At 28.6% G+C, this 144,179-nt stretch overlaps 3 protein-coding genes, 5 long non-coding RNA genes and 1 pseudogene across 9 annotated transcripts in view; 3 read left to right on the top strand and 6 right to left on the bottom strand.

Moving 5' to 3' along the window:
- The window catches only part of LOC114129375 (uncharacterized), a 6,383-nt gene extending 3,851 nt beyond the window's left edge, over positions 1-2,532 (top strand). The window contains exons 5-8 of one of the 2 annotated variants that reach the window (XR_007603449.1): positions 1-95; positions 171-312; positions 940-1,136; positions 1,367-2,532. The exon at positions 1-95 is cut by the window's left edge and continues 1,241 nt beyond it. This is a non-coding gene — a long non-coding RNA (uncharacterized LOC114129375). The remainder of the gene's footprint in view (positions 96-170; positions 313-939; positions 1,137-1,366) is intronic. The other variant, XR_003592831.2, reaches the window with a different exon arrangement.
- Positions 2,533-12,081: 9,549 nt separating this feature from the next.
- On the bottom strand, positions 12,082-13,908 carry LOC126549333 (uncharacterized). The gene is made up of 3 exons (XR_007603484.1): positions 13,794-13,908; positions 12,635-13,726; positions 12,082-12,458 (listed from the first exon to the last, which is right to left on the bottom strand). It is a non-coding gene; the product is annotated as an uncharacterized LOC126549333 (long non-coding RNA).
- A 10,011-nt stretch (positions 13,909-23,919) lies between these two features.
- Positions 23,920-25,371, top strand: LOC126548840 (ATP-dependent DNA helicase PIF6-like). Its single transcript, XM_050210737.1, has 2 exons — positions 23,920-24,016; positions 24,629-25,371. Exons 1-2 carry the CDS (start codon positions 23,920-23,922, stop codon positions 25,369-25,371), a joined length of 840 nt encoding a protein of 279 aa, XP_050066694.1.
- A 40,106-nt stretch (positions 25,372-65,477) lies between these two features.
- On the bottom strand, positions 65,478-118,279 carry LOC126555835 (uncharacterized). The gene is made up of 10 exons (XM_050210733.1): positions 118,244-118,279; positions 117,904-118,190; positions 67,664-68,045; positions 67,394-67,600; positions 67,217-67,297; positions 66,865-66,958; positions 66,609-66,800; positions 66,260-66,502; positions 65,889-66,197; positions 65,478-65,767 (listed from the first exon to the last, which is right to left on the bottom strand). The coding sequence occupies exons 1-10, from the start codon at positions 118,277-118,279 to the stop codon at positions 65,586-65,588; spliced, it is 2,013 nt and encodes a 670-aa protein (XP_050066690.1). The 3' UTR covers positions 65,478-65,585.
- On the bottom strand, positions 72,149-79,109 carry LOC126549136 (E3 SUMO-protein ligase ZBED1-like). The gene is made up of 5 exons (XM_050197698.1): positions 76,128-79,109; positions 75,048-75,135; positions 73,954-74,916; positions 73,617-73,862; positions 72,149-72,755 (listed from the first exon to the last, which is right to left on the bottom strand). Exons 3-5 carry the CDS (start codon positions 74,153-74,155, stop codon positions 72,331-72,333), a joined length of 873 nt encoding a protein of 290 aa, XP_050053655.1. The 5' UTR covers positions 74,156-74,916; positions 75,048-75,135; positions 76,128-79,109; the 3' UTR covers positions 72,149-72,330.
- LOC114121107 (uncharacterized) lies at positions 85,952-89,406 on the bottom strand. Its single transcript, XR_007603497.1, has 4 exons — positions 87,255-89,406; positions 87,003-87,193; positions 86,790-86,885; positions 85,952-86,632 (listed from the first exon to the last, which is right to left on the bottom strand). It is a non-coding gene; the product is annotated as an uncharacterized LOC114121107 (long non-coding RNA).
- Positions 118,280-118,800: 521 nt separating the features above from the next.
- LOC114130731 (uncharacterized) lies at positions 118,801-120,017 on the top strand (annotated as a pseudogene).
- Positions 120,018-122,216: 2,199 nt separating this feature from the next.
- Positions 122,217-137,332, bottom strand: LOC126549350 (uncharacterized). The gene is made up of 2 exons (XR_007603492.1): positions 136,111-137,332; positions 122,217-126,039 (listed from the first exon to the last, which is right to left on the bottom strand). It is a non-coding gene; the product is annotated as an uncharacterized LOC126549350 (long non-coding RNA).
- A 1,226-nt stretch (positions 137,333-138,558) lies between these two features.
- On the bottom strand, positions 138,559-143,520 carry LOC126549383 (uncharacterized). Its single transcript, XR_007603508.1, has 4 exons — positions 143,475-143,520; positions 143,172-143,400; positions 138,853-138,969; positions 138,559-138,787 (listed from the first exon to the last, which is right to left on the bottom strand). It is a non-coding gene; the product is annotated as an uncharacterized LOC126549383 (long non-coding RNA).
- Positions 143,521-144,179: the final 659 nt, after the last annotated feature.

Below are 144,179 nucleotides of genomic sequence, written 5' to 3'. Positions count from 1 at the left end.
GGGTTGTATATCGTTCAACTCATCAGAATCATCGATGAGTATTTTCAAACTTGATATTTCGACAATCGATTTACAATAGTTCCATCTCTTTTGTTGTAAGTTACTGCTTTTACTATATTGGTACATGCTAGATATTTTTTGTACGGGAGGTATATTATCGTTTTCGACAGGCTGAATTATGCGTTTGTTCCATTGTCAATTTCTTTCATCGTGGTTGTATTTCCTATTAAATTGGCTCACCGAAGAGTTATCAAACTTTGATGAAGCTGGAAAAATTATCAGAGTATTAGATGATTCTAATTATCGAAAATGGTATGTATAAGTTATTTTTACACAAATTATATATATTTTTTTCTATGTCCTAAAGGTGTACACGATTCATTGGTACAAGCAGGTATGCGATATTACAAGACGAATAACGTACAGACTCCTGATTATGACCTCGAAGTCAGATTCGTTGGTAGAGTGCATATCGTTTATGGTGGTTGGACACGTTCGCTTCCAATCTTTTAAATCATAGAAAATATTTCACTCAATAAAATGTTAACCAAAATAATTCTAAATATATTACACGATTCACTCACGGATAGTAAATGTGGAGATAATATTTTAGTTATCCAAAGCTGACGTCTTACTAAAATTTTCTGTCTATTCGCTTTTATTTTTAACATTCTTGAAATGTTTAAATGAGAACAATTCGCTTTGTTGTTCACGGTAAAACGTAATATAGTTGTGCACTAAAACAATTACAATTTGGCTCGTTCCCTGTGTACTGTACGTCCTTCGATGTTTAGCTACAGGTCTAAACTTGACAGACATTTGAAAATGTTCACCGAACATACATATTAATATTTTTAATTTGTTTCACACAATATTTTTTATTATTTTTTTTTTCAAATATTTATTTGTAAGATTTATATTGATTTATTTGACAAGCAGTTATTCATGTTCCTGTTCATCACAGAGGCAAAGTCATTCTGCAAATTTTACCGGATATTCAACCCGACCAATCACAACACGATGACTTACAGATGATTCCAGGGATCGTAGTCTCATTGCCACGACTGTTAAGATTATTATCATAGAAGACCGTATATACCTATTCAAACACTGGCTCACGGAAACTATATTATAAAGTGAGTTCATACAATGGTAGGATAAAAATATTACGTTTATCCGATGAATACGCATATTTATTGATAAAACTATGATATTTAGTATTTACAGTGTATCTACTCTTTAGTGTCTCAGTTTTTAGTTTTATTTCATTAATAATTTAAAAGTTGACGAAATATTTAACTGCAGAATTCATACAGCATTATTTTGACAACGCTGATTATTGTATGTTTTAATTTTATAATTACAGTAGGCGCAAGATGACACCCCTGTTGAAGACAATAACAAGAAAACAATATCTAGCAAGTGGAGTTAACGTAAAATGCAGTAATTCACAACAAAAAAGAGATAGAATTATTATAAATTGATTGTCGGGATCTCGAATTCGAAAATACTCATCGATGATTTTGAAGAGCAGAACGTTATGCAGCCGGTGTTTGCAAGGTGCAGTTCGTAATTTATTTGTCCAATAGCATCGATTTGATGGTCAGTATATGCGAGAAGGCAGCGTTTCAAGGACATGCAAACTGTTTGAAGCAAGTACGCCCCGATCAGGGGCTCCTTGCACACTCTGTCAATGATAATTCCTTTGGAATGTGACCTGAACGTGGCCTTTGGTCATTTGAATTGTTTACTGTATGCATTCAATAACGGTAGTCGGCGATCGAGAACAGAGTGTTGGGGAGCCGACATGGGTGGCTATATGGATCATCTAAAGATTTTGCATGAAAACAGATGTGAACGGAAATGGCTTATTTAGAATATAGATAAGGTACATGGATAGAAATCCATGAGAAGGAATATCACCACTATGCCAACAAAAGTGGAAACCATTGGGTTGAAGTCTCGTGCATGTAAGCCGTGTTAACCGGACAACTGGAAATCGTGCACTATTTACATGGAAACGGATGCCCGTGGGACGAGATCACTTTCCGATAAGCTGCGATGAGTGGGCAATTGGATTTTACGAGATATGCTTTAGAAAACATCTGGGAACCAGACGAAAAAATATCCTGCGAAACATGGACGTTTATACTGTCTAGAATAAGTGCACGAAAATGGACGTCTGTGGGACGAACGAACGTGTTCTATTACTGTGTTAAGCAGTCATTTGAACTGCCGGCTTTGTGCAGATGGTAGAAGATATCCGTAGAACAAGTATGATTTTTATAGATTTTTTTCGTAAAAATATTACAACTTTGCATTTTATAGTTGATTAGAACATCTTGTATTCGAATGTTAAAAAAGTATATTGATTTCATCAAACCATTTAAAACATGTAGTGTTTAATTATACTATTATTACATATAACAATAATGACATTTATAAGACTTTAAAATCTCAAAATTATATAAATATAAAAAAAAATTAGAAATTAGAAATTCCAATTATAATTGTTCATTTGTAATTTATAAATAATTTTTTTTTAAATATAATCAGACGTTTATATAAATAATTTGACTAGTGTGTTGCACCAAATTATTGCACCTATTAATTTATTATACTCCTAAAAATTTAAAAACAAATATTAGATGTATTAAAATATCTTATATTGAAAAATATGATGGTATTACTGTATTAACATGATAAATATAAAATGTACTGTTTATAAAAATCACAAAACATGATGCTTGGTGTGGAAAAGATTGCTTTCACAAAGCATAATCTCATGAGTCCTGACGATTAAAATAATAATATATATAACATACATATATTAACCACGATGATAAAAAGCATAGTGTTATATTCGAAGACCATATTTATATATAATACTGGAATATTGATATAGGTATATATTATTATAAAAAAAATATTTATATATATTTACAAACTACATTATAAGCATTGGTTCACGTATTTTATAGGTTTTTAAATTGTATAAAAAGGTTGTGACATTCTTTTTACACCATGATCAATAGATGTGCTATTATTAGCTGATTAGAGTAAACTTGTTATGAGTAAGCCGTTGAATATTTTTTCAATAATTGCTATAAATATACTCTTAAAAGATTTATTCAAAGACTAAATTTTATTATTATATACTCAATTATATTTGTTTACTTCTTGTTTTGATTTTAATTCTTTGTTTTATGTACTAATTAAATAACTTAATTAAAAAATTTTAATATTGTAAAAGTAACCCCCATGGAACACTTTACTTAGCGTTACGGGGTTTACCGAAAACGGAGCCCCGAGATCTGTGGCGTAGGGAAAGTGGCGTCCCCATCGCCCAATACACATGGTGTATTGCAATAGCCCTACCTCTGACTTTAAACGGTCGGGGATAGTATGGTTCGCTCTGGGGTTTATTCGGAATGACTGCATATTAGGTTAGTGCGATATGAGCGGCAAAGAGTGTTTCTCAGACCGAGGTTTAGTAAAGAGAATTAACTCACAATGCAACATCAGTTTGTGCAGTAGACTAATAAATTCGTTGGCGAATAACCGAGCGTCGCCACCTTTATCAATGTCAGCAAGACGATGGACCACTGGAGAGTTCATTGGAAAGACTCGTGTGCATTCAATGCGGATAGCAATGGACGATGCAGACTTTCGACATGTCTTCCAGAACTTCGAGACTGACGGATACTTTTAGCGACATACTGACTAAGTCTTGTACAAGGACCAGAAGCTCATAAGAACGAAGATTTATCTATGATTACTCCATCGGACGTATATCACAAGCAATATTTTCACCATTTGTGTAAGTTTAAACAGTATTTATTAATCGAATTATGTAATTTAATTTAATGTCGTTAATGTTTTACAGAAATGAATCGTATGACAGCACTGGTTATTTTAAATGATACGCCAAACCTCGTGACAAACTGCGTAACGTGTAGTTCTATAATGGGGTAAGCGAACACCTATTTTATTGACTAATCATCTGTTAACCGTGTGAACCGGTCAACGCTATTCAAAACGTACCGGTATTCTCGTCAATTTGGTAGCTGACCAAGCGAGTGAATATGATTATGACTAAGACGACGATCAGATGGCTTGAAACAATGATTGGGTATACTGTGTTCCTGTGGTCTACGCCTCATCAAAATTATCTATTTTTGTTGTATGTATCATTTGTCTTACACTAAGCTTGCTTTAACCTTAAATTAATCTTTTGAAAATATTCAAGTTTTAACCCTTATCCCATAACCTAAACACTATCATATGTAATATGTTGACATTTGTATTATTATTATTATAAAGTATAGTTATATGTCAATTGACATAAATAATTCAAATTTTTAGTTTCTTAAAATACATAATAGTGACGGAACAATGAATTATCACATACATTATACAGCAGCGGTTCCCAACCTGGGGTACGTGAAAAAATTATTTTTCGTTTATTTATATTCTAAGTTGATATTTGGGGTACGTGATAGAGTGGTGAGAGAGTGCTAGGAGTACGTGAATGAAAAAAGTTTGAGAACCGCTGTATTAGTATAATGGTCATATGGGATATTCCATTAACTGATATCTTTCGTGGTTAGGCAGTGGGTCATAGAGTATATAGAGGCGCCCTAATTAATGGTAAATAATAAAAATATTAATAAATCATAACATTAGTTATCAATTATCATTTTTGGTGCGCACTGTTTATTATTATTATTATCATCATCTCGAGTTATAGTCGGTAGAACGAAAAGTGGGCGTTGATGCGAACGCTTCCGGTTAGGTTAGGTTAGGGAAACTGGCGATGTACCAAAAATCATGATTTTTAGACAATTATTTATTTTAAATGTAATGATGTATCAATTAATTTTGATATTTAAAGTATATTGGTATTTTATGGATTAATCAAATGAAATTTGTGAGTATTATAATTTTTTTTTATTAAATTACGTTATAGCGAATTAATTTCTTTTCATAACTAGAGGTATAGCTATGTCATAAATATTATAGGTAGGTACTTAACAAATATTTTAAGAACATAATTAATTTTTTATATTTAATATGAAGCTTATAGGTATAGTTATGTAACCGCTTTGTCTTAATAATAACACTAGTTTATTAACCGCTTTGTCTTAATAATAACACTAGTTTATTGTGTTCTCTTACATAGAATGCGTTTTATCTATAGCGTTTTTGACTTGCGACAAAAACGTTTTAGTGTGGTAAATACCTTTATGGTATAACACTACAATTATAAATGATCAACTTGTTATAGTTTCAACTGTTTGAAATGAAAATTTAATTTGATATAAGCTTATTCAAACTGAACTAGGTACATTACATCCATATTAATAATATGATTTTACTTTTTTTTTTATATTTAATATTATAATAATGTTCAAAAAGTTATATTAGAATTAAACCACATTTAAAAATGATTAACTTATTATAGTTTCAAATGTTAGAAATGAAAACATAACTTTTTATTAACAAAATTAAAGTGAAGTAGGTACATTTACATACATATTCACAACAAGATTTTACTTTATTTACAGTGAATATTATAATAATTTTCAAAAAGTTATATTTCAATTACACTACAACTATAAATGATCAACTTGTTATAGTTCCAACTGTTAGAAATGAAAATTTAATTTGATATAAGCTAATTCAAACTGAACTAGGTACGTTTACATCCATATTAATAATACGATTCTATTATTTTTTACACTTAATATAGATAATAATAATTTTCAAAAAGTTATATTAGAATTAAACTACATTAAAAAAAGGATTAACTTATTATAGTTTCTAACTAGTTTTCTAACTGGCGATGTCCCAAAAATCATGATCTTTAGACAATTATTTATTTTAAATGTAATGATGTAGGTATCAATTATTTTTGATATTTAAAGTATATTGGTTTTTTATGGATTAATCAAATGAAATTTGTGAGTACTATAATTTTTTTTTATTAAATTATGTTATAGCGAATTAATTTCTTTTCATATCTAGAGGTATAGCTATGTCAAAAATATTATAGGTACTTAACAAATATTTTAAGAACATAATTAATTTTTTATAAGTAATATGAAGTTTAGGTATAGGTAAAGTTATGTAACCACTTTGTCTTAATAATAACACTAGTTTATTGTGTTCTCTTACGTAGAATGCGTTTTCATCTATAGCGTTTTTGACTTGTGAAAAAACGTTTTAGTGTGGTACTGGTACAGTGGTACAGTTCTAACGCAGTTAAGTTCCTTTGTTTTTACTTTGTAGTGCATCGATTGTTTTTCCTTAGTTTTCAGGACTGATCTATTTTAAATAGTATAGAATATTCTAAATATTAATAATATTTATTGGAACTTTGAGTAGCGCGATGAATTAACTCGTACCATTAATTATTAAATGATGTATCAGTTATTGTTGTATAAAGTTAAAAATGTAATCTAAATAATATCTATCTCAATATATCACTTATTTCTATAATATTATTTATTTTATTATTATACATAAAATACATCCAAAATAAGAGCGACCCATTTCGTGTTATAAATAATAAAGCAGCGTAAAATATCTACTAATTTTTGATACAAAATTAATTAAATATGTCTTTTAATTCATTATTTTTATGTTTTTATTTAACAAAAAAATATGTGCTGGTTATTACAATAGAATTTGTGTCCTTCAAAATGTATAATATTAAATTTAAGAATGTGTACGTTAATCTATGTATCTACCTATAGAAAATAATATGTTGTATTAAAATTGTTTAAAGCCACTAAATGAAATATTTTAACATTATTATTATAATATAGTTTTGTTATCAAAATATATGATATTGCATTATATACATCACAAGCGAAACGTTTATATACTTAAATACTATATATTACGTACTTAATTTTTTAATAGATAATCCTTATAATAACTAATAAGCTATTATATTATCGTTTAATTATTTGTTTAAGGAATAATAATTTAATAGTAAAATCAGTGCGTATTGAACGTTAATCAAACTTTTTTTTTGCGCACTACTAAGTGTATTATTGTGAAAGATCCAAATTGTACAATTAAATACTTTATTTTTTAGTTAAATACATTTATTTTAAATAATAAAGCAGTAAAATACTACAATATCTATCAATCTAAAAAAAAGGCTCATAAAATATTCCAAGTACAATTTTTTTTTTAAATGGCGCTGAATTATTAATTTTACTATTCTTTAAATAAATAAATAAAAAAAAAAATTTATATAGTTATATAGCTAGGAGTTATAAAAATAATACCTAATCAAATATTTGATGACATAACATAGGTACATTTAATTCCCGATCAATTTTAATGTTATAATAATAAGAATAATATATCAATTATGTAATAATTAAAAATTGAATATGTGAAAAAAGTAAATAAATTGAGTGATTTAAGCACTTAGTGTATCATATTATATTATATTATTAAAGTTAATGTGTGTTTTTACCTTATAATATGTAACAAAAATATTTAAACATAATTAATAAATGAATAAATTATCATTTGAAATCCAATAAATATTTTTAATCATATAAGTATATAAATATACAAATATTTTTATATAAAGTGTTTCATAATAATTTATATAATTATAAATTTTTAATTTTTGGAAAGATAGTTTTACGAAATAATTATTAATGAAAAATGAATTCTTGATGAAAAACTTACCTAACCTAACCTTCTGAAATCTAAGAAATGTAAATCTAAAAAATTATAAAAACAGTTCTCACAAGAGCAGAGTGTTTGAAGTTGAAGTACTATAATTTCTGATACTTAATACATTTTTAATTAACTTAAATTTAACTTTTAATTCGTTAATGTCCAATTTTGACTTTTATACATATTTACAAATAATATACAGATACAAAAATATTAAAATATATACAATAAAAATAAATAATAATAAAATATATAATCTATATACATATAGCAGACCGCCCCATATATACACTCATCAACGCCCAGACCAAATCACTGGGTCTAGAGACTTGAAATTTTGTACAGAGGTTCCTTAAGCAACGCAGGGGTGCGCTAAAAAGGAATTTTTCAAAATTCAAGAGAGTTATAGGGGGTTATAAAAGTTTGTACAGATTTTACATAGCTATAATAATAAGAAATACTCTAGAAATACTCTGCATTATATTGTTACTATAGTTACTACATTATACTACCTATATAATATATAGGAATTATATAGTAAAAATTGTAATAATATAATGCAGAGTATTTCTAATGTATTTGGAATTGAGACCTAAATACCTTAAATCTTAAAACCATATTAATCACAGATGTTTATCCATTTTTATATTATAATTTGTATAAATTGAATGAGTAATACCTAAGTATTTTATGATTATAATACACACTTTCGTATTTCAATATATAGGTACTTTATGTCTTTAATATTACAGTAAATACAAACACCATGCTTACGAAAATGCCAAGCAAGAAACGAATACATGAGCGCGCGTGTTGGAATAACTAATTATGAGATTTTAATCATTTTTCTACTATTTATTCAAATCATCATTATTTTTAACTAAATCAGGAACTAAGTCATTCGGGCATATTATCGATATATTGTGTTTCATTGTCCATCGTGTCGCTCTCATTTTGAACTTCCTGCTTGATTAGCTTACTCAGAATAAGCTCATTTGGTTGAACTGACGTTTCCTCTTTTTGTTTGGTTCATTGTTATCCATTACTTTCTTTTGAACTACTTGTTCGATTAACTCACTTGGAATATGCTTATCTGGTAGAATAGACTTTTCTTATTTTTCTTGAGTTATATTGTTCTCCATGCGTAATTTCTTTTCAGGTTTATACTTTCTCTGTTCTTTCTCTGTTTCTTTTTTTTTGCTTTTTGTCAGTTTATTTGAAGATCTCCGCTTGTGTTAGCTTTTTAAATTTGACAACAATAAAAAGCCGAGACATTATGAAATCGACGAAACTTTTGATTTATACGCGAGAATGTTCAATACGTCGACGGAAAAACAAAATGCTTACAAGTTCATAGGTTAGGATGCACAAAATTCATTATATTAATACATGTGTTGTATGTAGAGGTCAGCATATTAGAGTATTCTTCATTGTATTCATTTCCATTAACAGTTGTGGAAGATTCTGAAGAAGTTGAGCAATAATCTGAGTTGTCTCTTAACGATAACATATTTATGTGTTTTTCTATGTTATTAATTAATTTTATCATTTAGATCACTAGAAAAAGAGTAACAATAATTAAGGTTAATTTAAAAATAATAAAAGCGAGGATAAGCTTGATGCCATAAACATTATCATATCTATGAATCTTATGGTTAAAGAATTACTTATGTATTTTGAAATCGAAGTAAATTTTTCTACAGTATTTGGAATAACATATATTGTCTTTGCATCATAACCGAGTTAAGTTACGATAAAGTGCGCATCGTAGCTGTACAGGTTGTGGAAATACATGGTACAAGTTCCAGTTGATGTCAACTAATGTTACATTTAGAACATAACGATTGACGAAATTTTCCAGTCAGGTGACAATGATCGCGAACTTTCTCCATTGTATTGAAACTTTGATTACAGAAACGACCACGTGTATTAGAATTATGCCTATGCATATCATTGTCACTCATAATGATTGGAATATTTGTTTTAAGTAATTTTTCGATTTTCCAAACCACTTCAAAAATACTTCCAACAAAATTTTTTGCAACATCCTGTTTACCAATTTCACTATGACGAATGACTTGGGAAATTGGAATATAAAATTTATTGATTAAATCTAACGGAACATCATCTGATAGAAACCTATAGCTCATAGGCTTATTATGTGTCTGCATTATTTTAGTATTTTACCTTATTTTATTCAAATTTAATATGCTTTTATTTTAATTAAGTATTTAAGTAGTACAATTATACATATAATACTTGAATTATTCAATGTTATTAAAAACTTACGTTTATCACTCTAGATGTTGTGATATTAAGAACAATATTTTTGCATAGATGTTAAGATGTCTAGTGTTTTTAGGTACGAGGACAGAGATTCATCAAAGTGACTTGAACACAATATACTATTCTTATTGATATTATCCTTATACCTTTAACCCATTTTCTATGACAAAATCATACTATTTATATATTATTGTCTGATTAGTAGGAAAACTAAATAACATTTCAACGATTACATAGTATACATTCAGCCATTTGCAAATCTGGCCACCCTTCAATTGACTAAAGAATAGTTACCTAAGTGTTTAGTTAAAATTAAAAAGGTAATTACTTGTGGAACATAATATTCTGCAATTTTGATTAAGAACTTCTAAATCGCTTACATATATAACAGCTAAGCATTGTTTCAGAGATTTAAATTATTATTTGAGTAATACGGTGTTTTTACAATTGTATTACATTATTTAAAATTATAATATTTAACTTTTCACATTCTTTTTAATTTAATTTAAAACATTATAATTGTTTAAGTAACCATCATCTTCAACTTCTTGTTTGATAACTAAATCAGGAACTAAGTCATTTGAGGGATTGGGCATATTATCGATATATTGTGTTTCATTGTCCATCGTGTCACTCTCATTTTGAACTTCCTGCTTGAATAGCTTACTCAGAATAAGCTCATTTGGTTGAACTGACGTTTCCTCTTTTTGTTTGGTTTCATTGTTATCCATTACTTTATTTTTAACTACTTGTTCGATTAAATCATTCAGAATACTATAATATGTTTGATGAGAACAATTAATAGTTCATAAAATATTATTGTTGAACTTGAACAATACGCGTTCTGATTTTAATTTTACTATTAATAGTAGGTATATGTATGTTTTCTCTGTTTCTTAAGAAATAATATAATAATAAAATTGTATTCTTAATATTCCTATTAAACTGTTTTTTATATAACCTTTTTTTTTTGTTTTTTTGCGGTTTAAATCGAAGACGCCACGGGGACTGCTTGCGCATTACTTCCGCGAGAGAAAATAACCTAATATGTCGATCTTTTATAAACTTTATAATAGTTTTATTAACATAAATTGTTAGATTAAATTAATTTGTCGATTTAACATTAACCTAACTTAAAAGACTTACCTAACTTACTTAAATCACTTAACCTCCATTAAGCAAAGTATCTTCTTGTGATGGAAATACGTAAAATACTTAAATTTATACAATAAAAATTAATGTTTACATACAATTTTTAGTGTTTTAATCTAACTCACAATATCTTACCTACTTGATGTATTTAATTTAAAAGGAAAGAGTGTACATTAATTTCTAATACTTAATACATTTTTAATGTACCTATTTTTAACTATTAATTCGTTAATGTCCAGCATTAACTTTTTTTACATATTTACAAATAATATACAAAAATAACAAAATATTAAAATATATACAATAAATATATATAAATTAAAAAATAATTATAAAATATATAACAAAATATATTACAGTTAAATCATTTGAAATAAAATTCAATCAAAACATTTATATAAATCATTATGTCACAAATATTAATAAATATTAAATAATAACCTTCACTATACAAAACATATATAATATAATATAATAACGTTCCAACTTACGAGGAACCGATATTGAAAAATTTAACGACCGTGCATCAACTTCCCGAATCACGTGTTCATATTCAATTCATAGAAATGTAGATAACCTAACAAAACGTCAACAGGAGGTAGACTGCGTTTATTTCGTTTCATTATAGTCATAGGTGTCATTTAACCAGTTTTTTGGGGTGAAGATATGTGCCGAACACTTTCACTTTTTACCTATAGTTAAGAAGTTGAGCAATTATTTGAGTGGTCTTCATTATATTCATTACCAGTAAAATATGTGGAAGGTGCTGTAGAAGTTTACGGACTTGCTGTTGAAATTAGAAAATAAGCATTTTATTTAAATAGCGCTTACAATTTTTTTCACCATCATTACATCATTTATGCTGTTTGTCAAAAACAATGGAAATGCGTGTACAGAAATACTGAGTCTGTTACATTTCAGTACTGATTTCTTACACACAACACAATTAACATACGTTTTCTATGATTTACCAGTTATAACTTTTATATTTTTGCTTTTGGGATAAAATGTTTGTCATATAAAAATAAGTTGTTATAAATTGTCGGTTCAGCATCAGGATAAAGTACACGTTTCTTTATATGGGATTTCAAATATGTTGGTGAAAATTGAAAAAAAACGTTAGGTTAAAATGGTGTCATAAGACAAAAGTCCAGTTTTTGACCAGGATTACACCAACTTATGAACAAATTCTTCATGATCCCTACTTTTGATTACATTTTTGTCAATAACCACCCTTCTACATAAAATGTCTCTTATCTTAAACATATCCATGTGCTTTTCTGTGTTCTTAATTAATTTTATCATTTTGACCACTACAAAAATAATAACACTAATTATGGTTAAAGAAAAATAATTAATGCTATTAACTTATACTCTTACTTAGGTTGTTATTTTAAACAAACTAACATCAAACAAAGTTAGAAATTCGGAAAATCTCAGAAAAACCTATATCGATCTTAATTATTTATTATAGGATATTTTTACATACATTTTTTTTTTTTTTTGGTTAATTCTGAATGTGCGTGATTTATTTATGATGGCTTATATTTGAATTTCGTTTAATGATTCGATACACAAAACACAGACAAACATACCAGAAAACTTGCAAAAATCTTTATACTTTGTTTGCGCATTTTGCTCTTGTAAGGAAACATTTTGTTACATCTCCCGCACACCATATCATTATCATTACGGTGACGACGGTAATGCATTTTGAATTGATTAAAAGTTTTAAAGAATAATCTACTTAATGGAATTACACATGAATAAAACCTACCTGAAGTAGAATAAACTCTATTACTCATAATATTAATCCATGTGTTATATGTAGAGGTCACCATCATAGAGAGAGCATTCTTCATTGTATTAATTTTCATTAACAATTGTGGATGATTCTGAAGAAGTTGAGCAATTATCTGAGTTGTGTTTATAGTATATATTTCCATTAATAATTGTGGAAGAAACTGTAAAAACTGAGCAATTATTTGAGTTGTCTTCATTATATGCATTGCCAGTAAAATATTTTGAATATGGCGTACTAGTTTACGGGCTAGCTGTTGAGTTTAGAAAATAAGCATTTTATTTAAATAGCGCTTGCAATTTTTTTTCACCATCATTACATCATTTATGCTATTTGTCAAAAACAATGGAAATGCGTGTACAGAAATACTGATGCCGTTACATTTCAGTACTGATTTCTTACACACAACACAATTAACGTACGTTTTCTATGATTTACCAGTTATAACTTTTATATTTTTGCTTTTGGGATAAAATGTTTGTCATATAAAAATAAGTTGTTATAAATTGTCGGTTCAGCATCAGGATAAAGTACACGTTTCTTTATATGGGATTTCAAATATGTTGGTGAAAATTGAAAAAAAACGTTAGGTTAAAATGATATCATTAGACAAAAGTCCAGTTCTTGACCAGGATTACACCAACGTATGAACAAATTCTTCATGATCCCTACTTTTGATTAAATTTTTGTCTATAACCACCCTTCTACATAAAATGTCTCTTATCTTAAACATATCCATGTGCTTTTCTGTGTTCTTAATTAATTTTATCATTTTGACCACTACAAAAATAATAACACTAATTAAGGTTAAAGAAAAATAATTTATGCTATTAACTTATACTCTTACTTAGGTTGTTATTTTAAACAAACCACTCTTAGATCAATGCTTCTTTACGATAACATTTCCATATTATTTTCTATTTTTTTAATTAATTCTATCATTTTGATCACTAGAAAAATATTAACACTGATTAAGGTAAATAAATAATAATGTATCTTGTATTATAATCTCTGTTAATAAACAAGCCAGTATATTATATATGAAAATAAATAAGATTATTTTAAGTTTATAAGTGTACTGTAGCAGGTTGTTGGTACGAGATTATAGTTATTTCTTTATATTAAATCTTAATAGAATATTATCGATCCTTAGTTTTTTACACAGCATATAAACACGAGGCATCTTAATGGATTATAGTGATATTTAATTCTTTTAGACTTTGATAACATAAATAATAGAATTTAGGTCTTATACCATAAATATATATACATACCATATTAGTTTCTCAATATGATACTAAAAGTGATGATTGATAAATGATTAGGCACCACCACGGATATGTGGTTGTCAGTTGATATATTATATTTTGTATTAAAACTTAAAAGTTAAACGAAATTTAAATACATATCTAATTATTATTTATTTCAATCAAGTTGATATATTTATCGTAGTTAGTAAGTCATCGTAGTTAGTGCATTTAAATGTTTGCTTACTGGCTGTTATTGTCTGAAAATGCTTGCATTAGTTATAAACTTACAATTGACATCAGCAAATGCAATATCGATAATTTGATATGAATATTTCTATATATAATTAAAGGGTGTTTGATATCATATTTATATTAGAACTGTTAAAGGATATGATATATTTTTTCAATCAGTTTAACAATCGTTTATTGAAGTATACCTAATATGTCTGATAGGTAACTTATAAGTTAGAATAAAGGAAAATGTTTAATTAGTCTCAGTCATTGTACATTTATACCTGTCTATAAGATTTAAAATTTCAAACAAATCAAACTAGCTTTTTCATCATAATTCAATATGTATCGTATTATTCAGTTATTTAATTTTTACTTAGACTATAGATTTAAGTTTAAACTGTTGTAGGATATGATCTATTTTCTTAAATGTATGGTAACTAATTGGAATAAAGGAAAATGTTTATTTAGACCAAAAGTAATTGAAAATTTGTACCTGTCTAGGACTTCAAAATAAATGTGACATAAGTTTTTTCATTATATTATATCCTTTTTATTGATATTTTAAAGTTTGTTGATAGATTTTTATTTTCAGCAAATTTTAGCACCTTAATATTTAGATTTGCTAATATACTTAATTTCTGATTCATGGGCAATCTCTCCATAGAATTCAACAATTTAATTAATAAATATTTACGTTTATCGTTTTTGGTTGGTTTGTATAATAAAATTATAAAATTTATAACTTTTTAAAGTCTATATTTTAAAAAATCGTTCATACAAAAGCAATCACTTTGAGCTTATGAATGTCTTATTATTTTCTACTAATTTGTTTAAACACTGTTCGCATATAATGTTGCTTTAATATTTGGCTTGGCGTGGTGCGGTACAGGCGATTAATCACGTAACGTGATTGAGAGTAAGCTCCGGCCTCTGCCACTGTTCCCGGATGGGTGACCACCTTGTGTTTGAAGTGGTAATAAACCTTGCCACATATACACGTGTCCAACCACAAACTATCCTTCTACAGTAAAAACAAACCTATACACACAGATCGTTACCTCTGGCACGAACCAAAATTCTGTAAGTTAAAACGATCAATCATGTTTAATATGGGGACGGAGTCGGGGTTTTAAGTGGTAAAAACCTTGCTACATTTACACGTGTCCAACCACAAACTAACCTTCTTCCACGATAAAAACAAACCTATACACACAGATCGTTACCTCTGGCACGAACCAAAATTCTGTAAGTTAAAACGATCAAATGGGGATGAAGTACCCGAGTGTTCTAAGGCGTCGGTTGCTATGCACACCGTCACCGGTTCGATCCTCGGTCACAGACGGCACCACTGTTCGGGCAAGTCATGGTGTCTGAAGAGAGATGCTGCCATCCCCCACCTCGAGCATGGCAGAAACCTACGAATGCCCATTAGAAATTCTGCCAAATAGGCGTCGAGTACAATAAAAAAAAAAAAAATGTTGAATATCAATTTATACCTAAGTTATTTCTAATATTATTACTTATGGCTAATAAATTTATGTATTGAGAGTGTTATAAACAAATTAGTACATACCTATAACTATCTAACTTTTAAAGACTTTTAGTTATATTTTATAAGGTTATTTATACAGAAGCAACTTTTTTTAAACTTATTTGAACATATGAATAATTCAAAATAATTTTAAGTAATTTGTATAATATACACTAGTCACATTTAGCACTATAATACGTATAGCAAAAAACCATTTAGTTTACCATACATATCTTGATAGGTCACTAATTTAAACAACAATGTACTATGTAGTAAATAAAAACAAAAAATTTGTCTTAGTTCAAAATTATAGGTACATATTTAAAATATCTTCACAATCGTGACACTTAAATTATAAGTTTTAAAAGAAATTGTCTTATCTAAATATATCTATTTTTATGTACTCATTTATTAGTTTTTTGTCTTATTATGACCTCCTGAAAAAAATGTACATTGAATTCATAGATTCGATAATCAACTGTTGTACTTTTTTGAATCACATCTATCGGATTAAACCAGTATTGTCTTATGATTCATTTTTGTAAAACAATAAAAATATGTATATATCAAATATACATATTATATTACATATAATATATATAGATTGTTCATTGATTGTATTTCATTTGTCTATCACGTCAAACTAATCCAAAATTCGTTCAGATTTTCTCTTAAACTGTACATCAGAAATAAGCGTGCGTGTAAACTGTCTCTAGTTGATTGTTAGGAGTTGGGTTAGATGGTGTAGACATCATGTCAATCATTTCACTAGAGATATAGATATATCTTCCAGTATTCATTATTGAAAATGCTGTTAATATTGATTCTGATGGTTACATAAAAATTCTCCAGTAAATGTTATTGAATTGCACTTATAATTATATTGTATCCATGGTGTTTTAATACGATTTTAATGCGATATTTTGATATAAACATTTAAATTTAATTTTGGTTGCGTACTAACGATATTGATCATGAACAATTGTCTATATCTGCTGAAAAGACAAGCAAATAAAAAATCAGCTTCATTAAAAACAATAATTTCATATTCAAGACAAGAAATCCTTTTTAGTTATAATGCTTCTGATATTCTATTGGAATCGTATGGTAAACACAAAAACATAATAACAAATTGGTATGAAAAAAACACTATCCATAAAGTTTCTAAGAAGTAGAGCCCTGCTGTTTAGCAATTTGCTTTGCCTTAAATTTATTTTCAGATAAAGCTTACAATTATGTCTGGAAGTAATTCAATAATATTTTGCATGTACACAAATACGCAAATTAGTATTCGCCTTTTGATGCTAAGCATAGATTTATCAGTGAAGCAATAAAAACACTTACATTGAAAGTATAATTTCCATAAGTAGCTATAATCCGTAGCTTAATACTGGATAGAGTATCAATTAAGCAGCACAAGATGACGGTATGAATTACTATGGTAGAGTGTACTTGGGAACTGGTATAAATAATCATAATTTAGAAGAGGAAAAAGAATGTGTGGTATACATGTAAGTGTCCATTAACGAAAATTGGAAAATACCTATTGGATATTTACTAAGAACTAGTTTAAAAGGATCTCAAAAAGCTGAATTAAATAATCCTGCATTAAATATACGATACTGGGTTTTTTGTAGTAAGCTTGACATATGACAGCTGTTTCTCAAATTTGACCATGGCCCGGCTTCTAATTTGTGACTTCAATATTAACACGTTAAATACTAAATTTGACAATATACTTGTATTTTTAGAACCAGTACATATGGTGAAGTTAGCACGTAATACTTTTGGCGATAAAGATACTTTCCCTGACAGTGATAATCATTTGATAAATTTTAATTTGTTTGAACGCCTATAGAAAATCAACTATATAATCAATCTGTAGCAGATTCTTTTGAGTTCTGCTAGTATAATTTAAGCCTTATGGAATTTACAGATGATGATGGTATTATAAAATTTATTGAAATGTTTTATGAGGATTTTGGGTTTCCGTTAGGTTATCATTAAGAGACATATGTAGAAATAGTTTTTCTGAGATTTGCAAGAATTGGGTTTGAAGTTAGTTTGTTTAAAATAACAACTTCAGTAAGAGTATAAGTTAATAGCATTAATTATTTTTCTTTAACCTTAATAATTAGTGTTACTATTTTTGTAATGATCAAAATGGTAAAATTAATTAAGAACATAGAAAAAAAAATGGATTTGTTAACATTAATAGTCATATTATGTAGAAGAGTGGTTAAAGACAAAAATTTAATCAAAAGATGGGATAGTGAAGAATTTGTTCATATGATGGTGTAATCCTGGTCAAGAACTGGACTTTTGTCTTATGACACCATTTTAACCTAACGTTTTTTTACAATGTTGACTAGCATGTTTGAAATCCGATATAGAGAAACGTGTACTTTATCCTGATGCTGAACCGACAATTTATAACAACTTATTTTTATAAGACAAACATTTTATCCCAAAAGCAAAAATATAAAAGTTATAACTGGTAAATCATAGAAAACGTATGTTAATTGTGTTGTGTATAAGAAATCAGTACTGAAATGTAACGGCATCAGTATTTCTGTACACGCATTTCCGTTGTTTTTGACAAATAGCATAAATGATGTAATGATGGTGAAAAAAAATTGCAAGCGCTATTTAAATAAAATGCTTATTTTCTAAACTCAACAGCTAGCCCGTAAACTAGTACGACATATTCAAAATATTTTACTGGCAATGAATATAATGAAGACAACTCAAGTAATTGCTCAGTTTTTACATTTTCTTCCACAATTGTCAATGGAAATGAATACAATAAACATAACTCAGATAATTGCTCAACTACTTCAGTATCTTCCACAATCATTAATGGAAATTAATAAAATGAAGAATACTCTCTCTAATATGCTGACCTTTGCATATAACACATGTATTAATATAATGAGTAATAGAGTTTATACTAATTCAGGTAAGTTTTAATCGTGTGTAATTCCATTAAGTAGATTATTCTTAAAAACTTTTAAGCAATACAAAATGCATAACCGTCGTCACCGTAATGATAATGATATGGTATGCGGGACGTGTAACAAAATATTTCCTTACAGGAGCAAAATGGACCAACACAAGTATAAAGATTCATGTATGTTTTCTGGTATTTTCGTCTGTGTTTTGTGTATCGAATCATTTAACGAAATTCAAATATAATCAATCATAAATACATAACGCACATTCAGAATTAACCAAAAAAAAAAAGTATGTAAAAATATCCTATAAGAAATAATTAAGATTGATATAAGATTTTCTAAGATTTGCCGAATTTCTAACTTAGTTTGAAGTTAGTTTGTTTAAAATAACAACTTCAGTAAGAGTATAAGTTAATAGCATTAATTATTTTTCTTTAACCTTAATAATTAGTGTTGCTATTTTTGTAATGATCAAAATGGTAAAATTAATTAAGAACATAGAAAAAAAAATGGATTTGTTAACATTAATAGTCATATTATGTAGAAGGGTGGTTATTGACAAAAATGTAATCAAAAGTAGGGATCATGAAGAATTTGTTCATAAGTTGGTGTAATCCTGGTCAAAAACTGGACTTTTGTCTTATGACACCATTTTAACCTGACGTTTTTTTTCAATTTTCACTAGCATGTTTGAAATCCGATATAGAGAAACGTGTACTTTATCCTGATGCTGAACCGACAATTTATAACAACTTATTTTTATAAGACAAACATTTTATCCCAAAAGTAAAAATATAAAAGTTATAATTGGTAAATCATAGAAAACGTATGTTAATTGTGTTGTGTGTAAGAAATCAGTACTGAAATGTAACGGCATCAGTATTTCTGTACACGCATTTCCGTTGTTTTTGACAAATAGCATAAATGATGTAATGATGGTGAAAAAAAATTGCAAGCGCTATTTAAATAAAATGCTTATTTTCTAAACTCAACAGCTAGCCCGTAAACTAGTACGACATATTCAAAATATTTTACTGGCAATGAATATAATGAAGACAACTCAAGTAATTGCTCAGTTTTTACATTTTCTTCCACAATTGTCAATGGAAATGAATACAATAAACATAACTCAGATAATTTCTCCTCCTGCGTTGTCTCATATTTAACTATTGTAAAGCTACGGCTAAATAAGAATATATGTAAGAGACAGCCAGTTCCCCGCGTTAAAACCAGCCAACACGAACTCCAAGCCATCCCTACGACTTGTAAACGTTTTATTATTACGTTTTATACTTGATATATTTATAAGTATTTGAATAAATCCACATTTATTTGTACCCCGAGACCATTTGCTCCCTAGCCACGGTTAACTTATATTCAAAGGAAACCAACTTCTTCCCTGAATATCATATATTTAACGGGTCATCCCCGACCACGTTACACGTTAATCCACACCAATTAGGTCAGTATCGCCGATTGTCCGAATAAAATAGAAGTGCGTATAATATTATCTTAAATTTAGTATAATGACTACTGGTTTCATACACAAAATGCAATTATAATATTGTACATTTTTCAACAAAAGGTTGCTGTTCAATCATCGATAAAATGTGTTGAGATGGTTACCGCTTGCATGTACCCGACGTACCAATAAGTCATCGCCAACCTTCATGTGGTGAAATCGAAATCTCACCGCAGATTTTTGAGCCAGAAATACCAGCTGGATCATCAAGTACCCATCAGTCCGATCAAAACATTGTTCCACTTGGGAAAGAGAACGATCAATGAGTTGACGATACGAGCGCCGCGTTATGTGCTTAAGTGTTGATACTTGATATTGTTGAAAATGCCGGGCTATGTAAAAATCAAAGCAAGATTTGTCTTATTATTATAAGCGGGATTTATGTTAATTTAAAACTTTTTGTTTTTCTTTAATCTTTAGATTTGTATATGAGAATGATAGGAGGTTAACTTCGACATGTAGGGAGTAACGCGTCGCGTGTTAATGTAAAAAAGACTCTTATGGATATGATTAAAGGTTTAGATTTTAGGGAGATATAATCACCATATAATAGAAAACTTTTTGGTACTATGCTAAAAATTCTGAAAATATTAAAAATTATAAAACATTTTTCGATACCTTAAAATCTGGTCATATCCATTAATTAAAAAAAAAAAATGTATTTGTTCAAATTTTTACCATGTTTTTTCCACAACCTGTCAAGTTACGATGCGCATTTTATCGTATCCTAACTGAATTATGATGCAAAGATAATAGATGTTCTTTCAAATACTGAAGAAGAATTGCTGAAGAAAAAAAGAGATTTTTCAGCATGCTTCAGAGCCTGAAGTCAACGAAGAAAAATATGAGCACGCAAAGAACGTATAAACTACTTTGGTTGTCAGACGTTTGCCGAGTATTTGGACTTCTATATTTTAAAAATCGACGTGTTATTGTTGTCAGATGTGTTTTGAATATTTTTGAGATCTGTGTTTGAAAACATACAATCTGGATCCTGCATTTATTTTACGACACCTGGATACTGCTTTTACTGTACGATCAAACACGCATTTTGAGATATTTTAGAATCTGGTATTACCCACTTATTAAAAAAAATGTATCTGTTCATCCAATCAATTTTAACCTTGAATTAGAGCCAACCTATGATATACCTCATTTAGAAAATTCGATGGAGTATTCTCCATCATTTAAAACATCTGCAAAACCAATTAAGTAGTGTATTTAAGAAAAGGATCGGGATTTATTTTCCAATGTATTGATGGTCTGTTATTAACAGTTAATAGGTATACAACCATCGGTGACATACTAAACATTCAATTACCGATACTTAGTGAAGATAATGATAATAATAGAGATGGCGATGATAATGATAAAAATGGAGGTGGGGATGACAATGATGAGATAAATAATTTTGACATTGGTGGTGATAATGATGATGAGATAAATAATGACAACATTTGTGAGGATAATGATGAAAGTATGGATGATAATGATAATAATGGAATCTATAATTTTGTCACTGGTGGATCGTTATATAAAAAATTACCTGCATGTGTTGACGACAAACGAGCAACAATGAACCCACAGAACATTCGTGCTTTAAATGGGCCATTTTAGCAAGGCACGTAACGGGCTGAAATAAACATCGTGTTGGAAATAATTATTTCTATTATAAAAATAAGTATAATTTTGAAGGATTGTCTTATCCAACGCCGTGAGATGAGACCAAGATTTTTGAAAAAAAAAAATAATCATAATGTCTCTATAAACGTTTATGTGGTGTTAATACATTCTTCGTCAAAATGCAAAAATTATCATATTTTTCCGTTAAAAGTTGTAGACGATGAAAAAACCGATCATTTGGAAATTATTTTATTTTATAACTGTGAAAGGAGTCACTATGTGTACATATCAAATTTTTCACCTTAATTAGGTCGAAATCGACATTACATGACCATGCGGTTTATTTTTGCAAATGATGTTTTTCATCATTTGATCAGCAGAATTTAAAATATAAGCTAAATGGCCAGTTAGCGCTCGAACAGCACAAGCTGATATACGGATTACACAAGCCAATACTTCCAAAAATGCCTAATTCCGATACAACACTACAATTCAAATCATGGGAAAATGCGCATCGTCACCCACTTAAATCTATGCAGACTTCGAGGTGCTAGGTATTTTTTAAGACCGATGAAATTAAAAGTAAAAATACTAGAATAATACAGACTCATAAGCCTATGAGCTATGGGTTTGTTGTTAAGGAATCAGATGATATTCAGTTAAATTTAATATTTCAATCTCGCCGATCATTCATCGTGGTAACATTGGTGAACAAGATGTTGCAAAATATTTTGTTGAAAGTATTGTAGTTGAAGTGGTTCGGAAAATGGAACAATTACTTAAAAAAAATATTCCAATCATTATGAATAACAATGACACGCGTAGACTTAATTCAAGTACACATTGTAATTTCTGTGAACAAAGCTTCAATACAATAGAGAAAATCCTCGATCATTTTCACCTGACTGAAAAATTCATAATCGTAATCCTATATCCTATAATCCTAATCGTTATGCTTTAAATTTAACATTAGTTTACAACAACCAAAATTTGTACTATGTTTTTTCCACAACCTGTCCAGCTACGATGCGCATTTTATCGTAACCTAACTCGGTTATGATGCAAAAAAAAAATGTTATTTTAAATAATGAAGAAAAATTTATTTCGTTTTCATAATACATAAGTAATTCTTTCCCAATAAAATTCATATATACGATAAAGTTTATGGCGTCAAGCTTATCCTGGCTTGCAAATAATCTGATGACACCCAGATACGATAAGTTTAGAGAGTTAAGAATTCTTCCACCGGCGATATATTACTCTTAACACTTGATGATGTTTATCCATATGAGTACACTGGCGGATGAGAAAAACTATAAGTCGATACGTCACCAAGGCCGAATTTAGAACAGGTGCCGCCCTAGGCCCTTTTAAATATGCCGCCCTATCCCAAGAAAAAAAATGTAGTAAATATTTGTATTACATTTTTTTTCATTTCTTACAAAATTTGCTACCCTAACCCAACGGGCCTAGGCATAAATACCGCTCTGTACGTCACCTGAAAAATATTTTTACAGAGCCTGAAGTCAACGAAGAAGAATATGAGCACGCAAAGAACCTATAAACCACTTTGGTTATTGGACGCGTATTTGGACATCTATATTTTAAAATTCGATGTGCTATTATTATCAGATGTGTTTGAAAATTTTCGAAATTGTGTTTGAAAACATACAATCTGGTTTTTGCATTTATTTTATGGAACTTGGATACTGCTTTTACTGTATGCTCAAACACACATCAATAAAATTGGAGCTCTTAAGTGACTATGATATATTATTGATGATAGATAATGGTAAGTTTTTTTTTATATATAAATATTTATAATTTAATTTCTATTCTAGGTATACGAAGGGGAATAAATGCAAGCAGATAAACGTTATGCTAAAGCAAATAATGAAAAAACACTAGATTATGACACAGAGAAAGAGAAATCATGGTTGACATATTATCAAGATTGTAAGTGTAAATATTATATTCATATATCTATATCTATACTACTACTTTATAAAATTAAGTCGCTTTTTTTTGTCCGGGCTAATCTCCGAAACTACTTATTCAATCGTCGTGCAATTTTTTTTAAATTAAAGAGAATGTCGGGGAGTGGGTTTATAGCATAAATTATGGACCTAACTCCTGTGAGTTATAGATTTAGAGACAAAAACTGAGTTACATCGGTGGCGCCCTCTAGCAGATAAAAATATAAATATAAATATAATATAAATAATAATACAAATATCGATAATGGTAAATTGATGCAGGACTGTTGTCTAATTATTTGGGACGAAGCGTCAATGTCCCAAAAAACTTCAGTTGAAGCTTTAGATAGAACGATGCGAGACTTGCGTCATAATAATAGTCCTATGGGTGGCTGCACAGTGTTGTTCTCTGGAGACTTCCGTCAGATCTTGCCTGTGGTTACAAGAGGGACAAGAGCTGATGAAGTCAACGCGTCATTGAAAAGATCCTACTTATAGCCTTATATAAAAATATTAGAACTTAAAACTAATATGAGAGTGCTATGTACAGATCAAGATAATATAAATTTTGTCAAAGATTTACTTTTAATAGGCAAAGGAGAATTTCAAGTAACGAATGATAAAATAAATATTAAAAGTTTCTGTAATTCAGTACCCACTATAACAATATTGATTCAAAACGTGTACCCGAACATTCAAAATATATCTTCTAAATCATTGAAATGGTTTCAAGAAAGGGCTATTTTGTCACCAACAAATGAGCAAGTCGACAAAATAAATGATTTGATTTTATCTAGGTTTGACGCTCAATCACAAATGTACTATTCAGTTGATACAGTTTTAGAAAAAGAGGATGCAGTCCATTTCCCAACTGAATTTCTTAACTCTTTAACACCTCCTGGAGTCCCACCACATAAACTGATTTTAAAAATAGGGGCACCTATTATTTTAATGAGAAATTTGAGCCCACCCACACTTTGCAACGGTACAAAACTACAAATCAAAAAATTGAGAAGTTCATTACTCGAGTGCATAATATTAACAGGCTGTGGTAATGGAAAAACTGTTTTAATACCAAGAATACCAATTATACCCTCAGATTTACCTTTTAAGTTTAAACGTATTCAATTCCCCGTTAAATTAGCATTTGCAATGACTATAAATAAGGCACAGGGACAAACACTTAACGTTGCTGGAATTGACCTAAGCGTTCAATGTTTTTCTCACGGTCAACTATACGTCGCCCTGTCACGTGTGACATCCAAATTTAATTTGTATATTTTTGCCCCTGATCCAGAAAAAGTTGATAACGTTGTTTATAAAGAAATTTTTTAAGTCTTTGAATAATTATCAAAATACTGGCATAATTCATCTTTTGTTCCATCCATAGTTATACCTACAAAATGTACATACACAATTTACATACATCTGAGAAATCTTGCAATAGCGAAGCATTGCCGGGTCAGCTAAATTGATATAGGTAATTGAAAAAAATAATAAAAATCTTCTACATAACAAAACGAATATATTCCACACTTATATATAAAATTTACTGTAAAAATTAATCAAATTAAATATCTGATATAATTCATATTAAAGTCTTCACATATTCCTAAACACATATAAATGTACTGAAATCTAGCAATAGCAAAGCATTGCCGGGTCAGCTAGTATTTATATATTTTTTTCTTTTAGGTAACAATTTATACGGCTGGGTCAAATCCGAGTATGGATAATCCTTCATGGTGTATTTATGTTGGTTAAACCTTCACTACAAAGGATAAACGATCTAACTGAGACATCTTCGATAGAACAAATATATGATGTTGATAAATCATATCCACAAGACTTGCACGACGAACCTAATGACTTACCGTTTTACCTCACAATTCTATACCTAAGGATCAAAGATGAATAAATTGATGGACACTTTTGAAACGAAGAAGAATATTACATAGTCCATTACCATAGTGTACAGCAAGCAATAACTAATGGCTTGATAGTTGAAAAAATAAATATTATAATACAATGTAACATATATATATCTTTTTTAATATTATAATTAAATAGAGTTATTCAATTTAATTAATCAGCGTGATTAGAAGATTATATTAATTTGAATACTGAAATGTGAAAGAAAGCTTTGGACGAATTCGAGAAAGATTTTTTTTCAAACTGATGAATAATAGCATTTTTGGTGACTATATTATTACCATTAAAATCATTTTTAGATAATTTTTTATTTCATTATTATTATTTTTTTTTATTTAGGGAAAATTATGGAGCAGGTGCGTCGTTTTCAGTGTTAGATATATCTAAAACCATAATGTATGATTATCACTACAATGTCATTCAAAAACACTATGGGAACAAATCAATCTCATGTACACTGATACTGGTAAATTAATAAACTGTTAATACTAATTATATTATACTGTTATTAATTAATATAATTATTTTAGATTCAGTGGTATACCATATAATGACTGATAACTTTTATAACGGTCTGGTGAATAACCCAATATAAAGTTAATCTCATGTACATGGTTATCCTTGGTTTTAATACCTTACGACTACAACCGCTGACCGTGTATTTGCGCTGTACGCTAGTTACGAGCAGTGGAAGTTCACGGTCGATGGCCACCGGAGTTACCCAGCGAACAGTCAGCCGCGTGTCATCTAAGGATCACAAACATCGAGGTGTACCCGTACTAAAAACGCTGGCCAAGAGTCACCAGCGCCCACTTGGTCTAGACGTACGCTATCCACGCACCATCTGTTTTTAGTTACAGACAACCTCCGTCGATTGTATCTAACGGTAGATCGGATGGACGCCCAGGAGGAAACAGCGTGTCGAAGAAGCTTGCACTCCCCCGGCGCGAAGGCGGTTCACCAGAGGTCTTCTCCTGCCAGCATATGGCACCCACAAAGAACGAAAAGTTCCAGCCACCACGATACCTACTGGCATTAGACAACGGCACACCTTCAAGAGATATACGGGCATCTGCCTAGAGGGCGTCAGCGAGCCGACTGGGCCCCTCCACCCGTGGTACTGATTTTTCTCCCGTTAGGTAAGCCATCATCAGTCGGATGTTCGACCGCGACTTCTCAAAATTTGCTTGACTTAGCAAGGATTTCGGTCGTCTTTAATTTATATTTATTTTTTTTACTCTGACGAGCACCCACGTGGCTAGAACTTAATCTTGGTAGCTTACCTTTTGCCAAAAGGTTACTAGACAGCCGGCCGCTCCAACGCCGCACCGCGGGCTTCTACTCTGTTCGGGCACGATGCAGACACGACACGACTGCTTCGATGGCTTCCGGCTACCTTTCGTAACGTCAAAGGTAGGACATGGTCCGACGTCCACCCACGTCAACTGAGCAAGGTCTATCGATCATGGTAGACGAGTTGTCAGATGCTAGCCCAAGAACACTCACCGCAGTACGCGGAGACATGCATGGAACAAACTAATACCGAGTCGCCTTGCTACCTAACCTATGCTCCGACAACCACACCGCCGACTTCACGGCCGGCTAAGGGAGTATCCACATGATGACACCGGACCACCACCCATGGAGTTGGTGGCCCCACGGGTGACCCTGCCACAACCAAGGGGTATCTTGGCTGTACCATGGACAATTTGATCATAGCTGTCCGCGAGGCGGTATTAGTCATTTCCGCCAAACCCGACCCGCACTGACACTGGTAAATTAATTAACTATCAATACTAATTGTATTATACTATTAATAATTAATATAATTATTTTAGATTCACTGGTATACCATGTAATAACGATCTGGTGAATAAACTAATATAGTTGGATAGGTAGTATGGATACATCAAATCTCCTCACAACCCATCAATGATACATTGTTGAACGTCGAAAAATAATAGAATTTTTTTTTAGTTGAAACGGGTGGGTTGATAATTACGGAATTTTGCGCTCTAAGGGCCAAGTCCTATGCCTACAGATTAAAAAACCAATGGTAAATAAAAAATAAAGGCGAAAGGTATGTATTCGAGGTCATATTATTAAAAACCCTTTGACATTCGATCACCATAGGCCATGTTTGTTTGGCAAACTGGATTTAGAAACATGTAGGCAAAATGTATCCATCTGATCATTTCACACCAATTGATTACACTCTATAACAATAAATTGACCTATAATTGTTTTGAAGACAAAAGAGTAGTATTAGAAGAAAACATACATGACTATTCTATTGGTCATTATTATTTATAAGACACAGTACATTTTAAATAATTATATTTTTTTTTATTTAATTTTGCTTAATTATTTTTGATTTTTTGTAGGGAATGCATAGAATTTGAAGTAATAGAATCGGAGCTAGTAAATGATAAAATGTATTTGTATTCGTTTTTAAATATTATAAAAATAAATTATGAAATAACTGAATTTTTTCAACTATAGGTATGTCTTTAATTGAACCACTTTTAGCATCCGATGTCAAAGTAGTTATGTCATTATTACTTTTAATATATTTATTCATTGATTTTATGTTTTATTTTAAATACTAATTGAGCCCGAAATCTACGCTTTCGATACTGGGCTGCTGAAGGCTGTTCTTTTTTTGGCGTCATGATACAAAATAATTATACCTACAATTATTTATTGATTTAAATTCAGGCATCTCGGTTGAATAAATATATAAATAAAGTATTATTAATAGTTTATTATTATTATTATTATTATTACTATTATTTTGGGATGGCCAGACGTCCCATATTTTACGGGAAAGGATCTATTTCAAGCCTATTACGCTGTCCCGACATTAGCTTCCGGATGGTTCCGAATTAAAAGTTTAATGTAGATAAACATGGTTAATAAACAAGTTTAAAACTTGTCCAATAAACAAATGCTTGAGTTCATATTAAAAATTAACTAAATATAAAAATAAAAGTTTATATAATATTATAATGTCATATTACAATATAATAAAGCAAAAGAAAAAAGAAAAAAATGATTTTATTAAATCGTCGTATATTATATCAATGTTATATTAAATTTAAGAGAAAATATTAGTAATGTAATTTTTATACTTTGTGAAATAACCAAAACTGGTAAAATTAATGTTATATAAATTAAAAACTAATTTAATTATTGGATTATGAGTTGCAACAAAAGTAAAAAGTACGATAAAATGGTACACTTATAAATATTTCTAAATGTCTATGCAGAATATAATATAATATTTAACCATTGATTAAATATAAATTTTATATAAATATAGTACAGATTTACAAATAAATGAATTGGTTAAAAATATATGAATATACAACACAAGTTATGGTTGACAAGAAAAAAATCTTAAAACTTAAATTTAACTAATATTAAAATAGGTATACCTTAAATATATTTTACTAAACACATATTTTTCTTAAAATATTTAAATGAATACATGTATTAAATACATTTAACATGCAGCATAAACTTAATTTTTTTTTTTTTTCGTATGGCGTATTAAAGTCCGGGAGTAGGCCCGAAGGCCTAGTTCGGACGCCTATTTGGCAGAATTTCTAATGGGGCACCCGTAGGTTTCTGCCATGCCCCGGGGTGGGGGATGGCGGCACTTATTCTTCGGACACCGTGACTTGCCCGAAGAAAAATGCCACCCGGTGACCGCGGATCGAACCAGCGACCGGCTGCGCCGCAACCGACGCCTTAGATCGCACGGCTACCTCGTCCCCATAAACTTAATCATACTGTACAAATAGTTCCATACTATTAAAAAGTCAACATGTGTTATAATTTCAACTGACTTACAACTGTATTTTTGGAACACATTAATATAAAAACGGAATATAACATGGTATTTTTTTCTTCTGGTGTGCTCTTAAGTTTGATTTAAATGTGAAAGCCGCATTGCACTTAACACATGTGTATGGTTTATCACCTGAATGTATCCTTTTATGTTGAATTAAATATCCAGAGCTACTAAAGGTTTCCAAGCAAATGTCACATTGAACAGGTTTTTTAGGTTTGTTATAAATTATTATAGAAGAACCTGTTGTATCTGACTCAATGTGGAACTTTTTCATATGTGTTAACCGACGGGAAAGAGTACTATATGTTTTCTCACAATAATTACATTTGAATCGAAGAGATTTAATAAAATTCTTTGAATCTTGATTTGAAGTAAATTCAATCAATGGTTTTTGATCATCTTTTATTAACATGTGTTATTTTACATGTAAATTATAAGGGCCTTCCCTACTAAATTGTTGATAACAATATTGACATACGTATGGCTTACGATCCATATGCATATTCATGTGATTTTTAAGGCACAAATATCAGCAAAATCTTCATTACAAGTGGTACAAAACGTTTATTTTTTTCTTATTACGTTTATTTTTTTGTTTAATATTTAAGACATGGTAATTGTTCTCCGTTGAATTATGTGAAACAGTCAAAATCATTGATTCATTACCATTTGGTAAATTTATTTGATATGAATTATTTGTTTCTATGACATTTGAACTCATGTATTTTTCTTCTTTAATATTTGAATCTGGCCAATTGTGTGTTATTGAATGATGAGAAGCAACAGATACAGCTGATTGACTGTTCAAAATGTCATAGGAAGTAATTCTATCTTTGGAATTTGCATTTGAGGAGTATTTTTCTCGCTTAGTATTTATTATATTGTCTTGTATCTCATTGTACTTATGATGTTTTTGAACGTGCCTGTTCAGGCCAAATCTTAATTTGAATTTTTTTCCACAGTATTTACATTTATTTGTTTTTAAATTTAATTGTTTTTTATCTTCTGCCAGGTGATTTTTTAATACATCATCGAAGTTGTTAATACTATTAACTGTGACATTCTATAAGGAAAAAAATATTTATAAAAAAAATAATTAATAAATGTTGTAGTTTTTTCACGGAATTCTTATCGTAATTGGTTTACCATGCATAAGTGGTATACTACCTACCCTTTATGTATAATATTACCTATTCAATACCTACAACTGTACTTATATACATACATAAATGTAAATATGTACATAGATTATAACTTATAAAATTTATTATAATTTTAGAAATGTCGCTTATACAATAAAAATCTCTACTACATAGTGTATAATATATAATTATATTTTTTGAATACCAAATTTAAAAAGAATATTACCTGAGATTCAAAGGGTAACTCCACATTATTTTGGTTGTCAACACCTTCAGACATTCCAAATGTACTATCACACAAATAATCATCCACTATATTCTCTGGAACAATTTCAATTGTACTATTCCACTCATAGTCATCAAATGTATCAGTTTCAATTTTAATAATTGTTTCAACATTTTCTTCAACTTTGCAAAATTCACGATTTTCCATAGTATTTTCTACACATAAAAATGATAATATTAATTAATTAAAATAAGTGTATGTAAATTATATTCAATCTAATAAAATTTGATTTTAATTTATAACATATTACACTAGTTTTTATATGATATACACCCAAATAGTTTTTGATAATTGTTTCACAACTAAAACTAAATTCTATTCTTAAGAGTTTGAAAAATGTACATTTTACAAAAATCAACTAAATAGAAATAAGTGAAGACAGAAGTTAAAGAGAACCTAAAGATTAAGCTATGCTATACCCTATTTATTATGCGACAAATAAAAAATGTTTATGTGGGACTAGTAAAAGATTTCTGAAATAAATTTTAGTATAAATTGTTTAATGGAGTTTAGTTTATTGTTAATTAATAAACAAAAAAACCGGGCAAGTGCGAGTTGGACTCGCGCACCGAGGGTTCCGTACAAACCTGTAGGTATATAAGTAAAAGTTTTTTTTATTTTTATTGCAAAATGAAATTTCACGGCTGTATTTTTTCAATAAACATCAAATATCGTTTACAGAGAAGGTTTTAATTCCCTCGCAAGTAGTCGCGAGTTTGAAAATATGCGGCTTAAATAATTGTTATTATTTCTTTCGATTGCGTTGACATAAAAGTTTGATTTTGTTACAGTTTAAAGGTATTATAGACTTAAGTATTTAGTATGAATTTTAATTTAATACCTCCACGCGTTCCTGAGAAAAACGCTCTTGACAGACGGACGGACGGACGGACAACAAAGTGATGTTATAAGGGTTCCGTTTTTTTCTTTTGAAGTACGGAACCCTAAAAATTATACTTTAATGCAGGGCCGTATTAGGTACCGATTAGGCTGAATAGGCTACCTACCATTCATACCTAATAATTTTACATAATGCTATTAGAAGGCCCCAAAAATACTGAAAGTACCATCTGAAATAAAAAAAACACAGATGTTTGGTTGATTGGAAACCATTGTTTTTAATCAAAAATTTTTAAATAGACCAAATGTACTAATTTCATTAAACTATTTTGATATGTGTTAATGATATGGTATTACATAAGCATGCACATAAGAGACGTGGGGCCTCCTCTAAAAATTCTTTTGTCAACAAAAAAGATTATATAAAGAGAATTTCAAAACACTAAAATTGTATTATATATATTTATAATAAGAATAGAAAGCATCGGCAGTGGTTAAGATAATGTTTTGGTAGGAGAAAATAATGATTGAAATATGCATACAATAACCTTAAAGCTTATTTAAACGTTAGAACTTTTTATAATTATGTTTTTTATTTCCAAATATACACAACAAAAACTGTTGATATTTTTATGTTAAACTTAATTGTATAAAACTAAAACGAACATATAATATGGCATATGGATTAATATAACCATAGTGACCATACATGAATTATGTAAAGATTAATAATTCTAAAGATTGTTGTCACAAATCAACACTGTAGTTAAAAAAACTGAAAAGTGATTCAGAACGCTGAAGCTCCAAATCGCCTCCTCTGACAACAAAAGCACAATATGTCTCTGCCTGTATATACAATAATAAATATATCTAAGACAATGCAATTTCATACAACGAATTTGTTTAAAATGAATATTTTTTGTTGGAAATGTTAGATGCTATTAAAAAATAAAAAGTATTTAAAATGCTACTACAATAGTGTTATCTAGTCTCAATTATTAGACCCATATCCAAGATCAGAAACTTGTAACTTAAGTAAACCAACTATGAAAATAGTCAATAAATTCAACAGTGAAAAAACATATAAATAGGTTGACTTACTATTTAATCAGCCAGTGATAGACAAGAGTCGTTCCCAATAACGTCAAAAGCAAACCCAGAATTCAAAAACCGTACTGAGTTGTCAGGCTACGAGCCCGAATCTTGATCAATAATACACAGTCCTATGTCAGCTTCATATATTGAAATCAAAACTCAAAGCAATTTGCATATTAATTAAATGAGTATTAGAATGTAATATATTTTAGATTTGAATTGTTCAACACATATAACAAAACCAATTTGACAATTTAAAGCACATTTAAACAAAATTGAAGAGCTTCTATAACATTTTAATAAGAGGTTATGTTTACTATTTGCTATATCAGTGCTACCTTTATCTGGGAAACACGAGATTTTTGGTTATGTTGGCAATATGCATGACTCACTTACCAGCAGGTACCACCCAATAACCCTGCAACTAGTTTATATTGTGTATCCATTGATCATATAGTAAGATTTTACTATTGTTTTCATTTAATGTTGTAATAATGTTCAAAAAGTTATATTATGATTAAACTACATTTAACAATGATCGATTTGGTATAGATTCAACTGTAAATAATTTAGCATTATGCTGAACGCAAAGTTTTAATCATAGACGTTTTTCAAATCAATGTTGTCGTTTTGTAGTGTTTAGAAATGTTATATCTAATATTAACTTGATTCAAACAAAATATGACAGTAGCTATGTTACAACTTATTATTTAAATTAAAAATATATTTATATAAATTTTAAAATCATTATAGGTACGCTGTATAATATAATTTATACAATAATTTTGTATAATTAACTATTGCCTATTTATTTACTATACGATCATTGTTCATAACATTATAATATTATGTAAATAATAAATTAATAAATATTATGTAAAATTATTCAAAAAATAAAAACCGTATTTCAATAATATCATTAATTATGTTGCGTGCCAGTATCACATTTGAATCCAGATGGTTAATTTGAATTAAAGTTAAACTTAATAACGAAATATGTCTTTATTGCATAAAAATAAAATACATGTAACAAACAAAATAAGTGGCTGAGTGACGTGAAAGTGCTCAGTTGTTGATAGCTTTGGTACATCTATCGTTGCTGGTCTTCGGGCTCCCTTATATATTGTGGTGTGTCTCTTGTTTACGTCGTGTGGTCGCCTTCTGGGTGAAACCAGGTGTCCTTGTGGTTGTTGTTGCAAATTCGGACACGAATTTGAGAATGTGCAATAACATCTCAAATGTATCATAAGTGCACTATAATTATTGGTGCGCTTACAATCCCGACACAATGCGGACATAGTAGCAACCGCATTGTCCTCGACACGAGGCATGGTTATACTAACTTAGCCTTGATATCTTGTAGATATCTTACAGATATCTCATAGACCATAACAATTATTATAAATAAAACAATTGTCAATATATTACATATTATTATAGTGTTATCCAGTTATGCGTTGTTTTTTTTTTTTATTATTATAATTATCATTTATCAATTAATACAAAATATATGTGATTTGACCCATGTAATAAAAAATTAAATTAAGATACCAAACACTTCATATTTTGTTTCTATAATAAATTGATAGTTACAACCTTAATTATCTGTACACAATTTATACAAATTATACAGGCTGTATTACAATGCAACGGCGTATAAAAGAAGCAGAAAAATATACACAACAATTAATTATTATTAATATTAATTGATGGCATTTTACAAATTAAATTCAAAATCCAAATGTAAATAACTTTTTTAATTATTGATGCATAATATTATGAGTGAAACATCAAAATGTATTAAAAAAATAAATCCTATATGAATCATATTTCAAAGATATAGTTATTCTCATTTGAATTTTAAAAGCTACCCCTCAAACCTATCCGTTCCAATAAAAATAAAAAATTTAACATTAAAATAATATTGATTGTGTTTTAAAAAAATTGTTTTTCTAATTTAAGCACGTAATGCTGAAATCTGCTGTTACATGAAATTTGAAATACCCTGTACCTACCTATGTTCTATATAAAATATATAGTGCATTAAAAGAAATTCTAATGCAAACAATATATTATTCCAAGTAAGGGACCGGTTCAATAGCGCTACACCAAAAAATATACCTTCAATAATCCCAATAACAATATATTATCTACCCTTGTCAGACCGAGTCGTTTGGCGTCTTGCTGTCGTCCGTCATTGTGTCGCCACTAGAATACTTCTGAGTATTTCTTTTTACTTTAAAACTACAATGTACTACCTACACTATTGTTATCTCACCGGATAACCATCTGCTATACTTTGTATTGTATATCCTATACCTTTATCCTATACGTTTAAATAAGAAAAAAATAATAATGATTGATAATATAATATTTAAAACTAATTGAAGTATATCGTTAATATTTTTAATATTAAGCATGAATGAATAAATACAAAAATATAATACAATTTACTAAAATCATTAAACATCACAAACATTTTATTTATTTTATTAACGACAAATTTTTAGGGTAAATATATAATGCCAATATTAAATATTTGGAATATAAATTTAAAAACCATTTATTTTAAATTTTAATAAAATATTTAACTTTAAGTGTACATCAACTTACAACATGGTATAGTTTATTATTTTAAAATTCTTTATAATTCAACAATTCATTTGTTAAATAACAATATATATTATGTATTTATTTTTAATTATCATTCTTTATAATTGTATAAACTATTGAATAAATGGGTATCGTCTGGGTATATTTTAAATAATTCGTTTCAATAATCGTCAAATCACGTTATGTTTTATTTGGTTGATTAGTGATTACATAAAAATTCAAAATTCAACGAGGATTAAATAACTATACTTTATAATAGGTACTATATTAATCGTAGAAACAATTTTGGAACATCACACTCGGTTATTTGAAATGCATATCGGACCTAGACTCGTGAAATTACAATGGGATTCATAAATATTTATATTGGGTCACGGCGTTTTTAGTCGCACTACTCCGAAACCACTATAGCAATTTTAATGAATTTTTTTTTTTGTATAATTGATAGGTATGAAAATAGATCGTAAACTATTTTTCACCGTCCTACCATCACATCTATCATTACAATTTTTTAATAACAATTTTAGTATTTTTGTATGAAAACACGAGGTAATGCAATGGCGTTCACTCGGATTTATCTCCTCGGAGTGTGATTAGGCTATCAGTGGTGTTTGTACCCTATCAATCGGCAGTGGCGACAGCGGCGGAGACTTTAATGCGTGTTATTACAAAAATAACACACCGCCGCCGCCGTCGTGAATGATGAGTTATAATCACGCATTTGTAATATTATTACTTTAAATTATGAGTACCGAAAATCGGACGCTCCTCGGTGGTAATAAACTATCATACAGCTCATAGTACAATATTATAAAAAGTATGTAATGCATAGTCGTAATATGGTGCACAGTGATATAAGTGCGAGTTACAGGGATAAGTATGCTACACTGTACCACATATACTTATAGGTAGTTTGGGGACCCCCGCGCTTCACGTCCGCACTATGTTTCATTATCTGCGGGGGGTTTCCTTCGAAACGCTCTCTTTTACACGCGTATGTATAATATTATTATTATTGACTGTCCCGTATGTAATGTATACAGTTGACGAACTATACGCTATATACACGATAATATTAATGTTCAAATAACGTATTTATTTTAAACGGTTAGACGGATATTAATGAAATTTTTTACGTATATATTTAGTAGGTATGAGAATACGACGTAAAGTATTTTTCAACCTGTTTCTCCAACTCTTCATTTTTTTCGCGTCGCACTAATAACCGCGCACACACCGTAGTTTGTCCTAGCAAAAATGGCTGTAATATTGCTTTGATTTTAGAAGAATACAGTGTACCTACAACATTGGAAGTTAAATTTGTGTATTTTCGTAGCGCCGTCGTCGAATGTGGTACAGTGACGGTGACAGCACTATTTGCTACGGTACGGTCACGCGCTGGGCGAATGAAAACAAAAAGCTTATCTTAATTTATTTTCAATTCATTACATTATATACTAGGTGGTTTGAAAACAAAAAAGAATGTTATTTATTCTTTTTAACTACATTATTATATCAATCTTATTATTTGAAGCTATGTTCCATGCACTAACGAGTAACGACGTAAAATAAGTTATTATTATTTATTATACCTTTCGGGATTGCTAAGTCGTTAAAAAAAGTGTTTAAAATTAAAAAAAAATTTTGAACAGAACAATCTACCCCGGATAAGTCGATTTTTACACCCAACGAAGTACCCGGGGACTGAAAAGCAGTATAGGACCGAGATGAGTGACTGTTCTCCTATACCTATGTATAGATATGTGGTACGCAGTGTATTATACGCCCTTCGTATAATTTTCTTTATAACTAGCGTCTGGCACCTTTAATATCGCTACGCACCATATACCACGCCGGTGAAGACGTTTACATACGCGCTATAATATTGTATTTTTAGTTGTATGGTAATTTATTACCATCGATTAGCGACCGATTTTCGGGATATAGAAAAATAATAATGACACACATGCGTAATGATAAATCGTTATTCACGAGGGAAGCGCAGGCGGTGCGATTTGACGATAGGTTTTATCGCCGTGCATAGCTATTAGCTCGGTCTAATAGGGTGTGTGACTGATACGCTAATCACACGTCGTGGAGACCCGCGGTTGTCCGAGTTTCCACCATCTCATGAAAAAGTTTATCGTTACATTATAATTTATATTCTTACAATAAAGTTTGTGTCGAAATACGATTAAGTTAATACTTAGTATAATATTGTTATGCAACAACAATATATTGATAAAAATACTTTTAGAGATTTATAAATGCCGTGTAACTCGAACGCTATGCAGCTATTATCTACAGTATTTACTTTAATATGTATCATTATACTCATTACTTTTCATACTTGATTAGAGAATAAAATATTGTACTAATTGAGTTTCGATACAAACAAAAAATATTATATAAATAATTGTATTTCTATCTTCATATAATACGGAGGCGACTACATACTGTTGTTATGAGACTCAATTAGTGTCATATTTTAATTTTTACTGTGCTTAATTAGTATATACATGTATACATAGAATAACTAGAGATTCATTCCATTCGAAAAGGTTTCGATTGGGACTTAGTTCGTATACAGCCGATATTTTTATGCATTTAATGTGACCAACTATAATATTATAATTGTAGTTATTTATAATAATTAAAATACACACACACAGTACACACACTCTTTCACGCCCACACCTGCGATCACACAAAGAAACCGTTTCAAAATCTTGCTTATAAGTATCGGAGCCAAAAATATGGAATATATGATTAAAACTTATATACACTATACACGTATATAACAAAATACGTTCTACCCTTGCCGTTGGCCGACTCTGCCGCCTCACAAATATGTCCCATCTATTATGTATAGATATATATTTGTATTTATTTAACCATTGGACGACAAAGAAACATAAACACAATACACAAAACATTGTATAACAATTCCTCGGGTTCGACATTATATTAATAGGGGATACAGGTTAGCTGTATGTGCACCAACGAATAGTTTATCGTTAATAATTATCTAAAAGCAATAACATTTCAAACCGTCTACTGTGGTGCTTAGTATTATTTTTTGTCCTCAGACCAACAAAGAAAACGAAATGTTTAAACTTGGTCATCGCATACACTTTTAAATACTTATAAAATGTAAATTTATTTTTTAAGTATATATTTTAAGATTTCGTTGAATATTATAAGTATATAATAATAATAATAATAATAACACTGTAATGTTCTTTATTTATCTGCATCTTAATACTCGACACATAAAACATCAAACTTTACATTGGAATTTGGAAGTAATCCACTTTACACTGTTATTTTATACATCGGAATACTTTGACCTAAAACCGAATTTAAAGGCAAAAATATCACGTATTTAGGGTTGGTGGCTTATCATTAACATTTTAAAATTATTATAACTTTGTATTATAATTTAAATGTTTAAAAAAGCCTATATACACACATTATCCCTAAATAATATTTTTGAGATATTGTATATGCTAGGTATATCATATATATACCTACATTACGCGTGAACTAGAAGTAGAAAACAAATATGATGCCTAAGACAGTTTGTATGTATATATATGTATATATATACGTATATACAGGGTGATTTTTTTATCAAGCAACACTCATTATTTCCAAAAGTATTCATGTTTTTGAAAATATTTTTTTACATAGTTTCAAATTGTTAAAAAAACAACATTTTTATAAAAAAATTATATTTTTAAATATTTTTTATCCTTATAATTTTTTAAGTTTTTTACTTTTTTGAATGACAACATAGATTTTGAATTTCATATTCCAAAGCAGAATAATTTTCTGAGTAATTTGATACATAAAAATCGAATTTAGGGTGAGTAGTTTATGAGTTATACTTATTCAAAGTTTAGTCAAGCGGAGTGGTGGACAAACATTTTGCGGGGTAACCCCGTACCACTTCCACTCCGCGCAGCTAAACTTTAAATACATATAACTCATAAACTACTCACCCTAAATTCGATTTTTATGTATCGAATTACTCAGAAAATTATTCTGCTTTGGAATATGAAATAAAAAATTTATGTTGCCATTCAAAAAAGTAAGAAACTTAAAAAAATTATAAGGATAAAAAATATTAAAAAATATAATTTTTTTATAAAAACGTTGTTTTTTAACAAATAGAAACTTTGTAAAAAAATATTTTCAAAAACATGAATACTTTTGGAAATAATAAGTGTTGTTTGATAAAAAAATCACCCTGTATATGTATTATATAGTACACTTATATCAAGTGAAATAGGGCGATGCCGAAAAACATAGTCAAAACGCCTCTCATCCAAGTTGCACCCTCTCCCATTTAAGCACGTTACCACACACGCGCACGTACGTCATTCGTTGACTCATAGTCATCTTGTGTTCGCAGTTTGTCACTGTACTTAAAACTGTTCGTTCTGATGGGCATGACTTTCGTTTTCGAAGGCGGCGGAAGCGCCCGTTTACTATTGGTATGCTACGAACGTATTCAACTCGCTCAACGGCGTTTTCGTATTTTTTATATTTTGCTGGAAGCGGTCCGTGCTCAACTTGCTGCTGGCCCGGGCACCCTAGCCGACCCGCGAACGGTTAGGTTAGGACATTCGGTGTCCCTGAAGAGCACAGGACACAGGTTCTGAGCTTTTCGTCGTCGTGCGAGCCCAAAAACTTTGGTACCACCACCAACATGAGTACGCGGACCCACAGCAGCGGCGCAACGTCAGCGCAGACGGCTGTCAGTGGATTGCAGCTGTCGCAGTTTGGCAGTTCGGAGTCTGTCGCGGCGGCGACGGCGGCTAGCCAGGATTCATCTGGACGATAGTGATTAGCGGCGGCGGCACAACCGTTCGACCAATTTTAAAATAATATTATAATGAGAGGACTCGTCATCACGACATGATTGGGTAGGTTGGAGTGAGGTGGGAACAGTGGTTACCAAATGTGTACATAGTTAATGGAAATGTGAGTCATAATATTTGCAGTGGACACGATCAAAAAGCATCATATTGTTATAACAGTGACGACTAGTGGGGCTTACGTAATGTGGTACACAAACATTTTTGAGTTACCTACGTAATCTTTCGATAAATTCGTCAGTATTCACGTAGACGTCTAGACTTGACAAATAGGTTAGTGAAATAGTCACTCAAAATCTAAAACAATATAATATCCTGTGTTATTACCTTCTCATACTTCAATAACGTATAGTCTAATACTGAATCGTGTGAGTATTTTTTTGGCACAAGCTACAATTATTCATCATGCATTTTACAAACGAATATCAAGAACACTGATACAAAGTACATAATCTTGAGTTGTAAATAATATTTTGAATTAATTTTAGTGGAAATCGACAACAGCCTTAACATACCGGTGTAGGTCAGGTAAGAGGGCGGTGCTATTTTTGAAGCCACCGATCGCAAAGACACCCGACTCCACTCCGTCACCAACCATCCCCCTGAGGAATTTATGGAATACGGCTTGTAACGATTATTTTATAATATAATATAATTTGTATTATACATCTGATAATATTAAAATTAGACTTCAGTAGTATTCTATACGCATATTCCAGTCACCAGAACCAATATATAGGTCGTATATATTTATTTATTTTATTTTAAATTCTTATACACACAAATACTGGGCCCTACTGAGAAGACTCGTGTTGTATGAAATAACTATCTTATGTTACTTATTTTTTCCCACCCGTTCTTCATACTCTCTGATCCGTCAACTGTCGCCTGTGTTTCCGGCCGGCACACTAACAGAAAAATATAATATATCTACTGCGTCTTATTGAATGCGATCATTGTATATGATATGTTTTTCGAACATTTTCTTTGTCTCGTCGATTTATTGTTATTTTTTTCTATAAATTCCGACATATTCTTAAACCCACACGATACAGTCGTCTGCGGGGGGTTATCCGTCCGACCCAACCAATTTAGACCTGTACGTTGTCCATATTATATCATGCACCGGTACGACCCGTGTCGACATTTTGTGTGATTTGTGTGTAAGCAGTTTTTATTCTTATTATACTATTTTTATATATTGATTGTATTTATTTTACCACATCAGTATCTTTTTTCTTTTCTCTAAAGTTTTTAAAACACGTTTTCTAAGCTCAATGACAAAAAAACCATTTCTGTGAAATCGTAAATATTTTACACTCAACTGCAGCTGTTCGACGTGAATACTGTATCGTTAGTATTGTGTTTACTCCCAACAAAATTCGTTGAAGATTTCTCTTTTTCCCCTTATGACCTAAAATCACGTGTTAAACCCTTGATGTATTTTATAGATACCTATTTTGTTTGTAATACTTTATATTACGGGTAACCGTAATCTATACATCTGTTGCTCATATTATGTTATACATAACACGTATCGACTATTGCATCATCTTTTAATTTTTTTAATTTTTTAAAAATATAATTCTAATTTTAACACATACATTTTAAGTCATTTACTCGATTTTCAGATTAAATAAATAGCATATAATATGTACATATTTTTCAGGCAATACCTGATATTTCTTTCAAATGTTTCTCCTTTGTACTTGGGCGAAATTTGGGGCCTTAGGGAGTTATTAAAATGTACATGTGTCTCTATGTCTAGTATAATAGTATGATTATTTCTATTGACAGACTATTTTAAATACAGGTCATTTGTCGATAATACTGTTGGGTTGTTTTTCTAAGGGGAGGAGGGAGGGTCCTAGCTTTTAAGATTCGCTTCACTATAATACGTTTAATTGAGCAATCGACATAACAGATAGTAGTCTGACCCTATTGTTATTGGTGAAGTATTTTATCAGATATAATTATTGTAATTGTTATTCTCGGAATACTAGATCATCAGTCACATGGCTAAATAACTAGGTGTGATCGCAACTTTGTGATAACAATCGATAATTTATAATACATCGCAATAATACTAATTTTTAGTATCAAATATTTTAGTCATTATATTGTCGTCCTATGTGACGACATTTTTTACGTGCTATGTCACTGTCACTCAAACGCTCAAATCCCTCTTCATTAAGATCTTTTTGTTGCCAATCAATAATATCGTCTTCATCAACATTAGTGAAATCTGGAATAGATGTAGCTAAATCAAGACAAGCTTTTATATCCGTATCGACCGTATCTTCGATATTTTCTTCGTCTTCATAGTCTTGATCCAAAATTTTCGCCCAAGAAAGTCTTAACGTAGTTGCAGGTACATTTTCCCAAACATTACATACTGCAAAAATGGCATCTTTTATGGTCCACTTTTTCAAAAGTTCTTTCATCGAATCAAAACAATCTTCTTGCAAAAGATAACGGAGAAAAATCTTTTTGTACCTTCGTTTCAAACAGGATATCACGCCTTGATCCATTGGTTGTATTATGGAAGTTACGTTAGGTGGTAGATAGTAGACAAAAATTTGAATATCTGAGGTTTTCAGGGTAGATTCTGAGGGGTGTGAAGGAGCATTATCAAGTAGAAGAACAGCTCTTTTTGGTATTCCTTTTTTATTCTGAAATTTTTGTACAGATGGTACAAAAACATTAAAAAACCATTCATTAAAAATAATCTGGTTCATCCAAGCTTTTGGGTGGTGGTAATAGTCACATGGAAACATTTCATTTCTGTCCCTTTAAAAGATCTTAGTTTCTTAACTTTCTCAATAACAGTTAATTTGATCTTATGTGAACCGGTCGCATTTGAACAAGTCATAATAGTAAGTCGTTCTTTACCAGATTTATGTCCAGGAGCTAATTTTTCAGATTGCGCAGCAAGTGTTTTCATGCAATGTTAGAGATAAATGAATTAATTATGTTACTTCTTAGTAACCTGTTGTGAACTTCCAAATTCTTTACTCTTTCTGCAGTAATATTTCTGTAAGTAATTGTGTATTCGTAATAAATGAAAACTTTTTTGTTTAATAAAAATTATCGACACCCACATAGAGACGATTTGAACTTATAGACCAAGTAAGGCCTACCGAATATGACATTCTTATGTGAGAGGTCAAATCGTTCCTAGTTTGTTAAATATTTATTGAAGTCAATTTTTACAGTTATTAATACAATTAAATATTGTTTTAGTGTAAATATTACATTGATATGAATTATATTTTATTTTGATACTTTGTACCTTTGTTATTTACAAAGTCAATGATGATATTTCTAATGCTACCGAGAATTTAATGTTTAATATGATTATTTGATTAAAATATGACAATATAATATAATTTATTTGTAAAGGGCGGTTCACATTCTTATGAGACAAATTTAATGTACCTAAATAGTGTGACTCTGAGAATAAATAATTTAATATAACTTATAAAATACTATAACATTATATCGTATGATATATTGATATGATAACAATAGTGATTCCGCCGACTATTGACGCTGCACAACGATTATTTAAATTTTTATTATTTAAAAACAATTTATAGATTATATGTCATTATTATTTAAATGTTTCCCGAATACAGTGATAAAGGTACGAATTATAAAGATAGGTATGCACTGTGAATACACTTTACCACATATACCTATTATAGATAGATAGGAGTCCCGACGCTCGTCCCAACCCAACTACGTTAAATTAACTGCAGCGCTTTCCACGGACATTTACACGTGTTAGTATAATATTATTATTCACTGTCCCGTATATAGTATTTAAATATGTACCGTATACACTTGCCCGATTTTAATGACATTTTTTCTGTATATATTTGGTAGGTATAAAAATAGGTCGTATAATATTTTTCAATAATTTTATTATTATATCAAATTATTATCAATCTATATTCCACGCATTAATTAAAATAATTTATTTAAATATTTAGACTATTTACTTATTTATTTCTGACATAAATAGATAAAATTCTTATAACACATTTCCGTAGAAAATGTGACTCATCAATGAGCCGTCGAATACTTTAATACCATTATCAATTCATTTTTAATACCTCATGACGATTACGGGTACAGACGATGACTAATGATCATTAGTAATATAATGGTCACTGCCAACGCCAAACCAAATATTTGTATAATTATTATCGTAGTTTATTTAATTAGTAAACTATATATTCTAGTAGTTTGCTAATCAAATAAAATAATACTGGTAAGTATAAAGGTCATGTTAAAGTCATTAAATTTTATTGTAATTAATAATCAAGCAAAAAATCACTGTGCAAGGGACCGGAGTACCTGACAATCTTTTAAATATAAATTCTTATGTTATGCTCGCCTGTTAACTCATTTAATTCATATTAACTATGTACTTATACCTATATACTGTATTCTTTATATGCATAATTTACATGTTATATTTTCCAGATTGTCCATATAGGTATTATATATTGTTTGAAACTTGAGTTTATACAACATTTTTATATCCCTTACTACTCGCTACCTTACGACGCAGTGGGATTTCCTACCTGTTGGGTTTAATTTGCGTTTAAATCAATTTTTCCCAACGATGACTGACAACTTAACTTGAATGTTCACATGTTATTCGACTTTAACTTATCCTACAATCCTACAATACAGCATTAGACTATCGATGTCAGGAGGTACGACATTATTGGATATCGACTTACACCATGTGATGATTACATGATAATAGCTAGACACTTAACTACCATTTTTAGTATTTATTTATTTATTCTATTTAATTAAAATAAAATAAGTTTAAAAAGAACCGGGTAATCGTCGAGATAAACTTTTTCATTACTTTATATTTACACCAAATGATAATATATACCATTTCCGACCGAATTATCGTTGAAACGATTTTCAACTGACCACCTCGAAATCGACTTCTACACACCCGAAATCGAGCTTCACCGGCCCCTATCTTATACTATAAAATATTATGTACAGATAACTACTGCATGGTATTAATCATTTATATTAGTACAAGCGGTTAAACGTATCATTTGAAATTGTTATAGAAACATATGATACACCGATGTTTAGAACTTCGATCTATATACATCACATAGTTAATAATATCATATAAAATATAATATTCTTGTAATAAACGCTATATTACAATAAAAGTGTATTATAAAATATTTTATAACCTTAAAAATCAAAACTCATCAAAGTCCAATTATTACTATTTTGATAACGTAGGTATATTGGGTGACGGAATAATTGTTATTCACAAACAAAATCTGAACAAAAAATTCATATTTATTTATTACTAATATTTTAATATAGATAAAAGGTAAATATTTGACTCGAACAAAAATATCTGTTTTATGACGACAACAAAATACTAATTTTAATATATTGTAAAATAAGTAGTGTTTGTGTTTTATACGAATCGTAGAATTGCCTAATAAAATAATTTTTGTTGAATATTTCTAGAATATTATTACTATTGCACAAGATAGGTAGTATGGTAATATAAATAATCATGAAAACGAGAATCGTAATCTTATAAATTTCGACAAATTGTGACGACACAAGCGAGTCGATTAGGTTAGGTATTCACCTCCAATCGTATGTTTAGAATGAGAAAACGTATTTTTTTTTACGAAAATCGTCTATAAATTTACTATAAAGTACCTATTAGTTATTACCTGCCTAATTTAAAATACGTACAAACAGTAATTTCGGGATAATTAACTGACTCATCACATTTTTATTCTATTTAATATACATAAAATATTATTTTATTTAATTATATAATAAAAATTCAAGATTTAAAAATATATATAGGTATAATACTATAATTCTAATACATTATGTTTTATAATATTTAATATTGTATATTTCTATATATTAATAATGATTGTACCAAGTATAAACTATAAATGTCCCCTTGGCTGTGAATATACGTTGCACTTAATTTAATTTAATTTTTAGGCGATTGTTGATATCGCGTTTTACGAGAACATAATATTATTAGTTACTATCATATAATTTTGTAGACTTGTCCATATTTATTTTTCAGGCATTATTTGTCTATCAGTCTCAAACTTTAAAATGTCTTAGGTAGGTGTAGAAAGTGAAAATATTAAAAATTGTCAAAAGTGTGATGTATTAGAATTATAGTATTATACCTATATATATTTTTAAATCTTGAATTTTTATTATATAATTAAATAAAATAATATTTTATGTATATTAAATAGAATAAAAATGTGATGAGTCAGTTAATTATCCCGAAATTACTGTTTGTACGTATTTTAAATTAGGCAGGTAATAACTAATAGGTACTTTATAGTAAATTTATAGACGATTTTCGTAAAAAAAAATACGTTTTCTCATTCTAAACATACGATTGGAGGTGAATACCTAACCTAATCGACTCGCTTGTGTCGTCACAATTTGTCGAAATTTATAAGATTACGATTCTCGTTTTCATGATTATTTATATTACCATACTACCTATCTTGTGCAATAGTAATAATATTCTAGAAATATTCAACAAAAATTATTTTATTAGGCAATTCTACGATTCGTATAAAACACAAACACTACCTATATAACAATATATTAAAATTAGTATTTTGTTGTCGTCATAAAACAGATATTTTTGTTCGAGTCAAATATTTACTTTTTATCTATATTAAAATATTAGTAATAAATAAATATGAATTTTTTGTTCAGATTTTGTTTGTGAATAACAATTATTCCGTCACCCAATATACCTACGTTATCAAAATAGTAATAATTGGACTTTGATGAGTTTTGATTTTTAAGGTTATAAAATATTTTATAATACACTTTTATTGTAATACAGCGTTTATTACAAGAATATTATATTTTATATGATATTATTAACTATGTGATGTATATAGATCGAAGTTCTAAACATCGGTGTATATAATTAATTATAAACTTATTATTTACTCCCTTTTTTCCTAGATTATAACGCATATTTCTGTTACAGGATGTTATTAATAAGTCTTTTTAAAATATATTTCAATAATTAATAGTCATATATTATACTCGTATGTATGTAATTACATAGATAAGAATATTATTCGTTTCCAATTTATAATTAATGTCTGTATAATTTAAAAGGTTATCGTCTTAATGACTTTAACATGACCTTTACACTTACCAGTATTGACATATTTTATTTAATTAGCAAACTGCTAGTTAATAGTTTACTAATTTAACATTTAGTATTTTGATCCAGACAACACGTTTTTGGATTTATGTTAAAATATTTTTTTATGGGGCCTTCAATTTGAATAGTATGAAAACCACTGCTAAACTTTTTGTCCGTTGTTTTAAACGGTATAAAGATAGTACATGCGACCTTATCAAATAATTTGCATTTTTTGTTCAAGTACCGTATACCTACAAATACTTTTTTCTCGGATCTCATTGTTTCAAGTCACACAACCTACCGTTATTAATTATTATTTTATATTTAAGTACACAGTATATGTTTAAGCAATACCAGGGGTGGTCAAACGATCGATCACGGACAATTTCAAAGTCGATTATATTATAATTTGATTTAAGGGCCACACACCCTATAATATGTTTCTTAATAATTAAAGTTATTCAAAACAAAAAAAAATTCAATGGAAATCAATCCTGAAAGGGTGAGTATATTTTAAGTAGATCCTAACCAGAAAATGTTTGGCCGTTCCTGCTCTATACGGAATACTTATATATATATATACATACAGAGTGAGAGTGAGAGACGCTTTGTAAGGATTTTTGTAGATAATGTTAAAGGTTTCTATTTTGTTGTTGTTCGTTTCACATTCAGTTCTGAGAATAATAGAGACCTACGCAGGTTAAAGGTGCCCTCACACTGCAGCGGTAGCGGTGGCGGTAGTGTTAAAATGAGCCCGAACACAATTTTACTGCCACTGCTGAGACAATAGAATTTTACCGTCACCGCTGCAGTGTGTGGGGACCTTAATGCTGTACATACATGCATATCATATAAAAGGGACTGTCTCTATTCAAAGAAACGTCTTGCTGGCGTTCGCAACGTTAGCAACTAGGTACCTTCATATGTTTCTATAACAATTTTAAATGGTCCGTTTAACCGCTTGTACTAATATAAATGATTAATACCATGCAGTAGTTATCTGTACATAATATTTTATAATATAAGATAGGGGCCGGTGAAGCTCGATTTCGGGTGTGTAGAAGCCGATTTCGAGGTGGCCGAGTGAAAATCGTTTCAACGATAATTCGGTCGGAAATGGTATGTATTATCATTTGGTGTAAATATAAAGTAATGAAAAAGTTTATCTCGACGATTACCCGGTTCTTTTTAAACTTATTTTATTTTAATTAAATAGAAAAAATAAATAAATACGAAAAATGGTAGGTAAGTGTCTAGCTATCATCATGTAATCATCACATGGTGTAAATCGATATCCGATAATGTCGTACCTCCTGACGTCGATAGTCTAATGTTGTATTGTAGGATAAGTTAAAGTCGAATAACATGTGAACATTCAAGTCAAGTTGTCAGTCATCGTTTGGAAAAAATCCCCCTGCGTCGGATCGTGGACATTATGCGAGTAGTAAGTGATATAAAAATGTTGTATAAACTCCAGCTTTAAACAGTATGTAATACTTATATGGACAATCTGGAAAATATAACATGTAAATTATACATATAAAGAATACAGTATATAGGTATAAGTACATAGTTAATATGAATTAAATGAGTTAACAGGCGAGCATAACATAAGAATTTATATTTAAAAGATTGTCCGGTACTCCGGTCCCTTGCACGGTGCTTTTTTGCTTGATTATTAATTACAATAAAATTTAATGACTTTAACATGACCTTTATACTTACCAGTATTGACATATTTTATTTGATTAGCAAACTACTAGAATATATAGTTTACTAATTAAATAAACTACGATAATAATTATACAAATATTTGGTTTGGCGTTGGCAGTGACCATTATATTACTAATGATCATTAGTCATCGTCTGTACCCGTAATAGTCATGAGGTATTAAAAATGAATTGATAATGGTATTAAAGTATTCGACGGCTCATTGATGAGTCACATTTTCTACGGAAATGTGTTATAAAAGTTTTACCTATTTATATAAGAAATAAATAAGTAAATATAGTCTAAATATTTAAATAAGTTATTTTAATTAATGCGGGTATTTTGGTTTAATAATAATTTTATATAATAATAAAATTATTGAAAAATATTTTACGACCTATTTTTATGTCTAACAAATATATATTATACAGAATAAATGTCATTAAAATCGGGCAAGTGTATACAATACATACTTAAATACTATACGGGACAGTGAATAATAATATTATACTAACACGTGTAAATGTCCGTGGAAAGCGCTGCAGTTAATTTAACGTAGTTGGGTTGGGACGAGCGTCGGGACTCCTATCTATCTATAATAGGTATATGTGGTAAAGTGTATTCACAGTGCATACCTATCTTTATAATTCGTACCTTTATCACTGTATTCGGGACACATTTAAATAAAAATGACATATAATCTATTAATCGTTTTTAAATAAAAAAAAATTAAATAATATTTTTTAAATATTTAAATAATCGTTCGGCAGAGTTAATAGTCAGAGGAATCATTATTGTTATCATATCAATATATCATACGATTTAATGTTATAGTATTTTATAAGTTATATTAGATTATTTATTTTCAAAGTCACACTATTTAGGTACATTAAATTTATTTCATAAGAATGTGAACCGCCCTTTACAAATAAATTATATTATATTGTCATATTTTAATCAAATAATCATATTAAATATTAAATTCTTGGTAGCATTAGAAATATCATCACTGACTATATGTAAATAACAAATATTGATAACTGTAAAAGTTGATTTCAATAAATATTTAACAAAATAGAAACGATTTGACCTCTCACATAAGAATATCATATTCGGTAGGCCTTACTTAGTCTATAAGCTCAAAACGTCTCTATGTGGGTGTCGATAATTTTTATTAAACAAAAAAGTTTTCATTTATTACGAATACACAATAACCTACAGAAATATTACTGCAGAAAGAGTAAAGAATTTGGAAGTTCACAACAGGTTACTAAGAAGTAACATAATTAATTCATTTGTCTCTAACATTGCATTAATAATTAACTATATATAATATTATGAGCAAGGTTTGCTCTATGGAGGAATTATTTTGTTATAGAAATTTACGAACCTCTTAATAATAATTCATCTAGTAGGATAAGGTAATATAAATAATATATATAAGGTTAACTGTCCTATTTTTATTACAATATGTAAAAAAAATTGGCGGAGTTGATATGAAGGACAATAGTTTTGTTTCAGGTAAAAACGTAATTTCAGCGCAATTGATATACTCTTCAAACATTAACAAGCCGTGTGACTGATATCCTAATGAATAATTTTTAGCAACAACCTACCACTAAGTTCTGCGTACGCCTATTTTTGTGAAGCATAATGATTAACATTAAATTCGAGATTTTCTCGGATAGCATATATATATATAGTATATTATTGACAATTTATTATTCGAATTTAAATATTATACAGAGCTGAATGATCGAATGATTTGAATAATATTATCATTGTCATCACACATGTTGTCACACAAAATTAAATTTTAAGATCATTCAATTTTATGCTCCGCTCAGTGTTTAAAATGTAGTTATACATTATCATTCGTCTTGTAATGTAAAACAGCTAGTGTTCGGTGACATAATATAATGATATCAATATGTTTCTAGTTTCTAATATTTTATATTTAAATAATTAAATAACACACACACACACACACACACACATATATATATATATATATATATATATATATATATATATATGTATAGTAATAATAATATTTTGGATTTTATTATGATTATTATCATTAACACATAAATAGCAGTCATCAAGAAGTTATAATACAGGAAACTAATTGAATTATAGTGTAAATGCCGCCACCATACTATGCCAGTGCACTAACATACGTATTATAATATTGTATTATTATTTATTAGTTGTATAATGGTAGTTTATTACCATTGAGTAGCGACCGATTTTCCGGACACAGCGTAATAATAATGCATGTCATACGTGATGATAAATCGTCTTCCGCGACGGCAGCGGCGGAGCGTTGTTGAAATGATAGGCATTAACGTCTCCGTCACCGACGCCGCCGCCGCCGCGATCCGCCACCGTGTGGTTACGTAGTACGTACAAACACTTTAACAAACAGCCTAATGAAAAACTTTTAGCATCATCTTACCACTAAGTCCTACAGAGCAACGCCTATGTTTGTAATGTTTATGAATTCGTATAGAATATTAAATATTCGAGTATTTTCTAGGAGAGCACATTATATAACAATTATCGAAAATTAATAATTCGAATTTAAATATTATACAGTGCTATAGCCTATAAATTTTCTAGCAATCAAAAAAGTAATTACATCATTTATCAACACGTCTACCGTATTTTTATTTTTTATTTATTTATTATCGTTGCAACTGGTTCGTTCTTTACTCGACCTTTGTACTTATAATTAGCATAGTTTGTGTTACAATTATTCTACAGGAATGTAACATTTAGTAGAAATAATATACGTGATTAAAATATTTAAATAGTAAAGTTAAGTTTATTTCAAATTTAAAAAGGCGCATACCTATCTATAATCTATATCAGGGGTGACCAAACTTTTTTTGGTCGCGATTTACTAAAAATGTACTTCACCTTTGAGAATCAACTTCCATAGAAAAATTTTTTTATTATTGAATAACTATAATTATTAAGAAACATATAGGGTGAGTGGCTATAAAAATAAATTCTAACACGATCGACTTTGAAATTGTTCAAGATTAGCCAGTCGATCACGATCGACTGTTTGGACACCCCTGATGTATACAGTATAATCATTCGTCATTGTCTAGTTCTTATTTATTGACTATATTGTAATTTTTATATAGTAGGTACATTAGTATTAATCCAGAACAATATAGAAGCGACACTCGATCTGCTGATCGGTCTACTGTATCCTTAAGGTATGAAGTATTGGATTCTAAAAGTTAAAACCGTATCCGTAATCTGACTAGATGTGGGTAATGTGTTGGTAATCTCTATTTGTTACGATATCATAAAAACGGAAACAATCTATTGACCACCAGAACATGTCTATTCACCTAATATTACTAAAAATGTGTGAATTGAAATTGCAATAGTTGCATTTTACTGTAATATTGTTATTTGACATTAGTTTATTGTTAAATAAAATAATATTGTAAATTATGAAAATATATTGTTCTGTGATAATGTCGATATGATTTATTTAAGTGATGACGTATGCCGCTTCTTCCTGGACACCGTGTTCAACGCCAAAGTGATCCGATTTGGCCAATATCATGCAGTGTCTATAGCCTAGTATTGATATATAATACACAATATACCAACCATATAACATGTAAAATGTATATCTATCATAATATAGCAAAAATTATTATATCAATAACGACTACAGCTGTAAATGTCGTTGAAGTAGTATATGTATGTGTCTATAATAGAGAGTTCATGGGGTAGGGATATGCATTATTCTATATTCGATGCGCACATCGACTGAGACGGACTGGGTGTGGCCGTGGCAACAATCACTCCTGATACGGCGGCTGTTCAAGAAGAAGGTGGGGAGATTGCTTATAAATTGGCACGCATTATCCGGCATTCGTCATTTCACACTTCTCATCATTTGCAGTATGTGTTAAGTTGTTTCCTCCGACAGTCGTGCTTCTTCGCTCTTTGCCGTGTCGTGCTCTTGCTGCCGAGAAGCCGATGAAGACCATTTCCAAATCTAAGGACTGTGCGATACTCAGATGTATATCTAAGGTATGCATATTATATTATTAAGTTTATTTTAAATATTTTAACGTTTCGAATTATTTCAATTCAATTTTAAATCAGATAAAATATTTATTTTTTTATACTTAATTAGTTGTTTATGTTTAAATTTTCATTTTACTCAATTTCAATAATTATTTCAAATAGATATAAGATTAATATTTAGTTTAAGTAGTTATTTTTTTTTTTTATGATAAGTATTTAAAAATATTTTTTCATAAATAAAATATAAATATTTTTGAATATAAATTCAGGAAAAATGAGAATTCTATTTTTTATGATTAAAAAAAATATATAGTTAGAATAATTTTAGACCTTTTAAAAAAATTAATATTTTTATAACATGCGTTTATATATCTAAATATTTTTAATGAGTAATAGACAAATAGTTATAATTTACCTACGACAAATTACTAGCGTTAAAGTCTTTCTCTCTCTCTCTGTATTTAAATATTATAAAGTAATAAAATTAGTTTCTGTATTAAACTTTGATAATAATATAACTTTTTTAATAATATTAAAAATGATTATGCAGGATATATCAGTAAAATATATTATTATAATAGCGTAGAATCTATATTTTAAAATATACCGGGATAGATAGTGTTAATATAAAAAAATAAAATAAAATAAATAATAATTTTTAGTCCAATTATAAAAATGAAAATTAATTTTATATTAACAATAGTGTTATTACGCCATATTCTTATTTTGTCTAAATTATTTGAGAGTAGATATTATGTGTCGAAAATTAATTAATCAACCAAAAAAATAATTTTTTTATTTAATTACATTATAGCTATTTAATTTATTTTCATAACTAGAAGTAGCTATGTCATAAAATATTATCTTTAAAAATTATTTTTAAACATTAATTAATATTTATTAGTTATATTAAGTCAAAGTATAACTATTATACCGCTTTGTCGTTAAATTTACACTAGTTTGCTGCGCTCTATATTTTATAGAATACGTTTTCATCTAGGTATAGCGTTTTTGACGTGTGACAAAAATGCTTAAGTGTGGTGCGGCCCTAACGCAGTTAAGCTCTTTCGTTTTTTACATTTTAGTGAATCGATTGTTTTTCCTTTGTTTTCAGGACTGATATATTTTAAATAGTATAGACTATTGTAAATATTAACAAAATTCATTTGAACTTGGAGTAGCGAGTTAGGTTAGCGTGATGAATTAACAAATTAACATGTATCTACCTTTAATTATTAAATGATGTATCAGTTATTGGTGGATAAAATTAAAAATCTATTCTAAATAATATCTATCTTAATATATTATAACTTATTTTATTTATGTTTTTTTTATTATTAACAAAATACATAATTATTAACATAAAATACATCTAAAACAAGAGCGGACCCATTTCGTGTTATAAATAATAAAGCAGCATAAACTATCAAGTCATTTTTTTAAACAAAATTAATTAAACATGTCCTTTAATTCATTATTTTTATGCTTTTATATAAAAAAAATTATTTACTGGTTGTTACAATAGAATTTTTTTCCATCAAAATTTATAATATTAAATTTAAGAATGTATGTGTTAATCTATATATCTACCTATAGAAAATAATATGTTGTATTAAAATTGTTTAAAGCTGGTAAATGAAATATTTTAACATTATTATTATAATATAGTTTTGTTATCGAAAATTATGATGACTTTCACAAGTGAAACGTTTATATACTTAATACTATATATTACGTACTAGTACTCACTATTTTTAATTGTGAATTACAATATTTAATATTATGTTATATTATATTTATTACATTGGTATTGTATTCTTGGTCGTATATTATTATTAGCTTAAAATGGAATAACATTTGAAAATACCAAAGAAAAATAACATGGTCCTGTTAGATGGTTATTCTCCATTGTTGGTTTACATTAATAGTTTATAATCAATGATAGAGAATAAGTAACCGACGGGATTCATCATTGCATCATCAGAGGATCTATATTGACTTTTTATTCTGTTGAACTATACATCGACGTCTCTAATGGTAGCATACGATTTAGGTAAATATCTTCTAGCTTAATATGTATAAGTACGCCATATATCCAAGATAGTTATTAAAGTATGATTATTTTCATTTTTATTTGTTATATTACTTTATAAAAACTAACCTTACCTTATTAAATCTTAACTTATTCTGTTCTACAGTTGCTTCTTTGAATACAATACTATAGAAATACTTGAAAAAATATTTGTTCATATCAACTTTTGAATGTTTGTGTGGCTTTATTTGAGACATAATGGGTAAGTCACCTTATTACAATCATTAATAAACAATAATATATTTTATAAGGATATACTAATATTTATATAGTATTTATCAAACAAATATTTTTATAACTTGTAACCTAAAGGTTATTAAATTTTATATATATTCATACCAACATGGCCATACATTTTTTATTATTTGTTTTTTTTTTATATATACATTAACTCCTTCTTTGTAATATTGATCATAAGTAACTATACTCACTATTATTAATTGTAAATGTATACAATATTTAATATTAGGTTATATTACATTTAATCGATCGTATTGTATTCTTGGTTTTTTACCATTAGCTTAATATGTATTACAATTTGTAAGTATATAAGAGAAATAATATAGTCCTGTCGAATATTTTTTCTCCTTTTCTTAATTGTTTATTATAAATTAAGCCAATTAAGCAATGGAGAAAAAATAAACGACTGGATTCATCATTGCTTCTTCAAAGGATCTATACTCACATTTCATTCTGTTAAGCTATACATCGACGTCTCCAATGATAGCTTACAATTTAGGTAAGTATCTTCTAGTTTAATATGTATACACCATATATCCATGATAGTTATTAAAGTATAATTATTTTTATTTTTATTTCTTATATTACTTTATATAAACTAACTTAATCCTGTTTAATCTTAAATTTTATAGTTTTCCGATAAATCAATTCAATGGATCTTCAAAAACATCATACCACAATTATAATATTTACTATGATAAAATGGTAATAATATAATATTTTATAATTATATTAAAATTTTTAATAGATACATCAGCTATTTATTTTACGTTTTCACTTTATTTGAAATTAATTGTACTTTTGTTTTCTAGGGCTCGAGATAATTTGGTGGCATGTGGATTCTTTTACATTTTCATGATTATAACATCAGTAATGCTGTATCTAACTACTAATAATAACTAACGTTAGTATTGTAATGTAATTAAATTATTACTTAATTTATGATTTGAAAAATACTTGTTCTTGCAGAATGTAACAAATTTATTTATTTTTAATGTCTTTCAATGATTTGTGAATATTAAAACTAATTCTGTGTTTATGTTTTTCAGTTCATCATAAACAATTTTCATATTAAATGTTCAATGTTCATAGGATTTTAATCTTCAATGGGTAAGTTATTTTATATTTTAACAATTTTAACTAGAACTTATAGTTATGCATGTTTATAGTTTATAGTTTCTATATAACTTATAATCTTATGTTACAATTGATTTTGTGGACAATGAGCCTCAATGGACCACTGATTGTGTTAGGAACTCATGCGTTTTTTGGTTTATGTTATACATGCAGCTACTGTCAGGAGATGTACCTACAAGTTTAATGGATTCAAAGGAAGTGATTTTTGCTCCAAAGCTCCTGTTTTGCTAGTTAATTGATTTTTTTCTATCGGTCTCTTTGTTCGTCACATTACACATCATCTTTACACTGGAAAATAAATCGAAGAATACGCAGGAAACGATAGTATCTATTAAACTTACTAATGACATTTAATTTAATATGACAGCGGTTTTTAAACTATGTCCCGTGGAACCCTATAACTGAGGTTCTGTGAAGATCATTTCATGGTTCCGCAAAACTTAAGTGTTTCAAAATGTTCAAGAAAATTACTTAAAAAAAATCGGTCAAAGATTAGTAGCGACTAGCAGAAAAAAATGTTTTACGCATTAAAACTATTTAAAAAATTAGGAGTTCTAATTATTATCGAGCTGTAATAACTCATTGTTGAAAGTTAAATAAAAATAGCTAAAAATCTAAAACAAATCACCGTAGATGTTCCACTATAAAAGTGGATTTATATCGTTTACACATATAAAAAAGTTTAAAAAACGCAGTTATGTAAAAAGAAGGTTTACATTTTAATTATATACTTCGACGTTTTTTTTTTGCCGGTATTAAAAATTTGTAACAATGTAGTTTTAATTTAAAATTATTCATAAGTTATATCACATAGGATATTTTTATTATTATATTATAATTATTTGTTTGTATTATATATTTTTCTGCTTCATTGATATAAATATTTATGGCTCACAGTTTGTTATGATTATGTAATATTTATTTTATATATATTTAACATAGTATGCTTAATATTATGTTTTTATTAATTTTCTGACTGAATTTATCATTGTTATCCTAGTCAGCTCATTCTCAAATTCATGTTTTAATATTTTTACAATTCATTTGTGGATGACTTGGAGTATGATTGTTGATCCTTTCCACAGTAAATATAGAACGCAAATATTTAAGTATAACATTTTATTGATATTTTTATACGTATTACAGTTTATTGCCTTTTTTTCGGTAGACTATGATAAAAGAAAAGACCTGAATTCTTTATTTTTTACTAAAAATATTAGTTTAAATTGTCATATGTTTATTATTTAATATAGAACTTAGAATAAGTCATAAATGTATAAATTATTGTAGTACATTTCAAATTCATATGATTTTTTAGATAAACATTATTATATGTAATTCGAACTATAGTTGTAATTAATGCTTATGTTAATAACGCTTTAAGTATATTGTAGTTGGTTTTTTAAGTATAAAGGTCGATTTGAGTAGGTAGTACATTGATTTTTGCAGATTTGTATACAAGCTTAATTTTGTAAATAATAACCAAAATTAACTTTTGTACAATCTAAAAATATTAATGACATGCAACTACTAAATTAGTAATTAAGTAATTAGTATACTAAACATTTTATCCTACCACTTTGATACATTTGTTATTATTTATACTAATTCTGTGTTAATGTTTTTCAGTCCATCATATACCGTCGATTCTTCGAATACAAAAATATACAAATAATTTACCGATAATTTTTCATGTTCGTGTGATTTCGTTCAAGACGTAATGGGTAAGTCATTTTGATACATTACAATTACTGACTAACAAGTCATTTATTTTTATTAATTTATGGTTCATTTTCTTTCTGATTTTTTTTATTTAAATTATATGTTGCATGTAATAATGGATGAATACAAATTTGTAATTTATTTAATCTTAACTTTTATGGTTTGTTGATAATTGATATCATGAATCAATTCAATGGACCTTCAAAAACATCAAACCACAATTATAATATTTACTAAATTAAAATGGTTATAGTAGTATAATTTTTAATAGATACATCAGCTAGCTATTTTACATTTTCACTTTAATTTAAATTAATCGTACTTTTTTTTCTAGGTCTCGAAATAATTTGGTAGCATGTGGATTTGTTTACATCAACAAGGTTACAACATTACAAACGTTAGTATTATTATCTAATTAATTAATTTCTCGATTTTATTTTTAAAAATAATTGTTCTTTTAGATGATAATATTAAATATATTTATTTATTTTTTGTGTTAATTCATTATTTAATATTTATACTAAGTCTGTATTAATGTTTTTCAGTCCATCATATACCGTTGCTTCTTTGAATACAATAATATAGAAATACTCTACAGATAATTGTTCATATTAACTTTTGAATGTTTGTGTGACTTCATTCGAGACGTAATGAGTAAGTCATCTTGATATACTTCAATTATTAATTTATATAATATATATATTATAAGAATATATTATTTATCAAACAAATATTATTATAATTTTTAACCTAGAGGTTGTTTAACTTTTTAATACTATGTACATTTTAATATTATAATTTAATTTTGGATATGTGCAGGTGAACTAACATTGATCCTATCATCAAGGAATATATTGTAAGGACGTTTCATTTTGTTATACATTGAAGAATGCATTACGAAGACAACAATAAATTTAATTATTTTCTGTTTTTTATATATCTGATATTAGCACTTACAAAATATTTTAACTTCTTTCAAACTGTATATTGTTAGAAAATTTTATTGAATTATGCACAATTAAAATTCGCAATCGACGATGTTTGAAATGTAGGTATCTAAAAAGTTTAAAGAATATCAATTGAAAATTTTTTATTTTAAATAAAATTAATTTATTGTTTTTTATATATATATTTACAAAATTATATTTATTATAATTGATGAAAATTAACGTGAAATATTATGTAGGTTTCCTAACCATGTAGCTTTTTACAACATTTTTTTTTTAATTTTCAACTACTTATTATTTAAAATAATATCTTTGTACACCTTTTTTAATTAAGTCAATAGCGTCGTATCATATAATATATTATAAAATAATGGTTGTTAGTACCTACTCATAATGAATTTTTATCTGTAATCGAATTATATGTTTGGATTTTACAGATTAGTTTATGAAACAAAGAAGAAACATTATATTAAGTCATTCCTTAACTAATAAAGTGAATATATTTATTAATTATTAATTTATTTTTATTTTTTAATTATATGAACTAATTTAACTTTTTTTATGAACTTTGTTATTATCTATTTTAAATTATATTTCATATTTGTTTTCATTTCTTTATCGAAATTATGTTATGAGTAAAATTTTTAAAATAGTATGTTCAACTATGATCTAAGATCTTGTATAATTTTGTATAGATACTCGATTTTCTATAAGTTTGTAGGTACATTATCATTTGATTAAATTAATTATATTTATTTTTATTTTCATGCAATCCTTTGTTAATATTTTTGCTAATTGTTTGCTTATATTTTTCAGTCTATCCTATATCGATGCTTGTTTGTGTATAACATTATAACAATATACAATTACTCAAAGGACAACTTTTAACATTAACTATTTCACAACCATGTGATTTCATTGAAAAAATAACGGGTAAGTCAGCTTGATATCATATGATTACTAATATACAAGTATTTAAACATTAATTTTAACAGACATTGTTTTTGACACTTTTGCAGTTTGTAATGCTTATGTAATATTTATTTTAAAAGTAATATAGCATGTTTAATATGTTTTTATTATTTATCAAAGTCCATTGACAATATTTATATGTCATACTTCATCCTCAAATTTCGCATTTTTTAATGAATATGAGGATAAGGTGATGGCATATAAATGTGGATTCTTTCTACAGTCAAAATAGAACGCCAATTCTGAAGACATTTGAAGTATACTAGTGTAGTATATTTGTATAATATTTGTTATAAGATAATAATACTATTGTATCGATATTTTATTCTAAGTATATTTTATTTCTTTTTATGCAGTAGAATATAATATAAGAAAAGAGCTATATCCTTTATTTTTTACTAAATATTTGTATACATTGTAATAGGTACGTTTATTTTTTCATATAGTGCTTAAAATAAGTCATAACTCATAAATAGCCAATAGGGCGCTGAATTTATGCGGAATTCTGATTTAAAATAAGCACGTTTCATTAAGACCCTAAATAAAATTTTTACCTTTTAACATTCATTGTTCAGTATTGCTTAATTTAATTTATTTATTGCATTTTACCTAATATCTGTGGTTAATTTCTTAACTTAATTCATTCCTACTAACATCTCTTATTTTTATTAAAACTCATTAAGGCCTAATGCAACAATAGAAAATGTTTGGAAATATATATAAAAACTACTTGAGCCGTATTTGTTTTTACAGTAGTTTTTTATTTTATATTTATTATTTTAAACCTATATAAATATTACATTATCGTAAGAAATTGATATTGAATGATATAGGTACCTACTATTATTATAGATAAAAAAGACGATTCAAATGCGTCTAAAAGTTTCTAATATAATTCTTTACTATAAGATTAATTTGATGTTTTTTTATATATTTATACTGATTCGGCCATAAGCTTTTTATTATTTTTTTTTATAAATATATCATTCATTCCTTGTAGTATTAATGATAAGTAACTATACTCACTATTTTTAATCGTAAATGTATACAATATTTTATATTAGGTTATATTACATTTATTCGATCATATTGTATTCTTGGTCTTTTACCATTAGCTTAATATGTATTACAATTTGTAAGTATATAAGAGAAATAATAAAGTCCTGTCGAATATTTTTTCTCCTTTTCTTAATTTGTGTTATAAATTAAGCCAATTAAGTAAAAGAGAAAAAGTAAACGACGGTATTCATCATTGTTTCATCAAAGGATCTATACTCACATTTCATTTTATTGAAGTATACGATAACGTATTCAATGGTAGCATACGATTTAGGTAAGTATCTTATAGTTTAATATGTATACACCATACATCCAAGATAGTTATTAAAGTACAATTATTTTCATTTTTAGGGTTCCTTACTTCAAAAGAAAAAAACGGAACCCTTATAACATCACTTTGTTGTCCGTCCGTCCGTCCGTCTGTCAAGAGCGTTTTTCTCAGGAACGCGTGGAGGTATCAAACTGAAATTTGTATATGATACTCAGGTCTACTGTCCCTGGAAGCTGTAGAAAAATCAACCTTCTAAGCCAACGCAATCAAAAGATACAGCCATTTAGGCCGCAAATTTCCGCAAATTTTCGAAACTCGCACGGGAATCAAAACCTACAGGGTACTTCCCGTGAACTTAGAATCTTGAAATTTCGTACGAAGTCACGTCATATAGTACAGATATAGGAAAAATTACGAAAACCGTAAATTTTTAGTTTCATCATATAAAAAAAAAATATTTTTGAAAAATATTTTTGACAATTTTGAAAATTCAAGTTACTACTCCTTATCTCATGAACGCGTTGAGGTATTAAATTAAAATTCATATTAAATACTTAAGTCTATAATACCTTTAAACTGTAACAAAATCAAACTTTTATGTCAACGCAATCGAAAGAAATAATAACAATTTAAGCCGCATATCGTCCGTCCGTCTGTCAAATTTTCGAAACTCGCACGGGAATCAAAACCTACAGGGTACTTCCTGTGAACTTAGAATCTTGAAGTTTCGTACGAAGTCACGTCTTATAGTACAGATATAGGAAAAATTACGAAAACCGTAAATTTTTAGTTTCATCATATAAAAAAAAAATATTTTTGAAAAATATTTTTGACAATTTTGAAAATTTCAAAGTTACTACTCCTTATCTCATGAACGCGATGAGGTATTAAATTAAAATTCATACTAAATACTTAAGTCTATAATACCTTTAAACTGTAACAAAATCAAACTTTTATGTCAACGCAATCGAAAGAAATAATAACAATTTAAGCCGCATATTTTCAAACTCGCGACTACTTGCGAGGGAATTAAAACCTTCTCTGTAAACGATATTTGATGTTTATTGAAAAAATACAGCCGTGAAATTTCATTTTGCAATAAAAATAAAAAAAACTTTTACTTATATACCTACAGGTTTGTACGGAACCCTCGGTGCGCGAGTCCAACTCGCACTTGCCCGGTTTTTATTTCTTTATATTACTTTATTAAAACTAACCTTACATTATTAAATTTAATCTTAACTTTTATAGTTTTTTGATGATTGGTATCATGAATCTATTCAATGGATCTTCAAAAACATCAAACTACAATATGAAAATTTTCCAAAACGCACTAATTCCATTTTTAACAAAATCGACTTTTATATTGATTCTTATGGTAAAAATAGCAAAGAATCCAATGGTATCATTATTTTTATCCAAACCGGACTATTTGTATACGAAAAATGTGTCGGGAAATCCCCATTTTATTCATAACGATCTATTTCCATAAATTATTTTTGTCAAAACGTACTATTGCAATCAGTTTCAAAACGGACTATTTCCTTTGTTAATGGTTTACGATGTCTTTTTCGATTATTTCAAAGTGTACTTATGCCCATGTTAATTAGTATAGGCGATAATATAACATTTTTCCAAAACGCACCATTTCAAATAATTTACTGATATAATAAAACATTTTAAGAAAAGTTTTTACTTTATCAATTTCTAAAATATTCTTATCAACCAAGTGGTGGGACAAATTGTTTTCTAATTTAAGTGAAGTGTTGTCGTATCTCAAAGTAGTTTTCGTAGGTAAGATGATAATTGTTCCACAAAACATTTGTTCCAAGGGACTTTTGTTCCAAGTTGTACCTTGGAACAATTAATGTTTTGTGGAACAAAAATCCCATGGAACAAATGTTATGTGGAATAAAAGTCTCATGGAATAAATATTTTTTGGAACAAAAGTCCCATGGAACAAATGTTTTGTGGAACCAAATAATTTGAAAGAAAAGTTTATTTTACGAACATTTGTTCCCAAAACATAAAACATGTGAGATCCAACAATTGATAGGGTATGACCAAGGTGTATTTATAAATACACCTTGGTATGACTATACTACATTACTACAACATTAGAGCAAAGATGATAGAACTGTAGAGTAGACCTAATAAAGAAGAAAAATCCTATCTACTCAACTATCAGTGATTCCACATATTATTATTATTATACATTTAAATATCATAAAATCTATGGTCATCATAGAAATTAAGTATGTATAATGTATTATCCTTATTATTTATTCAATATTGTTATTTATTTTTAAGTTTTTTCAATTTTCAATTATTTATTACGAAGGCTAAGATTTGTATGCAACAGCATTTTTTTTTTTGCTATGTTCAAATGGAATTTTAATGAGTAATTTCTACGACTTACATTATCGTCATGAAAATGGTACTATTTTTATTTTGCATGTTTTTGAATAAATTAAGCTTAATACATGTTTTTGTATATTTAGTATGATCGTATTTATTGTATTTAAGCTGATAATAATTAAATTGATCAAAGTACATAACTTTTTTTTTTGGTCAAACATTACATTTTATTTTTATGAATACAATCTTATGGTACAATTATTAATAAACCACGATGGCTGATCATTAAATATTCAAATATTTTAAAAAATATGTGGTCGTAGCATATAACATATTTCTACTATTAAATGTAAGTTATAAATTTTATTACTAAAATAATAACTAATGCATGCGAAAAATGAATATTAATTTTTAATCTCAATTATTTTATATATCAACTTTAGTATATATAATATATATTATATATAATTTAATATGATATATATTATAAATAATTTAATATAATATAAAATACGTTTTTATATAACATAATCACTGATGTATTTCAATAAATGTAACTTTATTTTTGTATGTATCTTTTAAAAATGAAAATGCATGGTTTTGCATATTTTGGTAAATAAAATGCATATTTTACAATTTTTTACTGCATAAAAATCCTAGTCCCGTTTATTACTATATTTACAATTTACATTACAATGTAATTTTTTGTATTATATTTCTGATAGGTACCTAGTAATTTCAAATAAATGGCAGATCGAATACTTACATTGCAGCATTATAAATTATTATAGCTATTTGGTAGAACTATTTTTTAATGCTTATAAATTATAATAGTAAATAATACTGTTATGTGCTTATGTATTAACTGTAGTTCACTACAATTTTATTTGAGTAACGATTGAAGTAACTTAATATTTTTAAAAGTCACTTACCCAACACTGTTATTTATGTACCTAGTGTTTAAGATCTAATTATAGTGCTGGTAAAGAATATACAAATATAGGTAATACATTTCTATAAGTTCAGAACAAGTTTTAGTAATTATTTTATACTTTACTTATTTATTTATTTATAATGTTTACATGCTATATTATATACAAAATATCTTACATAGGATGGTCATAATTTAAGTAGACTTGAATCACACCTCTACAAAGTGGGCATCTTCTGTTTTGATCAGCCACAAGCCTAGTTACACAAACATTACAAAATTCATGCCTGCAAGGCATTAATGTGACTGAGGCAAGTCGATCAAAACAAATGATGCAGTTTTCTGGTTCTTCTGTATCTACAAATAAAAAACAAACTGTGAATAACTAATAATTGGTACTAACAATAAAATTATGTTCATATCTGTATTTTTTTAAATAAAATATTATGTAGTATGTATTAACAGCTGATTATATTACCATCATCCTCAATGTCCTGAAGAAATTCATCCCATGCCATCCGTACATCAACTTCTTGTCTGTGGTCAAGACCCGGTTGTGGAGCATATCCACGTTGTTCTAGTGGTATTGGTTGGACAGCTTGTCGAGGTTGTATCACTGGTGGAGGAGGCCGTATCGGTTGCCGAATAGCCACTGGTCGTGGATGGGGCAAGATTTGTCTTGGTGCTGGTGCTAGTGGTTGAGGCTCCACTTGTTGTGGTTGTGGTCTAGCTGGTAATGGAGGAGGTGGTGCCAATGGTTGAATTTGTGCAACAGGTAATACAACAGCTAAAATAATTATATAATATTAATTTTTAATTATTTGTTTATTTTTTTTATAGTTCACTCACGGCGTTCTATGAAATTTGGCTCTCCAATTTCATTTCTTAACAACTGCTCTGGAGTGTGAGAAACGTTTCTAATGAAGTTTTCCAAATTATAAACTCCATTCTCACATCTCTCCCAAGCAGTGTTAATAATGATATCATTTCTCGGTCGTGTATTTCCCCTATAATCAACTCTCCTTACCGGTTGCCCATTTATAGCCCTAATAAAGTCTGCCCTTGACCGCTCCTCTATGCCTCTTAAATGTTCTGAAATATACAATACTTTTAATAACATATTATAAATTGTCAATATGTATAAAATATTAATGACAATATTGAATAATAACTAAACAAATTGTAAACACTAACTCACCATAAAACCGATATAGCGGTGGATGTTGTCCCATGAGTCTTACTAATGTAGCGTGGTACGACTCTATAAAATTGTTGGCACGGTACTTCAAACGATAAACAGTGAAGTTCAATGGACCCACAACATCCATCCAAAATCGCTCGAAGTACCTCAACAACCCTCCTAATTGTACTTCAAGCTCGTAGTCTCTTACTATAAACGTATAAATTATTTTTAAGAAATAGTCTAACTAATAAAGGTTAATATTTCTACAAACCTAAATCCTGAATAAATCTGAATCCCAACTGAATAGAAAATCTATTTTGGTGGTATTCAATTGGATTCCCTGGTAGGTGTGGCAATGCCATAAGCTAAACAAATTTCCAATTTTATCAACCTTTTTTATTTAATACTTTTTGTTTTTATTTTAGCAATAAATCATTAGAGCTCATAAAATAAATAAATGAGTAAATAAGAAATAGAACATTATGTAATATACAAACAAAAATCAAGTATTGAAAAGTTCAAAAGAAAGAGGATACAAGTACATAAGGTACAATGTTTTAGTTACTCCAACAGGCACTAACTTAATTTTAGCAAAAAAGAGCATAAATTTACTATTAACTCACCATTCTTACTATACATCTTGCATTCTCATTGGTGTTACAAATGTTAATAAGCCCATTATTCCTCAAATATCTAGTTATGCACTAAATATTAAAATGAAATGTGTAAGTAATAAGAACATACATATATTTAATATGTAATAACATTAATAATATATTATTAAATTTTTAATTACTTACACGTATATAATGAAACCAACATCCAGTATTTGTGGCTTCTGGAATCACTCTGGTTATTGCATTTCTCAAGCCATGCTCATAATCAGTAATAATTTGTAGATTTTCATAAGAAAGATTTAACGCCAAATCATTTCTTATGAACTGCATAACTCTACAATATGCAGTTGTTGTGTTGTTGATGAGCAAAACATGGATAATGGGAATCGCCTGTAATCAATACAAAATACAAGTATAATAACATAATAAATGTTTGAGTTAATGATGATTTACCACATTGTTGAAAACAATTTGTACTGTAAGAAGTTGAGCAATATCAGGTGGGTAAGCTGGCCTCACTTGAAATGTTCCGTTAATGTATAATGTACGTACAGATGGCATGTATACATTCATTTGATGGAGAAATTGATTGTTGCAAAATACAACTCCTACAAACTGTATATTTCCATCTTCGCCCAACACTTCTAACGGCCCCTGGAAGAATCGATATTCTGTCCCATTACAATTCGCTAGTCTTGATCCCCACTCAGCTGAATTTAATATAGCTGGCCACTCAGCAAGACTCGGCGGAACTGGTGGAGTAGTTCTATGTCTAGCCCTTGCTATTGCCCGCATTGCTGCTGGACGACCAACTTCCAAAGCTGCTCTAGGGAATCTAAAAGTTTATATATTTATTATATTATTTGTATATTTATTTTTTTGTTTTAATTAATTTGTTAATATTTATACTAATTCTGTATGATGTTTTTCAGTCCATCATATACCGTTACTTCTTTGAATACAATAATATAGAAATACTCTATAGATATTTTTTCATATCAACTTTTGAATGTTTGTATGACTTCATTCGAGTCGTAATGAGTAATTCGTCTTGATATATTTCAATTATTAATAAACAATAATATATATTATAAGGATATATAAATATTTATATATTATTTGTCAAACAAATATTTTTATAATTTGTAATCTAGAGGATATTAAACTTTTTATATATTCGAACCAACATGGCCGTAAGCTTTTTATTATTTATTTTTTTATATATATATTTTTAGAATAACTATAGCCTAACCTTTAAATTACTATGATAGCAACTAATGTAAGTACCATTGTTTTTATATTTATAAAATAAGATTTCAAATTGTTTTTATGTAATACACAGACAATATTAATTACTAGTAATAATACACAACACTTATTATTTGTATGTATTAATCACAAACTCAATTAGGTACTTATGTTTTTAATGAATATTCATTTTTACTGTATTGTTTTGTGTGTCTCTTAAAAATATATTTTTTTATACTAACAGAACAGTTGTTGTTAAACATTTAGTTCTAGAAAACGTCTGTAAAAATGAAAAATTTTTAACATCAGGTTTTATTGTTATTTTTGTATATTGTTTTAATACTCTCCAACTACTCATTATTTATAATAATACCTACTTGTTCATAAAATTTTTAATTAATACTATAGTAATATTTCCAATATTTATCGAATGAATCCGTGTGAATACTCCTCACAAGTTCAAATATTTCATTAGACTTAAAAACTGTAATGTGTAAATTATACAAATACCTTTTATACTCCTTATTTATTTTCGTATATGCTTATATTTTTTTTATATTTTGTCTAATTATTTATTTATAATTTACTAATTTAAGGTTCAATATTGTTATATTTATGTTATGAATTAAAAAGAAAATAACAGTTCAAAGTGATTGATACTAAACCTATTAGTTTAGTTATATTTAAGTGATATTTTTTAAATTGGAACATATATGTTTTATCTATTAATTGATAAAACACATTATTTTGTAATTTATTTCATTGCAATTGTAGAAATACAGTGTTTTAATATTAAATAATATTTATAAATTATGTTTATAATCTGTAACTGAGAAGTAATTTCACTTATTAATATTAAATCAATAAATATATCACAAGTAATTTTAATTTATTTTCTTATACTGTATTTTTTTTAATTCAAGAGGGTTATTTTGAATAAGTAATTTTAATAGCCACTGACAAAGTTCTTGAAACATTAATCAGATAAGAATAATTTATGTCGAAGTAACTTCATTAAAGTAAAAGTAAAAATAAATCCTTTTATATATTCTAAAAAGCTTTATTCTAAGACAAATGTTTATCATTAGACATTCATCAATAATAATATTATTTATATTGGTAATTGATTTATTGTAAAAATATCCGCCTGTAGAACCCTTTACTTAGTGTAACGGGGTTTAGTGAACCCAGGTCTAACCTCTGTGGCGTAGGGAAATTGGCGTCCCCATCGCCCAATACACATGATGTATTGCAATAGCCCTACCCCTCACCTTAAACGGTCGGGGATAATACATTTCACTACGAATTTAGTTGAAAGGACTGCACACCAGACCAGGATTATTGGATCAAGAAATTTTACCAAACCATTAGATATATTCATTTCACTTTTCACCAACATATTTTAAATCTGGTATAAAGAGACGTATACTTTATCCTGATGCTGTGCCGACAATTTTTAAAGAATGCCATGTTAAAATGATAAACGTGTCATCCAAAAATAAAAAGTACAAAAATTACAACTGAATAATCATCCAATAATTGTGTTATGTGTAAGAAAACAGGATCGAAATATACCAGCTCTAGTATGTCTTACACTAATTTCCATTGATGCTGGAAAAATGTGCAGATTTGTCTTAATCGGCGTCGAATAATGAATCAACAAATTCTATCAAACCATAAATTAAATATTGCATACATAACACAGGATGGAATTCACAGTGTGGTGGTTAGTGGATTGAATTGGATTCAAAATAAACGATCTCGTACAAGAATCAGAAGTTCATTAGAACGAAGATTTATCTATAATTACTCAATCAGACGCATACCACAAACAATATATCACCATTTATGTAAGCTTAAAATAACTAGTATTTAGTTATGTTATTTAGTTATATATAAGTCAAGATAGAAAAAAAATTATTGATGTTTATTTCTCCATGACCGTTATTGTTATTATTATCGATAACTATTAACCTCATTTTTAACAAATTCCCGCTCAAATTCTTGTAATCACAAAATATGTGTAATCACTATTTTTTTTTCATATATTGTCATTAAAAACTTTTATACTTATATTTGTTTGATATGAAAAAAAACTGCATCAAATTACGCAAAAATAAGTACAGATTATTTAATGATATAATATGGAGAAATGTTGCTCATACTTTTTAGTTAATTGGTGTTAATTTGAATACACCTACTGTGGGGCAAAAGCGTATGCTATACGGAATTGCCCCAGCGTTTTATACGTGGCTATAATATTATTACGTGTTATAATTTACTTGATAACTTTTTACTTTTATTAAAGATGGTTCGTAATTATGTACGCAAAACAAATCGTCAGTCTTGGGATGAGAGTTCAATGTTATTAGCCATTAAAGTAGTAATTAATGATAAAAATAGTTATAGCAAAGCATCAACCAAATACAATGTGCCCCATTCGACATTGCAAGATAGAGTTAGAAAAATTAAAGATGAAAAAATAGAATTTGACAGCAGTGCTTCAAAAGGTCGGTATAGGTTTTCTATTTTTCTAATTAGTTACATACCTAATCTGTAATTGAGAATTTGCATTTAAAAAATAACCATCAACTTAAATTTATTTTAATATTTATTCTTTTATTTATTAAAATACATGATTTTAGTTATTATTTAAAATTAATACCCCGATGCCTCGGACTGAGTTATCCTTACTGCCACCTAATATAATGTTAATTAAATCTTAGATATCTACTAAATGTTTAGCATTATATCAATTTTCATACAATAATTATTAATTAAAAAATTTAAGAATAAAGAGCAAAAACAGTTTAATATCAACAACTATTCATATATTTTTATTTTTGTTTTCATATAGGGAGGTACACTCATTATTACACTTTATAATAATAATATACTTACTGATTTATTTATTTATTTCTAAGGACTAGGTTGCTATAAGAAAGTGTTTAATTTCGAACAAGAAAATGTACTTGCTGAATATATAAAAGACATGGAAAGTCGCCTTTTTGGATTAACTCAACAAAGTGTTAGGAAGCTTGCTTTTCAGCTTGCAGATAGAAATGGTATACAATAGTGATGGGCACTATCGAATAGTCACTATCGAACTATTCGATAGTAGTTCACTATTCGAACTATTCGATAGTCATTCCAAAACTATTCGAATAGTTAAAACATTCGAATAGTCACGATATATTCGATAGTTTTAAAACTATTCGAATAGTTATTCATTCGAATAGTTCGAATAGTCGAATAGTCGAATAGTTCGAATAGTCGAATAGTTTATTCATTCGAATAGTTGAATAGTTCGAATAGTTTTTATTCATTCGAATAGTTCGAATAGTACGAATAGTTTCTTTTTAGAGTTTTAGACCATTACATTTTTTTTCATTGTTTTTTTTTCTAAGTGAATTTAGAATTATCAAATAAAAAATTCGTAATAGAGTATTTACTATTTACTATTTAAAAAAATATGAAGTAATATAATCATGTTATATTACATTTGAAATATTATAATCAATAGTCTTAAATATTTAAAATAAAATGTTTATCTAACTAGTTGTAAAAAATATTTTAGTTTCCTAAAAATAAAATAATCTAATTATTTTGAATGGTTAAACTTTTTTTAATGATAAATTAAAAAGTATTTGAACCAAAATGTGACTAGCTAATAATAAATATTAAATATATAACTTTAAAACGTGTACAGCAAGTTCTTAAAATGCATTATTTATTTATAATATTACAACTCACTACATAACAAAATCTTTAAAATTCAAAAAAAAACAAAATCATAAATTGTTTAAAAAACTTAACATTTAAAATCCTTTAGTAAAAAAAATATAAGATAAGACAATGGAAATCAAAATCATTTATCTTTCTAAATTTGCATTTAAAAATATAAGTTTATCCACATTATCTGGTAATAATCTATTTCGTCTGGCACTGACTATTTGACCAGCTTTAGAAAATACTCTCTCCGATGGCACAGATGTAGCAGGTATACAAGAGTATTTCAAAGCTACTTCATACAATGCACCTAACATTTGTCTGTTATTTTTCCAAAACAATATTGGATCATCTTGAATGTTTAAAAATTCGATATTCATGTACTGTTTGAATAATGTTGCTGCTGTACTGGAATATGTTGTCTGAGACCGAAGTGTAGTGACTGTTGCTTCTAAATATGTCAATAAATTTTCTTGTAAAGAAACGGGTTGACTGCTGTGTTCTAGTTGTTCTGCAGTTGTCAAAGTGGTGTGATGTACACTTTGTTCAAGTATATTTCTCTCAGGGGCTAAATAAAATTAATTAGATAAAATTAATTTGAATGTAAATTCTAAATAAAACAAATTAAAGTATGGTTTATTAAAATCAGTTTGCAGTTTTACACATTTGAACTAAAATTAAATTATTAATTAAGCTTATACTCGTAGTTTATAGTTTATACTTATAATAGTTTATGGTTCATATTTCATACATCATACCTAATTCATAATGGATTTAAATAACATACTAATATAGTTATTCATCATTTAAGATGTTTATAAATTTATAAATTTATTATTTTATTCATTTTGTTTAGATATTTAAGTTATATTTATCATGTTTTAATACAATTTAATAATCTATAAAAAAATTAATTGCTATAATTTTCTATAAATGTAAAAATTAAAATTAATTCTATAAACAGTACCTATACATAAGTCATAGATACGAAATAGGTTGATGATAACTTAAAGAATAAATTTGTATTTATATATTTACAAAAAAATTAAAAAACTATAAATACTGAACGGTTTTATAGGACATGGAATATAATGTGTACTATAATAGTTTGTATTTTAAGAATTTTATAAGCTAAAAGGTTAAACCTTTATTTTGTTTAAATATATATTTTCTTTATTATGTTTTGTTATACATTATAGTTTATAAATTACAATTCATAATTTGTAATTTTATATGTTATAGTGGTCATTATTAACAAAAATTTTAGTAGAAATAATTAAACTTTTAAAAATATATTTGTACTAGATATTTTTACTGTGAAACATAAACTTTTTAATTTTTGGCTGGTGATGTAAATAATAATTATTATCTATTATGAAAAAAAAAAAATGTATAAAGCAGAAAAACAAATTGTATAAAACTAATTTACCATTAGGTTTAATGTAGTCAGCTATCTCTTTTTGAACTTCTTGTTCAGCTGTATTGGCATTTTCATTTGATATAAATGCAGCTTTCTTAAATCGAGGATCTAATATAGTAGCCTTAGAGTATAAATGTGATGGATACATTTCTTCAATATCATTAAATCTTTTTGTTGTTTCTTCAATCAATTTTTTCTTTAAAAACTTGCCTGTATACGTCACTGAATTCTTATTATTAACTGATAATAATAAACCTATTGAATATAGGTAAATAAGAAAATATTATTCAAAATTAAAATTACAGTAGGTGTTCTACTTAGTGTACAGATATTTAGTATTACCTACCTCTTAATAATGGAATAACTTTTGCTAAGGTTGGTCGCTGTTCTGAGGATATTTGTATAGTTAAGCTTTCAAACGGTTTTAAAAGTATAACAAAATCGTTTATACTTTCCCATTGGTCATTTGATGGCATTTTTGGACATCTTGATAAGCTCATTGAAACCAGCATCAAAGGTTCTTTGACTATCAACAAACGTTCCATCATTGTTAGTGTACTATTCTAACGAATTGGCATGTCTTGTTTTAACTTAAGAATTGGAGAATTAAGTTGTTTTTGTTTCTCATGAAGAGCCCTGGTTGATACCTCACTGTGCTTAAAATGGCCAACAATAGAACGACACATTTTAACCAGCTTCATAATTTCAACATCTTCAGTGTGGTCGGTTTCAATGTCACTTTCATCGAAATCACTTCTTAATGCATTTTTTACAGCATTGTTTAATTTATGAGCAGCACATGGGATATGATTAAGTCCAAGTAATCTTATTGCTGCCTTAATATTTGCACCCGAGTCTGTTACAATTGCAACAATTTTATCTTCTATATTCCATTCTTTTATTACATCTGTAAGTACTTCAGATAAATACTGTGCTGTATGATTAGATTCTAGTTTTCTGGTGGTTAATACATATGTTTTTAAATTTAAATCAATGTCAAAAAAATGCACAGTCACAGTTATAAATGATATTGTATTCAATGAAGTCCAAACATCTGATGTAAGTGATACATATTTTGCTTGAGACAAAATAGTTTCAATCTTATGTCTAGTTGATTCATACAAATTTGGTATAAGCGTTGTTCCAATGAGTTTGCGACTAGGCAACTTATAACGTGAATCAAGTAGGTTTAATAAGTTTTTGAAATCCACTGTTTTCTACAATTGATAATGGTTGCATATCTTCTGCAATCATTTGAACAACAGCTTTGTAGAATTGGTCCACTTTACTTTCAGGTGGTAAGCTAAACCTATCAACAAATAATTGCATCATTGATTTATAAAATATAAAGTATTATAATTTAAAATATAAATAGGTATATTTGTATGTGTACGATTGTACAAAATAGTACTTAAGTATATGAAATATTAATAATATTACCTATTCATAAGTGTCAATTGTTTTTGTCTTTTTGGAGGTGGTCCTGGAATAATCTGTACAGTATGTTGTTCATGAGAATGAGTCACTGCTGTAGAACATAAGAATATTATTAAATCTAAATTTTCATAGTAAAAGACTAAGAATTTTTACAAACTAATATATAATTTAAAAATAATTAAATTTTGAAATTCTTATTTTTATTGAGGTTACTTCTTTTCACAAAAAGTGAATTTTAGATATGTCTTCATACCATATTGACAATTTTGGATTTTAATTTTTATGTCAGTTATATTTTTTAGAAATCTTATGTTGAATTTTTTGTTTTTTTTTTAATAGAAGGTAAAAATATGATGTACATAAAAAAAAAATCATTAACTTAGGAATGATAATTTAAATTATATTTGTATTAAATAATGCTCTAAAATGCAGTAAAAAGAAGATGATCATTAGTCATTACTCATTATTAATTATTACCTATTTATTAATTTAGATTTTAATATTTATTGAAGTATTGTATTATTTCTCGGTAAACAATGATTTTTTTATATAATTCTTCAATTTTTTTATTTTTTATTTTTTTTTTTATAAAAAAAGATACGATCTGTAAACATAATAAATTACAATAAGCATGTGAGCGAAAATATATTATATTGGCATTTGGCGTGAATACTTGAGGGAAGTAGTTAGTATTTAGAAGTTACCCAGCAATAACAGTATAACACTCGATGAGGCTATTTTTAACATATAAAATACATACCTATTTTTTTTTTAAAGTTACCCGATTAGTTAATTAAGTCGCGACACCAGCACCTTTTAATTCTTTTTGATGGATTACTAGGAATGTTTGCTTGGTTCAGTGCAAGAATTATAAAAAAAGTTTAAAAAAGAAATGCCCCTATTTACTAATTATTATCCCCATCAGCTTTTTAATTTTTAAATATTTGTGTTGATATGTCTAGTGTATATATATACACTATACAGAATATAAGAATTATTTTTTAAAATTAAAATACTTCTAAGATTTTAAAAAATACTTAAACATTTAAAATTTAAAATTTAAAATATAAAAATGTAAATTACCTGTAGACGTTGATGGTTCGTTGGAGACATTTATGTCATCAAGCTCTTCAATTTGTGTCGCTAATTTGTTAGCTTCCAATGCCGTACTATGTTTCCGACGTAAATGGTCCCAAATATTTGATGTATTGTTTGTATATTTTATTTTAAGCTTACATAATTTGCATTGAATTTGACGTGGAGAATTAGGATCTTTATCCATATAATTCCAAACACCAGAGCGATTTTTTTTATACATTGTCAATAATAAAACACAAAAATACTAATTTTCAAAACAAAATTCGATTAAGAAACACAATAAATAAAAAAGTAAGAAACCAAGAACGTACTGTGTCTATACTCTTTATGGTATAAAAGACATATTCTAAATGATCGTAGTTAATAAGTTAGGAAGTCGTAAGGTACAAATTTCAATAGGTATGTAGATTGTCGCTAAAAATGTTGGTATATTGAATGCGGTTTGGGTTTGTGAGAAAGAGGTCTATGATTTTTACTTATTTTTAGCTTTTGCGTCTCTTTTTATATACAAAAACATCATACCTAATAATAACATTACTACGATAATAATATTATGTTCTTGATCTTCAAAAATAAAAAGGCGATGCCGCCGTCGACCCGTCGGCGACGGTCTAAAGTCTAAACTGTGAAGGTTTAAAGTCTTGAAAAATACAATAGAGCAACAGGCAATTACCTAGAATAGGACGGCAAAAGAATAGTTCGATAGTGACTATTCGATAGTGCCCATCACTAATTTTTAGTATTTACTATTTACTACTTACTAGTTAGTAGTTAACTATACAAGAATTTAAAGGATTCGTCGCTAAAAACTAAAAAGTAAAAACCCGGATGGTTACACATATTGTTAGGTATATAGTATATACTATATACCTATGCGCGGATTTATACGCATTTGCATATTTATTCTGGCTGATTGTATGATATGCTAAGTGAGCATAAAATATTGTTTCATAGCATAACGATTTTAAAAATGAAACTTTTTTAGTGCATATTTTTGCAAATATTTAATATTTATCCATTTTTTTTGTATTTTGAAGGCTTTATTTTACGGTTTTAATTGTATATTTGGATGTTTTTTTTTAATAAATCATATTTTTTTATGGATATTTTTTATTTTTTGCATATTTCAACGTTTTACTGTTTTAGCGCATATTTAAAATATTGAAGGGCATATTTGGTTGGTTTTTATTTTTTAATGCATATAATTCTATGCTCTAGTAATAATTTACGAATTGAAATATTCGAATAGTCCATCTCCATAATAAAACTATTTGAAATTGAAACTTATTCGAACTATTCGATAGTGCTATTCGAATAGTCTTCCGAACTATTCGATAGTGTAAACTATTCGGTAGTGCCCATCACTAGTATACAACATACATTTAATACGAACACTGGCATGGCTGGTAAGATAGCAAAATTATATATATATATATTGTATCAAGTATGTAAAAAATTAAATTATTAAATAATTTTAATTCAGGGAAAGATTGGCTAAAAGGTTTTTTAAAAAGGCATTCTGAGCTATCAGTGCGTGCTCCAGAGCCTACTTCAGCTGCTAGAGCAATGGGATTCAACCAGCCAGTTGTTCTGCATTTTATGATTTATTAAGACAATGCTATGATAAATATAAATTTTCTGCTGATAGAATTTTTAATGTTGATGAGAGTGGCCTATCAAATGTTGCAAAAAGACGGGCAAAAATCATTGCTCATAAAGGTAGAAAACAAGTTGGAAAGTTATCATCATCAGAACGAGGTCAAAATGTCACAGTTACTATTTGTATGTCAGCTTCAGGTAATTTTATTCCTCCTCTTATGATATTTCCAAGAGTGAGAATGAACCCTGATTTTATTGATGGAGCGCCACCTGCTACATTGGTTGTGTGCCATCCATCTGGTTGGATGCAGTCACATATTTTTGTTCAATGGCTAGAACATTTTATTAAACAAACTAATCCTACAGAATCAAATCCAGTGCTTCTACTATTAGACGGACATGCGACCCATGTTAAGAATTTAGATATAATTGATTTGGCACGCAAGAACAATGTAATTATACTTTGTTTTCCCCCTCATACAACTCACCGTTTGCAGCCACTTGATGTATCATTTATGGGGCCATTAAGTACTTTTTACAGTCAACAATTAGATTATTGGTTAGTAAACCATCCTGGACGTGTTGTTGGACTTCACCAAATATCAAAAATATTTGGAGAAGCATATATAAAAGCAGCTAATATTAGAAATGCATGTTCTGGTTTTAAAAAAACTGGTATTTTTCCGTATGACCCAGAAGTATTTACTGAAGCAGATTTTGCAGCCGCTGAAACAACAAATCTAATTCAAGAACCAACAGAACTTGTAGTAGCTGCACATGAAATTGAAATGGTAACACCTAATTATAATATTGCACCTGAAGCTACTACATCAAATAATATTCCATTGAATGACTCTGTAAATATCAATGTGTCACAAGATAATATTACCATTATAAATACCAGTGCTTTTAATGTATCTCCAGAAATGATTCAACCTATTCCAAAAATCCCTGCTAGAAGTTTTAGGTCTAGTAATAGTAGAAGAGGAAAAACTGCAATAATAACAGAAAGCCCTTATAAAAATGATCTAGAAAATTCACAAAGTATTAAACCAGTCAAACGAAGTCTTTTTGAAAATAAAACTGTTTGCCATAATAAAAAAGCTTTGAAAAAACGTGCCACATGTTCCAAAGATGATGTTGATGTGCAGTGCTTATATTGTGATGAGTTATACACAACAAATACAAATGGAGAAAAATGGATCAAATGCACAACTTGTGAAAATTGGTTACATGAGTTATGTGGTAGTGTTGAAAATTGGAAAACATATATCTGTGATAACTGTAAAAAATAAGTTACCAATAGTTTATTATATTATATTTTTAATTTAATTTTGTTCTAAATACAGAACAGTTAATGCACTTATTGTTAAAATGTTAAATGTGTTCAAGAAGAACCTATATTATCTCATAAAGAAATTAGTATGTTCCTTTTATATAATTATTATTATAAACTTGTTATAATGTTATATTGTTATATTTAAAAATGTATTGTTAAAACGACTAGATGTGTTCAAGAACTAAGAATGTTCGAACGCGGAACGACGAATATTATCTATCTATTAACTATTCGTTTCGGACACCACGGTGTAGCGGGATGGAGGCGCCCAGCAAGTTCCCCCTCCAGTGTCCGGCGACAGTTCGTCTGCCGTTGACCGACGGGTGACACCTTTGCTGTCTTTTCCGAACGGTTGGGCTTGACATACGTCTCTGTCCGCCCACCGTCATTTTTTTGTGTGCCTTTCTTTTTGTGCCGTCACACTAAGTCGTGTGGTCCACCTTTACACCCCACAGTGTGATTGGTATCCGGATACGTTATTGTTAACGTGAGCAAAATCGATTGCTGTCGTTTGCACCATCAGGCCGCCGATCAACTGTACCAGGACCACGTGTGTCATCCGACCAATTATATAAACCAGGTCGTACTTTTTATTATTATTTGGTTGTACCTATCTACCATTATTGTTTTGTATTTTTTTATATTTTATTACTGTATATTATATTTTTGTGTTATTATTATCTATATATTAATTATTGTCAATCGACCCCGGGGCGCCCTATATTAGGTCCGTTATACTTATTAATATTTAATTTATTTGGGCTCATTGTTAATATATATTTTGCTCAGTTGTCATATTATATATCAACGACTTTGTTACTTAAAAATATTATTGTCATTTATTGTATACTTGGGGTAACCCACTCCGCTCCTGTCTACGATATCACATGCGAGTCGTTGCCGACAACCGCCGATCGTCGTAGGATCGGTAACGGCGCAACAAAGAACCTATATTACTTTTTAAGAAATTAAAATGTTCCTTTACATAATTATTTTATTTTGTTTTAAATATTGGTAGGTAGGGACCTACCTATTTATTTTATTTTATAATATAAGTATTAAGTTTAATGTTTATTTTATTTTCATTATTTTGTTACTTACATGAATCTTTAAACATGTTAGGTTTAAATGTTATTTAAAAAGCTTGTTTTGTAAGGTAAAGAACTACCCTACAACATTTTGTTCATAATAAAGTGAAAGTAATAGTTGTTAAATGAGTTATTATTTCTTTTTATTCTAATATAAAAATGCAAAATACTTTACTCAGGATTTTTTATTGGGGAGGGGAGGTATTAATATGTATTACAAAGGGTGCCTATTATATTTCTATTATTTTAGATCATAAAACCATCAATACGGTTTTGCCCCAAGACGAATACGGTTTTACCCCACCTATGAGGCAAAATCGTATTTTTTGGTACTTTCAAAATTTGGATTTTTTTTTTAGTTTAAGTTAAGATTTTTTTTAAATGCTTCAATATTATTGAAGCTAACAATATTTGTGATATATTTACGCAATCCAGTTTCAAATTTTTCAAATGCTGTGAGTTTTACAGTGCCTAGAAGTTAATAGTACGGTTCTGCCCCGCCTTTCCCTACCTAAATACAGGTTACATACATATTTATCTTTTAGACGTTTCCGCTGTAGGCAGGATATCGACAGGAGGCCGGAGGCCACGTGTATATTGTATGATAATGATTAATGACCAACTCGATACACCTATTTTATTTTATATATTATATTATACATTGTAATATTGACTACTCCTAAGAACCTACATTATAAATTAGTTGCATTAGTGATTTCTAACGAAATACAGCATACATATCACAGTGGTCGAACAATTATTCTGACCATTTGAGATTCTGGAGAATGAAATATTTGCAGGTTTATATAATACGATAAGTTAACGATTATTTTTTAATATTGTGAGGAGAACGTCAGGACATATTATAGGGACGTCGTATAGGTACTCGCATATTATGTTGTCTACGTGTCTAACCAACAAAGAATATGGGTTGAAATGTACGTTATTGAAATTTATAATACGATATTTTAAAACAGCGATACATAATGCGTTACATATTAATATATTATTATTAGAGAACGGATTTTAATTTAGTATAAAATTAAAAAAATTTAAATATATATTTATTTATTATTTAATAAATATTTATTTATAAGTGTGTAATATTTAAATATTTAATAATTTATTATATTATATGTATATATAATATACATATAGGGGTCCGCCCCTATTTACTCATCAACGACTAGACCAAATCATTGGGTTTAAGAGACTTGAAATGAAGAGGTTCCTTAAGCAATGCAGGGGCGCACTAAGAAAAGACTTTTCAAAAATCGACTTTTAAGGGGGTAAAAGGGGATTTTTTAAAAGTTTGGATAGATTTTATATAGCTATATATTATAGTAGCAATAGTAACTATAGTAACAATATAATGTCAAGTGTTTATAATGTATTTGAAATTGAGACCTAAACATATAAAGTCTAAAAACTATACCTATTAATCACAGATATTTTCCATTTTTATTTTATAATTCGTATAAATAGACCGAGTAATACCTAAGTATTTTATGATTACACACTTTCGAATTTCAATATACCTAGATACTTCATGTTTTTAATATTACAGTAAAAACTAACACACGGCCTACGAAAATTCCAAAAAAAGAAACTAAACACAGCAACGCAGTGTCGTGACAGCTAGTTATTTATATTTATTAATATATAATTATATTATTGCAGCACATATAAAAACATATTTGTCGGGTATACCTTATCGTATTTTTGATAGGTCTAAATTAAATCAAGAAAAATTTAGTGTAATTATGACTAATATAATAAAAGAATGTATATACATTTGTTTACTATAACATACAGCTACCTAAGCATAAATTAATAGGTAGGTGTATCGTGTATCTCTGGAATATATTATATTAGTTAGTATTTACCACAGATATATAATACAACCTTATATATAAGGCGCTATTGTTTGCGATATTGTGAAAGTTTTTTGTGCTGTTGGAAATACATTTTTATGTTTTTTTATGTTCCTAATGTTATAACAATAATATTACGGGTGAGGAGGTTGGTGAAATGGTTCGAAAATTATATTTTTCATAAATCAAAATCCACTGATGTCATAATTTTGTGGGAATTATGTATATTAGTGAAGTGATTTTCAAATTTTAAATATTACATGTTAAATTATTTTACCAATTATATAAATTATTTTTTGGAAGTCGATTACCTTATCGGTACTTGCTTACGCCGAAAATCGACATAGTTCTCATGTATTTGTAAGTTGTATGACTTAGTATTATGTATATTGTATAATACACTATTTAGTATTTTTATGCGTTATGAATATAAAATTACAATAGCTGGTAGCGAGCTTTGGTTTATTTCGATTCAATTCAAGTAATTCCACCGAATATTATTGATGTGTTAACATCTTTACGCGCGTGTGTGTAAAAAATGGGGGTAGACTCTAGAGTGAATCGGTATAAATTTGATGTCACGAAAAATTGTAACGGAAGTTTAATGGTTGCCATGATTGCCCGCCAATAATTTATTAAAATTATTATTATTATTATTATTATTTATTTATAATTTATTTAACGCACAGAAAATAAGACCAGCCCTAAAAAAAGAAATCTTCAAAGAGTTGCTACACTGCAGCGGCAAAGAAAACGGCAAGCCCATGTCAGATGTTAACACTTCAATATTGAGCGTCAGATACACACATTTTTTTTTTTTTTTTTACAAATCGTAGGCTTTCTACTCATGGTACTGGTATATTGTATTCATGTTTGAAGTACAATATTAGTTTGAGAGTGTACCTACCTAATATATCTAGCGCAGTGTTTATATTATTCGAATATACAGGCACATTTTGGTAAGTACCTCTATAAATAGCATAATTAATACTTATATAGTATTATATGTGAAATGTATGTATAGTTTTTGTGAGAGAGTCCAATTGGATTTTAATCATTTATTTCCCTTTTATATTTTTCATATTTCATAGTAACACAAGTAGTATAAAATAGCCGATTCTGGATCCCTCCACTTCATCATCCCCCGAAAAAACCCGTTAGCTAGCGTCAGGCCGCGCCAGCACCGTACGTCATCACCATTACCCACCTCCGACCAATACCGTGTCGCCATCGCTCACCGCCCAGCATGACGCGCTTCCCGTGCCCCCGCCGCATATCGGGGCCCTAGCCCTATACCTCGCCCCACCCCCGCTACATACCTATATACATGCATACATACATACTACATATAATATATATTATATATACATACTGTAATGATGTGCGTTTAAGCCATCATATCTTTTAAATGTAAAGTATATAAGAAAATAATTATAATAATTATTAGCCATTAAGATTAAGCACACACACATACACACACACATTAAGATATCATATTATAAGAATTCCAGTCTGCCGTTCAGGCGGGCATTCGCGTTATTATTGTCTTCTTGTACAGACGGCCAAAGGCGAGTTTAAAAGACTACGCAGATCGTCTGGACAGTAAGATATAGTTAAATAGTTATAAATGTTTGTAATAATAATTAAAAATATATATATTAATGTGTATCAAAAAATTAAATACAATTAACAAGTATTGTGATTCAATGAAAAAGATTTTTTACTCTAAAATATAAATCGGTCACCTAATTCCACATATCAGACGAAAGCCACGATTTCAACAAACAAGTCGTTACGGGAATCAGAGAGGTAATATAAGTTATGGTTATTTAATAAATAATGAATTTAGAAATAAACAATCTCCCCCGATTAACTAAGTAATCCTCTTTTTCAAATCACTACAACACATACATACCTAGTTACATCTTACATAACGCATTAGCGAGCGCGCTCGGGAGCTCGTGGCGCCCTCTATCAGGTCCGCCAACCCTTTTAACATATACCCGCGGATTTCCGTATTATTTTCGCACCAAATTAATATTGTCCTCACCACTTGGCGTTTTGAGCGCCGTAAGTAGATCTAATCTTGATAACTGATTACGCAGATTTATTGTTAACTAAGATAATATCGTTATATAATATATTTCACGCGGCAGTGACGCTCTACCCGTCCAACGTTTAACAAGTGGATTTAATTATAACAGTGTGGAGGGATAAAAAATGGCAGTACAAGCTATTCGTGTTCAAGTTTACGGCGAACGTGCGGACAAATATATATAACGCTCGTCTATTGTACAGTCATCGCCACCACCACCACCTAACGATTTAATTGACACCATGAACTTCGTCATAAACTTCGCAACACATAAGTCCATCAACCATCAACATAGGACTCGATCCGTCGGACGTATTCAACGTACCCGTACAGATAATAACACCATCGCACTATGTATGCATAACAAGTGACTTTTTGCGACGTATTTACTCATTGGTGGGATATATTCTCTCGATTATATCCCACCCACCGCTTAAAAGTCGCGAGACTTTTCCTCAAAGACGAAACTAACACGCTGTTCAAAACTACTTATCGCGATGAAAATATGCTCGTAATCGAGTCGCATCTCCGTCAAGGATGCCGTGTGCTTTTAAGCAGGCAAAATCTACTAAGACTTCAAGACATGCAATAGGCGATCGACGAATCGATCGCGCGAAAATCTACCGTCGTATGATGTAGGTAATGGAGCAAACTGACTTAATTGCATCATATTTAAGTATGAACGTTTATGTGGAAATATTTGCGTGTATTGAAGAAATGGTTGCTACCACCCGAAATAGTCATAACCATTTACACGCAATGAATATAATACCAAAGAGCCAATGCAGTTTCATAAACCAAATTAAATTATTCGCCAACAAACAATTAGCATTGTGTTGGTTGGCGAACGCTCAAGCTAGCAGAGCGCATTATTTGGCCAATAAATAATAATAATATTAGGTACACTCTCAAACTAATATTGTACTTCAAACATGAATACAATATACCAGTACCATAAGTAGAAAGCCGACGATTTGTAAAAAAAAAAAAATGTGTGTATCTGACGCTCAATATTGAAGTGTTAACATCTGACATGGGCTATCATGGGTTCCACGGGAAGAACCGTGGACGTTTCGATATTGATTTTTAATAAAAAATATATAAGTAATATATAAGAATATACTGTACTTTAAATAATAATAAAAATAAATCAATTTTCTTAATTCTTATTTATATTTTATTCCAATCCTATAATTTTAAAAATCAAATGTAAACGTATTTTACAAAGGTCGGTGTATAATACACATTTAACAAGTTGTATAATACAATTATCAGTTTTAGGATAAGTCGGTTTTGAAAAAAAAACATTTTATTTAATATCTAAGTAAATAAGAATATTCTGATGTTTTACTTACACTTAGAAATATTAATGTTTTTTTTTCATGAAAAAACCAAGTGTTTTTTTGGAAAATGGTGTTTGAAATACTTTACATACACTGAATGTGTTGTATAATATTTATTCATATTATATATAAAGGTTGGTAGTATAATATAATTATTCTTATAGGTTATATAGGGTAAAAAAATTTAGATTCTGAACGGAGTGATGAATGTATTGATTTTACAATGATGTGTGTTTTTTTTTTGTGTCTGTGTACAGCATAACTATTCGAAATAATGCTTCAATTTCAAACTTCGGGAGTGGTTTCCGTTTGAAAATTCACGTCGTTTATTTAAGGAATGTTGCTAGGGGACCGAAAAAAGAAAGAAGTTAAATAATTAACATCTGATTTAAAACTTAATAACTGCACACGGGCAAAGCCGGGTTTTTCAGCTAGTATATATATATATACTAGTATATATATATATATATATATATTATACCTACGTGTATCTTTGTCGCTCATACATATAGGAAAATTAGTCTTTAATAACTCTTCAATTTTCAAACCTACTTTCACAATATTATTTACAAAACTTCTTGCAACCTTCTATCGACTACCACAACCATGATAAATAACCGGAGAAGTCAGTATATTGAATTTTTCAATAAGTTCCAACGGTACGCCAATACGCCATCGAATACCTTGACTACAAATCATAACTCATAGGTTAATACTTATGTATTATAGTCGTATTAACGCCCCTGCGCACATCGGTCTTAATTAGTAATGCCTCAAAATCTACACAAATTGCAAAAGGTGACGTTGTGCAATTCCCCACGCTTTAAATTCAAGCATTGTGTCAACTTCGGGCATAATGGGGAGAATAGGTTTATGTGAATATTTATCATTGAACCCGGTGGAACTTCTCCCAAATAATAACTAATTACGTCTTCTTTGCTGAGTCTAATAGATTTTGGGAGGAAAACGTTAATTATCCCTCTCATTTCGGTGTCTCTCAGCGTGTAGGTAATCGATGTTCCGTATTTTGTATCGACCTCCTTCATGCTAATCACCGGGTAATAGGTATGCCATGTTGGTTCTTAAGTCCGCAATGGAACCATTTGTAATATTACTTTGCATCTTTAATAAAGCTAAGAACGCCGTTATAAACTAAGAATAGAAAAAAAAATGTTAGATAAAAATTAATTTACTACACGTCTGTGTATTATATGCGTTGGGCGTAACGGGTTAGATATTTTTATAAAATATTATTTTTAAAAATATCTAATTATTTACTTACAGAATAATAATAAATAAATAAACTCACTTTATCTATGAGAGTGTTCGAACCAAAAAACGTTGATGCGGAGTGATATGATGTTGATGTTGATGATGACAACTGACGAATGAGGTGAATGCAGAACTAAAATATAAATACTGTAAATTAATATTATATAATAAATATAAAAATTCTACATTAAGGATCTATATGCACTACGATCACGTAATAAGAATTATTAAATAAATAAAATAAACTCACTTTATATATTATACACGGGGATGACGTTATGGATGATGCGACCAAGTGCACTGATTGTTACCGGAGGTGGTGGTGTTGTTATAAGTGTAGCGTGACATGTATGAGCAACCGTAAATATGTAGGATGTTGAAATAATTTAAATCCTCCGCGAGGAATGCATTTAGACATTGCCCAACCATAAAAATTATTACCTGAAAAAAAAAACCATTTGAAAAAAAAAAATGTATATATACATATAATATTTATACTTACAATTTTGATATACAATCCATGATTTCTCTGCCGCTGCGTCGTAATTTAAAGTTTCTTCATTATTCGCTTTAGCGTACCGTTTGCTCGCTTGAACTAATCCCCCTCGTATACCTATAGGAAAAGTTAAATTCTAAATATTTAATAAAAAAAAAAAAAAAAAAAAACTTACCATTTTCTATCATCAATAGTATATCGTAGTTACTCGATAGCTCCAATTTTATTGATGTGTGTTTAAGCATGCTCTCAAAACTGAATCCAGGTGCCGTATAATAAAATACTGGATCCAGATTATATGTTTTTAAACACAGATCACGAAAACTTTCAAATACATCTGACAACAAGAGGATATCGATTTTTAAATATAAGTCTGAATACTCGCCAAGCATTTGGCAACAAAAGTGGTTCCATACGTTTTTTGCGTGTTCATATTCTTCATCGTTAACTTCAGACTCTGTAAGAGTACTGTAAAAATCTTCTTTTTCAGGTAAATTATTGACATCTAATTTTTCCCATCCGTCTGTGTACTCGTATGGATAAACACCTTTACGTGTTACGAGTGACTTATCGACGGTGGAAAAATGTTTAGCTGTCTCTCTAAACTTATCGTATTCTGTTGTCATCAGATTATTTGCGAGTGATGATAAGCTTGATTGTATCAACGAATCTTATTGTGAACGTATTGCTTATATATTTAGAAAATGAAATATATTTTTTTTCGGTATTTGGGATTACATCAATTGTTTTTGTGTCATATCCGAGTTCCGTTACGATGAAATGCGCATCGTAACTTGACAGATTATGAAAAAGACAAGGCACAAATTTGGGTTGCTGTAAGGTTATATTGCATTTATAGCATAACGATTAGCGAAACTTTCCACTAAGGTGACAATGATCGCGGACTTTCTCTATTGAATTGAAACTCTGTTTACAGAAATTACAGTGTGTGTTAGCATTATGTCTACGCGTATCATCGTCACTCATAGTGATTGGTACATTTGTTTTTAGTAGTTGTTCAATTTTTCGAGACACTTCAACAATACTTTCAACAAAATGTTTTGCGACATACTGTTCGCCAATGTTGCCACGATGGATGACCGGTGAGGTAGGGATATTAAATGCATTAACTAAATCTAGCGGTACATCATCTGATACCTTAACAACAAACCCATAGCTCATAGGTTATGAGTCTGTATTATTTTAGAATTTGTACCTTTAATTTCGTCGGTTTTGAAAAGCAACGCCTCGAAGTCCGCATAGATCGTGAATGGATGACGATTCGCATTTCCCCATGATTTAAATTGAAGTGTTGTGCCGACATCAGGCATTTTGGGAAGTATCGGCTTGTGCAATCCACATATCAATCGATGTTGTTCGAGTGCTAACTGGCCATTTAGTTTGTATTTTAAATTTTGTTGATCAAAAGAAGTAAAGCATCGTTTGCAGAAATAAACCGCATGACCATGCAATGTTGATTGTGACCTTATTAAGCGAGAAAAATTTGATATGTATACATAGTGGCTCTTTTCCCCGCCATTAAATAAAATTATGTCAAAGTGATCAGTTTTCTCATCTTCTACAACTCTTAATGGGAAAATGTGGTAATTTTTACATTTTAACGAAGATTGATCTATTTTTTTTAATACCATAAAGATTTATAGACACATTATTATTATTTTTTTTCAAAAACCTTGATCACGTCCAATGGAGTTGGATATGACAATCCTTCAAAATTATATTTATTTTCATGACGATAATAATTATTTCCGACACGATGTTTATTGGAACCCGTTACATGTTTTGCTAAAATGGACCATATAAACACTTCTGGTCGTTATTTTGAGGGTTAATTGTGGCTCGTTTCTTTTCAATATACGTAGGTAGTTTTATATAAGACGAACCACCAGTGACAAAATTATTTTATTTAAATTATCATTGTTATCATGATCATTATTATCAATATCATCGCCACCTCCATTATTATCATTATCAATATTATCACCACCTTCATTATTATCATTATTATTTTAGTAGTGGTCAAGTAGACCGAATTACTAATGAGATTGGTAAAAGGTAATGAATAGAGAACAAAAACAAAAAGTAAATTTGGCTACAGGTAGTTTTAATAATTGTGAATAAACTAAGAGCTACAGTAGTTTTTTGAGTGAAAAGAAAACGTGATTTAGAGTTTAGACGAGATGTGCGGAGTACCGTTGGAGCGCGCTGAGTAACGGTAGCGAACGTCCGAAAACGGGAAGCGGTGTGTGTGTACAATATAAAAACTAACGAGGGAGAGGGGCGCGCAGCTGGCGGCGGCTGACGCGCTGATATCGCGGTAACGACATAACCATTGTCGCTGTTGTGGGTTGCCACATTATTATTATTATAATCAATATTATCACAACCTCTATTATTATTATTATTATTATTGTCATCCTCATCATTATCCATTATCATCTCTAATTATGGGTAATCGAATGTCAAGTATGTCACCGGTGGGTGTATACTTATATACTGTTAATAATAAGCCATCAATATATTGAAATATATAACAAGATCCTTTACCTAAATATACTTCTTCCTCATTCAACAATGTTCTATTAAATCATTCATTTCCGAATCATTAAAAATTGGTTTTGCAGATGTTTTAAATGATCTGTTTTCCATCGCATTTTCTAAATGAGGTAAATTATAGGTCGCCTCTAACCTTAGGTTGAATTTAATTGGATTAACAGATACATTTTTTTTTAATAAGTCTACAAGACCAGATTTTAATGTTTCGAAAAATGATTTATAAGTTCTAACATTTCCGGAATTTTTGGCATAGTACCAAACAATTTTTCTATTAAATGCAGATTTAATCTCCTTAAAACCTTAAACTTTAGTCATATTCATACGAGCCCATTTCACTTTAACACACGACGCGTTACCCCCCACATGTCATCGTTTAATTCCTACAATTCTCATAAAAGAATCTAAAGATTTAAAAAAAAAAAAAGAAAAAAGTTTTAAATTAACGAAACCCCGCTTATAATATTAAGATAAATCTTTCCTTAATTTTTACATAGCCCGGCATTTTCCACAATATCCAACACTTCAGCACATAACGCGTCACTGGTATCGTCACCCCATTGTTCGTTTTCCTCCCTAAATGTAAAATTATTTTGAATGGACTGATAAGTACTTGATCGTCCAGCTGGTATATCTGACACAAATATCTGTGGCGCGATTTCAATTTCCTCATGTGAAGGCTGACGATGGTTTATTGGTGTGTCGGGTACACGCGGAGCGGTCGCTATCTCAACACGTCTTATTAATGATTGAGCATGAGCAACACCTTGTAAAAATAATTGATAATGAATATTTAATATATTTTAATTAAAAATAATGAAATATTATATACATACTATGCACGTTTTTCATATGACGAACACATCCAGATTTATAGCTAAACGTTGATGTACATATTGTTCACGAAAAACGAACACCATCATCGTTTTTTTTATGACGAATTAAACTATCTTTATGGCTAAAAAAAAAAAACGGCTAAACACTGATCACATTTAAACATTTTTTTTTTTCAATATCTAGAAAAAAAAACTGAAATAAAAATTGTAAAAGACGGTACTAGAGTAAAGACTATGAGAACGTCGAGTATAAATATAGCTGAGAAGAGACTGAAGTCTGTAGTGATCATCGACACTTGACTGTCCGGTCGTCTGCCACCATGGCGTATTTTTTGGCGGTAGTAGCTTGTGCGCATGTGCTACTATATATATATATATATATACCGGTTGCGGGGGTTGAGGGCTAAGATTGAGGATTAACGGGGTGGGTCTAAAGGCGTGGCGTATAGCTGCAGAACCAAGAGCTGGTGTTGCTTTATATTTTTAAATTTGTATAGATTCGTTTTCATATATGATTTAACCAGAATGTTTGAAATAATAAGTCAAGTATGTAAATGAGAAAAAAAAAATGTATATTACGGATGTTTTTTTAAAAATAATTTATTAATATTATCGAAATACCTACCCCACCGCTCATACTCATCCATATGTTAATTTAACTGAGCATTCTCTTCTTCGTTGTTGACCCAGTCATCAGAAGCAGCATTTTTCACATTCGATTGTTCATACTGGTCCATGTGATTGCACAACTCAGCATTTTCATTAGCGTCATCTCCCCAATCATTAGACGTAGTAGGTCTTATCGAAGATTGCGTAGAAGTTTCCATTATTCCAACGATTAATTGATGATGCTCGCTGGGTGTCCTTAACTGCGGCAAGTGTAACATACTAGGGGAAAATTCTATCTGTTGATTTCAATCCACCAGTTCCGATGACGAAGAGAACATATCTGGTAAGTATGATTCCGATGAAAATGCTTCAGGTGGAGTCTAAATAATAACAATTAATTTAATCTTAAATTATAATTTCATCATCTGAAAATTAGCAACTTACTATGGCACTATACGAAGTGAATAAATTTGGCATATTTAATGAGACGGGGCTAGTTATCGGTGATTCGTTTAAAATCTATAGTATATCATATTCTCTGTTATGGATGCTGTTGTTGGTGTTGGTGTCAGTCATCAATAAATTTGATTATGTATACTTCTAAAATATTTTAATTATTCTTCTAAAACCAATTACTTACGTAATTTGTTACGTTGTTACTGTTAATATACGTCATACAATGTGGATTAAACGTAGTAAACTCTTGAAAATAAAATTAAAATTTTAATATTTTGAGTTTATATGAGTAGACAGTATAATTTTTAAAAATTTTTCAATTTCTAAGTTTATTTAAAATGTGAACATACTTTTTTATCCATGAGTTTTTCTTCAACGAATTCTGGTTTGTGCTCAGTTTTTTCTTTTTTGAAAAAATCTTTGGCATCATTTTGTAATGATAAATCATTCTTTTGATTCAAATAAATATTTTAAAATATGTAAATAATATTTTTAATTAGTATTTAACGTAAATTAAATATTTAAATAAATGATTTTTTATTTGTTATTATTTACCAATTGTGTTTTTAATGTGATGATTTCATCTGCAATAATTATTATTATTATTTTTAAATTAGGATGTCCAACAAATGAATATACACCGTTTAGAGTTGATATATCGTTTAGATCATTTAAACATGAAATGAAGACAATATCAACAATAAAACTTGCTCTTAATCGGGCAGACGATAAAATTGTTGTACTTGAGAATCAAATACCTTGGCTCACGGACACTTTCGTATAGAGTGAGTTAAATTAATGATGATATATTTTATTTTTACTTATATTATTCTTGATTTTTGTGGAGAAGCTGAAGAAATTTAATGGGAGGACGCTGAGTTGATTGAAATGTTAAAAAATGATGAAAAAATGATTACCGATCCAGTTGACTCCAAATATTTCTGTTAAACATTCTCGAACTATGTTACAATTGTGTTCCGGGGCTCCATCTTGATAACAGTATATTTTTAAGCGTTGTTCTAATGATACATTTTCCAAGAGTTTTGGAATTTCATTGTTTAAAAAGTTTCTATATTTAATACCAGTTAGTGTACCATCAAAAAAGTATGGACCTATTTTAATACCTCCCAAAATTCCACACCATACATTAACTCCCCACTTAACTTGAAAGTTAATGTCTTTGGTCCAATGAGGGTTTGAATCAGACCAATAATGACTATTATGTCTATTTATCATTCCATTATTTGTGAATTGGGATTCGTCTATCCATAAAATATTTGTTAGAAAGTCCGATTCTTCATCTATTTTTGTTAAAAACTGAGCTACCATGTATAATCTTTTTTCAAAATCAGTTGAACGTAAATGGTGTAGGTATTAATTGAATTTTGTAATCGTGGAGTCCATAAAATCTGCATTGTGTATTATAAACATTGGAAAATAATAAAAAAAAATATATTAAGATAGAAATAAAATGTTCTATACTTTATTGTACATATAGGACATAATCTACCTAACCTTTCAATATAATGAAAATAAGTTAAATAAAGAATCTAAATACAGAATATAGACATAGGGAATCCAATTTAACTTACACTGTTAATAAGGTATATTTGGTGATACATGAAACTGGTTTAGTAATAAAGATAAGTGAAATAATAACTTAACAAAAGACATAGGGATTTTAGTATAAATTTAACTGTGCACCAGCTACATTGTCACCATAGGTTAAACAGTCCAAATTTTGTTTTAAACTTAAAATACATTTTAATTTAAATTTCAACATGTCTGTCGCATCAACGGAGAGTAAAGCGAACCATAGCTATATTTTAAAAAGGTATGGTTACTATAAGTCCTCTTGCAAGGAATTAACAATTCTTAACGATGAATTGTAGCAGGTAATTATTTTATTAAAAATAAATGTTAAATAAAAATAAATGATATTAAATAGTACAAAATATAAACTTGTCAGGAACTTCATACGGTAAAAAATAAGCTCGAGCTAAAAACTCTGGAATTAAATGATGCTTCAAGTTTAATCGAAGAGAAAACCAAAGAGCTAGAAAACATGGCAATTGAAATGGTAAATATTAATACAAATTTGAAACAATATAACCAATAATTCTAATAAAACTAACTTAATATAGGAACAGTTAAAAAAAAAACTTTCAATAAAAGAAAAAGAAAACATCAAACTAAGTGATGACTACGCAATTTTTGCAGATGAAATCATTACATTAAAAACACAATTGGTAAATAATAACAAATAAAAAATCATTTATTTAAATATTTAATTTCTGAAATGAAAAAGACATTTTTAAAATGTCCTAAGAGAATCGCAGTTCTGAAAGAAAAATTTCCAGAATTGCCTAATCCACCTAGACCGATAATTACACGTTGGGGTACATGGATTAATGCAGTAAAATACTATTGTACACATTTTAATGACTTGAAATCTATAATTGAAGAATTTGAAGAAGAATCTGAATGAGTGAGAGCAGCTAAAAGACTTTTTAAAATTCCATCGATACAAAGTAATCTGGTGTATATTGTATCTAATTTTGGATTTTTACCCGACACAATTACAAAACTAGAAACAAGAGGTAACAAATATTATTTTTATGTGTTTTATATGTTTTATATATTAAAATATATTGTGTGTGTTTTAGGTGTATTACTATCAAAAAGTGTAGATATTGTGAATAATATACAGATTAAACTCGAAGAATGCAATGGCGAAATAGCTAAATTGATTTTGGATAAATTCAATAAAGTTATATCGAAGAACAAAGGATGGGAAAATATCAAAAAGATCAACCAAGTATTGATTGGAGAAACCACAAGCGATGACGATCTATCAAGTAGTAATTTTAATTTAGATAATTATTTAAGTATGAAATACACCCCGATAACTTCGGTGGACGTAGAAAGATCCTTTTCAATGTACAAAAATATTTTGAGCCCTAACCGTAACCGTTTTTCTGAAGACAGTTTATCAAAATACATGGTAGTCAATTTTTTTTTTAATACAAACTAGTTTATTTTGCATTAAATTAACTGGTATAGCTCAAGTAAGTTAAAATTTAAAATTGTTTTTAACTAATTCTTAGGAAAAATCTGGTTAAAGAAAAAAGTAATCTATTTATACAAAATAGCATAAACTTAATGTAGTTTAGTATTCATGCTCATTTTTAATTAGTGTTTTTCTCAAAATATGTGCATTCGATAGTTTTTAAAAAATGTTCACTATTTTATTTTGTAGTTTATTTATGAATTGCCTTTTTGTATTAATTAAATGCCTTTTTTTGCCTTTTCTTACATTTTAAATGCTTTTTTTATTGATTATATTGCCTTCAAATAAGAACCCTACATATGACATTAAAACTATTGTATTATTCAATGATTACAGTTGTGGCGCAGTAACCTGCATCCTAACTTATAAACGTGTAATCATTTTGTTTTTCCGTAAGCATTTCGAACATCGTCACGTATAAATCAAAAGTTTCGTCGATTGTATAATGTCTCGGTTTTTTATTGTTGTCAGACTTAAAAAACTAACACAAGCGGAAATATCCAAAGATACTGACAAAGAGCAAAAAAAAAAAAAAAAACAGAGAAAGTATAAACATGAAAAGAAATTACGCATGGAGAAGGAGAACAATATAACTCAAGAAAAAGAAGAAAAGTCTATTCTACCAGATGAGCATATTCCGAGAGAGTTAATCGAACAGCAGTTCAAAATAAAGGAATGAATCACAATGAAACCAAACAAAAAGAGGAAACATCAGTTCAACCAAATGAGCTTGCATTATATTGTTACTATAGTTACTATATAAATACTATACAGGGTGAATTTTTTTATCAAACAATCCTCATTATTTCAAAAAGCATAGATTTTTTTTCAAATTTTTAGATACATGTTTTTCTACAACTGTATAAATTTTAAATTTTTTTCACTCGTATATTTAATACTCAAATAAATATCAACTTTTGATTTTCAAATGGCAACCTATATTAATAATTACATAAATTAATAAAGCCATTTTTATTATGAATTTTCACGTTAAAATTTTTATTTTTCATTGATCCGTCGACGAGTTTTAGCTGCTCCACCGGCGATATAGTACTCGTAACACGTAAAGGTGTTTATCGTGTTAAATTATGAAGAACCAGTTGGAAATTATCATATTATAGTTGGTTATGGTCGTGGGCTAAAAGCAGATCACATTGTTGGAGTTGTAGCATCAAAATGGAGTAAATTAAGTATAAAATATTTATTTGTTTTCTGTATATCTTCTTATCTACTTATGCAAATTTGATGTTACGTAAACGAAAATATGCACATTAACTTGCATTTGTTTTTCTAGGCTGGCACTGTACCAGTATTTGAAAATCAAACTACACTGAAATAATGCATTGGTTATTCAAATTTAAACAATCATATAATAATTATACTCTTTTGAGACTACAAATCGAAGAAAAATAAATACAATCACCCGACTCAATACAATTAACTTACAACATAAAAGATATTTTACCAGATAAATAGCTTATCACTTCTAGCGATGACAGTATGTTGTTTATTATAATAAGTCAAAACTAGAACACGGATTTATCTACTAAAAAGTATCAAAATGTGCTATATAATATGCAGTAAAAATCATTAAAATATGCAACAAATTTGCATTTGTAGACAAATATGCATTTACGGTCAAATATGCAAAATAAAAATATACATTTGAATTACAAATAGTATGATTCTTGAAGATTATTACAAAATTATAAATATTGAAATGAAAAAAAGTATGCAAAAACATACAAATCAGGGATATAGTAATAAGTTATAACTATAAGTTATTTGTAATGTAAACCTAATTTTTAAAAATGTAATGTATGGAATTTAACATGTGGGACTTGTAGTAAGGTATTCTCGAGAAGTGTCACACTGAAGAGCCAATATCGTCAATCGTTATGTTTTAAATGTAACATAACTTTATAACAACCGAAATTTGTACCATGTTTTTTCCACAACCTGTAAAGTTAAGATTTATTCGTCAAATCTATAAAACCAGCAGTCCTAATCTGATAGAAACACCAGAGTTGAGAGAAGAAAAAAAGACATTTTAAAAGCTTATTTTCTTCTTCTAATTATTCAATTTGGAAGACTTATTTAGGTTTAGGTAGACTCATAAGTTACCAGAATTAACTGATATAAAAAGAATAATTATAATACCCTCTCTTGTTCTATCGTAGTGAAGACGGATACGGCACGACGATCAATTCAGAATGAACACGCCATGCACAATCCCGAATGTGTTTACGTATTATTACCTATATAAGAGCGCACAATTTATTGAAAATGTTAAAAATAAAATTCATAAATGAAAATGTAAAACCGAATCGTATGATGATGTCGGATAACATATTATATTATATGCCAAATTGTAATGTACCATCACTTAATTGTTAATATTTCTTGGTATCAAAAATTACAGTGACAATCAAAAAAATTTAAATAGGTACCATGATTTAAATATAAACTAACATTTCAACCACTGGAATAGTTATGTCACCGGAAAACAATTTTACAATATTTTACTTTTTCAAAATACATGAGTAATTTTTTAGCAATAAGATTCATAGATACGATAAAGTTTATGGCATCAAGCTTATCCTCGCTTTTATTTTTTTTAAATTAACCTTAATCATTGTTACTCTTTTTCTAGTGATCAAAATGATAAAATGAATTAATAACATAGAAAAACACATAAATATGTTATCGTTAAGAGACAACTCAGATTATTGCTAAACTTCAACAGCATCTTCCACAATTGTTAATGGAAATTAATACAATGAAGAATACTCTAATATGCTTACTTCTACATACAACACATGTGTTAATATAATGAATTTTTTGCATCCTAACCTATGAACGTGTATGCATTTTATTTTCCGTCGGCGTTTCCAACATTGTCGCGTATAAATCAAAAGTTTCGTCGATTTTATAATGTCTCGGTCTTTTATTGTTGTCAGACATAAAAAGCTCACACAAGCGGATATATCCAAATATACTGACAAAAAGCAAAAAAAAAAAAACAGAGAAAGTATAAATCTGAAAAGAAGTTACGCATGGAGGAGGAGAACTATATAACTCAAGAAAAAGAAGAAAAGTCTATTCTACCAGATAAGCAGAATCCGAGTGTGTTAATCGAATAGCAAATCAAAATTAAGTAATGGATAACAATGAAACCAAACAAAAAGAGGAAACATCAGTTCAACCAAATGAGCTTGCATTATATTGTTACTATAGTTACTATATAAATACTATACAGGGTGAATTTTTTTATCAAACAATCCTCATTATTTCAAAAAGCATAGAATTTTTTTTCAAATTTTTAGATACATGTTTTTCTACAACTGTATAAATTTTAAATTTTTTTCACTCGTATATTTAATACTCAAATAAGGATCAACTTTTGATTTTCAAATGGCAACCTATATTAATAATTACATAAATTAATAAAGCCATTTTTATTATGAATTTTACGTTAAAATTTTTATTTTTCATTGATCCGTCGACGAGTTTTAGCTGCTCCACCGGCGATATAGTACTCGTAACACGTAAAGGTGTTTATCGTGTTAAATTATGAAGAACCAGTTTGAAATTATCATATTATAGTTGGTTATGGTCGTGGGCTAAAAGTCGATCACATTGTTGGAGTTGTAGCTTCAAAATGGAGTAAATTAAGTATAAAATATTTATTTGTTTTCTGTATATCTTCTTATCTACTTATGCAAATTTGATGTTAATGTAAACGAAAATATGCACATTAACTTGCATTTGTTTTTCTAGGCTGGCACTGTACCAATATTTGAAAATCAAACTACACTGAAATAATGCATTGGTTATTCAAATTTAAACAATTATATAATAATTATACTCTTTTGAGACTACAAATCGAAGAAAAATAAATACAATCACCCGACTCAATACAATTAACTTACAACATAAAAGATATTTTACCAGATAAATAGCTTATCACTTCTAGCGATGACAGTATGTTGTTTATTATAATAAGTCAAAACTAGAACACGGATTTATCTACTAAAAAGTATCAAAATGTGCTATATAATATGCAGTAAAAATCATTAAAATATGCAACAAATTTGCATTTGTAGACAAATATGCATTTACGGTCAAATATGCAAAGAAAAGTCTATTCTACCAGATGAGCATATTCCGAGTGAGTTAATCGAACAGCAGTTCAAAATAAAGGAATGAATAACAATGACACCAAAGAAAAAGAGGAATTGTCAGTGGAATCTAATGAGGTTATTCTGAGTAAGGTAATCAAGCAGGAAAATCAAAATGAGAGCAAAACTGGCGATGTACCATAAAACATGATCTTTAGACCAGATTGGTCTGAATTTAAAGATTTCAAACGTTATGTGGATTGTATGGAATCTCGGGGAGCATATAGGGCTGGTATTGCAAAAGTATGTAATGTTACATAATATATAATATACTTTAAGACTTATTTTTTTTTTTTAATTGCTTATATTTAATTACATATTATATACCTAAATAGGTGGGTCATGTCAGGTTATTCCACCAAAAGAATGGATTCCCAGAAAAACCAGTTATTAAGTCGACGATACTATGAATATGATAATTCCTGCACTACTCTGTCAAGTAACTAATTAAAATATTTATTCTTTCTCAATAAGCATTCATCAGTTTTTTTTTAAAGCAGTATCTTTAATGAAAAATTTTAAGTCAGCATAAATATATCCAATGTTTTACTTGAATCCTGTTTTCTCATGAAAAATTCGTAATGTTCCATTACATCGTTTTGCTTTGTTCTACAACAGTACTCTTCTTGTTGATTATATATATTTTTTATATAAAATAACTTTAACTGTTTTTTCGTATCGGTCAATGTTAAATGTTCTATAAATATTAACACCATCACTGGCAATTTACATCAATAAACGTGCTTGACCATAATTATTTAGCGGAATAGCTATTGATACAGTTTTCCACAGATTTGTTGTAACGTTAAACTAAATAAGATGATGGATTGGTTAGGTTGATTTACTTAGTCCGGCTCCGAACGCCACACCGATCACACGCACCCGCGTATCGCTCCCGTCGTGTTTTTTATTTTCAACGAAAATAGAAGTCCGATCCGATCGCACCGTATTCCTATCGCTTCGTCTTGACCACACCGACACGCCAAGACATCGCGCGCTCAAATCGCCCAAGGTTTGACCGATCTATCGCGAAAACAGTGTGTCGCCGCGTGCGATTTCTGCTGCCCAGAACGAGAATTCGATCGGCCGGAAAACCAGGTCCGATCCTCGCGCATCTGGTCTCATTCTCTTCACAAGGCCCTTACGAGTTGCCAGTACCATCGCATGCGACCCTAGGGTCAAAACTCAGTTGGCTAAGTAACCCCGACTGCTACGCCCAAGTGCGAAATCCCGAAATCCCCAACGCGGGCGCCAACTGCTCGGGATAGGACCCTCGCACACACCCGCTAACCATACCAGCGACTCGGCCAGAACCTGACGCAACTTCTGACACATCGCGTGGTTTCATACGTCGAAAACTGAGAAAATCCGACGTAGGTAAGTGAAAACACTCTTCTTACGTGAAATTTACACGGCCGCCCGGATTATGACGTCGCAATCGCGTCGGTCGTGGAATAATTCCGTTTTTAAAAACGATGACAAATCCGAAATAACGCTCCTAGCGAGTGGAGGTAAAGACAACCGGGCTTAAGGCATTCGCCTCCACCTCCACGTGGAATTTTCCCCCTCCACCCCGCTAACGAAATCCGCAATAACTCCGGTTTAAAAGATCCGATGTCCTTGCTCTTCGGGCACAAGGCCCAAAAGCATCACCCGCAAAGATCCCCCACCAATCGGAAAAAATCCGAAACCCCCCCTGCAATTTTTTTTCTCTTGGCCTCCGCGACCCCGTTTTTTCAGGTTAGCTTAGGATCGCCATGCCGTCAAGCGTCCCAGACTACTGGGACATGGAAAACGATACGACCAATAATCCGCAGTACGAGAGAAAAGGAGACGACTCTCCTACACCGATTAACCCTGGGAAGAAAAGAGCACTTAAAATCCCAGAAGTACCAACCACACCTGACAACGACGCCGCAACCAAGGCGACTGAATAAGCCTGTCAACTAGTACAAGGCTTCGCAGATGAATACATCACCGAAGACCACATCGGGCCAGCTCTGTCCAAGGTCGTGAAGACACTTAGTGTGCAAAAACCTTTCCGTCCTCGCAACGGAAAGATCTGATTCTGCAGCCTAGCTACACAAGAAAAAAGACGAGAGAACCAACACAAAGACCAACCTACCTTCCTACTCGAAGACTGACAATCGTTCTAAAGCCCAGAAACAAAGGACAGCTAAAACCGTAGCACGCAACCAAAACGATCCCCCACCAACAACGACCAAACAGCCTAGAAAAAGGAAAAAGAATAAACAAGGCAATAGGAAATTTAAAAAACTAACACAAGCGGAGATCTCCAAATAAACTGACAAAAATCAAAAAAAAAAACAGAGAAAGTATAAACCTGAAAAGAAATTACGCATGGAGAAGGAGAACAATATAACTCAAGAAAAAGAAGAAAAGTCTATTCTACCAGATGAGCATATTCCGAGTGAGTTAATCGAACAGCAGTTCAAAATAAAGGAATGAATATCAATAAAACTAAACGAAAAGAAGTTTCTATTCAACCAAATTACTTTATTCTGAGTAAGCTTATCAAACAGGAAATTGAGAACGACAGCGACATGATGGACAACGAAATACAATTCATGGATAATATGCCCGATATCTCAAATGACATTGATCATAAATTAGTTAAAAATAATGATGATCTAAATTAATAGTAGAAAAATGATTTAAATCTCATAATTAGGTAGCTGTTTCAACACGAGTGCTCATGTATTCGTTTTCTCTTTGGCATATTCATAGGCATAGTGTTAGTATTTACTGTAATATTAAAGACATAAAGTACCTATATATTGAAATATGAAAGTGTGTGTTATAATCATAAAATACTTAGGTATTACTCAGTCAATTTATACAAATTATAATATAAAAATGGATAAATATCTGTGATTAATATAGTTTGAAGACTTAATATGTTTAGGTCTCAATTCCAAATACATTAGAAAAACTATGCATTATATTGTTATTATAATTACTATATAAATAATATACGGGATGATTTTATATATCAAACAATCCTCATTATTTCAAAAAGTATAGATTTTTTTTCAAATTTTTAGATACATGTTTTTCTACAACTGTATAAATTTTAAATTTTTTTCACTCGTATATTTAATAGTCAAGTAATCATCAACTTTTGATTTTCAAATGGCAACCTATATTAATAATTACATAAATTAATACAGCCTTTTTTTTTTTTTTTGAATTCTCAGGTTAAAATTTTTATTTTTTATTGATCCGTCGGCGAGTTTTAGCTCCTCCACCGGCGATATTGTACTCCTAACACGTAAAGGTGTTTATCGTGTTAAATTATGAAGAACAAGTGGGAACTGATCATATATTTGGTTATGGTCGTGGGCTAAAAGCAGATCAATGTATATGTGTTCTGACAAATTACAATGAAGAGATAAGAACTTTAAACTATTAGAAAGAAAAAAAAATAAAGAAAATATATCAAAAAAAATATATCACCGTGTGTTTAATGTTTAAAGTATTTATTGTACATAATTGTGGGTTCGGCATTTTAAGCGTTCAGTTCATCCTGTACGCATATACATTTACGCATATGACATTAACACTACTGTATCATTTAGTGGTTACAGTTGTGGCGCAGTAACGTGCAACCTAACTTATAAACGTGTAATCATTTTGTTTTTCCGTAAGCATTTCGAACATCGTCACGTATAAATCAAAAGTTTCGTCGATTGTATAATGTCTCGGTCTTTTATTGTTGTCAAGCTTAAAAAACTAACACAAGAGGAAATATCCAAATATATTGACAAAAAGCAAAAAAAAAAAAAACAGAGAATGTATAAACCTGAAAAGAAATTACGCATGGAGAAGGAGAACAATATACTTCAAGAAAAAGATGAAAAGTCTATTCTACCAGATGAGAATATTCCGAGTGTGTTAATCGAATAGCAAATCAAAATAAAGTAATGGACAACAATGAAACCAAACAAAAAGAGGAATTGTCAGTGGAATCTAATGAGGTTATTCTGAGTAAGATAATCAAGCAGGAAATTCAAAATGAGAGCGCGACAGGATTGACAATGAAACACAATATATGGATAATTTTGCCGATCCCTCAAATGATTTAGTTATCAAACAAGAAGTTGAAGATGATGGTTACTTACACAATTATAATGTTTTAAATTAAATCCAAAAGAATAGGAAAAGTTGTATGTTATAATTTAGTATAATGTAATAGACTTGTGAAAACCCAGTATTACTCAAATAATAATTTAAATCTCCGAAACAATGTTTAGGTGTTTTATATGTAAGCGGTTTAGAAGTTCTTATTCAAAATTGCAGAATATTATGTTCCACAAGTAATTTCTTTTTTAATTTTAACTTAACAGTTACCTATTATTTATTCAGTTGAAGGGTGGTCAGATTTGTAAATGGCTGAATGTATACTGAGCAATTGTTGAAATGTTATTTAGTTTTCCTAATAATCAGATAATAAGAGATAAATAGTATGATTTTATTATTGAAAATGTGTTAAAGGTATAATAGAGATAATATCAATAAGAATAGTATATTTTGTTCAAGTCACTTTGATAAATCTCTGTCCTCGTACCTAAAAACGCTAGACATCTATGTAAAAATATTGTTCATAATATCACAATATCCAGAGTGATAAACGTAAGTTTTAATAGCATTGAATAATAAAAGTAATATATGTATAATTATACTACTTAAATACTTAATTAAAATAACAGCATATTATATTTGAATAACATAAGGCAAAACACTAAAACAATACAGACACATAAGCCTAAGAGCTATGGGTTTGTATCAGATGATGTTCCGTTAGATTTATTATTCCAATCTCGCAGGTCATTCGTCACAATGACATTGGTGTACAGGATGTTGCACAAAATTTTGTTAAATTAATTGTCAAAGTGGTTTGGAAAATCGAAAAATTATGTATGTAAATTATGTAATAAATGTCTCGGTCTTTTATTGTTGTCAGACTTAAAAAACTAACACAAGAGAAAATATCCAAACATATTGACAAAAAGGAAAAAAAAAACAGAGAAAGTATAGCCTGAAAAGAAATTACGCGCATGGAGAAGGAGAACAATATAACTCAAGGAAAAGAAGAAAAGTCTATTCTACCAGATGAGAATATTCCGAGTGTGTTAATCGAATAGCAAATCAAAATAAAGTAATGGACAACAATGAAACCAAACAAAAAGAGGAATTGTCAGTGGAATCTAATGAGGTTATTCTGAGTAAGGTATTCAAGCACCATTAAAACAGCATGGATATAATATAATTATAAATGCAATTCAATAACATTTACTGGAGAATTTTTATCTAACCATCAGAATCAATATTAACAGCATTTTCATTCAATAATAGATACTGGAAGATATATCTATATCTCTAGTGAAATGATTGACATGACGTCTACACCATCGAACCCAACTTCTAACAATCAACTAGAGATAGTTTACACGCCTATTTCTGATGAACAGTTTAAGAGAAAATCTGAACAAATGTTGGATTAGTTTGTCATGATAGACAAATGAAACACAATCAAAGAACAATATATACATGTATATATATATAAATATTTTTAATGTTTTACAGAAATGAATCGTAAGACAATACTGGTTTAATCCGATATATCAAAATTCAAAAAAGTACAACAATTGATTATCGAATCTATAAATTCAATGTTCATTTTTTTCAGGAGGTCATAATAAGACAAAGAACCAATAAATGAGTACATAAAAATAGATATACGTATGGTAAACTAAATTTTTTTTATTTATTTATTATATTTAAAATATATCTGCAAAAGAATGCTTTAAGAAGTTTTATAATAATAAATTTAATATTTAATAACAATGTAGCGTGTGATATTTATGTAATTAGTGGTATGATACTTAAGTATACATAACAATCGAAATAATACAATACAATATAGCCGAAAAATTAAATACAGATAATTTTAATGAGATTTGTTGATAAGAAATTTAATATTAGAAATAATGAGTGTTATGTAAATTTTGTTATGTTTTTGTTTAAAATAACGTTTTGTAGAGATTAAAGGATTCAATAATGTTTTGAATTCGTTCAACATTTTTTATGTTGAATCTGAAGTATCGGATGTTGGTTATGCTAGCGTATAAACTAAATTTAAAAGCAAATTCAAGTTTTAGAAAGATTATTCATTTTTATTACTTAATTTTCATAAATGTGAAGATATTTGAAATATGTACAATTTTGATATATAAAGATAAACTATAACTAATATATTAGCGAATTGATGTCTTATTTGTAAATTTTAGTACATTAAAATAAGAAAGCCATCAAGATATTATGTATGGTAAGTTAAATTTAAAAGCAAATTCATTGTTTTTAAAGACAATTTCTTTTAAAACTTATAATTTATGTCACGATTGTGAAGATATTTTAAATATGTACCTATAATTTTTATATTAAGACAAATTTTTTGTTTTCATTTACTACATAAGTACATTGTTGTTTAAATTAGTGACCTATCAAGATATGTATGGTAAACTAAATGGTTTTTTGCTATATTTATTATAGTGCTAAATGTGACTAGTGTATAAACAAATTACTTAAAATTATGTTGAATTATTCATATGTTTAAATAAGTTTAAAAAAAGTTGCTTCTGTATAAATAACCTTATATAATATAACTACAAGTCTTTTAAAAGTAAGATAGTTATAGGTATGTACTAATTTGTTTATAACACTCGCAATACATAAATTTATTAACCACAAGTAATAATATTAGAAATTACTTAGGTATAAATTGATATTAACTTTTTTTTTTTTTTTTTTATTGTACTTGACGCCTATTAGGCAGAAATTTTAATGGGCATCCGTAGGTTTCTGCCATGTCCGAGGTGGGGGATGGCAGCATCTCTCCAGACACCATAACTTGCCCGAACAGTGGTGCCGTCTGTGACCAAGGATATGATTGATCGTTTTAACTTACAGAATCTTGGTTCGTGCCAGAGGTAACGATCTGTGTGTATAGGTTTGTTTTTACTGTGGAAGAAGGTTAGTTTGTGGTTGGACACGTGTAAATGTGGCAAGGTTTTTTACCACTTAAAATACCGACTCCGTCCCCATATTAAACATGATTGATCGTTTTAACTTACAGAATTTTGGTTCGTGCCAGAGGTAACGATCTGTGTTTATAGGTTTGTTTTTACTGTAGAAGAAGGTTAGTTTGTGGTTGGACACGTGTATATGTGGCAAGGTTTATTACCACTTCAAACACAAGGTGGTCACCCATCCGGAAACAGTGGCAGAGGCCTGAGCTTACTCTCAATCACGTTACGTGATTCATCGCATGTACCGCACCACGCCAAGCCAAATATTAAAGCAACATTACATGCGAACAGTGTTTAAACAAATTAGTAGAAAATAATAAGATATTCATAAGCTCAAAGTGATTGCTTTTGTATGAATGATTTTATAAAATATAGACTTTAAAAAGTTATAAATTTTATAATTTTATTTATACACAACAACCAAAAACGATAAATGCAAATATTTATTAATTAAATTGTTGAATTCTATGGAGTTATTGCCCATGAATCAGGAATTAAGTAATATAATGTCAAATATATTAGCAAATCTAAATATTTAGGTGCTGAAATTTGCTGAAAATAAAAATCTATCATCAATCAATTAATAAAATATCAAAGATATAATTTAATGAAAAAACTCATGTCACATTTATTTTAAAGTCTTAAACAGGTACAAATGTACAATAACTTTTAGCCTAAATTATTTATTATAATTAGTTACCATACATTTCAATCAACTTTTGTCTTAAAATGATTGAAGAAAATGTACGACCAAATCCAATAACAGTTATAAAATCAATTGACTAAATAAAAATTAAATATCTAAATAAAGAATACACATTGAACTTTAATAAAAAAAAAAGTTGATTTGAAATTTGAAAACTTAGACAAGTACAAATCTACAATGACTCAGACTAATAAAACATTTTTCTTTATTCTAACTTATCAATTACCTACCATACATATTAGGTAAATTTCAATAAACTTTTGTTAAACTGATTGAAAAAAATATATGATATCCTTTAACAGTTTTAATTTAAATATGATATTAAGTAATAATTAAGTGTAAATAGATAAATATTTCTACCAAATTATCGAAATTAGGTACATTTGCTGACGTCAGTTTATAAGTTTATAACTAAAGCAACCTTTTCAAGACAATAAAACCAGTAGCCAAAAATTAAAACGCATTAACTACACTTTAGAACATTTTATTTCTATCTTAATATATTTTTTTTATTATTTTCCAATGTTTATAATACACAATGCAGATTTTATGGACTCCACGATTACAAAAATCAATTAATACCTACACCATTTACGTTCAACTGATTTTGAAAAAAGATTATACATGGTAGCTCAGTTTTTAACAAAAATAGATGAAGAATCGGACTTTCTAACAAATATTTTATGGATAGACGAATCCCAATTCACAAATAATGGAATGATCAATAGACATAATAGTCATTATTGGTCCGATTCAAACCCTCATTGGACCAAAGACATTAACTTTCAAGTTAAGTGGGGAGTTAATGTATGGTGTGGAATTTTGGGAGGTATTAAAATAGGTCCATACTTTTTTGATGGTACACTAACTGGTATTAAATATAGAAACTTTTTAAACAATGAAATTCCAAAACTCTTGGAAAATGTATCATTAGAACAACGCTTAAAAATATACTGTTATCAAGATGGAGCCCCGGCCAACAATTGTAACATAGTTCGAGAATGTTTAACAGAAATATTTGGAGTCAACTGGATCGGAAATCATTTTTTCATCATTTTTTAACATTTCAATCAACTCAGCGTCCTCCCATTAAATTTCTTCAGCTTCTCCACAAAAATCAAGAATAATATAAGTAAAAATAAAATATATTATCATCATTAATTTAACTCACTCTATACGAAAGTGTCCGTGAGCCAAGGTATTTGATTCTCAAGTACAACAATTTTATCGTCTGCCCGATTAAGAGCAAGTTTTATTGTTGATATTGTCTTCATTTCATGTTTAAATGATCTAAGCGATATATCAACTCTAAACGGTGTATATTCATTTGTTGGACATCCTAATTTAAAAATCATAATAATAATTATTGCAGATGAAATCATCACATTAAAAACACAATTGGTAAATAATAACAAATAAAAAATCATTTATTTAAATATTTAATTTACGTTAAATACTAATTAAAAATATTATTTACATATTTTAAAATATTTATTTGAATCAAAAGAATGATTTATCATTACAAAATGATGCCAAAGATTTGGTCAAAAAAGAAAAAACTGAGCACAAACCAGAATTCGTTGAAGAAAAACTCATGGATAAAAAAGTATGTTCACATTTTAATTAAACTTAGAAATTGAAAAATTTTTTAAAATTATACTGTCTACTCATATAAACTCAAAATATTAAAATTGTAATTTTATTTTCAAGAGTTTACTACGCTTAATCCACATTGTATAACGTATATTAACAGTAACAACGTAACAAATTACGTAAGTAATTAGTTTTATAAGAATAATTAAAATATTTTAGAAGAATACATAATCAAATTTTTTGATGACTGACACCAACACCAACAACAGCATCCATAACAAAGAATATGATATACTACAGATTTTAAACGAATCACCGATAACTAGCCCCGTCTCATTAAATATGCCAAATTTATTCACTTCGTATAGTGCCATAGTAAGTTGCTAATTTTCAGATGATGAAATTATAATTTAAGATTAAATTAATTGTTATTATTTAGACTCCACCTGAAGCATTTTTATCGGAATCATACTTACCAGATATGTTCTCTTCGTCATCGGAACTGGTGGATTGAAATCAACAGATAGAATTTTCCCCTAGTATGTTAGACTTGCCGCAGTCAAGGACACCCAGCGAGCATCATCAATTAATCGTTGGAATAATGGAAACTTCTACGCAATCTTCGATAAGACCTACTACGTCTAATGATTGAGGAGATGACGCTAATGAAAATGCTGAGTTGTGCAATCACATGGACCAGTATGAACAATCGAATGTGAAAAATGCTGCTTCTGATGACTGGGCCAACAACGAAGAAGAGAATGCTCAGTTAAATTAACATATGGATGAGTATGAGCGGTGGGGTAGGTATTTCGATAATATTAATAAATTATTTTTAAAAAAACATCCGTAATATACATTTTTTTTTTCTCATTTACATACTTGACTTATTATTTCAAACATTCTGGTTAAATCATATATGAAAACGAATCTAGCAAAGCGAAACGATGTAATGGAAACTTTTGATTTTCAAATGGCAACCTATATTAATAATTACATAAATTAATACAGCCATTTTTTTTTTTTTTTTGAATTCTCAGGTTAAAATTTTTATTTTTTATTGATCCGTCGGCGAGTTTTAGCTCCTCCACCGGCAATATTGTACTCGTAACACGTAAAGGTGTTTATCGTGTTAATTTATGAAGAACCAGTTGGAACTGATCATATAGTTGGTTATGGTCGTGGGCTAAAAGCAGATCAATGTATATGTGTTCTGACAAATTACAATGAAGAGATAAGAACTTTAAACTATTAGAAAAAAAAAAAATAAAGAAAATATATCAAAAAAAATATATCACCGTGTGTTTAATGTTTAAAGTATTTATTGTACATAATTGTGGGTTCGGCATTTTAAGCGTTCAGTTCGTCCTGTACGCATATACATTTACGCATATGACATTAACACTACTGTATCATTTAGTGGTTACAGTTGTGGCGCAGTAACGTGCAACCTAACTTATAAACGTGTAATCATTTTGTTTTTCCGTAAGCATTTCGAACATCGTCACGTATAAATCAAAAGTTTCGTCGATTGTATAATGTCTCGGTCTTTTATTGTTGTCAAGCTTAAAAAACTAACACAAGAGGAAATATCCAAATATATTGACAAAAAGCAAAAAAAAAAAAAAACAGAGAATGTATAAACCTGAAAAGAAATTACGCATGGAGAAGGAGAACAATATAATTCAAGAAAAAGATGAAAAGTCTATTCTACCAGATGAGAATATTCCGAGTGTGTTAATCGAATAGCAAATCAAAATAAAGTAATGGATAACAATGAAACCAAACAAAAAAAGGAAACATCAGTTCAACCAAATGAGCTTGCATTATATTGTTACTATAGTTACTATATAAATACTATACAGGGTGAATTTTTTTATCAAACAATCCTCATTATTTCAAAAAGCATAGATTTTTTTTTCAAATTTTTAGATACATGTTTTTCTACAACTGTATAAATTTTAAATTTTTTTCACTCGTATATTTAATACTCAAATAAGTATCAACTTTTGATTTTCAAATGGCAACCTATATTGATAATTACATAAATTAATAAAGCCATTTTTATTATGAATTTTACGTTAAAATTTTTATTTTTCATTGATCCGTCGACGAGTTTTAGCTGCTCCACCGGCGATATAGTACTCGTAACACGTAAAGGTGTTTATCGTGTTAAATTATGAAGAACCAGTTTGAAATTATCATATTATAGTTGGTTATGGTCGTGGGCTAAAAGCAGATCACATTGTTGGAGTTGTAGCATCAAAATGGAGTAAATTAAGTATAAAATATATAATTTTGTGCATCCTAACCTATGAACGTGTATGCATTTTATTTTCCGTCGGAGTTTCCATCATTGTCGCGTATAAATCAAAAGTTTCGTCGATTTTATAATGTCTCGGTCTTTTATTGTGGTCAGACATAAAAAGCTCACACAAGCGGAAATATCTAAATATACTGACAAAAAGCAAAAGAAAAAACAGAGAAAGTATAAATCTGAAAAGAAATTACGCATGGAGGAGGAGAACTATATAACTCAAGAAAAAGAAGAAAAGTCTATTCTACCAGATAAGCAGAATCCGAGTGTGTTAATCGAATAGCAAATCAAAATAAAGTAATGGATAACAATGAAACCAAACAAAAAGAGGAAACATCAGTTCAACCAAATGAGCTTGCATTATATTGTTACTATAGTTACTATATAAATACTATACAGGGTGAATTTTTTTATCAAACAATCCTCATTATTTCAAAAAGCATAGATTTTTTTCAAATTTTTAGATACATGTTTTTCTACAACTGTATAAATTTTAAATTTTTTTCACTCGTATATTTAATACTCAAATAAGTATCAACTTTTGATTTTCAAATGGCAACCTATATTAATAATTACATAAATTAATAAAACCATTTTTATTATGAATTTTTACGTTAAAATTTTTATTTTTCATTGATCCGTCGGCGAGTTTTAGCTGCTCCACCGGCGATATAGTACTCGAAACACGTAAAGGTGTTTATCGTGTTAAATTATGAAGAACCAGTTTGAAATTATCATATTATAGTTGGTTATGGTCGTGGGCTAAAAGTCGATCACATTGTTGGAGTTGTAGCATCAAAATGGAGTAAATTAAGTATAAAATATTTATTTGTTTTCTGTATATCTTCTTATCTACTTATGCAAATTTGATGTTACGTAAACGAAAATATGCACATTAACTTGCATTTGTTTTTCTAGGCTGGCACTGTACCAATATTTGAAAATCAAACTACACTGAAATAATGCATTGGTTATTCAAATTTAAACAATTATATAATAATTATACTCTTTTGAGACTACAAATCGAAGAAAAATAAATACAATCACCCGACTCAATACAATTAACTTACAACATAAAAGATATTTTACCAGATAAATAGCTTATCACTTCTAGCGATGACAGTATGTTGTTTATTATAATAAGTCAAAACTAGAACACGGATTTATCTACTAAAAAGTATCAAAACGTGCTATATAATATGCAGTAAAAATCATTAAAATATGCAACAAATTTGCATTTGTAGACAAATATGCATTTACGGTCAAATATGCAAAATAAAAATATACATTTGAATTACAAATAGTATGATTCTTGAAGATTATTACAAAATTATAAATATTGAAATGAAAAAAAGTATGCAAAAACATACAAATCAGGGATATAGTTATAAGTTATAACTAAAAGTTATTTATAATGTAAACCTAATTTTTAAAAATGTAATGTATGGAATTTAACATGTGGGACTTGTAGTAAGGTAGTCTCGAGAAGTGTCACACTGAAGAGCCAATATCGTCAATCGTTATGTTTTAAATGTAACATAACTTTACAACAACCGAAATTTGTACCATGTTTTTTCCACAACCTGTAAAGTTAAGATTTATTCGTCAAATCTATAAAACCAGCAGTCCAAATCTGATAGAAACACCAGAGTTGAGAGAAGAAAAAAAGACATTTTAAAAGCTTATTTTCTTCTTCTAATTATTCAATTTGGAAGACTTATTTAGGTTTAGGTAGACTCATAAGTTACCAGAATTAACTGATATAAAAAGAATAATTATAATACCCTCTCTTGTTCTATCGTAGTGAAGACGGATACGGCACGACGATCAATTCAGAATGAACACGCCATGCACAATCCCGAATGTGTTTACGTATTATTACCTATATAAGAGCTCACAATTTATTGAAAATGTTAAAAATAAAATTCATAAATGAAAATGTAAAACCGAATCGTATGATGATGTCGAATAACATATTATATTATATGCCAAATTGTAATGTACCATCACTTAATTGTTAATATTTCTTGGTATCAAAAATTACAGTGACAATCAAAAAAATTTAAATAGGTACCATGATTTAAATATAAACTAACATTTCAACCACTGGAATAGTTATGTCACCGGAAAACAATTTTACAATATTTTACTTTTTCAAATTACATGAGTAATTTTTTAGCAATAAGATTCATAGATACGATAAAGTTTATGGCATCAAGCTAATCCTCACTTTTATTTTTTTTAAATTAACCTTAATCATTGTTACTCTTTTTCTAGTGATCAAAATGATAAAATGAATTAATAACATAGAAAAACACATAAATATGTTATCGTTAAGAGACAACTCAGATTATTGCTCAACTTCAACAGCATCTTCCACAATTGTTAATGGAAATTAATACAATGAAGAATACTCTAATATGCTTACTTCTACATACAACACATGTGTTAATATAATGCATTTTGTGCATCCTAACCTATGAACGTGTATGCATTTTATTTTCCGTCGGCGTTTCGAACATCGTCACGTATAAATCAAAAGTTTCGTCGATTGTATAATGTCTCGGTCTTTTATTGTTGTCAGACATAAAAAGCTCACACAAGCGGAAATATCCAAATATACTGACAAAAAGCAAAAAAAAAAAAACAGAGAAAGTATAAACATGAAAAGAAATTACGCATGGAAAAGGAGAACAATATAACTCAAGAAAAAGAAGAAAAGTCTATTCTACCAGATAAGCATAATCCGAGTGTGTTAATCGAATAGCAAATCAAAATAAAGTAATGGATAACAATGAAACCAAACAAAAAGAGGAATTGTCAGTGGAATCTAATGAGGTTATTCTGAGTAAGGTAATCAAGCGGGAAATTCAAAATGAGAGCGACACGATTGACAATGAAACACAATATATGGATAATTTTTCCGATCCCTCAAATGATTTAGTTATCAAACAAGAAGTTGAAGATGATGGTTACTTACACAATTATAATGTTTTAAATTAAATCCAAAAGAATAGGAAAAGTTGTATATTATAATTTAGTATAATGTAATAGATTTGTGAAAACCCAGTATTACTCAAATAATAATTTAAATCTCCGAAACAATGTTTAGGTGTTTTATATGTAAGCGGTTTAGAAGTTCTTATTCAAAACTGCAGAATATTATGCTCCACAAGTAATTTCCTTTTTAATTTTAACTTAACAGTTACCTATTATTTATTCAGTTGAAGGGTGGTCAGATTTGTAAATGGCTGAATGTATACTGAGCAATTGTTGAAATGTTATTTAGTTTTCCTAATAATCAGATAATAAGAGATAAATGGTATGATTTTATTATTGAAAATGTGTTAAAGGTATAATAGAGATAATATCAATAAGAATAGTATATTGTGTTCAAGTCACTTTGATAAATCTCTGTCCTCGTACCTAAAAACGCTAGACATCTATGTAAAAATATTGTTCATAATATCACAATATCCAGAGTGATAAACGTAAGTTTTAATAGCATTGAATAATAAAAGTAATATATGTATAATTATACTACTTAAATACTTAATTAAAATAACAGCATATTATATTTGAATAACATAAGGCAAAACACTAAAACAATACAGACACATAAGCCTAAGAGCTATGGGTTTGTATCAGATGATGTTCCGTTAGATTTATTATTCCAATCTCGCAGGTCATTCGTCACAATGACATTGGTGTACAGGATGTTGCACAAAATTTTGTTAAATTAATTGTCAAAGTGGTTTGGAAAATCGAAAAATTACTTAAAACAAATATTTCAATCATTATGAGTGACGATGGCATAATTCTAATACACATTGTCGTTTGTATAAACAAAGCTTCAATACCATGGAGAATGTCCGCGATCATTGTCACCTGATTGGAAAATTTAGTCAATCGTTTTGTTCTAAATGTAACATTAGTTTACAATAAACGAAACTGATACCATGTTTTTCCACAACCTGTACAGCCACGATGCGCATTTTATCGTAACCTAACTCGGTTATGATGCAAAGACAATATATGTTATTCCAAATACTGTAGAAAAATTTACTTCGATTTCAAAATACATAAGTAATTCTTTAACAATAAAATTCATAGATACGATAAAGTTCATGGCATCAAGCTTATACTCGCTATTATCATTTTTAAATTAACCTTAATAATACTCAGCATTATATTGTTACTATAGTTGCTATATAATTACTATATATTATAGCTATGTAAAATATATACAAACTTTTATAACCGCCTTTAACTCTCTTGAATTTTGAAAAATTCCTTTTTAGTGCGCCCCTGCGTTGCTTAAGGAACCTCTGTACAAAGTTAGTCCTAGACCCAGAGATTTGGCCTGGGCGTTGATGAGTGTATGTTATATGGGGGGTCTGCTATATGTATATACATTATACATTTTATAATTATTTATTTATTTTTATTGTATGTATTGCAATATTGTTCTATCTGCAGTATATTATTTGTAAGTATGTATTAAAGTCAAAATTGGACATTAACGAACATAAAGTTAAAATTATGTTAATTACAAATGTACTAAATATTAGAAATTATAGTAATTCAAACACTCTGCTCTTATGAGAACTGTTCTTATAATTTTTTAGATTTACATTTCTAATATTTCAGAACAAGTTCTTGTACAGAATCCATCTTTTCATTATTAATTATTTTGTAAAACTATCTTTCCAAAAATTAAAAATGTATAATTATATAAATTGTTATGTAACACTTTATATTATATAAAAAATATTTGTATATTTGTATACTTTTATGATTAAAAATATTTATTGGATTTCATTTGATAGTTTATTCATTTCTTAATTATGTTTAAATATTTTTGTTACATATTATAAAGTAAAAACACACGTTACCTTTACTAATATAATATATGATACACTAGGTGCTTAAATCACTCAATTTATTTACTTTTTTCACATATTCAATTTTTAATTATTACATAATTGATATATTATTCTTATTATTATAACATTAAAATTGATATGTTAATATTGATCGGGAATTAAATGTACGTTATGTCATCAAATATTTGGTTATTATTTTTATAACTCCTAGCTTGACATACCTAATATTAAATTATTTTTTTATATTTATTTAAAGAATAGTAAAATTAATAATTCAGCATCATCTAAAAAAAAATTGTACTTGGAATATTTTATGAGCCTTTTTTTTTAGATTGATAGATATTGTAGTATTTTACTGCTTTATTATTTAAAATAAATGTATTTAACTAAAAAATAAAGTATTTGATTGTACAATTTGGATCTTTCACAATAATACATTTAGTAGTGCGCAAAAAAAAAGTTTGATTAACGTTCAATACGCACTGATTTTACTATTAAATTATTATTCCTTAAACAAATAATTAAACGATAATATAATAGCTTATTAGTTATTATAAGGATTATCTATTAAAAAAATAAGTACGTAATATATAGTATTTAAGTATATAAACGTTTCGCTTGTGATGGATATAATGCAATATCATATATTTTGATAACAGAACTATATTATAATAATAATGTTAAAATATTTCATTTAGTGGCTTTAAACAATTTTAATACAACATATTATTTTCTATAGGTAGATACATAGATTAACGTACACATTCTTAAATTTAATATTATACATTTTGAAGGACACAAATTCTATTGTAATAACCAGCACATATTTTTTTGTTAAATAAAAACATAAAAATAATGAATTAAAAGACATATTTAATTAATTTTGTATAAAAAATTAGTAGATATTTTACGCTGCTTTATTATTTATAACACGAAATGGTCGCTCTTATTTTAGATGTATTTTATGTATAATAATAAAATAAATAATATTAAAAAAATAAGTGATATATTAAGATAGATATTATTTAGATTAAATTTTTAACTTTATACAACAATAACTGATACATCATTTAATAATTAATGGTACGAGTTAATTCATCGCGCTACTCAAAGTTCCAATAAATATTATTAATATTTAGAATATTCTATACTATTTAAAATAGATCAGTCCTGAAAACTAAGGAAAAACAATAGATGCACTAAAAAGTAAAAACAAAAGAACTTAACTGCGTTAGAACTGTACCACTGTACCAGTACCACACTAAAACGTTTTTGTCGCAAGTCAAAAACGCTATAGATGAAAACGCTTTCTATATAAGAGAGCGCAGCAAACTAGTGTTATTTTAAAGACAAAGCGGTCACATAACTATACCTATAAGCTTAATATTACTTATAAAATATTAATTATGTTTTAAAAATAATTGTTAAGTACCTATAATATTTTATGACATAGCTATACCTTTAGTTATGAAAAGAAATTAAATAGCTATAACGTAATTTCAAAAAAAAAAAAAATTATAATACTCACAAATAATTTAGAAAAAATAAGAATGTAGCGGGATTACACTGTTGTTAATACAAAATTAATTTTCATTTTTAAAATTGAACTAAAAATTATTATTTTTTTATTTTAATTAAATTTTTTTATAGTAACACTATCTTTATATCGACATATTTTATAATATAGAAAATTCGCTATTATAATAATATATTTTACTGAAACATTTATAATACCTATTGTATAATCATTTTTAATAGTAGTAAAAGAAAGTTATATTATTATAAAATTTAATTATAGAAACTAATTTTACTTATTTATAATATTTGAATACAGAGAGAGAGAGAGAGAGAGAGAGAGAGAGAGAGAGAGAGAGAGAGAGAGAGACTTTAACGCTAGTAATTTGAAGTAAGTAAAATTATAACTATTTGTCTATTAATTATTAAAAATATTTAGTTATATAAGCACATATTATAAAAAAATAATTTTTTTAAATATTTAAAATTATTCTAACTATATATTTGTTTTAATCATAAAAAAAATAGAATCTCATTTTTCCTGAATTTTTATACTTAATTAAAAAATTTTTATATTTATTTATGAATAAATATTTTTAAACACTTATCATAAAAATAAATTAACTACTTAAACTAAATGTAAATCTTATATCTATTTGAAATAATTATTAAAAATGAGTAAAAAGAAAATTTAAACTTAAAAAACTAATAAAGTGTAAAAAAAATATTTTATCTAATCTAAAATTAAATTGAAATAATTTGAAACGGTAAGTAATAAAATAAACTTTATAGTATATGCATACCTTCGATATACATTTGAGTGTCGCACAGTCCTTAGATTTGGAAATGGTCTCCATCGGCTCTTTGGTAGCAGGAGCTCGGCACGGCAAAGATTGTAGAAGCATGGCTGTCGGAGAAAACAACTAAACGCGTAGTGCAGAAAACGAGAACTAAAGATGCGGTCTGTCTGTTGCCGAATTTCTACATTTTCTTCTTCTCCCACCACCGCCCTAGCTGGTGGGGTTGTTTCCACGGCCACACCCAGTCCGTCCCACTCGATGTGAGCGTTGTTTGGAATAATGCATATCTCCTACCCCATGAACTCTCTATTATAGATCTACGTACTCTTATAACGATATTTACTGCTGTAGTCGTTATTGCTTTATTATATATATACATTTTATATGTTATATGGTGGGTATATTGTATATATTATATAAATTATACATCAATACTAATGTGCTGTATAAAAATTACAATACAGTCAATATTTAACTATATTTATAACTTGACAATGACGAATGATTACTGTATATAAAATACAGTAATATAGTTATTAGTCATATAGTATATAGTTATATTAGTTATAATCTATAAATTATAATAGGTAGGTATGCACCTTTTTAAATTTGAAATAAACTCAATTATACTATTTAAACATCTTAAACACGTATATAATATCTACTAAATACCTATACATTCTTATCGAATAATAATTGTAACACAAACTATGTTAACTATAAGCATAAAGGGTCCAGTAAAGAACGAACCAATTGCAACGATAAAATATTGGAATTCAACAATAGTAAATATACAATAAGTGAAAAAATAATAGTACGGTATAGACGTGTTGATAATTGATGTAATTATTTTTTGATTGCCAGAAAATATATTAATAAACCTATTATTTACCATACAAAAAAGAATCTGACAAAGTGACTCTCACTCGAGAAAAGTTGTAGGATAAATATTGCAACATGCGTAGAGAAATAAGGAATAAAAAATCTATTACACAAAATAAATATAGTGTGATCTTTGAATATGATAATAACAACGGTGATTTTTTTACCTAAATAAGAAGCATTTTATTATTTATGTAAATTATTGTGTGTATTTATAAACTATTAATTTTTTTGGAACCAACTGAAGAATTATTATGATTAAAAAATAACTTGGCCCCTTGGAATACAGTTATTGAATATTGGAAGAAAACATTTCATTTCCGTTATAATTCTTTATCAGATAAAGAAAATCACTACTCATATTTCAGTGATTTATTTGCTATCAAGAGTCCAATTGGATTTACCTACTGTGATAAGTACAGGAAAATTCTAAACAAGACATCTTAAACATTTAATTAGTCTCTTGATCTTTTGAATGTATTGTGAATATTTTTAATCATGTACTATTCTTTGCAGATTGAATTAGATTTTGAACAATTATATCCAGGAGAGGATCTAATACTTTTTACAAATTTTGAGTTGTTCAAAACAAAAATTCCAAATTTAATAAGAAAAAACAAGTATAAAAGGATTGATAGCTTGGTTGATGAAATATTGAATCCTACTATACTAGGTGAGTTTAAATACAAAAATTTGAATAATGTTTTAGTTGTAAGTATTAAGTAATAAACATTAATACTGTAATGGTCAATTTAAAAATTGAATTACAGGTTTTGATAATATTGCTGCCTTAAAAGTTTTAATTGAGTTATTTAAACCAATAAATGTATGCAAGCGATCTACAACTAGAAGTTCTAAAGCAACATATTGGAGACCTTCAAAATTATAGAATTAAAACAGACATTTATCTATTATGTTACATGTAAGAATAAATATTTTAGTATATGAATATTTTAAAATTTGATGATTTATTGATTTAAATGCTTATTTAACAGTGTACCATTCAACTATTTAAGTAAAAGAAGTGATTGACGGAAAAATCAAAAAAGCTCAACGATTACAACAAACTATGCAGCTGTACATGATATTTGTTTGTGAAACTGAATCAGAAAATCAAATATCTGTATTTTATGTAATCATAAGCAATCACATTTTCAAACCTATATTTAACCAATTGTTTTAATGTAAATGTTACATTGATGTAAATTATATTTTATCTTGATACTTTGTACCTTGTTATTTACAGTCAGTGATGATATTTCTAATGCTACCAAGAATTTAATATTTAATATAATTATTTGATTAAAATATGACAATGTAATATAATTTATTTGTAAAGGGCTGTTCACATTTTTATAAGATAAATTTAATATAGGTACCTAAATAGTGTGACTCTGAGAATAAATAATTTCATATTAGGTACTTATAAAATACTAGCATTATATCGTATAATATATTGGTATCATGATAATATTGATTCTGTCGACTATCAACTCTGCCAAATGACTATTTAAATAAAATAATTAATAGTTCAACTTATGTAAAACTGGCTTCAAATCACTATTTTAAAAAATAAATCAACTGAACATTATAATTATAATTAACCTTAAAATTTTAATTGTAAAAATATTTTGTTAAAAACCAATTACCTACTATAGGTATTTGAATTAAATTATTTCACTATTTTAACAAATTTTGAATTGTAGGTATTTAATATTTTTTTTGCCATAATAAATAATAATATAATATATGTATAATGGAGTTATATTTTTTGACATGGACAACAATTGTTTGATTGTTTTTATTAAAACAAATATACATGGGAAACTGAGTGTGCCTATAATGTTAATAAATAAATTAAAAATAAAATACTTTATAATATGATACATCTGTTATTGTTTAATAAACAGTCGTCGGAATTAACATAGACAAATATTGGGCTGAATCAATAAACAATATTACATTATAAAATATTAAGTACAGATAACTAATACAGTGTATTAATAATTTAGCAGTACAAGCGATTAAACGGACCATTTGAAATTGTTATAGAAACATGTGAAGGCACTCGCTATTTTTTTTTTTTTTGTACGTTTCACGTTCAATTCCGAGAATAATAGAGACCTACACAACTTAATGCTGTACATATGTCATGTATAATGTATATCATATAAAAATGACTACCTCTATTCAAAGAAACGTCTTGCAAGTGTTTGGCGATAGCAGCTGCCTTCACATGTTAGTAGTACTACACAATTACAAACAGATCGGACGTAAAAAACGCGAAACAGACGAATAAAAATCAAAAAATCGAAAGAAACGTCCGGAGGACCGAAGTCGACGGTCGTACTCATATTATCATATTATTGTTTTATTAAGATACATTAGATATTATTAATTACCAAGGAACTTATTTTATCATTTTTAATAACTTTATGAGTATAGGTACATATAGCTATATTTATCCTGCATAGCTTGCTCCATACATCCGCGGCCACTGGTAAGTGCTATTCGACAAGCTGCTTACGAATTGTTTCTCGTATAAAAAGGTATAATAATAATTGCGTATCGGGTATTTTTTTAGAACGGCTGAATTGCGTCCTCATTACCTGTGATATCTAAAATTTATAAAGGAGAAATTATCGGTGATCACGACTGCGCACGGTTGTTATCGGGGTGTAATTTTTAATAACACAATTATTGCTCACTTCGTTCACATTCACCCTCCGTTTCATTTAGTTTTAATCATATACGAAGTTTACACTTTCGCTTAATCACATTATATTATATTATCTAGTCACCATTTATGACCAAGCCGAATGTACAAATGAATACCTAATTATTGTTGTTTTACATGATTTTAACAAATTGTAAACAGATTTTTAAAGTACCTACCTATATCTAGCTTTATTTAATCCTAAACTGAACTTGATTTATAACACTCACTGTATGACTAGTTTTATATTTTATTCATCGGAGGGTTAGATTAGGAAAATCAATTTTTATGTATCCTTGTACGTTGAATCGGGTAACTTATACAATAAAACTATTAACTAAGCATACCTTTGTATAATATGCTTTGAATGCATAAATAATTAAATTTTATACATAAATAGAATTATTAAAGTATTAAAGTATTATAATTAAATCTCTCTGCTGTCTCCTAAATCGATATTTATTTGTTTTGTGTAGAATTAACTCTTTATCACGTTCTGATAAAATAATTTGACAGCTTTCCATAGTTTAATAAAATTGCTATGTAAAAGTACACTATAACAACACTATAACACTACAACACTATTACTGTAGTATTTAACAAAAATGACTTGTGAGTGCATACAAAATTTAATACGCTCAGAACTCAGAATTTCTATACTCCCACATTACCAAAGTATTATTTATAAATTTGGCAACATGTGTCCTGAATCGTGTAATTTTCGGGGGTCCATTGATTAACTATAATCGTTCGCAATACTATCAATCAAATATCTTAGATGCTAGATTGGTAAATTATAACGATATAATTAATATAAATAAAATTAAAAATCATAGATACACAGAGCGGAAAAACGATTTTCCCATTTACTGTTCAACAAAATAGTTTTTACCACAAGTCTGCGATTCTATTTATTAATATATTATATACGTCATTTTATAATAAGAAAAATACAACGACGTAATAATAATAATAATAATAATAGTAATATGTAGTCTCATAAGTTGTTGAAAGTCAAAAAAATCAATGTACCCGAGATCAACATTATATGTTTACTGTTTAGGTGGTAGGTGAACGTGATGGCTGATGATAAATTAGGACGAGTCACGAGTAGACCTGTAAATAGCGTCTAAAAGATATAATACGACAATATAATGATTAAAATATTTTATACTAAAAATTAGTATTAATGCGATGTATTATAAATTATCGATTGTTTGAGTATAATAATATTATTTATTATAATCGTAACATATACAGAAGTAGTTATGTGTATGAAACTATAACGTATTATCTATTTTTTTTCATAATAATATTAATATAGGTATTATAAAATATACAAAATAAGACTCTTTTCGCGGGGACGACTGGTCACACGGTTGACAGAACTAAGCGTCTCCATCACACTTATAAAAACGTATTCTGTATACATGTACAAATTAAGTACATTCGATATGTGACTGATAATCTAGTATTCCGAGAACAACAATTACAATAATTATATCTGATAAAAAAATTTACCGATAAAAAGGGTCACACTACACGACAAGTCTCCGAAATATAATATAATCAAACACGGCAATAGGGGGAAAAAAATTAATGAGTTTCTTTCATTAGCCTACCGTCAAATCACATGCACGTGTTTTTCATAACTTTTATTACGGTTCACAATTATTTATTTCAATGTTTAGTTTATTCATAAATGATCGTAACCTATAACAATTGATAATGAATCCTTAAATATATATGTATACAGAAAATAATATTTTTGACATGGGAGAATCGTTATTTGAGAGTACCTATAACATACTTTAAAATATTGAACATTCATATTATAATAAATTGTCTGTTGCATTCTAATATAATTTTACATATCGGTGTATTACATAATGTACGCAAAACACAAGTATACACATTTTCGAAATATGATACCTCCTTGCATTGTCTCTTTAACTTTATAATAATTTATTTGATTTTTTACCCACAACAAACTTTGTTTTTTTTTCTAATGACTTGAAAAATGTCAATTCGTTCATCTGTAATTTCGATTGCTCAATTAAACGTAGTATAGTGAAGCAAAGCTTAAAAGCTAGGACTCTCCCTCCACCCACAAGTAAAAAACCCCAACCGTGGCATCAATAAATGATCTGTATTTAAAATAGTTTGTCAATTGAAAAAAGCATATTATACTATTATACTAACCATAGACATACATGATACATATACATTATAATAGCTCTCTAAGGCTCCAAATTTTGTCTATGTTCAAAGGTGAAACAATTGAAAAAAATATCAGGTATTACCTTAAAACAATGCACATATTATATGCTATTTATTTAATCAGAAAATCGAGTTTATGACTTAAAATATATATGTTAAAATAAGAATTATATTTTTTAAAAGTGAAAAAATTAAAAGATGATGCAATAGTCGTACGTATTACGTATAACATAATGTTAGCAACAGATGTATAGATTACGGTAGCCCCGTAATATAAGGTGACTAAACAAAATATCTATAAAAAAAAATCCAAGGTTTAACACGTAATTTTAGGTCACAATAAATGAAAAAAATAAATCTTCAACGAATTTTGTTGGGAGTACACACAATACAAACGATACAGTATTCACGTCGTGCAGCTGTAAAATATTTACGATTTCACAGGAAAGGTTTTTTTTGTCATAGAGTTCAGAAATCGTGTTTTAAAAACTTTAAAGGAAAGAAAAAAGATACTGATGTAGTAAAATAAATACAATCAATATATGAAAATAGTATAATAAGAATAAAAACCACCTTCACACAAACCACACAAAATGTCGACATGGGTCGTACCGGTGCATGATATAAGGACAACGTGCAGGTCTAAATCGGTTGGGTCGGACGGATAACCCCCTGCAGATGACCGTATCGTGTAGGTATAAAAATATGTCGAAACCTATGGAAAAACATAATATGAATCGACGAGACAAAAAAAATGTTCGAAAAACATATTCTATACAATGATCGCATTAAATAAAACGCAGTAGATATATTATACTTTTCTGTTAGTGCGCCGGCCGGGCGACAGTTGACGGATGCACTGGGTATGAAGAACGGGCGGAAAAAAATAAGTAATACAAGATAGTTATTTCATACAACACGAGTCTTTTCAGTGGGGCCCAGTATCCGTGTGTATAAGAATTTAAAATAAAATAAATAAAATATATACGACCTATTGATTCTGGTGACTGGAATATGCGTATAGAATATTACCGAAGTCTAAGATTATATTACTAGATATATAGTATACATTATATTATATTATGAAATAATCGTTACAAGCCGTATACCTACCGTAAATTCCTCAGGGGGGTGATTGGCGACGGAGGGGTGCCGGATGTCTCTGCGACCCTTATACACACGCTCACGTCGATGGCTTCAAAAGTAACACCGTCCTCTTACCTGACCTACTATTAATATACTACTACTACTACTATTAATCTAAAACATTATATACAACACAATATTATATTTACTTTGTATCAACATTCTTGAGATTCGTTTGTAATATGCATGATGAATAATTGTAGCTTGCGCCAAAAAAATACTTACACGATTCAGTATTAGACTATACGTTATTGAAGTATGAGAAGGTAATAACTAATAACACAAGATATTATATTGTTTTAGATTTTGAGTGACTATTTCACTAACCTATTTGTCGACGTGAATACTAAGGAATTTATCGAAACATTACGTATTTCAAAAATGTTTGTGTAAAACATTATGTAACTAGTCGTCACTGTTATTAGTTTTAACTCTATAACTATCAATTATTATCAATGGTGATTTTTTAATATGTAGGTATAACCTCTTTGTGGTAACTAGTATAGTATTATAATAACAATATGATGCTCTTTGATCCCGTCCACTGCAAATACTATGACTTATATTTCCATTAACTATGGACACATTTTGGCAACCTCCGATTCCGTTCCACCACAACCTATCCAATCATGTCGTGATGATGGGCCCTCTCAGTATAATATTATTTTAAAATTGATCGAACGGTCGTGCCGCAGCCGCGACGGATCCCGAGCTGCCGAACTGCGACAGCTGCAACCATGGCCTCCCCACTTTTGTTGTCAATATTTGTATACCTAACCTAACCCCTAACCTACAGAATTTTACCAAACCTAACTTAGCATTTTATATATATATATATGTATAATATACACCTTGTCTCCCTCCGGTGAAAATTTCTGCGGGCGCCATTGGCTGCAACCCGCTGACAGTCGTCTGCGCCGGCGTCGCGCCGCTACTGTGGGTCCGAGTTCTCATGTTGATAATGGTACCAAAGTTGTTGGGCTGTCACAACGACAAAAAGCTCGGGTACCTGTGCGCTTCGCGGACGCCGAATGTCCGGACAAACCGTTCGCGGGCCGACTCGGGAGCCCGGGCCAGCAGCAAGTTGAGCACTGACCGCTTCCACCGCACATGAGATCACTTCGAAAACGAAAGTCACGCCCATCAGACAAAACAGCTTTAAGTACAGCAAAAACCTGCGAACACAAGATGACGATGAGTAAACGAATAACGCACGTGCGCGTAAGTGGGGACGCGCTTAAAGGGAAAAGGGTGAGACTTTGACGAGAGACATTTTGAGTACGTTTTACGCCATCGCCCTATTTCACTTGATATAAGTGTAGTATATTATACATATATAAACAAACTGTCTTAGGCATCATATTTGTTTTCTACTTCCGGTTCACGCGTAACGTATATAATATAAATATTATATACCTAGCACATACAATATCTCATAAATATTATTTAGGGACAATGTATGTATATAAGGCTTTTTTTAAATTTAAATTATAATACAAATTTATAATAATTTTAAAATGTTAAGTTTTTCTTATTACTGATCACTATAGGTAGTTCCAAAGTTAAATTATTAAAAAAGCTAATAATAAACCACTAACCCTAAATACGTGATATTTTTGCCTTTAAATTCGGTTTTAGGTCAAATTACTTCGATGTATAAAATAACAGTGTAAAATAGATTACTTCCAATGTAAAGTTTGGTATATTATGTGTTGAGTATTAAGATGTAGATAAATACCTAAAGAACACTATTGTGTTATTATTATTATTATTATATACTTATAATATTCAATGAAATCTTAAAATATATACTTAAAAAATAAATTTACATTTTATAAACATTTTGTTTTCGTTTGTTAGTCTGAGGACAAAAAATAATACTAAGCACCACAGTAGACGGTTTGAAATGTTTTTGAAATTGCTTTTAGATAATTATTAACGATAAACTATTCGTTGGTGCACATACAGCTGACCTGTATCCCCTATTAATATATTGTCGAAATGATTTTAGTAAATTGTATTATATTTTTGTATTTATTCATTCATGCTTAATATTTAAAAATATTAACGATATACTTCAATTAGTTAATATTATATTATCAATCATTATTATTTTTTTCTTATTTAAACGTTTTATAAAAAGGTATAGGATATACAATACAAAGTATAGCAGACGGTCAACCGGTGAGATAACAATAGGGTAGGTAGTACATTGTAGTTTTAAGTAAAAAGAAATACTCAAAAGTACTCTATACTCCGGCCCACGAAAGAACGACCGTAATTCGCGCATCGATACTGATATATACAGATATATTCCCACTACCCGACCGGTGTCCGATCGCCCGGCATGCGATATGGAAGGGGAATCGATGCGCAGCGTCGGACGAGTTTTTACGGTCGTTCTTTCGTGGGCCGGAGTATAATGGCAACACAACGAAGGGCGACAGCAAGACGCCAAACGACTCGGTCTGACAAGGGTAGATTAATATATTGTTATTGGGATTATTGAAGGTATATTTTTTGGTGTAGCGCTATTGAACCGGTCCCATACTTGGAATAATATACTGTTTGCACTGGAATTTCTTTTACTGCATTATATTTTATACATACTATATATAGTTATAGTTATATATACCTATTCAGTATTCACCCTCTTATTATCGGTATATTTTCTTGGGTTTTTGGTTTATAAAAGCATTCCTTGGTCACTCGGTCTTCGGCATAATGTACTATAAACGTCAACGACACGCAAACCCTCTTAAAATCCAAGCCCACCATCGTTACAAACATTGGACACTCTGCACTCGAACACACACGTTGATACACAAAATTTTAGCAGCTACAAGAAATATTGAAAATATAACTACGGATCAACATGTAGCCAACATATGAAATGTACTAGCAGTAATATAGTGAAGGAATATTATTTTAGGCACGTCGTACATGATTTTATTACAAAATTATGAAAAATAAATTTAAAATATTTACTTGACATTATTATAATAATATATTTAATTAATTATTATTTTGAGTTTTGTGTTTTAAATGATTACTGCAGATATTGGTCAGTCACTTGTACATACATATTATTATAAACGAAGAAGTTTGACGTATGTACAGTTAGGTTTATACTTACTTAAAAAATGTGTAATAATATAATAGGTAGAAAAAAGTATGGCATGTAGTAAAATAAAAATTAAATTGTCCCGTTTAAATAACTGTTGGACGTTGGCCCTATACGATATAGTACATTAACATAAAATATAAACATCGTGTAAGACCAAATGCAAAACATTTGTTAAACACAAAATTATTTATATATGTCCACTACGTTGCAAATTAAATCAAACAATTCGGTTTTATACCTAATTCGATAGTATATTACGATTTAAAAAAAATATAATATGTTATTATAAATATTTATCATTTCTATCTGTGTAAATAGTATATAATAAACTAATCTATTATGATTACATTGTGATTTGTGGTCTACGTGTGAACGTAATAAATTAAATCCATAATTCAATAATCGTTAATAACGTTAAATTGTATGGCTGAAAAGATCTGCGTTATACCCATAGACCTTATAAGATATATATAGTATAACTGTATAAGGTCTATAAATATAATACCAACTATTTTTACTAAATAAAATAATTTTTTTCTCTACCTAATTACACTATGCACACTGCACAGTTATTTTTTATACAGACTATGACAAATGTTCATACTTATTTACCTCATATCGTTGTGATTATTTTGACGATTCAATACTTTTAAAGTACCCCTTCGTATGAATACAATTCTAAAAGCAGTGAATAAAAACAGTATGAAATTGATTGAAAATAGTTTACGACCTATTTTTATACCTACCAATTATACAAAAAAATTTCATTAAAATCGCTATAGCGGCTTCGGAGGAGTACCACTAAAAACGCCTTGACCCGATATATATATATATATATATAAGTATATTATACATAGATAAACGCATTGTAATTTCACGAGCCTGGGTCCGATAGCCTTTCAAATAACCGAGTGTGATGTTCCAAAATTGTTTCTACGATTAATACAGTACCTATTATAATGTATAGTTATTTAATCTTCGTTAAATCTTTAATTTTTATGTAATCACTAATCAACCAAATAAAAAATAACGTCATGTTGACGATTATTGTAACGAATTATTTAAAATATACCCAAACGATACCCACTTATTCAATAGTTTATACAATTATATAGAATGATAATTAAAAATAAATACATAAAATATATATGTATATTGTTATTTAACAAATGAATTGTTGAATTATTGAGTTTTAAAATAATAAATTGTACCTTGTTAGAAGTTGAAGTATACCTAAAGTTAAATATTTTATTAAAATTTAAAATAATTGATTTTTAAATATATATTCCAAATATAAGAAATAAGTTATTAGCTGAAATATTTAATATTGGCATTATATATTTACACTAAAAATTTGTTGTTAATAAAATAAATAAAATGTTCTATTTTAGATATTTTGACTAAAATACTCATCCTGCGTATTACAATACGTTTCTCCAAGTCGACAAACTGCGCAGTATTTCCTGTTCTTTATATTTGTACGGATTATATATTATTTTATATATTCTACAATGATGTATACTCGTCTTATAAAAAGCAAAAGCTACAATATCGTCTTATACCTTAATATAACGTGTATTTGTTGACCATCTGCTGTGACAATGGTTTATAATGCAGGTTCCTTAATTCCTAATAATGTACGCCACCATACCGGTACAGTACCCTTCGGTCAACGAGACGTGTTATCGGCGCCACAAACACGATTACTGTCTTTTCATCTTTATGCTTATATACAAAAAAAACACACACACACACACACCACCTTTTCGCTCAAATACATTTAACACTGTTGACTTAAATTATTTACGGCTAATAAATACACCTATCAGCTAATTTTATAAGATGTATACAATATACCTAATATAATGTACATACTTCAATACTTCATTCATATTTTATTACATTATATTGTATACTAAGTTTTGGTAGAGTAAGTAATTCATTATAGACATTATAATATTAAAACACAATATTGGGAAATACTTTAAAATCAACATTATAATATATATTTTTCTTTGTGTGCAAATGTGCAATCACAATGTTGTGTTTTCTTAAATAAAACAAGTCGAAAAGCACAATCGTTTATCGCAAAACAAAAAGGTAAAAAGTCCACATTGGCGTCACACCCGGCACGCATTACACGACACTGGATGTCTAGTAGTAAACATCACCAATTTACATAGATATATAATATATGTTATATTATATTGTCAAATAATCATTATGAGATGTGTACCGTAAATTCCTTAGAGGATGGTTGGTGCAGGGGCGAATCCAGAAATTGATCAGGGGGGGGGGGGTAATTCAATATACGTAACGCTGAATATAACTATTATTTCTCACAAGTCACAATTTAATACATTTGGTATATAATAAGCTCAAGGGAGGGATAATTACCCTTTTACCCCCCCCCTTGAGTCCGCCACTGGGTTGGTGTAGGAGGGGAGCCGGGTGATCCTTATACACACGTTCACGTCGATAGCTTTAAAAAAAACACCACCCTCTTAACTGACCTACACCGGTATGTTAAGGCTGTTATCTATTTCAACCAAAGTTAATCCAAAGTATATACACCACAATAGTATGTACTTTGTATCAACATTCTTGAAATTCGTTTGTTATTTGCAAGATGAATAATTGTAGCTTTCAGCGAAAAATACTCACACGTTTTAGTATTAAACTATACGTTATTGAAGTATGAGAAGCTAATAACACAGGATATTATATTGTTATAAATTTTGAGTGACTATTTCGTACGTGAACGTGAATACGCCGAAAAAAGTATATATTAAATTTATATTTCTCATATAAACTATAATAATTAGTTATTAATTTATTATGTACATCACAATTAATATTTTTAAAATAATTTTTTTTTAATATGTATTTAGTATTTTTTAATATGCTTTTGACATTGACGAGTTTGTCTGTTAACGATTTGATGATTTTGCGATTCACTAATATAATATTCGTTGCGAATTATTATTTAATAAAGGATTTTTGTTAATTGTATAAAATAATTCTATCAAAACATTACATAGGTATCTCAAAAATGTTTGTGCGCCACGTTACGTAAACCCCACTAGTCACCACTGTTATTAGTTATAACTCTATAACATTATTATTCATATTATCAATGGTATTTTTTTTAAATACCACAGTTTCGATCGTATATAGGTATAACCGCTTTGCGGTAACTAGTATATTATAATAAAATATGCAAAATACAAATGTAGTTGCATGCATACATACAAAATGTTAAGTTTTACATAAGGTATTATAAATAATATAGTTAGAGATTTTAATTTAATTATAATTTATAACAATATATCAAAGTCCTAACATGATATCAAACATAATTAGTATAGGTAAGTATTTTAAATACGTCCAATTGCATTAGTAAAAAGTTATCATAATTTAAAAGCAAATTCATTGTTTTAGAAAGACTATCCATTTTTATAACTTAATTTTCGTAAATGTGAAGATATTTGAAATATGTACAATTTTGATAAGTGTAAGGATCAATAATAACTAATATAATGACAAATTGTTGCTAAAATAAGCGAGCCATAATGATATTATGTATGGTAAACTAAATTTAAAAGCAAATAACTAAAATAAACACCAGTGTCAGTGTACATGAGATTGATTTTGTTCCGATAGTGTTTTCGAATAAAATTGTAGTGATAATTATACATTAAAGTTTTAGATATATCTAATACTACAAGCCCTGTGAAAATAATTAATAAATAATGAAGCTATCGGCTTCCTTGTTATTTACTTGCGATCAATACATTATAATGATTTACCCATGCATAAAATATTGATCAAAACAAATTTTGTTTAGGTAAGTGTAAAATTGGTGGCCGTACAACATATTAATTGATACTTATTTAATATTTTTAATATTTAATACAAATAATAAACCATTATTTATATTAATATTCGAATCATTAAGTTAATTATGTTATAAAATAGTGAAATTATATAACGTGAATAGAGTCAGCGTACCATTTTCATGGGGGAGATTGGAATTTGCACCAAATTAAAGATATGTAATTTACACCACTGCAGGTAGTCGAAAATATAATTTGTAATTTGCACCAAAATGATTATTTATTTGTTCGATTATCGAATATTCAATTTTGAAATACTCGGTATCTTCGTAGACGTCGGACTATAGATGGACACCAATAACAATAATAATTTCTCGGGATTTTTGCCTTATCTGGTAATTACATAAAATATTTTAATTGGTTAACTTTTTTTATATTCATAATCATATTATGACTTAAATTTTAATTTTACATAACTACATTTTTCTTAATTGGCCACCTTTTTTAATTTCATAATTATATGATTTTATTTAAACTTATAACAATATGTGTATAAGCTCAGTTTATAAAGCTATAAGCTAAATTTATATTAGGATATAAAATCTTATAAGTTTGCACTATCAAAATAATCGATTTTAATTTTGGTGTAAATTACTATCTGATGATGATGCAAATTACAAATGCATTTTAAAAAATGGTGCAAATTACACATGTTGTTAATATTTTGGGTAAATTTTGGTGCAAATTTACTACAGTCTTTTAAAGTATCTACATTATAGTACAAACAGTACCTACAAAATTGAAAATACATGTAGTATTTTCCGATGGAAATTTACCTATAATTCAAAACAATGATACCTATCATTGATATCATAGCAAACTGCTAGATAATAGTTTACTAATGAAACATTTAGTATTTTAACCAACACAGCACGTTTTTGGATTATGTTATATGTTTTATGTTTTTTAACACGTTTTTTTATACGGCCTAAACGTTTTTTCCATTGTTTTATTGGGTAAAGACCGTACACGCGACCGTCTCCAATAATTTTGTATTTTTTGTTCAAGTACCGACATACCATATACGATATACCTACAAATACTTTTTTCTTGGATCTCATCGTTTCAAGTTACACAATACCTACCGTTATTAATTATTATATATTTATATAATATCTATCTTAATATATCACTTATTTTTTTAATATTATTTATTTTATTATTATACATAAAATACATCTAAAATAAGAGCGACCATTTCGTGTTATAAATAATAAAGCAGCGTAAAATATCTAGTCATTTTTTATACAAAATTAATTAAATATGTCTTTTAATTCATTATTTTTATGTTTTTATACAACAAAAAAATATGTGCTGGTTATTACAATAAAATTTGTGTCCTTCAAAATTTATAATATTAAATTTAAGAATGTGTATGTTAATCTATGTATCTATACCTATAGAAAATAATATGTTGTATTAAAATTGTTTAAAGCCACTAAATGAAATATTTTAACATTATTATTATAATATAGTTATGTTATCGGAATATATGATATTGTATTATATTCATCACAAGCAAAACGTTTATATACTTAAATACTATATATTACGTACTGAATTTTTTAATAGATAATCCTTATAATAACTAATAGGTAAGCTATTATATTATCGTTTAATTATTTGTTGAAGGAATAATAATTTAATAGTAAAATCAGTGCGCATTAAACGTTAATCAAACGTATTTTTGTGCACTACTAAGTGTATTATTGTGAAAGATAAAAATTGTACAATTAAATACTTTATTTTTTAGTTAAATACATTTATTTTAAATAATAAAGCAGTAAATAACTACAATATCTACCAATCTAAAAAAAAGCCTCACAAAAAATTCCAAGTACAATTTTTTTTTAGATGATGCTGAATTATTAATTTTACTATTCTTTAAATAAATATAAAAAAATAATTTAATATTAGGTATGTCAAGCTAGGAGTTATAAAAATAATAACCAAATATTTGATGACATAACATACATTTAATTCCCGATCAATATTAACATATCAATTTTAATGTTATAATAATAAGAATAATATATCAATTATGTAATAATTAAAAATTGAATATGTGAAAAAAGTAAATAAATTGAGTGATTTAAGCGCCTAGTGTATCATATATTATATTATTAAAGGTAATGTGTGTTTTTACTTTATAATATGTAACAAAAATATTTAAACATAATTAAGAAATGAATAAATTATCAAATGAAATCCAATAAATATTTTTAAACACAAAAGTATACAAATATACAAATATTTTTTATATAATATAAAGTGTTACATAACAATTTATATAATTATACATTTTTAATTTTTGGAAAGATAGTTTTACAAAATAATTAATAATGAAAAGATGGATTCTGTACAAAAACTTGTTCTGAAATATAAGAAATGTAAATCTAAAAAATTATAAAAACAGTTCCCACAAGAGCAGTGTTTGAAGTACTATAATTTCTAATATTTAATACATTTGTAATTAACATAATTTTAACTTTATGTTTATTAATGTCCAACCTTCACTTTTATACATACTTACAACAGATTTAACAATGTTGCAATACATACAATAAAAATAAATAAATAATTATAGTATAATATATAATCTATTTAGTATATACATAAAGGAGACCACTTCTATTCACTCATCAACGACCAGACCAAACCACTGGGCTAAAGATTTGAAATTTTGTATAGAAGTTCCTTAAGGGCACACTAAAAAGGGATTTTTCAAAATTCGAAGGAGTTAAAGGGGGTTATAAAAGTTTGTATAGATTTCACATAGCTATAATATATAGTAATTATATAGTAACAATAGTAACAATTTCTACTTCAGTTTCTAATGTACCTATTTGGAACTGAGATATAAACATATTAAGTCTTAAAAAATTTTAAACCATATTAATCACAGATATTTATCCATTTTTATTTTATAATTTGTATAAATTAACTGAATTATACCTAAGTATCTAATGAAAGTAATACACACTTTCGTATTTCAATATAGGTACTTTATGTCTTTAATATTTCAGTAAACACTAACACTATGCCTACAAAAATGCCAAAAAAGAAATGAATACATGGGCAAAGCCGTGTTGGGACAGCTAGTTATGAGATTTAAATCATTTTTCTACTATTTATTCAAATCATCATTATTTTTTTAATACTATATGTTTGATGAGAAAAATGAATTGCTTATAAAATATTGATAACTAATTTAGAAACAAAGTCATTTGAGAGATCGGGCATATTATCCATAAATTGTATTTTGTTGTCCACAATGCCAAATGGAAGTTAATGACTAGTGAGTGCGGAGAGGTCAGCGAGTGTGCACTGCGTACGCGGCTCGACTCTCCTCTGAGTTATGTCCAATGAACTTATGCTGTTAATTTTGTGTGTGTGTGTTTCGATAAAAGTAAATTGAGCGCTTAACTTATAAACCCTTTTTTTTTATTTACATCACAACATCATAAGTAATTCATAAACTAACTTTTTTTTCAGTTTTTTCAATTGGTTTTCCATAATTTTACACTATAAATACCTTTACGTGTTACGAGTACTATATCGCCGGTGGTAAAGTGTTTACTGGTCTCTCTAAAACTATTGTATCCTGGTGTCATCGGATTATTTGCAACGTTATTATTTTTTTTTATATCAGTTCATCGTGGTAACTTATGAGTCTACCTAAACCTAAATAAATCTTCCAAACTGAATAATTAGAAGAAAAAAATAATCTTTTAAAAAATCTTTTTTTCACTCTCAACTCTAGAATTTCTATCAAATTAGGACCTCTTGTTTTATAGATTTGACGAATCTGTTTGTTATTAATTTTTAGTTTTGTTATTAATTCGTATTTTGAAAACGAAATAATTTTTTTGTCAGTATTTGGAATAACATCTATTGTCTTTAATTCAGCACGTAATAAAAGCACATCGATGGTACCACTTTTACCACGTACTCGTATAGGGGAGAATAAAAGGTGACCTTAAGTATACTCCTAACTGACTAGTTATTATATAACACAAGGAAAAAAGACGCCGTAATTACCTAAATATGCGTCCCGCGTTTGTCGGACGCTAAAAATTATAATAAATAGTAATAATGTGGACACAATCGGAGTTAAGTATCCTAATAGGTGAATGTGGGCGCCCATGAGATAATAATATTAATATGAATAATCTTGCACATAATAATTACAATAAATAAAACAATACTAAATAAATACTAACAATACGAATAATGATATAACGATACCGACACCGCTCGACCATCGCCTTGTGATCCGGAACGCTGGAACGATAATCCCGTGAAAATGGTCAGACTGGGGCCGGTAGCCACACACAAATAGGTACCGCACCGAACGGCGGCGCGAGCGTAAATACGAGGCGTGTGTGTACGCCGCGCACACGGACGTCGACGCGAATATAAACATAATAATATTGTGTACGCACACAAACGGCAATGCAAATGTATATAATATATAACCATTAACCGGTGTATATAATATTATGCACGCGTCACGCACGGTGACGGAAACGTGCGAGATTCTGTGGCGACAACACACTAGAAGAGCTCGTTAAACACGTGGTTTGACAACCCGCACGGCCAAACGGGGCGACGACGTGCAGCAAAATGACTGTACTCGGATAGGCCGACAATGTCCAAAATATCGAGACGAAGACCGACTCGAAATTGGCAACTAGACGACGGCCCTCGTGATCGGAGCGAAACGCACAAAATGCGCCACTGCGGCGACGGTACGCGAAAAAAAGACGCACGGACGGCGTAAAAGGTACACCGTGTACGTTGCGGTCAACCGCTCGAAAAGAACAACAGCCACGGCCGTTTCGGCGGCGGTCGGCGAGCACGACACGGCGGCGGTGTCGCGATAGCGCTGGGCGGCAGTGGCGGGAAGACGTGTGCGTAAAGTTCGCACCCGACGCGCACTTCCGCCAACCTGTAGTGCCGCAAATGACGCGAAATCGCTGTGGTTTAAACAGTGTTTGCGTCATAACCGATTTGGGTTACGATAAAATGCGCGTCGTAGCTGCAGCTGTACAGGTCATGGAAAACACATGGTGCGAATTTCGGTTGTTGTAAACCAATGCTTCGTTTCAAACATAACGATTGACGAAATTTTCTAGTCAGGTGACAATGATCGCGGACATTCTCCGTCGTATTGTTGAAGATTTGTTTATACAAACGACAATGTGTATTAGACTATTAGAATTATGCCGTCGTCACTCATAATGATTGAAATATTTGTTTTGAGTAATTTTTCGATTTTCCAAACCACTTCGACAATGCTCTCGACAAAATCTTTTGCAACATCCTGTTCACCAATGTCAGTGTGACGAATGACCTGCGAGATTGGAATATTAAATGTATTAATTAAATCTAACGGAACATCATCTGATATAAACCTATAGCTCATAGGCTCATGTGTCTGTATTGTTCTAGTGTTTAACCTTATGTTATTCAAATGTAATAATAATATGCTATTATTTAAAAATCAAATATTTAAATAGTATAATTATATATATATATTTATTACTTTTATTATTCAATGCTACTAAAACTTATGTTTATCACTCTGGATATTATGATATTATGAACAATATTTTTGCATAGATGTCTAGCGTTTTTTGGTACACAAAGATTCATCAAAGTGACTTGAACACAATATACTATTCTTATTGATATTATCCCTATTAAACCTTTAACCCATTTTCAATGACAAAATCATACTATTTATCTCTTCTGATTAGTAGGAAAACTAAATAAAATTTCAAGGTTTGCTCAGTAAAACACTCAGTCATTTGCAAATCTGGCCATCCTTCAACTGAATAAAGAATAGGTAACTGTTTAGTTAAAAATTAAAAAGGTAATTACTTGTGTAACGTAATGTTCTGCAATTTTGAATTTGAACTTCTAAACCGCTTACATATAAAACACCTAAGCATTGTTTCGGAGATTTAAATTATTATTTGAGTAATACTGTGTTTTCACAAGTCTATTACATTATACTAAATTATAATATACAACTTTTCCTATTCTTTTGGATTTAATTAAAAACATAATTATGTAAGTAACCATCATATTCAACTTTTTGTTTGATAACTAAATCATTTGAGGGATCGGCCAAATTATCCATATATTGCGTTTCATTGTCCATTGTGTTGCTCTCATTAATTTGAATTTCCTGCTTGATTAGCTTACTCAAAATAAGATCATTTGGTTGAATAGACATTTTCTCTTATTGTTAAGTTTCACTGTTATCCATTCCTTCATATTGAACTACTTGTTCGATTAACTCAATCGGAATACTATATTATGTTTGATGAGAACAATTAATTCTTCATAAAATATTATTATAGTTGAACTTGAACAATACGCGTTCTGATTTTAATTTTACTATTTATAGTAAATACATATATTTTTTCTCTGTTGGTTAAGAAATAATATAATAATACAATTTTATTCTTAATATTAATAATATTCCTATTATACTATTTATATAACCTATGACAATCTTTAATAACCTTATAATATTTTTATTAACATTAATTGTTAGATTAAATTAATTTGTCGATTTAACATTAACTTAACTTAAAGTAACTACCTAACTTACTGAAATCATCTAATCTTCATTAAACTAAGTATTTTTTGTGATGGAAATACATATAATATTTAAATTTATATAATAAAAATTAATGTTTAAATTTAAAAAAAAAGGTTTTTTATGTTTACTTAACTGATAATGGTTTATATAATATGCCAAGAATGGGCAATTTACATAAATCTTTGCTAACAGTGATATATATCAACATAAACGTAACCAAAGAAATAGTAGCATTTGCCTTCGAGTATGAATGATTTGAGTTACATGCGTCTACTATACGTTTTCTGTAAAAAAAAAAATTAAAAATTAAAAAGTATTTACACTAAATTATAAATAAAGTAAAACTAACATATTTAATCATACGAAAAACGAGCAATTATTCCATTTCCATTCAAAAGTTATTCATCATATATTTGTCGAATTTTTTCATTTATTCTATTTTAGCTGCTTCAGAATCATATTCATTCTATAAAAAAAAAATGATATAGAACCAAAGTAATGGTACAAACTTAATAAATAATTAATAAAATAAATAATAATACATTTGTAAATAAAAAACATTGTGTGAACATTATATTATATTAATAATATTAGTAAAAATAATTTTACTGTAGTGCAATGTGATCAATTATAAAAATAAGTGGAGGTAGACTACAATGTTTCATTATAGTCATAGGTGACATTTTATCAGTTTTTTTGGGTTAGGTTAAGTTTAAGTTGTCATAAGACAAAAGTTCAATTCTTGACCAAGATTTACCAACTTATGAACAAATTCTTCATGATTCCAATTATTGATTAAATTTTTGTCTATAACCACTCTTCTACATAAGTCTCTTAACGATAACATATCTATGGATTTTTCTATGTTATTAATTAATTTTATCATTTTGATCACTATAAAAATAGTAACAATGATTAAGAATAATAAAATATAATTAATACTTGTATTATATTCCTTGTGAATAAACAAGCCAGTATATAACATATTAAAATAAATTAGTTTATTTTAAGTTTATGTAAATTTAAAAATAGGTTGTTAAAAAATAGAGAATGTTCTTTAAATTTGATTATAGTATAATAGTTAATATTTTATATAAATAGCTCTTACAATTGTTTTCACCATCATGATAATTATAATCAGTAAGAGATTCAAATACACTTTCTTCTTCATCATCATATTTTTGTAATTATAACATTAAACTTTTATACTTTTTTTTGTTTGATTTAAATTCTGGATCATAGCGATAAACTTTATTTCAAATTTTAGATTAAAAAATATTATTTTTAATTAACATAAAATGTATTACCTATTTATTATTGTATAATAATACATATAATCATATTATGATTCATTATTTTCAACAGGGTCTAAACTCTAAAGGTGAAAAATGAGTGGTTTGACAGTTATAAGGTGGTACTAAATCAAGTTATTTAGGGTTGAATTCATTATCACGAATTCTAATAGTCTCAAACTATATATTTTACTAATTATCGTGAATATTAATGTCTATATCCATTGGACAACAATTTAATTTTTCGCACTTAAAATCATAATAAGTAATAATTAGAAGAACAAAAATATATAGGAAGTGGCTATTTCCGCGTCCGACGCATATTTACCTATTTTCGCGTCCTATGCTGTGATTGGTCCAAATATTGATAATGTCTTATCATTTTTATCATCTGATTTTTACCGCCTTAATTTAAATTTCAGATCAATTAAGATTTATATAATTTAATATGCAAGTAATTTAATTATTTATATTTATTATGTTATTGTATTGTTATTGTAATATACATGTTTTGTTAACCTATTATGTTCTTGAAAATATAAAGTTATAAAAAAATTGGATCATATAATATAGTCTTAAATCGGATGTGCAATTTAAGATGAATAATTATTTATAAGATATACATCTTTAACCAGATATATTCCTCAGTGGATAATCCCACAGATAAGAAAATATTCTCCTATAGTATAACATATAGTCTGTTATATTATATTTGAGAAAAGTGTTGTGTCAATCATACATAACCGGGTATATTCCTCAGTGGATAATCCCACAGATAACAAAATTATTCTTGTAAAAATTATTCTTCTATTTTCAAGACAGTATAAACATATAGTCTGTTGACTGCTGTCTATTCGACTGTAACAGTTTGAGTGAAGTGAATCATATTTTTCTTTAGTGAATATAATATTAAAATAGTTATGGCAGAAGCAACTCAATGTCAAACGTTAAAAAAAGGTGATGAGTTTTCTAGTTTGGTACATTTAGAAGAGGCCATTAAAAAATTTGAACATAATGAAAACTGCAATCTATCCAAATTTAACACGAGAACAATAGAAGGTGCCAAACGAAAAGGATTGAAGAGATATTTAAATCCAGAATTAGAATATGCTTGTTTAAATTATATGTGTGTTCAGGGAGGTGAATATAAAAGTAGATCTAATGGGATACGCCCAAATCAAAGGTAAGTAACAATAAAATAATATTATATTAGGCACTAATTAACATGTATTATTTCTAACATTTTTAAACAATCTAAATATTTTGTTGTTACATTAATACATTTAGTTCATATCGTTCCAAATTCCCCGTAATGATATGTGTGCGACCTAATGATATAGGTGATAAATTAGTAATTACTTCAATTGTTACTGAACACAATCACATACGCAGCAAGGTAAGAAAAAAAATAAAATTTTGTTTTTTACTATAACTAATATTATTATTAGGCAATCTTCGACCACTATCCACGCCAGTGAAGACTTGATTCTGATGCTAAATCAATAGCATCAAAATTAGTGGCAATGAAAGTCAATAAAAAAATCCTGCAGAATGAGTTGATGGCACAACATAATAAAGTAATAACTTTAAAGGACATACACAACTTGGCTTTAACAAATTCTCCGAAGTTAGATGCCTTAAAATCGTTAGTTGAAAGTTTTAAAAAGAAGCAAGGAGTAACATTAGAAATATTGAAAAATAATAATAACGAGTTAAAGGCAATATTCTATCAAGACGATGAAATGAAAAGAATATTTGCATTATGTCCTGAAGTGCTATTTGTAGATGCAATATATAAAGTCAATGATTTGAGATTACCACTTTATGTATTTCTAGGTTTGTACAATCTCTGCATTTTTGTAGCAACCTATTAAATGAATAAATATTAACTATATTTTATTATATTATATAAATACATGATTTGTAGTTGTCGATAGTAATGGGCAAAGTGAAGTTGTTGGTTATTGCATTCTAACTTCTGAAGATTTAGGAACTGTTACACATATGGCTTCAGTTTTTAAACTACATAATCCAAATTGGACCAATATTAAATGCATTATGGCCGACAAAGACTTTACAGAGAGAATATAGAGGTATATTGACTCAATAAAATAAGTAGGTCTCTACATATTATAAAATTTAACAATTAAATAATAATATTTTAGATAACTTACTGAAACAAACAGAAAAAAATGATGAATTTGCAAATGGTGATACAATACAGATGGATGACGATATAGTACACATGGACGAAGAAATACTACACATAAACGAAGAAATATTATACACGAATGAAGAGGAAACAGACAACATAGATATAGATAATATTTCAATAGTTAGTCAATTACCAACTCTACCTCCGAGAGTTCCAAAAAGAGGACGTCCAAAAGGTGATTGTATATTCCATATATTTTCAAATGATTATTCTTGATGAAATTTATTTTCATACTTTACATTTTAGGTAAAGACAAAACTGCCATTGGTATTGCAAAACGGAAAAAGATTTCAGGTTTAGTTCCTTTTGAAAAACTTGATGTTTTGACAAGACATTTTGAAATGTTAATTTGGTTTGTGGATAAGGATGTGGCCAGGATTGCGGTATCTGGAAATGGATTTATAAATGAAACAACAATTGAAAATAATCCAAATAATATACATTGTGCTGTTTTAGACAGTAACCTTATGATTGATGACATAAAAAGGTATTTTGACAGCGATGGCTAGGCTGCTCTCCAACAAGTTGTGGAGATGAAGCGGAAAAATCCAAAATGGATATGTAAATCTTGCAATGAGGATTCATCAAATAATTCAATTTGTTGCAATAGATGCTTAGAGTGGTTTCATTTTAATTGTGTCAATGTTAAAACAACATTGAAAAAAAAAATATGGTTTTGCAGTAACTGTAAAGTAACTTATGATTGATAATTTAACAAACACATATAACTAATATCACGGACTAAATTATCTTAGTGACTAACATTATGACACTGTATTTAATAATACTTACATTATACTTTGTGATTTATAAAATTTTATACTTTTTGCTTTTAAATATTAATAATAATATAAGAACGACTGATTTACACTATTTGTAATAAACTAATATAATATTATAATACCAATAATACCATTGATTATAAATACTAGTACCTATTTATACTGGATATTACTGGAACATATTACATCTGTGTTATTAATTATTTATTATTTATTATCACCAAATTATATTTTAATTAAAAATATTATGTTAAATTTGAATTTTTGGTATTTGGTAATGATAAGACATTATCAATATTTGGACCAATCACAGCATAGGCCTAGAAAATAGGTAAATACGCGTCGGACGCGGAAATAGTCACTTCCAAATATATAATACCTTCACACAATTTTGATTGGAAATATTGTTTTTTCATATATTTTTTTTCAAAAATAGTTGATACAGCATCCGGGTGAAGTAACCTTCTCTTCGTATTGAATTTAAAACATTTAGGCTCAAAATTAAATGAGCATATCTAATGTTGTGTTAAGTCTACTTGATTTGTAATATTACATTTGTTGATCCATAGTTGTAAAAGCATCGGACATTTTGGAAATCTTACACACAACTATAAAATAAAACTGTTTAGACTGTCGATTTATTATTTCCATTAACTAAAATAATATTAATAACAATACTCACACGTGAAAAGTTGCCCGGGAACGATATTTATCGATCCTTGGTTTTAACCATGAAGATTAGAGATAAGGAGACCAAACTCCTATGAGCCGCCCATTTATAAAGTGGCCCGACAAAAGTCGCACGGTTATTCTGCCACCAGGAGCGCGTCGTTCGATTAGAGGGCTATGTTTTACCACATATTATATGTATTTTACTATAAATGTACGTTATTTTTGTATTTGAATGAAATATAAATTATCATTTATTACTTATTACCTGCTTATATTTAAGTATACTTAAATATACAAGTAAAGTTCAAAAGGTGTTTCCTGTAAAAAAAGTTTAAAATTCAAAATATTATATATAATATATAAATAATAATAATATAAACAATTGATTTTTGTTGTTTGACTTTGACATCTAAAGCATAATCAGTATTACACCCTGGTACAAAACAGCACTTAACCATTTTCAATGTTTAGGTAAAAAAAATAAAAAATACAAATTACTCTGGTTTTATGTATAATTATTGTATTTAAATAATCAAACAAATACAAAATAATAATACAAATTATTTGAAACCTTATCATTGTATACATTGTCTATTTAAAAATTTAATATTTTGATGAATTCAATAATAAATAATCATATGGAAATCATCTATATCCATATGTTTAATAGCTAATTATAATAATATATTTGTTTTTTATTATTGAACCAATTTTA

This window comes from Aphis gossypii, chromosome 1, assembly GCF_020184175.1.
Source record: "Aphis gossypii isolate Hap1 chromosome 1, ASM2018417v2, whole genome shotgun sequence".
Taxonomy (NCBI): domain Eukaryota; kingdom Metazoa; phylum Arthropoda; class Insecta; order Hemiptera; family Aphididae; genus Aphis; species Aphis gossypii.
The sequence above is the reverse complement of the archived record's forward strand: the minus strand, read 5'-3'. Positions and strand labels throughout refer to the sequence as shown.

What these genes read in the sequence shown, in the direction of transcription:
- LOC126548840 (XM_050210737.1), top strand. Translation starts at nt 23,920, where the DNA reads ATGCAAGCAGATAAACGTTATGCTAAAGCAAATAATGAAAAAACACTA. An exon ending in GTTGACATATTATCAAGATT is followed by an intron (nt 24,017 to 24,628) that starts GTAAGTGTAAAT and finishes TACTTTTAATAG; the next exon opens with GCAAAGGAGAATTTCAAGTA.
- LOC126549136 (XM_050197698.1), bottom strand. Translation starts at nt 74,155, where the DNA reads ATGATGGAACGTTTGTTGATAGTCAAAGAACCTTTGATGCTGGTTTCA. An exon ending in AGTTATTCCATTATTAAGAG is followed by an intron (nt 73,863 to 73,953) that starts GTAGGTAATACT and finishes TATATTCAATAG; the next exon opens with GTTTATTATTATCAGTTAAT. An exon ending in TGACTACATTAAACCTAATG is followed by an intron (nt 72,756 to 73,616) that starts GTAAATTAGTTT and finishes AATTTTATTTAG; the next exon opens with CCCCTGAGAGAAATATACTT.
- LOC126555835 (XM_050210733.1), bottom strand. Translation starts at nt 118,279, where the DNA reads ATGTATATATATAATAAAGCAATAACGACTACAGCA. An exon ending in AAATTGTTTTCAACAATGTG is followed by an intron (nt 67,601 to 67,663) that starts GTAAATCATCAT and finishes TATTGATTACAG; the next exon opens with GCGATTCCCATTATCCATGT. An exon ending in TCAGGACATTGAGGATGATG is followed by an intron (nt 65,768 to 65,888) that starts GTAATATAATCA and finishes TTTTATTTGTAG; the next exon opens with ATACAGAAGAACCAGAAAAC.